Raw genomic sequence first — 123,149 nt, forward strand, 5'->3', positions numbered from 1 at the left:
AAGTCCACCTAAAGTTAGATACCAATATAGGTACTGATTCTGTAAAACATAGGCACCCATTATAGAATCACACTTAGTGTCGCCCAAGTGTGCTTAGGTAGTGCTCAACATCCTAAATTTTAGGCATCCCCCATTTATGTGGGGTTTTCTTTGCCTAAAGTTAGGCGCTGATATCAGAGCCTAATGGCACCCAATTCATAAAGGCACCTAACTTGAAAACATGCCCTTGATCCGCCACTAACCATGCCCTTTTTTTTGTATAGGTGCTTTGGGCTAGGCTTCTACTCATAAGGGTTTCAAGTTATTTATTTATTTATTTAAGTATTTATATACCACTTATAGTCTAAGTGCATAACTTTCAATTAAGTCCAATTAAAGACGATCGTGAGGTTCTGAGTGGCAATATTAGCACTGGTAAAGCCTATTGCTCAATTAAATTAAGCGCCTCTATTGGCACCTAGCCTTAGGCGGACTTGTCTCTGCGGGATCTATCTCTATTCGCATCCCTGTGAGTTCTGACCCTGTCCCACCTCTACAAGCTCTGTCTTCATCTGCACAAGCCTAAGTGTTTGAAGCTTGAGCAGATGAGGACAGAGCTTGCAGGGATGGGGCAGAGATGGAGATAGATCCCTTGGGGAAGGGGACAAATTTGCCCCCATGTCATTCTCTACTGCCTATAAAATAGGTATCATAAGTGCTAATGTAATTTTTTTTAATGGCTGCATGTTAATGATAGCAAAGCCATTATTTTTTTTTCTATTAAAAAAAATCAGCCTGTTACTTTACAAATGGCCTTAGTGCAAGGGAAAAACTCATATAAGGGTATGCTAAAGCCACTTTTTACTGCAATCTAAAAAAAGGGCCCATATGAGGGAGCCTATAGTTTGCTGCCACTTCCCCTTCAGGATACTCCACCACAGTATCAGAGTCATCTTAAGATCCATAGTCCCTACCAAGGAGGAAGTGACATATGAAGGGTGGAACCAGGAGGACAGGAACTAGGAAGTATAAAAGGTCAGGACAGAACTAAGCTGAGGAGGCCAGAGGGAAGAAGCGATGCCCTATTGCATATGCCTGCATCACTTACGTATGATATGAACAGCAACTGCAACTACCATTGACTTGAACATTGCAATCTTGTACTTTGATCCAGTTGGTTAGTGAGCTGCTAATCACTGTGCTGGTAACTCTGGGAAGCCAGATCACAGCCCAACATTGTAAGTTCCACGCTGTGGTCCTGTAAGAATAGGACACAGAATGGCACTCCTGTATAGAAGGAGTAGTTTGTATTTGGGTTTCTCCCCTATCTGTGATTAAACAGGACCCCTACCTGACATCTTCAATAAAATATTATTTTGTTCATCTTAAACCCACTGTGTGGTACCAGTTTATCCAGGCTCAAGGGCCTACTCTCGCTCACAGTAAATTGTGACAGTGATGAGTCCTGCTTACCTGCCAGAAAAGCTAGAATCCTTAGCCTTTGGGGCTCTGGGCCTTGTAGGACTACCAAGTGAGACCAACTGGTTAAAGAGAGGGAACCTTTAACAAGTTTCATAAGTACCAGACAGGCAGGTTTTAATTTTGTTTGATTCGCACGCACAGTGCACAATGAGGTTGTCTAGAAAACATGGAAAGAGTTGAATAAAAGTACAAAAAATTCAGGGAAGAGGTTTTTGGAGGTGGGAAACCCTACAGGAAGCCCCACTCTCAAAACTACCATTTTGGAATCAATCCAAATTCTCCCATAGACAGTAATAAGACTGTACTCAGAACTGCCTGGTGCCATGCCTGCATCAGTTCACACTGTAGCTGGACAAGAGAGAAGATTCCTGCCTCAGACAAGTATATATGATCCTCCAGAAGTTTGTCTCTTTGGGTTGCCTTTAGACAGGCTTTAAGAGCCTGAAACCCTTGACCCCACTAGCTCCTCACGCATCTTTGGGGATGTGGAACACAGCCAGCACCAACTACAGCCCCCTGGAACAACATGGGGCCATTTAGCCTGTGCTCAAGCACCTGATAAATCAGGGGTGAGATGTTATACCAGCAATCCTAAGTGTTAGTGCAGACCGGCTAGGTAGGTGTTCTGCGAAAGGGTTGGCTCTCCTCCCTCCAGCTACAGCCCTCTGCCCTAGAGGCTGTATCTTTTCCCAGGCAGAACTATCCCAGAAATCCTGACAACTTCTGGGACATTATGAAGCCTCATACTTCAGATTAAAACCCAAACATAATAAAGTACTCCCCCAAAATTCACAGGTGGTTCCGTTCCAGGAGCACCCGCAAATTTTAAAAAACCATGGATCGGAGGCAGGAGAGGGCTGCAGGGATGTCAGCAGGTGCTGAAAATCAGGTGCAGGATCGTTCTCAGTATTTTCTGACCGCCTCTTCTGGGAACTGAAGTTAGGCTACACCAATCAAGACTGAGTCTGCGATTCGCGAACTCACAGGGGCATACTGTAAATCGATTGCAGAGCAGAAGACAAGACACATTCTCATCTTGCTTGCAGAAGGAAATACTGAGAAGATGGCGACTACCCACTGATACGAAGAGGTAGAGCTGAAAAGCTGTAGGTGATTCTTTAGGAGTAGAAGTGAATAACCCACTTGTCAAGACTATATGTTCCTTTTGCACTGGAATGATTCTTATTTTTTCACTAGAATTGTTTCTGTACATTTTACTTTTCTAGCTCATTGTTTATGGTAGCTTCTTGAAGTGATATTTCAACATCTTGCAATACGCTTTTCTGAATTTTAGAAACATGTTTAAAATTGAACCTTTTCCAATCAGACAAGCAAACAATTCAATAATGCTCAACATTTTTTAATAAATTAATGTCATTCAAAATACAGTGCCAGAACATGATGCAGCTGAAACATGCTAGTAGCTTGTCATGAAGCACCTGTGCTCATGTTAGATTGGCGGTGGTGCCCCGCTACTGCTAGTGGTTCCTGGGATTAAAGCCAGAGTAGCACTAGGCATCTGCTCTCCTGCACAAGGAGTGCAGAGTATTCCTGAACTGTTCACTCCCTCTTAAATCCCATTAAAACAAACAAACAAAAAACCCTGATAGCTGAAGAATATTTATACACAAATCACACTACAGTAATGCTTGTTATTAAATTAACCAAAAATATAAAGACCTGGTTATTCCATACTAAATCTTTGTTTTACAATAAAAGAGACATCAGCAGCAGGAAGTAATATGCACAATGAGCCCAAGTTACTGTAATATATATTGTGGAGGCTTTTACTGATTAACACTCCACAATGACCCGCACTATGAGGAGCTGGCAATTCCTATTGCTAGCCCAGCGATGTAAGTCTACAACCGATAAGTTACCAGTTGCCTGGAAGACCTGTATATTAAATAGACAGGTTTATGTTAGTGACAACAGAATACATGCACCTAACACAGCTTGACTGAACCTGCAGCCATATTTTGCCCAGCATATCACATAGAAAAAGAAAAAAAAAAATAAAAGTTCCACCTTTCCTATAGAAGGTAGAGCCACTTGATTTGGTTTTCTAATCTTAATGGAATATAGCAGACATTTCTATTAAGTGTGGCTGAATACATTAACTAAGTCACAAACAATTATATAACCAGTCCAGCACTTAAGAACACTTAATATTTAGAAATAGTTAAAAAATAAATGGAAGATTTTCATACACAATTTGACAAACCACACTCAGAATAATTACTGCTCTTGAGAGAATTTTCCAGAGTAGAAAGACTCCACAGGGCTAGAGATCAATGTTTTCGGTAACAATCTGGATGCTTAAGCTAGCATACATATGGTTTTCAGTTATCCGGTAGAATATTTCAAATTATGGAAGCATTATCATCCTGTAAAATCTCACTGTGTCTGCACTGAAATTAATGGCTACACATATGTTGAGCAGGGCTAAAAACAGTTCTTAGCCCAGGCCCACATTTTAGTTCATTCAATAAGGAATAGTATAAGCCAAGTCATTAATCTCTAGGAATTATACAGGTGGAAGAGTAACCATCTCTCCATCTAGCTCAAACTCATCTCCCCCTTCTGGGGAAAATAGATATGTTGGAGGCTTCCAAGGAGATACTTCAAGGCAGGATGGATATAGCTTCCCTACACTGCATCGAAAGTCTTTTCCCAAGTCCCAAAGAACACGTTCTGATATCTGCTGCCGTAGAAACCACTGATCAAGTTCCATATCGTACTGGTAGATGGCATACTTGGCTCTTTCATTCATATGAGTTTCCCGGATAAAGACACAAAATGTATTCGAGATCACAACAGCCCTAACACAAGGGTCAGAGTAGCGCTTTGCAGGAATATTGGTTGCCATTCTCCATTCATTTTTATTTACATCGTATACTTCCACAGTTACAGAAGATCCATCCACAGTGCTGGTTGGGAGTCTTATGCCAAAGTTGTTGCCAATATGCAAACCTCCGATATAGAATATTTTATCACCAAAAGCTGCAGCTGAAGCAAAACATCTACTAGTTTGCCTTGTAGCCATTTCCACCCAGGTACCTGACTTTGGAAAGTAACAGTATGTTAGGTTGTGTGCCATTACATAAATGCAATCATGAACCACCACTGCGGCATTCCATTGCCAAGCACATGGCAATGGGCTCACCATTGTCCACTCATCTTTCTCTGCATCATACCGTTCCACAGTCCTTTTGTTGAGCTCTCCCCCTGCACTATCTCCACCAATTGCATAGATGTAGCCTTCACAGCAGACCAGAGAAGGCTTTAAACGGACAAACAACATCGGGGTCTTTGGAATCCAACTGTTTTGTTGTGCATCAAACCAGTAAAAGCAATTCACAGTTCTAAAGATAGCCTGAAGTTTGCTTGCTTTACTGTGATTGGATTTTGTGTTCTTAAGAGGAATCTGTCCACCTGCTATATACATATCATTATCTGGCGACACCAATGTTCCAACTTTATGCAACTCAGCAGGAGGGCTGCAAAGCTTGTAAACTTTTTCCGCCTGGGGGCTATAGCAGACGGAAGAGTAAAGACTACCAGGGCTTTCAGAAGTAGCTTCAATGAATATGATCATCTCCTCTTTAGTCATCCCCAGTCTCGGCTTGAAAAATTTGGGCATAGATTTATAAAGTCCTTGCACCACCACAGATTTATCATTAGGTGGCAGGCCTTGAAACCACTCACGCTGTATTACTTCTGAAAGCGCATCAATTCTGAGGTGGCTGAGAACACTGGACAAATACTGTGATCGTGATACTGTGTTGTAATCCAGCCAGGACATTGCTGCTTCACGAACTGTCTCTTCCTTTTCCACATTTAAATTGTCACTACTTACAAGATCTATCAGTAGCTCGCTGGACAGCTGCATAAAAGCATCCTGGTGGTACACAGTTGTGAATTTGTGCTCCACCATTCTTTTAGCACTTTGTTTTAACTCTTCACAACTAAAGAGGTCAGCAAAGCTCAATAAGCGCACACAGTTTTCAGCATTTATCTTCTTAATTAAATATTCTCTGCATCTGTGTAACACATCATCAACCTGCAATGCAAAAATAAAATTATATTTAAATTTGTCATTATAAAGTACAGAGTTCTTGTAGAAATCTATTTCTATGTCTGACAACATTCATGGGTTAAACTGTATCTATATATTGACAAAATTTAAAACTAAAAATGCTCAGAGGATTTACAGCCAGAATTACTAACGTGCTACCATGTCAGAATTTACTAACACCATTAATGTGGAGGGTTTGGGGATTTTTTAGTAACTAAGTCCCATTGTCAGTAAAATAGTACATGCTAAAGCTGTACTGCATGTTATCCTAGCTATTAATTTGCAAATAATACAAATGTTAAAAATAATGTGATTATATAAAATATCTAGTAATTGTAAGGTTTATGTGTATTGCACATCTGATATTTTCTTAATCTTACAAGTTCCTAAAACAATATTTTAAAACAGTAGTTCTCAACCCACATCCAATCAGCCAGGTTTTCAGGATACCCACAATTAATATGCATGAGATAGATCTGCATGCAAATTTTTCATGCACATGCGGATATGTTTGAGTTTATTAGATCGAAGCAGTTTATAATTAAATAATAATAAATTGAAAAGAACTTTTTTTCTGACAGGAAAGATCCACACATTAAACAAAAGCTAAAACCTCTCACATACAAAAAAAGATGTATGTATCAGTTGCCCTCATCCAATCCTTACAAAGCAATGAATGGAGACAGCCCAGCCTACTTGAACAACCGCCTTATCCAAACTGACACAACCAGGCAAAGGAGAACCCAAACACCATTAATGCACCCCCCAATCAGAGGCGTCAAATGCAAACAAAAAATGTCCGATGGCCTACTGGCCACACAGGAAGCAAAACTTGACCCCCAATTATCCAATCTACTAATGATGACATCAGATTACAAAACCTTCAGAAAAGAAATTAAAACCCTGCTATTCAAGAAATCCATCAAGACAAACTAACTCCACAGGAAGTATCTCAATCCCCCAAAGTAACCTGCTCAACTATGTAATCTCTTCTGTAATTGTCCAGATAACCTCTAATGTAATCCGCCTTGAACCGCAAGGTAACGGCAGAATAAAAGTCACTAATGTAATGCAATGTAAAATGAAAACTTGACTGGCTGGGTAAATCCCAAGGAATGTGTTCAAAAGCATTGCTTTAAACTTTAAAAGATGTCAACAAATTAAGCCAGCACTATTAACCCCCCCTCCAAAAAAAAAAAACAACAACCAACCCTTTCTGCTTAAAACTGCAAACACCTTTCAGTATATGCAAGCAATTCCTACTTACACAATTACTAGACATATGAACTGGCTGCATGCAACTTGCTGGCATAGAGACAAAGGAGAAGCTTTGATAAAATTGCTGGAAAAGCTACTACAGAGCAGCAAGTAAAATAAAAGTGTTTCCCAACTTCTTCAAGCCAAGTACCCCCTAAATCAAACAAAATTTCAACTGAGTACCTCCAAACTCTGAGCAGTAGAGACTTTGAAATAGTTAAATTGTTTATCAATTAAAAAAAAAGACTAACTAGGCAACATACATAACAAATAAAGGTCATTGCATCTAGCATACAGACCAAAACATTGACATGATCCGTTATATTTCAGGCTGATATAAACTGTGTGGCTCCTTGACAGGTGGTATGTTTATTTTTACAAATTGAGTAAATATTAACAATAAGACTTACACCAGTGTTTCTCAACACATGGTACGTGAGCCGCTTATTTGGGGGTATGCGGTAGCGCTTCCAGGTTCATAGAAACATAGAAAGATGACGGCAGATAAGGGCTACAGCCCATCAAGTCTGCCCATATCATTGACCCCCTTTTAAGTCTACTGGACCCTTAACTCTACTGACCTGCTCTATTAAGTCTATATCCTAGCGACCCTATTCATTAGTATGACCCTCGCAGTGATCCCACATAGGTATCCCATTTATTCTTGAAGTCTGGGATACTGCGGGCCTCGATCACCTGTACTGGAAGCTTGTTCCAATGCTCTATCACTCGTTCTGTGTAGAAGTACTTCCTGACGTCTCCACGAAACTTCCCTCCCCTGAGTTTGAGCGGATGTCCTCTTGTGTTCGAGGGTCCTTTGAGAAGAAAGATATCATCTTCCACCTCGACCCGTCCCGTGATGTACTTAAATGTCTCAATCATGTCTCCCCTCTCCCTACGCTCCTCGAGAGTACAGAGCTGCAATTTGTTCAGTCTTTCTTCGTATGAGAGACCCTTTAGCCCCGAGACCATCCTGGTGGTCATCCGCTGAACCGACTCAATTCTGAGCACATCTTTACGGTAATGTGGCCTCCAAAATTGCACACAGTATTCTAGATGAGGTCTCACCATGGCTCTGTATAATGGCACCATGACCTCAGGCTTCCTGTTGACGAAACTTCTCTTGATGCAACCCATCATCTGTCGTGCCTTAGATGAAGCCTTCTCCACTTGAGTAGCAGTCTTCATGTCTGCACTGATGATCACTCCCAAGTCTCGTTCTGCCGTAGTCTTGGTCAAAGTTTCTCCATTCAAGGTGTAAGTTCTGCATGGATTTCCATTTCCGAGATGCATGACCTTACATTTCTTGGCGTTGAAGCCCAGCTGCCAGACAGAGGACCAACTTTCTAAAGTACGGAGGTCCTGTTCCATAGTATCCTGCAGATTGTAGCCGTTTACGATATTGCATAGTTTGGCGTCATCAGCGAATAAGGTTACCTTACCTTGAAGCCCTTGAGTCAAATCCCTAATGAATATGTTAAAGAGGAGTAGACCCAGGACTGAGCCCTGCGGCACTCCGCTGGTCACTTCCGACGTTTTGGAGAGGGTACCGTTAATCATCACCCTCTGAAGTCTGCCACTTAGCCAATCTTTAACCCATGCAGTTAGTGTTAATAATAATAATAATAATAATAATAATAATAATAATTTTATTCTTGTATACCGCAATACCATGGAAGTTCTATGCGGTTAACAATAGAAGAGACTGTACATTTACAGCGAAGTTACATTTACAGCGTTGTTACATTTACAGCGATTCCATCTTGTTCAGCAGTCTGTGGTGTGGGACGCTGTCAAAAGCCTTGCTGAAGTCAAGGTATACGACGTCTAAGGACTCTCCCGAGTCCAGCCTTCTTGTTACCCAGTCAAAGAAGCTGATAAGATTGGACTGGCAGGACCTACCCTTGGTGAATCCATGTTGACTGGGGTCCCGGAGATTCCCCTCATTCAAGACCGTATCTAATTTATGCTTAATTAGTGTTTCCATGAGTTTACTCACTATTGAAGTGAGACTCACCGGTCTATAGTTCGCAGCCTCAGCCTTGCAACTCTTTTTATGCAGAGGAATGACGTTGGCTGTTTTCCAGTCCAACTGAACTTTCCCCATGCTTAGTGAGAGATTGAAGAGCACGGCCAACGATTCCGCCAGAACATCTCTCAATTCTCTAAGCACTCTTGGGTGTAAATTGTCCGGTCCCATGGCCTTGTTCTCCTTGAGCCTTGTCAGCTCGCTGTAGACATCTTCAGGTGTGAACTCAAAATTCTGAAACGGGAATTGAATGGATCCATTTACCCTCCCCCCACCCATTCGGCTCACCTCAAAACTCCAACCTAAAGCAGCAGTGGTAAATAGGCTGCTCCTGGCCTGCCCGCTGGGGCCTTCTCTCTGCTGCATCGCCAATGACATCACTGTTGATGCGGCAGAGGGACACCCTGCCACTGCTGTTTTAGGTCAAAGTCGGAGGCGGGGGAGGGGTAAATCAGCATTGAATTGAAGGCGGGGGGAGCAAATCAGCATCGAATCTTGTCGCGGTAATGGCAGAAATTCCCATACGCTGCCTGTAACTGACTTGGAAATCTCTCCGCAGCCTGCTGAACCCAGCTCAGGCACGCTCTTAGCTTCATAAAAGCTGCACACTGAAGCTCAAAAAGAGTGCTTAAGTGAGGACTCCACTTCCTATCCTTCATGTCCTTGAATGCAATGCCACCCCTCCACTAGCAGAGTGGTCTCTTTCACCTTGAAAAGCAATAGCTTCTCCAGTTCTTCTTGTCCCTGCACCATCTTCAGATCAGCATCTGGTCTGGACCACTGTGCAATAATGAGCTCCTGCAAGACCTCAAGGACCGAGCAAGACTTAGGTGGCCTCTTAGCAACTGGCCATCATAAAGTTCGCAACAGCTGAAGCCAAGTAGACTAGAGGAGAAATATGCAAGACTTCCAAAGCCTGTGTATGAAGGATAATTCCTCCTTGTGAAACATCTGCACCACGGTGTGGTCATGTCTCAACTGTAGATTAGTTCTCTCCTAAAACTCCTCTGGATTCAAAGAATGCACCAATACAACAGCAGGTTCCCCTAGGCATTGGTTTGATGGCACCACAATTGCCAATCAGCCCTATGGCCCAGAAAGTGGTAAACAAGCCCCTGAAGCTGACCAGTGCCCAAAAGCAGCACGAACACTGTTTCACTGCCTCAGCCATCATCAGTGAACCACTCAGAAAAGCCATGCACAGCAGAGGGACCCAACAAAATGTTTTAAAGCAGTGCTCATTGCAATGTCAACTTATCACCCTTGTTGTGGGATTCCTCCGGGCCAGTTCCCAGCAAGGGGCAGAGACATGAAGAATAAAGAGTCCCCCACCCTCCATGTCAAAACAGAGAGCCCTAAAGGCCCACTTAACAGTATGCCCTCTGCCTTTAAAAAGATCGTAAGGAAGAAGAAGGCTAGCCAGAAGGGAGAAGAAAGGAGGGACCTAGTACCACCAGCTGTACCCTTTAATTTAGCTCCCCAGACAACCCAACACTCCCAGGTTCAACCAGACTGGGAGACCCAGAAAGGAAAAAAGCAGTCAGCTGAGTCCAAAAGAACTGGAAAACTGTCCACCACCTGCTAGAGATAGAGGAATATTAAAGAGGAATATTGGCTGGCTGAGGGAGGAACTGTCCTACATGGAAGCAGAGTTTAGCTTTTACCCTCTATCTCCTACCTGCTGGTAGATGGACATAATCCACTCTTCAAGGACTCATCTGATTCTAGATGTAATGGATGTGGTTGATTCATTAAAAGGATTTTAAAAAATCTACAGTGGGAAAGCAGTGGGAACAGTAATACCCAAGTACTTAAAAGAAGAGACATTTTCAATTATCCAAAGAGCAGCGGGTAATGCTCTTTGTAATCTTAAGATATATATACTGTATATCTGATTTGGAATAATTCAGCCCACTGAGAGCAGCACCTGATTTATTAAACAGTGCCATATAGGGGGCGTGGCTTAACGCGAACACAGGATGGAGGTGTGATCGAGACGCTCCTCTATATCTGGGCAAAATTTTAAAATTATAATTCTCTTATTGTTGATTTTGAGGTGAAAAAACAAGTTTAAATTAAACTTAAAACTATTACAAACTAATATTGAGCTCCTCCGATAAAATCGAGATAAATACTGAGAGAGGAAAACTGAAAGAAAGATTGCCGGTTTTTCTCTCAGCGCTGGTTTGACGCGGCAGATAACTGACAGAAAAGAAATCTATTAACAGAAACAATCGGATAACAACGCTGTTATTAAAGAGTGAAAAAAGAGGTACTGCTGAGAGTTGGGTGAAGTCTGGGTGAGAAAATTAAGAGAAAAGGTCTGTTTCTCTTTTGCCGGTTTTTTAATGACAGATGACAGTTGCTGTAGCGACGAGGTATTTTAAAAAAAAAAAGCTCACAGCGTGAATTACACCAGCCTGCCTTGCCAGATCTAGGTAAGGCACTGGGAAAAGAAAAGTTAGAAATATCAAGAGCGTTGTTATTTCTATGTGCTGAATGTTTAAACTGACTAACATTGAAGGGAAAAAATTAGAGAGAGACTGATCTCGTTAGTAAGGCTGCTGACAGTTGATTTATGGAACTGAGACGGTTTGTTATAGCCTTCTCTAGCCGGAGCTGAGTCGGAGCCTGGAGTTAAGGAGATCGATTAATTACTGGCTTCTTTTTGTGATATAAAAAAAAAAAGAAGTAAAAGTCTGAAGGCAGAAAAGAAAATATAGAATTGAAAATTATCCTCCTTTGACATTGATGGAAGGGAGACTGAGTAACTGAGGAAGAAGAATATCGGCACTTTCTCTCAGTAAACAAATAAATAAATAAACAAATAAATATCAGCTTGCTATAATAAAGAAGTACTGAATTGAATGTTGCTTTCCTCTGATAAAGCTGCGATTGGGCTTATGAGAGAAGAGACAGAGGAAAGGATTAACGGAACTTTTTAAAACTGAAGCAACAAGACATCGAGGCAATTGAGAGACGCTGTGAATAAATAGATTACAGTTGCTTCAAAATTGCCAAAATAAGAAAATAATTGGAAAAGGTGTTGCTTTCCTCAGTCGGGGCTGCGATTGGGCTCGTGAGAGGAGAGCTAGAAGAAAGGACTACCAAAAATATTTTATTTGATCAGCGCTGAAGCGGAGTGTCATTAAGGGAGAGTGACTTCAGGATATAATGAATTAAATCTATGAAAGACCTAACTAGTCTGAGAGAGATCTAAGAGAAGGAAAAATTATCAGACTGAGTGTTTCCCTTCTCATTGAGATAGTGAAGGGGCTTAAGGGAGAAGAAATATAAAAAAAAAAAAAAAAAAAAAATCTACTTCAAAAGATAGAACCAAATCCTAGAAGAAAAGGAATTAAAAACTTAAGAACACCCAACCTAAACCTAAGAGATTAAATTTAAGAAAGAAGAATAACCAAGAAAAAGAAAACAACAACATGGCAAGTACCAGACAAAACAAAAATGAGGCTGGTACATCTGCAAAAAGACAGAAACAAGACCAAATAACACCAAGCAAAATACCACTTCCTATAGAAGAATCAGACATATTAAGCAAAACAGAAGTTATGGAAGAATTAAGACAAATCAAACAAATGCTTAAGGAAACTATAACTAATATGTCGGAAATGAAAGAAGAAATTTTAAATATTCATAGACAAATGGAAGTTAACAACAAAAGAACAACTGAACTAGAATCAAAAATGGAAACTATAGAATGTGAATCAAAAAGATGTAAAAACGACAGCCTGGAATTAAATAAATTAAAAGATCAACTGGAGGACTACGAGAATAGAGGAAGAAGGAAAAACATCAAACTTTTTGGAATACAAGAAAATTTAGAGGGAAAAAATACTATCCTTTTCCTTGAGAATTTAATTCCAAAAATACTACAGTTAGACTTGAAACAACCAATTGAAATTGAAAGGGCGCATAGAATCCCAATTAAAAATTTAGAAAACAAAAACAGACCAAGACCAATAATTTTCAAAATGCTGAGATACCAACAAGCTCTAGAGATACTAAATGCTGCAAAAAAAGATAAAAACCTAAATTATAAAGGATCAAGATTATGGTTTTTACCAGACTTTGCCAAAAACACTGCAAATAAAAGAAAGAGACTACTAGACATGAGACCTCTACTAAAAGAAAAAGGATTTAAATATGGTCTATACTACCCGGCGAAAATGAGAGTATCATCTGGAGACAAATCCTTATATTTTGAGGATCCCGAAAAACTAAAAGATTTTCTCTCTAAACCAGAACCTATGATATTTTAACATAGAACATTAAGATGGTTTTGAAGACTCTATGAAAAATTAGAAAATATGACATATCGAAATATCTGAAGAAAAGGAGGAAAACAATATAAAGAAAAGACAATAATAATTATAAGAAAGAAAGAACAAAATATAGGAAAATTATTAAATAATACACTACATATATGATAAAAATAATTATATGTTGAATTTATAATACTAAGGAAATACAAATTAACATATTGTTAAATGGATAATGATACATTAATGAAATGTTATGGAAAATGATTAAAGATATAAAAGATCAATATAGATAGATAGAAGGGAAATTTGTTTAAATATTGAATATTGATTGCCTGGAATGGGGAGAATGTTTGGATTACAGTTCCAATGTGTATCCTTAAGCAGCCAATGTACTGGGTGGGAAAGGGAGGGACAAGGAGAATATTTATTAGAATAATTAAGGGAGATACATTAGGGTTAAATATGTGTGTCATGAAGAAAATTTTTTGGATATTAAATATGAAAGAGGAGAGGAAGAATAAGATAATGAAAAGTATTAAAATGTATAATGTCTTTTAAAATATATTCTATTAATGTCAATGGCCTGAATAATGTAATTAAAAGGAAAAAAATATTAACATTTTTAAAAAAGCAAAATGCGGATATTTACTGTCTGCAAGAGACACATCTTAATATGAAGGAATCACAGAAATTAACAGGTGGATGGATAAAGGAATGTTTTTTTGCTCCAGCAGTGGGTAAAAAAGCAGGGGTTGCAATTCTTATAAATAAAAAATGTATGGCCAATATAAAGGTAAAAAGTTCAGATCCACATGGAAGATGGATACATATCGATATAGGTATGGGAAATGATACCCTGACGTTATTTAATATATATGCCCCTAATTCGAATCAATCAGAATTTTTCAAAAAGCTACAAAATATGTTATTACCACTGGCTGCCTCTAATTTAGTGGTAGCTGGAGATTTTAATGCTGTAATGGATCCATTATTGGATAAAAAACCAGGTAAAAATATTAAATCTTTAGGTCTAGATAATTTAGTTCGATCATGCGATTTGAAGGATATATGGCGTATTCTTCATTTTAATGATCAGGAATATTCATTTTGTTCACAGGTTCATAAATCATTTTCAAGAATAGATTATATTTTTGTTTCAACAAATAAAGTGCAACAGGTGATTAAAGCCTCCATTGATCCTATTATTATTTCGGATCATGCGGGAATATGGATAGAATTACAATTAGATCAATTAGAAAATAATAGACCTCTTTGGAGATTTGATAATGCATTACTTGTGGATGACAAATTTTTGGAAAATTTTAAAACACAAATTAATGAATTTTTTCAAACAAATTTAGTGGAAGATACATCTATAGAGAATGTATGGGATGCATTTAAAGCAACTATGAGGGGTAATATTATATCATATTCAGCTTTTATTAGGAAACAAATTAAAAAACAATATATAGAATTAGAAAAAGAAATAAAAATATTAGAAGCTAAATTGATAAGTAAATGGGAATATGAAGTTTTGCAAGCTCTTTTGAAAGCAAAAGGTAAATATAATGAATTAACTTCAAAAATGATAAGAAAAGATTTGTTTTCCAAGCAAACAGTGTATTATGGAAGTTCTAATAAGGCGGGAAAATTATTGGCAAATTATCTTAAGGCAAAAAAAAGGAGAACTAATATTAATGGAATAAGAGATGATAATGGTATAATAACAAATCAAACAAATATAATATTAAAACAATTTTTAAACTTTTATAAGGATCTATATTCTTCCGAACCTTATTTGGAGAAACAAAAAGATGGAAAAAAATTTTTAGATTTAATTAATGGACCTAAGATTCCTGATCATATAAAACGAAGTTTAGAAGAACCTATATCATTAAAAGAATTAGAAACAGCATTGAGATCTCTTAGAGTTGGATCCGCTCCAGGTGGTGATGGTTACACAGTAGAACTTTATAAAACATTTCAAAATATCCTCTCCCCACATTTATTAAAATTATATCAGACACAACTTATAAAAGGTAATATAAAAGGTACTATGGCTGAATCAATAATAATTGTTTTGCCTAAGCCAAATAAAGATCCTACTTTGGTTTCAAACTACAGGCCTATATCTTTGATAAATGTTGATAATAAACTTTTGGCGAAAATTTTGGCTTTGAGATTAGCCAAAGCTCTCCCACATATTATAGATATGCATCAAACGGGTTTCGTTGCTAAAAGACATTCCTCCAATAACTCTAGACTATTATTTCACATGCTAAACTTGTCAAAAAAAATGGATGAACCGGCTTTTACAGTTTCATTAGATGCTGAGAAAGCATTTGATAGGGTAGAATGGAATTTTATGTATCAGGCTTTAGAATGGTTTGGTATAGGTTCTGGATTTATACAAATGGTAAAAACATTGTATAGCTTCCCGATTGCAAGATTAAATATTAATAATATGATATCTGATGGTTTTCAATTGCAGAGGGGAGTTAGACAAGGTTGTCCTTTATCTCCTTTGTTATTTGATGTTGTATTAGAACCCTTATTGTTAGCAATACAACAAACGAGGGAGATACAAGGTATTCCATATTCAGATATGGAATATAAAATTTCGGCTTATGCTGATGATATTTTGCTTTATTTGAGAAATCCAGAGTCTACCTTATCTTCTTTATTGGAATTAATTGATAAGTTTGGCAAATTTTCAGGTTATAAAATTAATTGGAATAAATCTGAAATTATACCCTTGAATGTTCACTGTGTAAAAGGATTATTTGATACTTTTCCATTCATATGGAAAGAAGAAGGATTTAAATATCTAGGCATTCAAGTTAAAAAAACAATTGAAGATACTGTAAAAGAAAATGAAAAATATGTATTAAAAAAAGTTACGGAGTTATGTGAGCAATGGAACCCATTACATATTTCTTGGTGGGGAAGAGTTCAAACTATTAAAATGATGATGTTGCCTGTAGTTTGCTACCAAATGAGTATGATACCTATTTATTTTCAGGGGTCCTTTTATAAAAAGCTTAATAGAATTTTAACAAAATTTCTTTGGCTTGGTAAAACATCTAGAATAGCTTTAGTAACCTTACAAAAATCAATTAAGGAGGGAGGGGTAAATTTTCCAAATTTTTATAGGTACCATCAAGCCTATATTCTACGTCAGGGTATGTATTGGATCCTCCCAGAACTTATAGATAATGCACCAGATTGGTTATATTTGGAATGGCGCCTTATGTTTCCCCTAAATTTAGTTCATCTACCAAGTATTAATATACCTAAAAGATACAAAGAAAATAAAATAATAATGGATACTTGGAAAACATTGAGATTTACTGATAAATTAACACCCATCCCAATATACAAATCAACTAATCAATCCATATGGATAAACTCCAAGATCAAAATTGGCGGAGCTCAAATCCTTTGGAAGAACTGGATTAATGCAGGCATTAGATCTCTAGATGATATTATTTCAGAAGGTAAACTGCTGGATTTTCCACAATTGCAACATAGATTTGGTCTCAATAAAACACAAAGTTTTAAATGGTTGCAATTGAAGCAGGCCATTCAGGTTGGGTTCCCTGAATGGAAATCATTAAACAATCAATATAGTTTAAAGTTCTTATGCTTTAAAGCAGACTTCCTAGGACATCAAGCCGCATTGTGGTATAAATTAATATCTGGATATTTAAATAAAAAACCAAAAAATGGTCTAAGAGACATTTGGAGCATTGAGATTGGACATCAAATTGATGCATCTCAATGGCCACTAATTTGGTCTTGGAGAATGGGATGTACAGTGTCAGCATCTATGAGACAAACATGGTTCTTTTTATTACATAGAGCTTTTTGGACCCCTACTCGTTTACAAAAATTAGACAGTTCTAAGTCTAATAGATGCTGGCACTGTAATCTAGAACCAGGGACATTAGATCATTTATTATATCATTGTCCTTATATTAAAATTTTTTGGAATTCAATTTGGCCACAAATTAATAAATTAATGGAAAATCATATTGCAATATCATATGATACAATTTTATTTGGAACAATGATGAGAATAAAAAGTCAAATTTCACCAGAAAATAATAAGCTTTTATTAATTATGACAGGGGTTGCCATTCAACATATAACTAACAATTGGAAAAATTACAACAACCTAAATTACACATTTTGGTGGAATACAATATGTCATATTTTTAAAATGGAAAGAACAATAGCAATACAAAAAGGGACATATACTAAATTTATAAAAATATGGGGGCCATTGACAAAATACTGTAATGAATAAATAATATGATGTTTTCTTCTTCTTTTCTTCTTTTAAGGATCTTTTTATGACACACATAGAGGGGGGGTAAGAAAAATTAATTTATACATAGTATGTTATAATATATTATACAAAATGTAACGTATGAATAAAAGGTAATAAAAGGGTGGGGGGAGGGAAATGGGACAAAATTTGTTTAGATTATATTGTATTAGATATAAAAAAGTTATAGAATATTTATCAATTGTATTCTAATATGTTGTATACTGTTTATAAAAATTTGAAAATTAAAATATTATATTAAAGTAATGAAAGGGAGGGGGGAGGGGGAGGGGGAAAATCAAATTCAGATATATAATGTATTAGATATAAAAGTGATAATATGCATTTATCAATTGTATTTTATTATTATGTACACTTTATGAAAAATTAGAAAATAAAAAATAATGGAAAAAAAATAAATAAACAGTGCCATATAAACCAAGACATCAACTGCATATAGATATATTATGCTCAACACCCTCATACAAGAGTCTCTTAATTGATGTAGAATCTCAGGATCAGCTGGCCCAACAGTTCAAGAGCCAGACTGAGCATGGGCAAGAGGACAACTCTGCTGCATACCACAATGTATTAGAACTGAAGATGATGACACCCTATTAACAAGCAGGCAAGCCTTTACTAAGGGTTTCAGTTTAACAGAAGACACAATGATCTTGCGTCATAGCCTGCACCCACATAACAATCAAAATAAAAGCACTAAGGTCCTCATAGAATGAGAATGAAATGTGTTTATTAACTGACCCGACAGGGCTGTGTTTCGGCACAAATGCCTGTTTTAGGATTCAATGCAATTCTTTTTATAAAGATTTTTGGGTCCCATTTCCAGTGTTCTTCACTTTGTGGTTTTCCCATTTTGAAGAACACTGGAAATGGGACCCCAAAATCTTTACATAAAGAAATCAGGAAACAAACTCTCACCACCTGGTCATAGCTAGTAGACTTCAAGGGTACTGAACAATTGGTCAGTGCTGGAAAACTTCTTCACCTACACAATAAAAGCAAACTAGATGAAGGTCACCATTCTAGAATGTTCTGGCACACTGCAGACAAGTGCAAACTATACAACTGTATTTTTAAAATAAAATAAGGACACAAAATTAAAAACTAAGAACAATGTTAGAAGATGGTATCACTAAAATCCTGAGGAAAGCTTTTTGTTTCTCATCTATGCAACTAAACAGAAAAAAAAAAACTGAGGAAATGAGGAGACAGCTCATTGGTTATCCCCTCATCAATTAATATTATAAACCATAATAAAACTGTGGCCTGCTAGCTCACGGGACATCTCCCTTTTTCGACTGATCCTATTATGCTTTTAAGGACTACTATCACTCCTGTTACCCGGTTTCATTATTTATGAGTCTTACTTGACTCCAGATTGACATTTCTTCCTCACACCTTGGCTCTTTGTAAGACTGGATTTTTTATACTGAGAAAGTTCCGTACTCTTCATCCACTCTTTGATAAAAACTCTTTTTACTCACTACTCCTGGCTCTATTGAAAACAGGGATCAATCCAATTATTGAAATATCATACTACTTAGTGTGAGCAAATCCACCATCAACAGATTAGAAACATTAAAAACACAGTTGTTCATCTCCTGATATACTCAAATGCTTATGTTACACTCATGTTAAAACAGTACCAATGGCTTCCAGTAGCCTATTGAATCCATTATAAAGTGCTCTTACTTGCTTTTAAAGCCTTCAAGCAAGACTCCCCAGACGATTTATCATCTCTGACTATACCTAGTGTCCTTACCTCTGTTCTTAGAACAGGATAGTCCTGTCAAGTCCACAACTAGCCCAATTAGAATCCACACATGACTGTTTTCTTTTTTGCTGCTCCTCTGAAATAAACTACCATTAAACCCGTATGCTGAAGGATCAAACAGAAACTAAGATACTCCTGAAAACCTTTTTAAGCAAGCCTTTTCTCCTTCTTCATAATTCAGTTTTGGACTGGCATCTGGTGCTCATCAGCCTCCCTGTGGGCATGCTCCTCTGCTTTCCTGGTATGAGTGTAATTTGTTTTCTGTCTATTAATTGGAGTTCCTTTCCTTTTCCACATTTTTAGTTTGTAAATCATATAATTCTGCACATCAGTTTTTTAGTGGTATAGCAAATGAATGAATGAAATGAAGCAAAGATCTTGTATGCTCAGAACTTTACACTGATTTCTGAACTCAGAGAGCAGTTCTCTTTGGGTGCCATCACATGTCACAGATTTTTTATATCCAACGGTCATACTTGCCGATGGAAAACTAAATTTAAGGAAATTAATATCTTAAAATTGATCACTTAAATCTCTTATATATCATAATAAAACATGTATGACATCAACTGCACAAGCTTACCTGTAAGAAGCATGCTGTCTCATACAACTGTTCTACAGTACTCTCTTTTATTGCCAAATTACCCGTGTATGCATAAGTTATTATTATCTGTAAAGAAGCTGCATCCACGTTCCTCAGATGTACATGTGTTTGTTTACTTTCACTAAGACCGCTCATGAACATTGCTCTGGGAAAAAAAAGAGAACACAATGATAAGTACAAATCAAAGGAAATTTAAACAATGCAGAACCTCAATTCCTGTATGTTACTGTTTTTAACTGTTATACTGTGGACTTGATATATATTTTCCCATTTTGTGTCTATGTGAGATGTGTTTAGGTTTGACCCTTATGACAGAAGGAGAAATTAGGTCTTACCTGGTAATTTTCTTTCCATTAGTCCTTCACACTATTCCAGACCAAGCTCTAATTCAAGACCAGAACTCCTTGAAACGTTGGTGGTACTGCTGCTTCGTTGCCAGAGGATGTGGTAAAAGTGGATAGTGTAGCTGGTTTTAAAAAAGATTTGGGCAATTTCCTGGAGAAAAAGTCTATAGTCTGTTATTGAAAAAGACATGGGGGAAGCCACTGCTTGCCCTTGATCGGTAGCATGGAATATTGCTACTCCTTAGGTTTTGGCTAGGTACTAGTGAACTGGATTGGCCACTGTGAGAACGGGCAACTGGGCTTCATGGGCTATTCTTATGTTCCTCGGTACCATTCTTAGTTGATACCTAACGGTACTTCTTCTAGACGGTACCATGGGGATACTATCAATGACTCCTGTCTATCAGAATAATGTGTTGCAGACATTCGTCAACTGCTTTCATTGTCACTTATCTGTATCACTATCCTCAGTGAGAATTTCAGTGTCTTGGACTAGAGCAGGGGTAGGCAATTCTGGTCCTCGAGAGCCGGAGCCAGGTCAGGTTTTCAGGATATTCACAATAAATATGCATGAGATAGATTTGCATCTCAAGGAGGCAGTGCATGCAAATCCATCTCATACATATTCATTGTGGATATCCTGAAAACCTGACCTGGCTCTCAAGGAATGGAATTGCCTACCCCTGGACTAGAGCATCGGAACCAATTTGTCCTACCTCTGCAATCCACCCTACTCCACTGTACTTTCTATGGAATTTCTTCTCCGCTGCACACACTTGCCTTCAACTCCAGTTTTATCGAAGCTCTGCTTCGTCAATGGGAACACTTCAAGGGGGATATACTCTTTGCTTATATGGGTGTAGAGCCTTTTTTCAGTTGGATCTCCTCTTCCGCTGCGTAACTCTGCTACCAGATTCTTCAGACCTCCAATTGATCTCTCTCCTGGCTCCAGAGCTCTGATATCAATATCTACTATCGCCTACTGCCTCTTCCATCTCCAGGTGTAGTACATTTTGGAGACCACATAGAGGAGACTGCAAAAAGCTTCTTAGTCATCAGCAGAGCAGGCCTCCCATCAACTGCTCAGCAGGATTACTCAGGTTCTTGTCGACTTTAATCAGGTTCTTATTAGGATCAGCCAGGTTCTTCATGCACAATGCCATTCATGAGAGCATCCTTAGAACATGCCTCTACAATGCATTCCTTCTGCATACCTTTTGCTGTTTCCGTCTCCTTGTCAGACCTACAGAAGTCATTGTCCACTATAACCATGAATGCTGGCTCTCATGTCAACTATATCATAATCTCTTTCCACTTCCTTCAAGAACTCTGAATTTTGTCGTCCACCTGCTGTATAGTTGGTGCTGCAAAAAAAACAAAACAAAAACCGACCCCCCCAAAAAAAAAAAAAACCCCAAATGAAATATATCCCTAACCAGAACAAGAATCATTGCCTTGAAATCAGAAACCAAGAGTTCTACTCCAGCTGCTTCCTTGTTCTGAAGGAAACGGAGTGGGTATAGGGGAGGAGGCGGTCACTTATACATCCTAATCAGGATGACATACTACCTCTAGCCAAACAAATACTCATTTTCATCTCCACAAACATATCTTCATGGTGCATGCCAGGACCATTGAATCAAAATGTAGCAATTTTTCATGATTTAGTTTTGAAAGACTTGAAGAATTAGAGAAATCTGATAGAAGAATAGAGTATAACATCTCATATGTCCAGTGGAAACTGGAAAGCCCTTCAATCTTTACGTCAGAAATCAAGATATTATTTCTAGGGTGGTTAAGGGAGAAACAAATGTGGTGCAAACACGACAATTATATTTACAAGAAGACAACTAGACAATTGTGAACAATACCAGCGTCTATGTAATCATCATTTATTCTGGCATTGCAATGGGGGCTTTACTGGCACTATCTTTAGCCACAATCTATGTGGCTTATATGGAGGAACAATATATTTACACTGGTTGTCTATGGAAAAAGAACTTGAAGAATTTATAAAATGGTTGAATATTCTCAATCCATGTATTCAGTTTACTGCCACATATGCTCAAATGAAAATTGATTTTCTGGATATCCAGATATCAAAAACGGGGACTTCCATTCATACTTTACTGTTTTGGAAACCAACGGATAGATTGAGTTTTTTATGTTTTCACAGCTTCCATCCCTACTGCCTTAGAAAGAGTCTTCCAATTAGTCAATTCTTACGAATACATAGATTATGCTCATCTCTGGAGTAATATAAAAGTCAAGCAAAGCTGTTAAAGCTAAGATTTCGTCATAAGAGGTTACCAGGAAAAAGTAATTTAATCAGCATATCTGAAAGCAAAATATGCTCGTGACTTATTGCTTTTCTCTAGAGAGAAGTTGGATGATCAAGGTTCAATATATATATTCAAAAATTTTTACCCTTCTCTATGCGGATTAAACAAATTGTTCTTCACCATTGGCATGTTTTGCAATTATTAGATTGCGTACAGGAACATTCCAGAGGAATCGTAATATTGGAGAGATTCTGAAAACATCCTATCAGTAAACATCTAAGGGTTATCATGGAGTATGCGGTCAATGCCAATAGTGTCCTTTAATAATGACAGGTGAGGTTTGGCTCCACCCGAAAACAAAAGAGCCAATATATAACTGAGTCAACACATCAAGTACAACTAATGTAGTGTATATAATACAATGCCTAAGTGATAAGATATATGTTGGTCGCACATATAGATCTATTAAAATGTGCTTAAACTGAGCATAAATCGTGAGTGAATACAGAATCTGACACTGCCCCGATAGTGAATCACTGGAAAAGAATGGGTCATAATCTAAAGGTCATAAAATGGAGAATAATTGATACAGTTCAAGTAGGGAGGGAGGGAGGCAATTATTTTTTAAAACTCTGAACTTAAAAGAACAAAAGTGGATTTTTCGTTTGAACTCTCTTGTGCCGGAAGGCTTGAAGAATTGGACTGGATGTCCCTGATATGATTCTATTGTAGTGAATTTAATGAACTGACTTGATTGAAGTGCAATCCAATTGGATGTTGAGTTGTCTCAATACGTCATCTGTGGACCTTTAAAAAGCAGGAACTAACATCAGACGCCGACTGACTAGAGAAATAAAGGCAATAGCCGGTCCGTCGGATTCCACCATTGATAATGATATCTCACTCCGTGTGTTTAAGAAAGAAAAAAAAACCTTGCAAGGTAAGTTATCAATTGCTGTACTAGCTTGAAAAATATTGTTTTTATGAAGTATTGCACGCAGCTGGCATTTAATCACTTAGTTGTATGTGGTCGGACTACTGGGCTTGATGGACCATTGGTCTAACCCAGTAAGGCTATTCTTATGTTCTTATGAAGCCAGCTGAGGATCGATAAAAAAACATATAAAAATATTTGCATTTAGGTTTCTGGGGATGAAATTAAGTGTTAAGATACTACCTCTAGCGGCAGTATCCCGCTTCCCATCTGGTCTATTTCTGTACTCCTTAGATCTCTTGCAGGCATTCGCCTATGTCTTTATATGCAAATGAAGTTCATTTGCTTTCATAATGTTCTTTCGCCTACTTTTTTTCATTCAAAAACTACCAGTTCAGTTCTGACACCACCAACCACTTCCGGTTGTACGCTACAAAATTTTTTTCTTAAGATGCTTACCTGGTAGGAATACCATCTCCTCAACTACGATCGCTCCCTCAGCAATAATACTGTTAAAGGAGCTTCTAGGATTAGTACTGATCTCTTTCAGTCCCATATCCACAATTCTCTATACAATTCTGTTCCAAACTCAAGCTCATAAATAAAAAACAATCCTCTACTTGGCAATCTCTATTCTTCCGCAAGATTGCTCCCTGACAGCCGATTCCCTACTTCACCATCTGCTGTCTATTTGCCCCATTTGCATACTTTACTTCTGCAACAGATTCTGCAATTACAAAGGTCCTAGGTTATAAAGGAAAAATTATGTTCTTACCTGTTAATTTTCTTTCCCTTAAACGCAGCAGATGAATCCAGAAACCAATGGGATAGCCCACATCTACCAGCAGGCGGAGATAGAGAAACTGATTAACAGATGGTTCTATTGGCTGGCATTCCTCCTGTATCTCCAGTATAGCTCCTTGCCCAAGCATCCGTAACCATCAATAGGCATAGCATGGAAAAACTTATTTCCCATAACAAATCTCAAAAGGCAATAATACAGAATACAACCCACAACAATAACAAACTTCGAAAATTGTAAAAGAAAAAACCGACAGACAATATCCAGAAAGGGTGGGGCTCTGGATTCATCTGCTGCGTCTAAGGGAAAGAAAATTAACAGGTAAGAACATAATTTTTCCTTACCTAGCAACAGCAGCAGATGAATCCAGAGACCAATGGGATGTAGCAAAGCAATCCTCAATCTGGGTGGGAAGCAAACGCCGCCTCCGCAACAACCGAAGCACTAAACGCATCTACCGCATGCACCCACACAGCCAACTAGTAATGCTGAGAGAAAGCACTCTCGGAAGATCAAGTAGCCACGAGACAAAACTCCTCCAAGGAAAAAACCTCTGGACCGAGTCCAAGAAGTAGCCATCGCTCCGGTGGAATGGTCATGAAGTTCTTTTGCCAACCGCTTCCCTGCCAGCAAGCAAGCGTAAAGAATGTCCTCCTGGACCCATTGAGTGAAGGAGGCTTTGGACGCCGCCATATGTTTGAGGCGTCCCTTGAAGAATACAAAAAGATGATCTAAACAACTAAAAGTCATTAGAAACCTTGCTCGCGGAGAACGCCACACACTTTCAAAAAAATGCAGTGAATAAAAGCACGTCTCCCCATTTCTCCTCCCAGGAAGAAGGAATGAAAAATGAGCGTGTCATAAAAGAAAGGATGACACCTCCTTAGAAAGAATTGCGGTACCGCCCGAACTGACACCCCAGATTTTGGAAATCAGAAACAGGAATCCCCGCTGAATAAGGCCTGCAACTCGGAAAACTGCAGTCGAAGCCATGGCCACAAGAAACCCCTTGTTCAACGGTACAAGGAGGAAATGAAGCCTTCGGTAAACTGCGAAGAAGTACCTGAAGATTGTACTCTGGACAGGGTTTACTAAGAGGTGTACGAATATACCGTACTCTGTTTAGGAACTGAACTACATGAAGCTGAGAAGTAAGCGAAGAGCAATATACCTCGCCCTTGTAACAAGCTAAGAATGGTGCTTGAAGCTGAAGGGAATTGAACGCTAAGCCCTCGGCATTACCCTGTGCCAAAAAGGAACACCGGAAGGGTGCAAATGTTGAGAAGTATCCAAGAAAGGAAAAACCTCCAAAAGGAAGCAGCAGCCACAGGTGAAGACGTCTGTAGCGCCTGGATAAGAGAAGAAACAACCTGCTTCGCATAACCCCTATACGTCAGTCATGACTTCTCAAAAGCTAGGTCGTAATACCCAAGTAGTACGAATATCCATGTTGATCGGACTCTTGGGGAGCAAATCCGGAGATACCAGGACACGTAGTCCGGCTGTCAAAAGACTCATCAGATCCGCATAGCAAGGATGGCGCAACCAAGCCAGAGATTCTACAAAGACTGTACCCGGAAAGCAAGCTCAAGAAGGCAAATCCAAGCCATCATCAGCCAGGGGAAAACACTGAAAAAGAGAAACCACAGGCGAGAAAGAAGCCATGCTGCTACCCCCTCTAACTCCCACTCCCTGTGCCCGCCGAAAAAGCTAGGAATCATAGAATTGGGAGACGAGGCCATGAGGTCTAGTTCCAGGAGATCTCACATCCACAAAAAGAGCTGGAACGCCTGAGCCAAAATTCCCAATATCCAGGAGGTAGAAGATTTCAATATTACAAACGTGTACACTTTCTAGAGCGTACACAGTGCTGTACACCGGAACATGCAATAAATGGGCTATGCTCAGATTTCGCGGAAAGAAAGTCCATTCAACTCTTTTCCTGACCCTGAAAATGATCTGCCAACAGAAGAGGAAGATGAGGGTCCACCCATTGAAGTAGAACAACACTTTACCTGTCAACTGAGTACATCACCTACTGCCCAAGCTGTAGAGAAATACCCTCATCATAATACTGACTGAAAGGACCCTCAGCGGTATTCCGGAAGAATGGTCCGAAGCTCCAGAAAGGCAGACTGACCATGCTCAAGAGTAGAAGAATGAACAAGAACTGAGTCGCCGCCTAAGACCAGACTCCTAGAGCTGAGGATGGAAGGCACCGAGCCCCCCAAGCCGACAGCCCGGGATGTTTGGTGGCCACGAGCTAGTCCAGCAAGGACCGAGGCATGCTTTTGAAAAGAGAAATCTCGCTGAGTCACCAAATCATACAGAGCGATGCATGAGGAGCCCACCAAATAATTGGAGCCCTGAGGTACCGGGAACCACCGGAACAAAGTGACTGCTGTAGCGTTATAATGGGAAAGCAAGCCGAAGTTCCCAGTGGAGTCAGCAACAGGGATCCTGTAACCTTACAAGAATCCCATACTCTTGGTCATGGGGACTGAAGAAGAAAGCAAACTAGAGACTGTGACCCATCGCCCTAGTCTCTGGGAAGAAACACATTTCTCTCCTATATGAATAAAAACATCTCCCCGATATACCTAAACAGCACAGGAGAAAAGAGCGCTGTGCAAATTCGAAGAGTCACGTCCAAAGAACTGAGGAAAGGAAACCACTCTTTTCGTGTCAGTCAAATGGCCCAATTGGAAGACATCCGAATCAAGCAGTCAGTCAAAAAGAAATTAGGTGAATCACCTGGTAACGCCAAAACAATACCCCTGCCCACATTTTCCAAAATGTCCTTGAAGCCTTGGGTAGGAGAAATGGCATGTGCCAAAACTGAAAGCGCAGTTCAAAGAGGCAAGCAAACCTAGTGCCGATTCGGAGTCCATAGGGACAATGTAAATATTCTCCCAGTTTTTCTGCAGCAATGTGTAACCCAAATAAACTAATTCAGCAGAATGGGATCCAGCCTGCTCAAAGCCCCCGGCTTGGGCACCATGCAGTATGTGGAACCAAGTCCCTTAGTTCCCGAAGAACTACAAGAACTGCCCAGAGGACCATAACACTGAAAAGGGAAACACAAAACACAGAGACCCCAAGAACGAACTGGAAACCTGAGGAGGATGCAAAGTTGCAAGCATCCTGAAAAATCATCACAGCCCCCTGACCTGACATTATAGCGTCTTCTCCCTCATGAGAAAGCCTGAAGAGTCATTGGACGAAGTCAAGATCCCCTCAGAATGAAGTGCAGAAGGTCAGGAAACGGCAGTATGAGAACTGTAGGATCTGCAAGAAGATTCTCCTAGGAAAATCAAGTTTCACCATATAAAGAGGAATATACTGGAACCATGAAAACAGTACTAACTTCATGCAACATGAGCGACATACGTATTTCCTTTAAAGTGAATACGTTCTAGACGCAATCCAGACGCTGCATCTACCGCCCCGCAGAAAACAACAGCATCCTAACAGGTATCAGACAAAGCTCACATCGCGAATGATAGAATAATGATAGAATAGGTAACTGGCTCCTGTTTAAAAGGAGCTGTACAGCCCTTCCTGTCTGGTCGGGGGGCCCATCTAGCCTGTGCCATGAGAAAATGGCGACAGGAGAAACCAGTGTCATAAGCATGGAAATCTGAAGTCCAGGCTCCCTCAGAAAGGAGAAAGATGCGGTCTTCCAAGAAGTAGGCTCAGGGAAAAATCTCAGACTTCCCCCTCCCAGGTCCCCCAAAGGGTGCCCCGGGCCACAAGCAGCTGCACCGCACACGCTGCCAGCTCGTTGGGTCGTCTAATAAAAGGGATTAGAAGCATTCGGAAACCAAGAGAAACTGCCAATTCGCAAATAGAGGAAGCCAGTCCTGCCATACAAATAGGAGAAGATCCAACCAGCCACCTGGCGTCTCCCCTAGACCCATCTGCAACTCATCCAGAGAACCAGAGAAGAAAACACCCATGCACGCAAAGCCTCCTAGATAGACAGGCCTCAAAAGAGACAAAAAGAAACCTGCATAACGTACCTTCAAGCGCGTACTGCCCGCTGCTGCGATGCGCAGTGTGCCAACCCGGTGCAGAAGGACACCACACTGGCCTGGCAACCACCAAGGTCAATCAACTCTGCAACCCCCTGACATAGCTAACGAGCTGGGCGCATACCACCAGCACGCACCTGAAACAGCAGGCAAAGTGCAAAAAAATACTCCCCGAGCACACAAACCGCGCCATATGGAGTATTTTCACTTTACAGTTGCTCTTTTTGTTTTTTGTTGTTGTTTTTTAAAGCAGAAAAAGTGTACCGTATCCATGTCCAACAACCCAGATTCCTCGTCATGCCGAAAATTAGAGCCCTTGGAAATATTGCGGCTCTGCCGACAGTGAAGCAGAACTGCCCGCCAAAACAACTGCCTCGTGAAAAGCTGCGGCTCCGACAGCGAAGGAGGTCGGCCCACAGAAAAGCAGAGCCTCAGGAAACGCTGCGGCTTGCCGACAGCGAAGGGGCTCGGTCCGGCTGAAATGTACAGCTGCCAGAAACGCTGTGGCACTGCCGACAGCACAAGAGCACCGTTCCGCTGAAAAATACAGCCTTGGGAACTCAAATACTCTGCCATTCGCAGAAAAGATGAAGCGCATACCGTCTTCACGCGGGAAAAACGGTGGCCACCAAACAGTTTGCCAATGACCAAACCGGAGCCCTCCAAAGACAAACACACATGCACCCCCGAATGACTAAACTTCAGGTCTGCCCAACCGAAAACCCAGAGTCCAGAACACAAAATAACAGCAGCTGTACTCACGCGACGTCGAGCCCACATTGCATACAGCAACCGCCAAAAGATCCACAAGGTGAATGAAAGTGCCAGTGGATGCCAGTCGTTCATCACAAACAGGGCAGAAACCCACTGCACAGAGCCAGGAGATGCTGGGAAACGCCGGCTGCTCAGCACTAGCAGAGCAAAAATGTAGCAAATAGGTACCAAGGCAGACCCTCTATCATCGGAAGGAGGGTGAGGCAGGGACAAGGGAGGGCCCAAGTGTAACCTCTAAAGCCGGCACCGTTCAGCCGGACACCCCTGTCTCACTGAAGAGAAGATCTCAACAGGAGAAATAAATCAGCCAGCTCACTGAAGAGAAAGTCTCAACAGGAGAAAATAAAGGCCTAGTCACAGCCAGATTCCAGGAGCTAGGACTATCACCTACTGGGAGATGGAGAATACTGGAGATACAGGAGGAGTGCCAGCCAATAGGACCACCTGTTAATCAGTTTCTCTATCTCCGCCTGCTGGTAGATGTGTGCTATCCCATTGGTCTCTGGATTCATCTGCTGCTGTTGCTAGGGAATATGTGTTATGCTACGTATCTCTCACAGACTGCTAATGCAAAATTAATCAATGTGTGCAAACGAGCCTCCTCCATAATCTGGGACTGCCCATTCTTGTAATGAGTATGTCACACTCTTCCAGAGTGCCGCCTTATACTTTCATGGATTTTTCATTTGGACTTGTCTGTCAGTGTTCTCTTTTATAATCACCAAAAAACGATATCTGCAGTCTCTTCCATTATATCAAGAGACTACTCATGTCAGGTAATGCACGATCTTGCTCAGTCTCTTTCTCATAGCTGTATTTCCACAAGTTCGGTACTTTTTTCCCCATTGTGCTCGTGGACTTTCCATTCCACCACCTGGCACCAGATCCTCTTCCCTTGGGAAAATCCTCTAATGTACAACTTTCAGTCTCCTAACATTTCACATTCCTTTAATTCTCCTCATAGCTTGTGGAGACTGTTGTTCTTCTAGTTTTGTGAACACATTCTGGTATGAATTTCTATCATGGACAGAAAGTTGCTTCGGAGGTTACTTGAACCTATGTGCTTGTTACCAAGGATACAAAACCAAATTCTAGCTTCAACTACTACATTATCACCCTCTAGTCAAATGGTTGTTCCACACACTCAACTGACACTTGTCCACCATCATTCTTCCACCTTCAGATTATGGGGAACCACAAGTACAAGGGGGCACTCGGAGAAATTAAAAGGGGACAGGTTTAGAACAAATGCCAGAAAGTTCTTTTTCACCCAGAGGGTGGTGGATACATGGAACGCGCTTCCGGAGGCTGTGATAGGCCGGAGCACGTTACAAGGCTTCAAAGAAGGTTTGGATAGGTTCCTAGAGGATAAAGGAATTGAGGGGTACAGATAGGAGTAGAAGTAGGTCATAGGGATAGTCAGGGACCACTGCTCAGGCAATGGGCCTGATGGGCCGCCGCGGGAGTGGACCGCTGGGCGAGATGGACCTCTGGTCTGCCTCAGCGGAGGCAACTTCTTATGTTCTTATGTTTATTGTGAACCTAGTGGACTTGTTCCTTTATTCTATTTACCATGTTTGGTACAGGATTTTTGTGCATCTTCCATAAAACATCCAAACTCTGATTTGGACATCATATCGAAAATGCCCCTCCACATGTACACTACATCATAGATGAATTTATACCTCATTAACATTTAGAGAATACACCACCCATCTGAACTCAATTTCTCATTTTAATCTCCTCCACACAATACCCACTCATATATCGATTTTTTTCCTCACTTCTAATGCTTTTAACTCCCAATATATTAGATTCCAAAATGTATTCAATTACCATATCTAATCATGAAGCAATATAAATTATACTTGATCTTACCCTTTCCAAAAATTTTCAGAATTTCATTGGAGATTTAATCTCATCTTAATTAAATTACACATTTACCTGAAATAAGAGCTGCAAGTTGCAAGAACCATTTTATGACAGGGGAATTCAGTGCCCTCAACAATTAATACTATATCAGTTAGCAACTGTTGTTCATAGAACAATTTTAACTGTTCCAGCAAGGATACAGCATACTCAGTATTTATCTGCCTCTCGTCCTCATTGGACATGATTGTATTCCATGAATTTTTACAGGCCCAAACTAAAAATACCAGAAACTATCTTCAGAATACAGTATGTGTTGCCAGGGTTAAATAGGATAAAAATACTGCAAGATACTCAGATGGCAACTGTTCAGAGCTGGTAATGATGAAACTGTTCAGAGCTGGTAATGACGAATTCAACAATAGTGTCCAAAAGAGATGATTCAGCAGGGTGTTACAAGGTCATTCCTCATCAACGGGGCATCACAATCTTTTCTCCAGAGACTTTGCCAAAGAGCCCAAAAAGCCCTTGCCGAGTCTTGTTAGTAAAATGTTAACTATGAGGTAGATCACAACAAAATCTTCAGCTTGTAGTTGCCACTTCCAGCAGCTAAAAAAAAAAATATATATATAAATTAGGAAATGAATCTATTTTATTTACCCTCTGATTATCATTCCCCCCCCCCTTTTTTTTACACAACCACAATAGCGATTTTTAGCGCAGGTTGGTGCACTGAATGCTCTGTGCTGTTCCCAACACTCAAAAGAGTTCCTACGAGTCAGAAGCAGTGCAGAGCATTCAGTGCACCGGCCTGCAAGGCTCCTGAAATTCTTTCCAACCTTTATGTATATTTATAATAATAATAATAATTTTATTCTTATATACCGCCACAATCTTGCGACTTCTATCTTTGACTAGAAGGGAGAAAGGAGCGTATGATTTAAATGGATCACCATACAAAAGTTCTGTTTCAGAAAGAACAAGAAAAAAATGAAACCAAGTACAGTACAAGAGTATCATATCATTAAATGCCATTTTCAGAGTTCAAGGGATAGATTTACAGTTAACTACAAAAATGGGCAGAGAATTGGCAGATGAGTTTTAATGTAGAAAAATGCAGAGTGATGCACCTGGGCATGAAAAACAAGGAGCATGAGTATAAACTGTTAGGTATAACACTGGGGAAGAGCGAACAAGAAAAGGACCTGGGGGTGCTGATAGACAGGACTCTGAAGCCGTCGGCTCAATGCACAGCGGCGGCAAAGAAAGCGAACAGGATGTTAGGCATGATAAAGAAGGGAATCACGAGTAGATCGAAGGAGGTCATAATACCGCTTTACAGAGCAATGGTCAGACCACACTTGGAATACTGTGTCCAACACTGGTCTCCATACCTGAAGAAGGATATAACTGCTGGAGAGGGTGCAGAGGCGAGTGACAAAGCTAGTAAAAGGTATGGAGAACTTGAGCTACAATGATCGCCTCAGAAAACTAGGATTATTCACCCTCGAGAACAGAAGACTGAGAGGGGATCTGATAGAGACTTTTAAAATACTAAAAGGAATCAATAAAATGGAGCAAGCTCACTCACCAGCAGGGGGAAAGGTCAGTGAGCAACTAACAACGTTATTCACATTGTCAAATATGACTCGGACAAGAGGTCATGGACTGAAGCTGAGAGGGGACAAGGCCAGGACAAATGTCAGAAAGTTCTGCTTCGAACAGCGAGTGATGAACGCCTGGAACTCTCTCCCGGAAGAGGTGGTGGAGGATTTAAGGAAAAATTGGATGCACATCTTCTTGCAGGACACATTGAGGGATACGAGTGACTAAGGTATTCGCCGGGGTACGCCTGGCTGAGCCTCCCCGTGTGCGGATCACCAGACTTGATGGACCCCAGGTCTGATCCGGTGCAGGCATTTCTTATGTTCTGATTACAGAATATAAATTTCTAGGATATATGGAAAGAAATTATATATCAGAAAAGCTACTGGTTGGGGGGGAGGAGTCTGACGGGTGGGCGGATATGTATGTGGGGTTGGATGAATGGGGGAAGGAGTTGGGAGTGGGAGTTTTTGTGAGGGGGGAGGGTATGCTATGGGATTGTCTGCTTGGGAGTGTCTGCTTGGTTTATAGCTTTATGTCTAGACCTATGGGTGATTTGAAATTTTTGTCTCTTAATGGTAGAGGGCTTAAAGTCCCGATGAAGCGTCATCTCCTTCATAAAGAGATGGCACGTCAAAAGGCCCATATTGTGTTTTTGCAAGAAACTTACCTGCTGCCTAACACGAGCCGTGTTGCACCCCCCACCCCTGGATTTCCTGCCATTTATCTTGCTTCTAATCAACAGGCTAAGAAGACAAGGGGGGTTGCCTTTCTCTTTCATAATAGCTTGCGGGTCCAGGTAAATAAAGAATTATGAGACATGGAGGGTGGTTATCTCTTGCTTTGTGTCTCCATTGCAGGTCAGATGTAAACCCTTTGTAATGTGTATGCTCCCAATTCAGGGCAAGGGAACTTTTTTTAAACAGCTTGATGAAACCTTGTGGCCTTGCATAGAGGGCTTGCTCTTGCTGGGGGGTGACTAATTTAGTGTTGGATCCCTACTTTGATAGTTCCTCTCGTAGGTCTTCCGTTGTGCCAGCTGAGCATAGGGGGATTGCAGACGTTGTTGCTGCACTGGGGGTTATATGATCTTTGGAGGGTTCAGCATCCTGGAGAGTAGGAATATACATATCATTCAGATGTGCATAATACTGACTCTTGTATTGATCATTGGCTGGGGATGGTGCTTTATGTCGGTCCGTGCAACAGTGTGAGATCCATGCTACTATTCTCGTGGATCATGCAGCTTTGAATTTGATTCTGCTGGGAGGTTGGGGGCCTTGTCGAGCTGTTCAATGGAGATTCAATGATAGCCTGTTGGAGGAACCCTCTTCTGTAGAGCAATTAATAAAAGATATTATAGACTACCTTGAATTAAATGATATTAATGAGATACATCCTATATTACTGTGGGAGGCACTGAAGGCAGTTATTAGGAGAAAGGTGATTGCATTACAAGCCTTTGTTAAGAAGGAGAAATCAAAACTGAGCAGTAAAAAGAGGCAGGAACTTCAAGATTTGGAGAGGCAGGTGCATGGGCGACGTAGATCAGCACACAAAAATAGTCAATTAGTTAAATTGCATTTAGAATTGAAAAATTTGGAATTGGCCAGTATTGAGGTGGCCTTGAATCAAACCCGCCAAGAATATTTTGAATTTAATGATAGAGGAAGTAAGCTCTTAGCCCATAAATTAAAAATTCAGGCCACCAGAAATGATATCTTGGGCATTCTGGATTTCACGGGTACCTATTGTACCTCTTTGAAAGGCATGGGAGATGCTTTTTTGCAGTTTTATAGTGATCTTTACCGAGCGGATTCGGCGTCTTTGGAACAGGAGATAGAGGCTTATTTAAATCAGATTCCGCTGGAGGCTCTTACTGAGGGAAAGGCAGCCCGACTATCTAGGCCGATCACTATTGATGAGGTGGAAGAGGTTATCCATTCTTTGTCCTTGAACATGGCGCCCAGTTTAGATGGGGTCACTAATAAATTTTATAAGGTTTTTCAACAGTTGTTGGTGCCTTTAGTCCGAGTGTTTAATAGTTTTGATGATACTCATCCCCTACCTCAGACTTGGTGTACGGCGGTGGTAACACTCATTTATAAAAAGGGAAAAGATCTAACTTCTTGTGCGGCATATAGGCCTATCTCATTGCAAAATGTTTATTATAAAATCTTTACAAAAATTTTGGCTTTGCAATTACAGGCCTATATGCCTCAACTGGTTTATACTAACCATGCAGGTTTCATAGCACGGAGACAGACATTTGATAATATTAAAACGGCCTTACATCTCATGGGCATGTGTGTCGTGAGGTATCCCCAGCACTCATACTCTCTCTTGACGCTGAAAAGGCGTTTGATTGGGCGAGTTGGGTGTACTTATTTAAAGTATTACATAAAATGGGTATTGGACAACGCTTTTATGATTGGCTGACATTATTATATGATGCCCCCCCCCCCTCGCTTCAAGCTTAATGGTACATTATTGCTTGCTATTACTTTGGCGCGAAGGACGCACCAGGGCTGTGCCCTCTCTCCTTTGCTTTTTACCATTGGCCAGCCAGATCCATCAAGACAATATTCAGGGGTTTCAATCGGGTACCCAGCAACACAAAATCCTCTTAAATGCTGATGATATTCTACTTTTGTTGCGTAACCCGGAGGTATCTTTGCCTAATGTGATAATTGGAGCAGTTTGGTCCGCTCTCTGGATTTAAAATCAATATGGCTAAATCTGAGATTTTAAATGTAACTCTGAAGGCTGGAGATATTAACAGGTTGCAGAAGGTGTTCCCCTTTACTTGGGCTACTAGCTTTATTACATATTTGGGGGTAAACTTGACTGCAAACTATACGCAATTGAATCAATTCAACTTTCCGCAATATCTCCATGCTTTGTTTGCTGATCTTGAGCATTGGGAGGGGTTGAATCTCAGCTGGATAGGCTGAATTTCAGCCGTTAAAATGATGTTCTTACCTCAATTGTTGTATGTATTTTTGGCCCTCCCCATAGTGCTACCGGCTATTTTTTCCATTTATTGTCACGTAAGGTCTTTGCGTATATTTGGAGGAAGAAGCCACCACGGGTTCGTCAGAATATTCTTTATAGATCTAAGTTGGATGGGGGGATGGGTATTCTCAACTTTTGGTTGTATCGTCAGGCTGCCCTTTTGCAGAAGTGTTCATGTGGGTAACTTATGAAGATCGTCCATGGATTCACACTGAACAGCGCTTTCTTCCTAAGATTTCTTTGGCTGTTGCCTTCGGTCTCAAAAGATCGTTTGAAGTTGGTGTTGCAAACACATAATCCTTTTTTGCAAACTGTTCTTCAGAGTTGGTATAACTATATTGATACAGAGATAAAATGTACTATAGATGGTACTATACCTCTGAGCAACTTTTCTCCATTTTTCATGAGGGAACAGATATGTATTGGCGAAATTGTGGTGCAAGGGGGGACTTTCTCCATATTTGGTGGACCTGTCCTGGAGTGCGCTTGTTTTGGCAGCAGGTGGCAAACAAGTTATCAGAAGACAACCAGAGCCCAACAAGATTTGAATAATGGCCAAACAACAAAAGGTAGAAAAAATAATTTTATTTTCTGTTTTGTGATTACAATGTCAGATTTGAAATGTGTATCCTGCCAGAGCTGGTGTTAGACCACAAACGTGAGCTAGGATTTAACAAAGAGAGGAAAAGTCTTTTTTGTTTATACCACAGCGCCAGTGTGGTTAGAAGGCAAAGGGGGTGAAGAGGCTATAAAATAAACCCGCCAGGATGTTTAAAAACAAAACAAAACACCCAATTGGGCAGGAAAATCGAATCGAAAAATCGATTCAACAGGCTGAATCGAACAAAATTTTTTTTCCTGAATCGGGCAGCACTACTGGGGAGAAGTAAATTTATGGTCCGAGATCAAACACCATTGAAAGATTCAAGGAAAATGCAAGCTATTAAAATACTGGCCTAGCACAGATCCTTAAAGAACATCACTGTTTACGACCAAAATGTTTGCCAACAATAGTGCATGCATGGGTGCACATACATGATGGTTGCTTTTGCATGCTCTATCAGAAAAGGAGTGCACCCTCTCTGCAAAATTTAATCAGGAAAAAAGTTACATGAAAACCTTTTAGCTGCCCATTCCTTTTGTCTGCCCTTTCCACTGAGGAAATTGAGCATACAGTGTTACTCTTTGCTTCCTATCTTTTAAACAACTGGCAAGCTACAGTTAAAAACATCACATATTAAAATAATGTTTTGAATTAGCAAGGCATAATCAACCTTTTCTAAATCTGTGCTGGCTCTTCCTCATTAAGTCATAATTACCTATACAATCAGTAAATTTATTCTTAGGGATTACCAGGATGTTATGGAAATCCAGTGAGACCTAATCTTAACAGCTTCTGGAGTAGTCTACCTTATGGCACTAGATTCAGTTATAATGTGGAAAAGCATTAGCCTCACAAAGACATTTGTCGTACAAATACCGCTTTTTTTCTAAATACGAAGCAGGATATCATTTCTGATGGTCTTCCAACAAGAATGGAAGATTAGGTTCTTACCTTTGCTAATCTTCTATCTTGTAAACAGGAATATCAGTCTTGACCAACATTTACCCTCCTATACTGCAAAGTCTGTAGAGAGTCTAATTTACATTTCCTTCAGCTCCTCAACCTCTCGCTCTGGACTGTGCTAGATTTCCTCTGTATCAAAGCAGTGAACCAGCCCTAGAGTGAGTACAACACGAGAGAGAGGGGATGTGGGGATTCTCCCCGAGATTACACAAGTCTGTTCTGTTCAACAAAAACAGAATTAAAATATTTTGCAATGCATAACGAGGTGAAATGAAACTTGTGTGCAGCCTGCATCAGCAATTTGAAAGTTACTCAATATGTAAATCTTACACTACTATAATAAATTCTTCTCCTCCCTGACCATAAGGGACAGTGAAAGAAAACAAGACGCCTGACCCTCTAGACATGTCTGACACAGAAAGCAGGCTAACAAACTGACAGGGCGCGCATCAAGACTGATATTCCTGTTCACAAGAAAGAAGATTAGCAAAGGTAAGAACCTTATCTTCCATTCTAGCCTAACAGGAACATCAGTCTTGACCAACGGGACATAACAAAGCAGTGCCTAGGGAGGGACAAATAAACCTGCTGCCAGTACCACAGAACCGAACTCTACATCCCTTCTGGCTGCTACATTCACCCTATAAAACTTGGTAAAAGTGTGGAGGCGAGACCACATGGCTGTCCTACAAATTTCTTCAGGTGAGACAGCTCTAGCCTCCACCAAGGATGATGCCAGTTGCCACCCCTCTGAAGTGTGCCTTTACTTCCATGGGAGACTGCTTTCTGCTCCATTATAGGCCAAAGAAATGGCTAGTTGAATCCATCTCGAAATAGTCACCTTCATTCCCAACTGTCAGTGTTGTGCTGCATCCAGAAGTATGAAGAGAGGGTACGACAGGCGAAACTCATTTGTCATCTCTAAATAACAAAGAACCACGGTACTCTTCAGACATCTAGGACAAAAAAAGGCCAGAAGACACACTTCCTGGTTTACTTGAAAACTGGAAACTACTTTTGGTAAGAAGGAAGGTACTATTTAAAGCGAGACACCAGTCTCCAAAATCTTGAGGTAGGGTTCCCTGCAGGACAGAGCCTGCAATTCTAATACCCTTCTGGCTTAAGTTACAACCTCTAAAAACAGAGTCTCGACTGTTAAGTCCATGAGCGAGGCCTCCTCCAAGGGCTCAAATGGAGCCTGAGCTAGTGCCCGCAGAACAAGATTAAGATTCCAGGACGGTAAGGGCTGGCACACAGGGGGGGCGAAGATGCAATGCTCCCTTTAAAAGTCTGGATGAGAAGTCAAGGTTCGCTGTTTTGACTGCCCTCTGAAGCAGGAAAGACCTGTTATTTGTACCTTGAGTGAACCTACTGCAAAGCCTTTATCAAGCCCTTCCTGAAGAAAGGCTAAGACCATAGCAATAGGAGCCTTAGTTGGAACTGTGTGTCTTTGATTCACCCGTTGTGGAAATACTTCCAAGCCTTCGTATAGACTACCTAAGTGGACTGCTTCTTAGATCTTAGCAGGGAGGTTATTACCAAGTCCAATAGCCTTTGTGCACTAAGGCTTCGTGCTCAAGAACCAAGACCAAAGCAGTCTGGATCCTCCAGGGCAACTGGACCTTGCGAAAGGAGTTCCAGATGACAGGGAAGCCTGAACCTCTTGCCCCTCTGTAGATGCACTAGGTCTGCATACTATGGCCACTTCAGCCACTCCAGGTCAACCAGAATTACTTGCCCCTTACGGGTCCTTATCCTTTGGAGTTCACTTTCTTTCATCTGACATGAGAGAAACGCATAGAAAAGCTCTGCTGGAGGCCAGGGCTGGACCACAATGTCCAGTTCTTCACTTCCTGGCTCATATCTTCGACTGAAGAACTGAGTAGCATTCTTGTTGCTAGCTGATGTCACGAGATCAAACGTTGGTCACCCCAGCACTGTACAATGTTGTTGAAGGCCTCCTGAAACAGCCCACTCCTGGATCCAGTGTCTGGCAACTCAGGAAATCTGTTTGCACACTGTCCACTCCTGCTACATGTGCTGCCAAGACAGCCAATAGATGGGCCTTGGCCCATTGGAACAGCATCTGAGCCTCCAATCTCAGCGGTGCACTCCTGGTGCCTCCCTGCCAGTTGACACAGGCTACTATTGTGGCACTGTTCAAGAAGATAAGGACCACCTTGCCTGCCAAGATGCTCTCTAGTGCCTGAAGGGCTAGCCTGATCGCTCTCAGCTCCAAGCGGTTGATTGACCAACTGCACTGCGAGAATGACAACCGACATTGCAACAGGCACCCTTGGTAATGGGCTCCCCAGCCGGAGAGGCTGGCATCTACCGTAAAGATCTCCCATGAGGATATGCGCAGAGGCATTCCATGTGATGGGTCAAGCACATCTGACTGCAAGGGCCACTGGGAAAGCTGCATCTCCTGTAGAGGGTGTAAATGCACTCTCACCCAGGGCATTACATCTATTGCTGCCATCATGAACCCCAGCAACTGAAGATAATGCCATGCTGAAGGAACTGGCCTGTCATTTATTATCAGAATCTGATGCCTGTGCTTCCAGAAGACTGACCCAATCTGTATCAAACAGAATTCCCAGGCATTCCAAGGACTGTGTCAGAGCCAAATGACTCTTTCTGAAGTTTATCACCCAGCCTAGGTTCTGCAGAATCTGGTCCACTGCTGTCTTTCCCTCTGACTTGGACAGTGCCCTTATTAGCCAATCATCCAGTTAAGGGTGCACCTGTATCCCTGCCTCACAAAGGTGAGCCACTACTACAACCATTATCTTGATGAAGGTGCATGATGCTGTAGTTAGTCCAAATGGAAGAGCAGAGAACTGGAGATGACGTTCTAGTACATAGATCTTCAAGAACTTTCCAAGAGCTAGGAATATGGGAATATGCAGATAAGCCTCCATCAGAACTAGGGAGGCAAGGAATTCCCCCGGCACCACCAATGCAATGACTGACCGGACCATTTTCATGTGGAAGCAAGGGATCTTGAGGGCTGCATTGACTGACTTCAGATCCAGGATCGGTATCCAGTCATCTGAATCTTTTTTAGGCATGATAAAGTATACACTTCCCTATCCATATACGAGCGAAAAAGATGGTAAAGGGGATGGAACTCCTTTCGTATGAAGAAAGACTAAAACGGTTAGGGCTCTTCAGCTTGGAAAAGTCTACAAAATCCTGAGTGGAGTAGAACCGGTATAAGTGGATCGATTTTTCACTCCATCAAAAATTACAAAGACTAGGGGACACTCAAAGTTACAGGGAAATACTTTTAAAACCAATTGGAGGAAATTTTTTGTCACTCAGAGAATAGTTAGGTTCTGGAACGTGTTGCCAGAGGATGTGGTAAGAGCGGATAGCGTAGCTGGTTTGAAGAAAGGTTTGGACAAGTTCCTGGAGGAAAAGTCCATACTCTGCTATTGAGAAAGACACAGGGAAGCAACTGCTTGCCCTGTATCGGTAGCATGGAATATTGCTACACCTTGGGTTTTGGCCAGGTACTAGTAACCTGGATTGGCCACCCTGAGAACTGGCTAATGAGCTTGATGGACCATTGGTCTGACCCAGTAAGGCTATTCTTATGTTCTTATTTGCGAATTCTGTTATTCACAAGTCTCTAAACCACCACGGCTCCCAGACTTCCCACACCTTACTATTAAAGTCAGGTGGTCTAGCGGTGAAACAGGGCAAGAGCAATCTTCCTAAGCTCTTACCCCGTGCAGAGCCGCAATCAAAATTGGTTGCTGTGAGTTCCCGCAGTCGGAAAAATTTCTCCTGTTCCACTTCACCACTAGACCACCAGGCTTTAAAAGTAAGATATAGAAAGGTCCAGGAGGTGGGGATAGTTCAGAGTCTGCCCTAAAGTTATTCGCAACGGGGCTATACTCCTAACTCCCATGAACATGGAAGGGAGAGTATATTGAGTATCTGCCCAAGCCCCATTCGCCTTCTGGTACAGCCTCTATGGCTCCTAGATCTCTGAGCCTATGTACTGTTCTCAGAACTCTGGCTGCTTTGTCTGGCTTTCCCGCAGAAGAATTTATGAAGAAATCCAGAAGGGATGAAAAGAATTTTAGCTCGTACCCTTAATGACATCCAACACCCAGCAAAGAGAAGAGATCTGCATCCACACACGCAAAAACTCTGCCTTTCTACCCCCCCATGCCAGGAGGGGGGCTACAGGCCTGGCATCATTGCTGCTTTTGGGAGCTGCAGTTGAGCAGGATCTGGATGCCTGGGGGTTGCCTGGCGCTCCCAAACCTCTGTCTCAGAATGGTCACTGGGAAGCAGATGCTCCAGAGTATGTCAAAAATGCATTGAGCCACAAAAAGTTCCCCGAATGGACCCGTGTGGGGCCTGTGATCTACTATCCTGTAAGGACTTTGGCTTACGATCTGCCACAATGGACATCAAATCGTTGAGACCCTTGCCAAAGGGGAGTTTGCTCAACATCGCCTAAGAGGTTGAATCTCCTGTCCACTGCCTGATCTAGAGCATCCTGCGGGCAGAGATGGCATATGCCGAGACCTTACTCAACACCCTAAAAAGGTCATACAGCGCATCCGCTACGTAATCAACCCCCACCAGAAGGAACTGGGGGTCACTGCTATCATCCAGTTCTCCTGTCCGGTTGAGCTTTGAATGGCATGCTCGGAAGACAAATGATGTCATTGCTGCTTTTAGGCCTAGCTCTGCGGCCTCAAATTGTCTCAATGACAAAGTCTAGTTTGTGGTCTTGGGAAGTCCTTCAGAACCACTCCATGTTCACTGGAAGGGAGGTACATTTAGTAACTTGCGCTACTAGGGAATCAACGTTTGGCATATTAAACAGCTGCTGGAATTCAGCATCCACCTGGCAGAGCTTCATCATAGACTTGGCTACCCTCAGGACTTCCCAGTGATCAATTAGCTTCCTGGTAAGGTATGGATGCAAGAGAAAGCATGTAGTCTGTGCCTTTGTGCTGCTCATGAGCGAGCACTGCAAGGCAAGAGGTCTGGGGTGGCTCCAGCTTTAATTCATGGAGGAATCCTTTAATGATTCCCTGCAGAGAAGATTGCTTGAATAGCCTGTGCACTATCCAGGGCTGTCATCTGATCGTGGTCTAGCCCAAGCTGAAGATGCTGAATCTCCAAACACGGAAGACCCTGACTGTAAAAGCAGAAGCATGGACTCTGAATCATCTTCATCTGAATCCTGCACTGCCTGGGTCCCCAACACTTGAACATGACAAACTAGGAGGACCCTGTGCCCTTTGAGGGAAGATGCTTAGGTGCCACTCTCGCTCTCGGGGTTAGGCAGGCTTCTGTATACGGCAGTGAAGCACTGCCCAGGTTGCTCAGAGGAACCTAGCAGGACCTCCCGAACTGCCTACTGCAGCTGTGCGACACAAACTATCCATTTTCTGGCTCCATCTAAAAATTCTGGCCCAGGAAACTTTCCATATGGGCTTCATCCCCCCAGAAGAATGAGAAAGGGTGACGTCTGAAGTTCCCGCTGCATGTGGAACAACGACCTCCCCTCAGACAGGCATCCACCACAAATTTGGTATGAATCCAAAGGATCACCACCTGAAGAGTCTATCTATGCCCTTTTTAATTAAACTAGAGAGGTTGAGGCAAATAGAGGCTTTTAAAATTAAGCTGGGAAATCCAAGATGGCCACCGTGATAGCGATTTTAGCACCTAAAACGCCCTGTGGAGGCAAAAATAAAACAACAAATTCAGGGAAGGGTGGAGGACCCTGTAGAAACAGCTTTTGAAGACACCCCTCCCCCTTCCTCCCCCAACAGGCTGTCACAGCTTTACTCACAGACCATATGAATAGTCGCACCATAGAGCAATACAAAAGTATAATAATATTCTTAATCTTATTTGTAATCCCTTGCCTAATAATTCTTAACATTCTGCTTGCTTTTTTTGCAGCAGCCACATACTAGGCCGAAGATTTTAGTGTAGTGTCTACAAAAAAAGACACCCGCATCTTTTTCTTCGGTGCTGACATTTGTCCACATAAATTTCATCTGCCATTTGGATATTCAGTCTTCCAATTTAACACAGTTACTTACCGTTAACAGGTGTTATCCAGGGACAGCAGGCAGCTATGTGGGTGATGTCATCCACGGAGCTCAGATGCGGACAACCTTGCAAGCAGACTTGCTTGAAGAAACTCAGAAGTTTCGAGTCTACCGCACTGCAACATGCGCGAATGCCTTCCCACCCAGCACAGGGCTCGTCTCCTCAGTTCAGATAGCTAGCAGAGAAGCCAACCAGGGAAGGTGGGTGTGTTGTGAGAATAGCTGCCTGCTGTCCCTGGATAACACCTGTTACGGTAAGTAACTGTGCTTTATCCCAGGACAAGTAGGCAGCCTATTCTCACATGTGGGTGACCTCTAAGCTAACCAGAATGGGATGGTGGGAGTGTTGGCAATTCAGGAAAATAAATTTTGTAATACTGCCTGGCCAAAATGGCCATCCCGTCTGGAGAAAACATCCAGACAATAATGAGAGGTGAAAGTATGAACCGAGGACCAGATGACAGCTTTGCAAATTTCCTCAATAGGAGTGGATCTGAGGAAAGCCACTGAAGCTGCCATGGCTCTGACTTTGTGGGCTGTGACTCAACTCTGTAGATGCAGTCCAGCCTGAGCATAGCAGAAGGAGATACAAGTAACCATCCAGTTGGAGATGGTTCGCTTAGAAATTTGGTGTCCCAACTTGTTTGGATCGAAGGAGACAAAAAGTTGAGGAGCAAATCTGTGTGATTTGGTGCGTTCTAAGTAGAAGGCCAAAGCACGCTTACAGTCCAGGGTATGAAGAGCTGATTCTCCAGGATGAGAATGAGGCCTTGGAAAAAATACTGGAAGTAAAATGGATTGGTTGAGATGAAATTCTGAAACCATTTTAGGTAAGAATTTAGGATGAGTACGGAGGACCACCTTGTCATGATGGAAAACTGTGAACGGTGGATCAGCAACTAAAGCTTGCAGCTCACTGACTCTTCGAGCGGATGTGAGGGCAATGAGAAACACCACTTTCCAAGTGAGATATTTCAGATGAGCCGTATCCATTGGTTGAAAAGGAGGCTTCATCAATTGAGCAAGAACAATACTGAGATCCCAAACCACTAGAGGCAGTTTGAGAGGAGGTTTGACATTGAAAAAAGTCTTTTCATAAATCTGGAAACCACAGGATGCGCAGAAAGGGGTTTCCCTTCGATAGGCTGATGGAAAGCAGCAATTGCACTAAGAAGGACTTGAATGGATGTAGACTTGAGGCCAGAGGTAGATAAGTGCAGAAGATAGTCCAAGACGGAAGGCAAAGAGATATCTTGAGGCTCCTTGTTATGAGACACACACAACGTAGAAAATCTAGTCCATATTTGGTGGTAGCATTGTCTAGTGGCAGGCTTTCTGGAAGCCTCTAAAATGTCCCGAACTGGTTGAGAAAACTGAAGAGGAGTTAGGTTGAGAGGTACCAAGCTGTCAAGTGTAGAGACTGCAAGTTGGGATGAAGAGATCCTTGACTCTGCGTAAAGAGAGATGGAAAAACTGGAAGAAGGTATGGCTCCCTGCTACTGAGAAGGGAGAACCAGAGTTGCCTGGGCCACCGAGTAGCTATTAGTCATGGTGGCATGATTGTGCTTGACAAGAGTCTTGAGAATGAGAGGGAATGGAGGGAATGCATACAGGAACAGATTCGTCTATTCCAGAAGGAAAGCATCTGCCTCGAGGCGATGAGCAGAATATATCCTGGAGCAGAACTGAGACAGTTTGTGGTTGTGGGGAGACGCAAAGAGATCTATCTGAGGAGTTCCCCACTGAGAAAAAAATGTGATGAAGAGGCGAGGAATTGAGTTTCCATTCGTGAGGTTGCAGAAGACGACTCAATTTGTCCACCAGACAGTTTTCTCTTCTTGAATGTAGACTGCTTTCAGGAAGGTGTAGTGATGGATCGCCCAGTCCCACACCCTTTGAGCATCCTGACAAAGAGGGAGAGATCCTGTTCCTCCCTGCTTGTTGATGTACTACATGGCAACTTGATTGTCTGTCCTAATAAGGACTACCTGGTCGTGAAGAAGATGCTGAAAAGCTGTGAGAGCATTGAAGATCGCTCTGAGTTCCAACAGATTGATGTGACACTGACAATATGTGCTGGACCAGTGTCCTGGAGTACAGAGACTATTGAGATGAGCCCCCCCCCCCAAGCGTAGGTCAAGGACTCTGTCGTGAGGACCTTCTGATGAGGGGGTGTCTGAAACAGTAAACCTCTGGAGAGATTGGAAGAGAGCATCCACCAATGTAGAGACTGTCTCAACGAAGGAGTGACTATAATGTGTTGAGAGAGTGGGTCGCAAGCCTGTGCCCACTGAGATGGCAGGGTCCACTGAGGAATTCTGAGGTGAAGTCTGGCAAAAGGAGTCACGTGAACGGTTGAGGCCATGTGACCGAGTAGTACCATCAAGTGTCTCAATGAGAGTGAAGAAAGGAAGACACTTTGTTGAAGGAGAGCATCCAGACACTGCTGAGGAAGAAATGCTCTGAGTTGGACAGTGTCCAGAACAGCTTCGATGAACTGTAGGTTCTGAGAGGGCTGAAGGTGGGATTTGGGAAAGTTGATTTCGAATCCCAAGCTTTGTAGGAACCACGTAGTCTGTTGGGTTGCTACAATAATCCCCTGAGATGTTGAATCTTTGATGAGCCAATCGTCCAGGTAGGGGAAAATCTGAAGACCATGGTTCTGCAGAGCTGCTGCAACCACCACTAGGCACTTGAACACTCTTGGAGATGATGCCAGGCCGAAGGGTCTCTGTACTGAAAATGCAGATTCCCCAACCGAAATCTGAGGTACTGACGGGAGGGAGGCCGGATAAATGGGAATGTGAGTCTAAGCCTCCTTGAGATCGAGACAACACAACCAATCGTTCTGATCTAGAAGGGGGTAAAGGGATGCCAGAGACAACATGCAAAATTTTTATTTGATCAAAATTTTTTTGAGAGCCCTGAGATCCAGTATGGGCTGCAGATCAGCCATCTTCTTTGGAACTAGGAAGTAATGGGAATAAAACCCCCTGCTCTGCTGTTCCAAGGGAACTTCCTTGATGGCACGGAGACTAAGCAGAGTTTGAGCTTCCTGAAGAAGAAGGGCGATCTGGGATGGATTGGAAGGATACTCTCTTGGAGGAAGCTCTGGTGAAATCTGAGTGAAATGAAGAGAGTATCCTTCCCCGATTATTGACAGCACCCAGAGGTCAGATCTAATGTTCTCTCATCGATGGTAAAAATGATGGAGACGACCTCCTATGGGAAAAGGAGAGGACAGAGGCAGTCAGAGGCTCTGTTTGAGACAGTCAAAAAGGTTGAGAAGCCTTTGGTGCAGCAGAAGGCTGAGGTTTCTGTTGCTTCTGCTGTTGCGGTTTCTTAGGAGGTGCTCGAGTGTAAGGAGCTGCCCTCTGAGGATAACGCCTCTGATAGATTTGAAGAGGTCGAGAAGGCTTGGAAGGAGCTGGCTTAGGCTTTGGTCTGACTATGGAAGCAAAAGATTTCCCATGCTTAGACAACTTCTTGGTGGCGGCCTTTATATTCATCAAAGCCTTCACAAGTAATATTGGATTCACTAGGGACTTTTCATATAATCACTTAACAAGGTTTAAAACTCTAGTTGTAGTATAAACTCTACACTTTGTCCCAATATTTTTGATGAATGAGTTGCATCTCATTATCCTTCCCATTTACAATGATGAGCCATCTAAGTGCAGGCTGCTACTGAATTGATACAAAGCTTTTGTAATAAAATAATCTTCCAATATCCCACAAAAAAGCCTGTTTCCTTAATATTAAATCTTTGACCACCTGTTACTTAAAAAAAAAAAAAAATCCAACAGCCACAAAAAGGTATGATAGCGTTATCAAAGCAAAGAAAATATTGAGCAGCATATTAAAATCAAATCAGTCTGTCATCATCAAAGAGTTGCCCAAAACATTCCAAACCCTATATATCCTCCAGGTCCTAAAGGGCACCAGTACCAACCCAAGAGAGAGAAAAAGAGGGTTAAAATTAATTGAAGATGTACAATCCCATGCAAATAATGGGACTACACATACAGGTGAACAGTGGTCCAGAAGCTTTCCATGACAAAAAAGGAGCTACATCAGCTAATAAGTAGCAACAGACCCAATTGTCAGTGTTATAATGAACCCACAGCTTGGAGTTGGAGTCTGTTTGAAGAGGAAGGAGTGATGTCATAGGAGCCAATATAAAAAAGGGGTGGTCAAAAGCATTAAGTGTTCATTTAAGGGGGGCAGCTTTTCTGTCCCAATACAGAGAGTAAGCCAACTTTCAGAACTGGCAATAATTTTCTCATATTATACTTGCTTAAAAATTTTTCTCCAGCAAGAAAGAATAGCTAATTTCTCGATCAGTGCCCATTAGTGCATACTACATTAAAATAAAAGTTAAGTAAGCTAACTCCCATGATGGGCCCATTTCTCTGCACTGTTTGTAGGCTAATGTGTAGCTTTCTCCAAGGACCAGAGGGGGAAGAGTGTGGTGCAGTGCTTAAAAGCTACACCCTCAGCACCCTGAGGTGTGGGTTGAACCCACCCTGCTCCTTGTGACCCTGGCAAGTCACTTAATCCCACCATTGCCTCAGGTACATTAGATAGATTGTGAGCCCACAGGGACAGACAGGGAAAAATGCTCGAGTTCCTGAATAGACTCATGTAAACTGTTCTGAGCTCTCCTGGGAGAACGGTATAGAAAATTGAATGAATAAATAAATAATTAATTTTTTAAAAAGGAGGCATTACTGTATATAAATATGGAAGTGAAAATAAACATTAAGACATGAGAATATGAAGACCAAAATGCTATGAACTAAAAAGAAATCAATATGGAAAATAACAGTTACAAGAAAAGAGATAGAACATGGAAGAAACAATAAGAGTCTGAACGGTTCAAAGAGTGAGAGAGGGGGAATCTCTGCATGCACTTGGAAAAATTAGAGGCAGATCACCGCATACCCACATGTGCTGTAGAAAAAAAAATATTAGCCCATTGCCAGGGATAGAGAGGGGGGGGAAAATACTATTTACACAAATACCACTTTGTGAGAACGAAAACATACCCTTTTACCAGATGAAGGTATCAAAATGAATACCAAATTTTACAAACATACCAAGTCGCACGCATTCGGCTGCCCTCACGGCTCGCACACACCAAGCATCCCTCCTCACACGCATTTGGGTACCGGTCTCCCTTCCCCGTAGTCCACCATCTCTCCCTCTGTCTTCCGCTCTCCTCGGTTTAGCATGTCTCCACCCCCCTCCCTGTCCGCGATCATGCACCCCTCCCGGAAACAGCCCCCCCCCCACCCATCCGACCGTCAAACGCACACCAGAAGTTGCCTACCAACAATCCCCCACAAGGTTTTCCTCTCCGGTGCCCCGTCTCCTATGACACAACTTCTCTCCCAGAGAGCCGTCCCGCCTCGCCGGAAACAGGAAGTTGCCTCAGAGGAGGGCGAGACTCCGGAGAAGGGAAGCCGTGGGGCCCGTTGCGGGTGATCTTAAAAAGACACGTTGAAACCGTACAGAACTGCGGGGAAACGGGGGTTACAAGGATGCAAGCAACTCCCGCGGGGGAGGGGGGGTGTAATCAAGCGTTTCGACGACCTACCAAAGGTTTTTCGAGCTGTTCGGTTGCCGCTTCCTCCTCCCTTTCAAAAAAAAAATTTAGCGCAGCCGCACTTCCCCCCTGCCCGGGTTGATGCAGCGAGGCTCGCAGTGACACATGCACGGACCAGCAGTGTCAGAGATCACCTGATCTGCTGGCGCATGCGTGTGGCCGCACGTGGAGTGGTCCGCGGCAGTGCGCGCCGCTATATGAGCTGATGACTTCTGATGTCGCTGGTCTGGGCTAGAGAGTTGCGCGGGGACAGAAATCTCACCCGTCCCCGCAAGGAATTACCTCCATCCCCACCCGTCCCCATAAAAAGCAGCAATTTCTTCTGACAGGATCATCAATTCCACAGTTTCTTTTGTGTTTGCGCTGCTGTTTTCCTTGTGGAATCTCATTGGTGGAACCCTTTTTTTGTTTTCTGTTCAGGTAATTAACTTATAAACCCCCTCTTTTACTAAGGCTGAAGTGTCCATTATATTATATGGACGAACCCTGCTTCCAAAGCCTTCCATCCCCGTGGGAGTCCCGTGGGCTAGGGGGGGATTCCTGCGATCCCCGTTCAGACCTCTAGTCTGGGCATGGTTAGCGTGAAGCTGCTGCAGCAGCCCGGGCAGAAAAGAAGTGCGGCTGCGCTAAATTATTAAAAGGCGGATTTGTTACACAATGTACGTTTGTCACCAAAGCGATAAGTGTTAAATTGAGTTATTTTCTTTTTTTATATATTTTCTAATTCGATCAGGTTCTACCTATAGTTGTGTGCATAGAAGACTTGGAGGCGTAGTTAAGGGAAGACTGAGGGCCAGCATAGGTTACAAATAGAATAGAGTCTGAAATTAAACTACTCTGAATATAATTTATGCCAACCAAATAAAAGGTCTACCTTATATGGATTAAGTTAGTTAAATTTAAAATAGTATCACTTTATTCTTTTAATTATTGTCTGCTTCCATGTTTTAAAATAGCGGACAATCATTCCATTTTATCCATGTATGAGTTTAGCTATTTAAATTAATGGAACTACTGAATATGAGCACAAATATAAGAGCTAGTGGTACTATTATTATTTTATTTCTTTCTGTTAACAGTAAAATGAACGCATAAAGGCAAACAAATGTGTCAGGTTTTGTTGCAGAGATGCCAAGCCTCACCCTTAGGGGTGTGTCGGCTTCAGTACCACTGTATTGATCTTGATCACTGCTTTCATGAGACAAGCCTTAAAGAAGTAAAACAAGTAGTCCAGCCAGTAAGAAGTCTAAGCGTGCACACCTTACTGCCTATGTTTCCTCTTTGCCATGTCCCTTCTCCCTTTTTCAAGTACATGTGCTTTGAAACTAATGTACATACTTTTAAGTGTTAGGCAGAAAACAATTTTCAACCAAAAAATTACGCAAATTGCAAGCTCCAAAGAACAGCCAGTATTATTTAATGCTGCCTTGATTTGTTTGATGCAAGTACATCATAATATTGTTTTTTTTAAATTCTAGATTTATATCCTGGTTCTATCATATGAAAAAATCTCACTCTTTGGCATTCAGTCGCTCCTTGGCATGGTAAATATCACTCTTTGGGATGGTTCTCCCTTAGCATCTGTGCTGTTGGTGGCAGTTGTTCCTGCTCAGATTGAAAAAATACGACCACATCACAGAAGCATACCACGACTCAACAATGGCTCCCAATACAAGCAAGAGTACAATTCAAATTCCTTTGCCTATTATTTAAAGCTATAAACGGAGACAGCCCAACCTACTGGAACAACCGACTAAATCAATCTACCTAAACCAGACACGGGAGTACACACACACACTATTCACACACCCACCAACCAAAAATGTTAAACAGAAAACTATATGACAACCTAATGGGCACCAGAGCAGCAAAACTGGACAGACGACTCGCCAATCTGCTGTCCTCGACCACAGACTACAAAACCTTCAAAAGAGAAACAAAAATCCTACTCTTCAAAAGATACATAAAACCTATATAAAACAACCAGATTCAATTAGCAAAATCAAAAATTATTCACTTATCCCTTACATACTTCCAAACATCATGACAATTCTTATATAATTGTACTTTAGCAAATGTTCTTTAGCAAAATCATGACAATTCTAATATAATCCACCTTGAACCACCTTGGTAATTCTCATGTAATCCACCTTATGTATTCAGCAATTTCGTGAAGTTCTTATGTAATCCGCCTTGAACCGTAAGGTAATGGTGGAATAGAAATCACTAATGTAATGTAATGTAATTATCATTCTGGCCTGGTGGCAGGATCTGGCATTTTTTTTTTTTTTTTTTGCTATAGCTGCTGCTGTTCTCTTTTCCAGCAGAGGATGGTTCCTGGGGATAGTTTGTGGGCCTTTTGCTCCTGGGAGTTCAGATCGAGGACCTTATCACAGCAGAGCCAGGAATATTGTTTAGTCTCAGCTCACAGACTCCAGTTTGCTGGGCTAGTTGTGAGGGTCCCTGCAGGGCCTTGGCCAGTGTGAAATAGGGGTTCTTCGGATCAGTCACATTGGTGATAGTAATTCAGATGTGGCTGTGCCTCCATAACTTGGCAGGGGTTACAGCCTCTGAGATGCAGCTCAGTAAATTTCCCTTTTGGGGATGCTTTTTTTGAGGTAAATTTGGATATTCTGGAGGAGGGTCTAAGCAAGGTGAAGCCTCAGAAACTGCTAGGACCAGCTGAAGGCGTTGGGTATTCTTGGACTTGGGAAGTCATGACCATGCAAATGGAAAAGATTTTGTCTGGGGAGAAAGCTGTGCTGTGCTCCATTGCTCCAAGGGCATTAAAGGAGCTTTCCTCAAGTGCTATCTGTGCTCTAAACTGCAACCTAAAATTCTAAACTAGACTCAAACACTTTTTATGTAAAACATAGGGAAGGGAATAGGGACTTGTATACTGCCTTTTTGTGGCTTTGGCATTCAAAGTTGACATTCAAAGTGGTGGGTAGTAGAAGATTGAGCAGCACTAGGATTTTGATCTCACAACCTCTGGGTGCAGAGGCAGCAGCGCTACCAGTGAGCAGTGTTCCCGCTAAGCAGCGCTGGCCTGCGCTCGCGCACAAAATATTACATCGCAGCGCAAAGTTTCTCTTCACAGCGCACACACGCGTCGGTAAGGTAAGGGGACGCATTGGGGGGATTGCACTTCCCCACAATTGCCATGCTTCGGTTCCTCTTCTTCCTTCCTTCCTCCCCCCCCCCCCCCGCGGGACCCTGCGGCACCATCAACTCTTACTCCCTCTAATGTCGGCCCTGCAGCTCCAGACTTCCTCGCACCTTCTCCCCTCCCCCTTTGGATCGCTATTATTTTAAATGTTATAGCCGCGGAGCTGTATCCATCAGTGGAGATGTCTAACCTCGGCCTGCCCCGGAACTCTTACTGCAACAGTGACTTCCTGTTCCTGCCTAGACGGGCGTCTGCTGCAGTAAGAGTTCCGGGGCAGGCCGAGGTTAGACATCTCCACTGATGGATACAGCTCCGCGGCTATAACATTTAAAATAATAGCGATCCAAAGGGGGAGGGGAGAAGGTGCGAGGAAGTCTGGAGCTGCAGGGCCGACATTAGAGGGAGTAAGAGTTGATGGTGCCGCAGGGTCCCGCGGGGGGGGGGGAGGAAGGAAGGAAGAAGAGGAACCGAAGCATGGCAATTGTGGGGAAGTGCAGAGCTGCAGGGAAGAGTGTTGCGGTACCCAGCTGGAGGGAGAAGGAAGATGAGGGAGGGAATTAAAGGAGATGCCAGGGCTTGGAGCGTAGGAGGAAAGTATGCCAGTCTAAGGGAAAAGGAAGGGGGAGATGTGAGAGCATGGAGGGGGAGCGAAAGATGGAAGAAAAGGAAAGGAGAGAGATGCCAGAGAATCAGGGAAGGGGAGATACCAGACTATGAGGAGAGGTGTGGGAGAGGGAAGGCGAGGAGAGAGATGCCAGACCAATGGGGTGAAAGGAGAGATGGAAGGGGGAGGCATACAGTTTCTGGAAGGGGCATAGAAGGAGAGAAGATGCCATATAGGGGAAGAGAGACGGCAGACAGTGGATGGAAGGAAGAGAGTTACAAGAAGATGAGGAAAGGAGAAACCACAGAAGACAAAGGTAGAAAAAAATTTCTATTTATTTATTGCTTTAGGAGACATGTGTCACTGTTTCTGTGAAGCATTGTATGCAGAGTCCAGCTTCTTGCTGGTTCAATTTAACCTTTGTCTATGTATTTTTATTTTATCCCCCCTTTTACAAAACTGTGAAGCGTTTTTAGCACCAGCCTTGGTGGTAGCAGCTCTGATGCTCAGAATTTTATGAGCATCAGAGCTGTTACCTCCGTAGCTAAAATCCACACTACAGTTTTGTAAAAGAGGGAGGGGTTAGTTTGTGATTACATATTCCTTACTAGGCGAAGGTGTTTTCTGTGTTTTGTGTGTTCGAAAGACATGGTTTTCTGTTAGGATTGACGGTGTAGGATTGATCTGTGCTGGTCTGGCTTGTTTAGTTTTACAATGGGTGTATTGATGTACTGCTCACTGCAATATGTAAGATGCTGCCTTTTCCTAGGTACTCATGTGTGACGTGTGGTTTGTTACTAAAAATCATGTTTTTCTTACAGATGGGGGGGGGTGCCAAAAAATGATGGGCCCCGGATGTTACATATGCTAGGTACGCCACTGTATGTAAAGATACCAGAAAGCTGGCGTAGCAAAAACTTCTAAGTTTTGAGTATTTAACCCTCCCACAATCTCACGGGCACTCGTTTCAAGTTTATTGAGATTTTGATTTAAACGCAATATCAAATATTTTCAATGCGTATAACAAAAATAAATTTGGGGAAATAAATAAAACCATTTGAACCAGTGTTCCCGCTAAGCTGCGCTGGCGTGCGCTGGCGCACAAAATATTACATCGCAGCGCACACGTTTCTCGTCACAGCGCACGATCGGAAGAGGCGTACGGCAGATGGCAGGGCGGCGAGAGGAGAATCGGGCGAGTTGGCTCATAACTTGCTGGCGCCCGATATTTTTGGCTCACGGTGAAAAAAGTTTGCTCACAACACCCGCCCGCTTAGAGGGAACACTGCCAGTGAGCCACATCTTCCCCATAATAAAGACTTTGTTAAATAAGCAGAGCAATAAAAAAAGAAGACAGTGAAATAACCCATTTAACCCCAAGTTTACCTTTGTCTGAATGCAATTTCAGTCAGGTAAGATACTCCAATAAAGTTTTCCTCTCAGCAGGTCCTCACAGCACCTAGTCAGGATCAGGACTATTGTTATTAAATATAATAGTCTGCAGGGAGTTTTCCTATAGGGAAAGGTTTTGGGGTTTTTTTGATCTACATACTTTACTGCTTGACCAAAGCAAATACTGAAGGATTCCAGCAGACACCAGCTCTTATACTAGTGAAGTTATTGGGAAAAGTTCAGATTTCTCTTCTTCCAAATGCATATGGACTGGTTTAGTATGACTCAAGGATAGGAAATTAATTTTTTTCTTTTTTTGTTGGGCGGAGGGGAGGGGGATGATGATGATCAGGTCTTAAATATCTTTTGGCTGGTTTGCCTTGTTGTATTCCCTACATTTGTTTGTTTATTTCTCACCCGCCCTTATCCAGGGCGAGTTACATATTAACATACAAAATAAAAGATTTACATTTATTGTACAAAACACTTCAGAGACACACTATAACAAATTACATACTTACATATCAAATCAAATTGCATATAACATACTAGTCGCATCAATGACGAATTTCATTTAAGGCCAAAGCTGGCTAAACCCACACATACATAAAAATATAAAATTCCATAAGTCATACAAGATGCCTCAATAACAGACATCAATAAACCAAATAAAACAAACCAGACCATGGAAGACCTCTGTGACCATCACTCAGCAGTCAACAGTCATCATTCCTCCCTCAGCCAAACTCAGACCCTAAATTCCATTTTACAGAACAGATGTCTTTTCAGCAGTTTCCTAAAGTTCTGAACATTTTACTCCTGGCAAATGTATCCTGGAAGATGCTGCGGAGAAATCCAGAAATACCAACAAAGTTGCCGTACTATGTTTTTTTCTGAATGCATTTTGATGATCATCCAATGATTCTGCAGAAACTGGGAATAAACTAGAGAATGGCATGGGGACCATTTACCGCAGTAAACCGTGGTCACCGCAGTAAATCCACAGGAATGGAGACATTTGCAACTGGTTTACCACAGGAACGGGGACAAGACATTTTACTGCCCTGTGAGAGCGGTGAAAAGTCTTGCTCCTGTGGTAAAAAAATTGTGCCCGTGTCAGACACGGCATCTCCTCCACAGCAACTCTTGTGCCTATTTTACCTTCAGGAGCCAGCCATACCATGATGAAGACAGAAGGAACCCAAAGCCTGAGCCCAATGTGATTTGAAGAATAAAATTACCAGACAACAAAAGGTGGAAAAAAATTAATTTATTTTATATTTTGTGATTAGAATATTTCAGATTTGAAATATGTATCCTGCTAGAGCTAGTATTAGACATAACTGGGGACCATAAAGCTCAGGCTGTGCTTCTTTAGGTTCCAGCTGGCTTAGGGCTCTCTCTCTGACCAGGGGGCAGTTGCCCTATTGCACTCCCCTAACACTATTTCTGCCATGTGTGACTAAAGTATTCTGTTAGCTTGATTTTTCTGTGTAGCATTCTGTAGTCATTTGGTTTGTTTAGTTTTCACAACAGTGGAGGGGATATTTGTGAAAGGGAGGGGAGACAGGGGTTTTGTTGATCCTTGCTCTGTATTATTTGTGTTTATAAAATGACAATTATACAGAATATTGTCTATTTTTATACTTTAATAAAATAAGTTCAGTATAAAATCATAACTATTTGAGGCTTATGTGAATGGGATCTGACAGTTTGCAGGATGGAACTGAGCTCGCGGAGACGGGGCAGGGATGGGGACCGAGCTCGCAGAGACGGGGCAGGGACGGGGACAAGCTCACGGGGACGGGGCGGGAATGGTGATAAATTTTTTTCCTCGTGTCATTCTCTAGAATAAACCACATTTTACATTATTTTTGCTGCTGTTCAGAACAGGTGTGTCCAAATGGAAGGTTTCCTGCAGTTAATATCAAGACAAACTGTTGCTCAGAAGTGTGGTAGTAACGGAAGGTTACCAGATTGAGGAAACAGTGCTGACTTTGCTTTACCCCGCCCCCCAATCCTCCTTCTCCAGAGCACTGGGAAATTATATTACAAGAAGGAAAAGAGACATTGCAGCAAGTAGGAACATAAGACATGCATTTTGACTTTGTTTAGTTATATGAGAGTATCATGAAACCCTTTCTAAAACTTCATCTGCAAACATGCTCATTAAGACCCACTTTTTTAAGCAGTGGTTTCTACCAAGGTCCAGAATGCTAAATGCTCCAACGCTCATAGGAATTCTATGAGTGTTGGAGCAATGTTGGAACATTTAGTGCTCTGGGCTGAGGTAGAAGCCTCTACCGCAGCTTAGTAAAAAGGGCGTGGGGGGGGGTAAGTAAACTAATAGAATCTGGAAAGGGCTATGGAAGCACTTCACTTAGATGAGGAGTCTTTTTTCATGCAACATGTCTTCCAACATTTGTCAAACTATTTAAAGAAATGTACCAGAATTACTTTTCAGTCTTTATATAGACAAACTATAATGGGTGGCTTAATTTCATAAACCAAACTTTTTTTTTTTTTTTAAATATCATGTTTATTGAGGTCAACCAGAGTAACACAGGACATACAAAAAGTACATACCAGAAAAGCAGAATCAAGCCAAAAACCCCGGCGAGGAACAATGCAATGTAATACAAACAACCGCACCATTATAAGGAAACTGAATTGTGTATTAACTATGCCAATGACTATTAAACTAGAAATCCAACAATGTTTATATTAGAATACAGTAAAACCTTGTTTTGCGAGCATAATTCGTTCCAAAAGCATGCTTGTAATCCAAAACACTCTAATATCAAAGCGAATTTCCCCATAAGAAATCATGGAAACTCAGATGATTTATTCCATAACCCAAAAACTTGAATACAAAATACTATATGTACACGTATTGCAAGACATTGCTTGCATATCAAGTTAAAATGTAATCAAATGTTTTGCTTGTCTTGCAAAACACTTGCAATCCAAGGTTTTACTGTATATTTATATTATATTTTTGTGGTCTGAATTTAATATTCATTTTCTTTTCTTTTTAGAATGCACTGTGGAAGATGGAAATGATGTGCTAGGACAGATATCCTTGGAGTTTGTTTGTTTTGGGGGTTTTTTCTCTTTATTTTTATTATACTTTTCAAATAATCTCAAGTATACTCTTGTTCAAGCAATGCAAAACTAAATACACAATCCATTCTAACAGAAACAATTTAAAGTTCTTCCTTAGACCCCAAAATGGAAAGGGGGGCGTTCTAAATAATGAGAAAAAAAGGAAGTAACAAATATATAAGAAAAGGCTTTAATGTGATTTAAGCTCTGATACAGTTCTTAAATTTGCAATCTAAATAACTTGGAACTTCAGGCGGACAACTTCTTTAAATTAATAAATACTCTCGGATGCTCCGGCTGCTAATAAGTTATACTCAAATATTTTATGCAATATTTACAGGGATAAGCCAGCAAAAATTTTGCTCCCAATGACAGAACTTCCTGTCTCATTTCCAAAAAAGCTCTTTTAGGGCTCCTTTTACTAAGGTGCGCTAGCATTTTTAGTGCGCGCAAACCACGTGCTAAATGAAAAATACTAACGCAAGCTCTATGGAGGCGTTAGCATTTAGTGCGTGTGGCATTGTAGTGCGTGCTAAAACCGCTAGCCCACCTTAGTAAAAGGAGCCCTTAGCATTTTGTGCCTGTTGTGTCACATCTGGGTAAATCCATATGTTTTTCCCACAACAGAGAACTTCGGCGTTTCTCTAAAATAGAACTTCATAATTAAATTCACATCTTGTTCAAATACAAATGGGACCAATAGTGTTGGCCTTTCAGAACTTTCTGTTAAAGAAGATGCTAGGGTTACTGAGATATTGAGATCTTCATTCCTCATTGCTTGCACCTCAGTCTCCTATCTTCTTTGAGGAAATATAATATATTGTATTCACCGGAGGTATGTTGTGAAAGGATTTTAGAACTTCTATCAAATATTTCTTAAAAGCATCAAGAGGAGAAATCCCAGGAGATTTTGAAAAATTCAAGAAACGAAGCTTCAGTCTTCTATTATAATTCTCTAACATTTCAATCTTCTTATTAATTACTTGGTTATATTTAATTGTAGAAGAGGAAACATCTGCAGATAGTCTACTTTAATTTTAAGTTCTTAATGTGGTGAGAATTTTGTGACTGCCATGGCTGCAAAGCTAAGAGGGTTGGCATGCTGTCTGTTTTTTTATCTTACTGCTGAGGAAACAGCAGAAATATCTGCTATGATCTTAGTTGTCAGATACTGACCATTGTACTCCCCTTGCACCATCCAAAAATACATTATGGGGATCATAATAAAAAGTCTAAAAAGTGTCCTAAATGGCTACTTGGACAATCAAAAAGCCTGATCATCCAAGTACCCATAATCAAAGCTGGTTTTAGACGTATCTAAAACCAGCTTAGACCTTTCCCTGCCACTAAATGCACAGAGAGAAAAGAGGCATGTTTAGAGGAGGGGAAAGGGCGGGAGGTGGGCCGACCTACACCTAGGCGTGCAGCAGGTATAACCAAAACCTTAAGCAGGTTGCCTAGTTGGCACTTATACGTTTTTGACTTAGATGAAGTCAAAACAGGTCTAAGTGTCGAAAAAGGGGCCGCTGAGCTGATCGTGGCTGCTGCGATCAGCTCAGCGGCCCCAGCAACCTGCCTACCCCCTACAGCAATGATTGCGGCAGGAGAGATGCCTCATCTCCCCTACCGCGATGCCATCACTCCTCTACCTGAACTGCCGCGACCTGGGCAGGAGAGATGGAATCGCGGTAGGGGAGATGAGGCATCTCTCTTGTCGCGATACATCACCTCCCCCCCCCCCCCCCGACAACATCGGGGCAAGAGGGAGCTCAAGCCCTCTTGCCCCGCGGTACTGATGACCCCCTCCCCGACAATATCGGGGCAAGAGGGAGCCCAAGCCCTCTTGCTCCATGGCACCGACTACCCCTCCCCCCCGACAATATCGGGGCAAGAGGGAGCCGAAGCCCTCTTGCCCCGCGGCACCAATGACCTCCCCGATGATATCGGGGCAGGAGGGAGCCCAACCCCTCCTGCCCAGGCGGATCCCCCACTACAATACGGGCAGGAGGGATCCCAGGCCCTCCTGCCCTCGACACAAAACCCCCCCAACGACTGAACCCCCCCGATCGGCCCTGACCCACGACCCCCCGCCGATACCACGACCCCCCCCCACCCCCAATCCCACCCCCCCCCATACCTTTGAAATGTTGGCCGGACGGACGGGTGCCAAGCCCGCCTGTCCGGCAGGCCAGCCGGTTCCACAATGGGGCCGGGTTGGCCCAGGCAGCTGAAACCCCGCCCACAGGTGGGGCCTAAGGCACCTGGGCCAATCAAAATAGACCCGGGAGTCTTAGGCCCCTCCTGTGGGCGGGGCCTTAGGCACATGGGCCGGGGCAGGAGGACTTGGGTTCCCTGTTGCCCCGATGTTGGGGAGGGGAGGGTTGGTGTGGATTCTGTAACTGGTGTTTTTGACAGACTGGCTCCTCCTTCGCCTAAAAGCCCTTGTGTTGGACGTTTGGGGCTTAGGCGGTTTTTTGGTTCATTATGGGGTATAAGTATAGACGTCGTGGGGGAATAAATGTAGACGTAGTGGTGGTCTGGGCGTTTAAACAGCTGAATGTAGAGGAAGACCATTATCAAAACAAACCTCCATTTGGACGGGTTTTTTTTTTGATTATGGATATTTTCCCTGCTTCTACTTTCAACGTTTAAGGCCTTAGGCCAAAAGGGGACTTAGACGTTTTTTTTTATTATGCCCCTCCAAGTATCTCACAGTCATAATACTTTACTTGAGCTTGAGTTTATTTTATATTTATTTTCCTACCTACCACCTAGGTGATTTACAATAAAACATCCACGTTCACTTAAATAATACTTATACAATCTTCAATATACTACACAACTAGTCTATTGGTTATACCAAATTAAATTGCAGTAATATTATCACAATTGACATGGAAGAATCGACACAACAGATTTACAAACTTAAAACATCTTTCGCACTACAGTTGACCATAATAGAGCATATACAAGAGGTTTGTTCAACTTATGAGCCTATACCGCTTTATTATATTAATGCCAGATCTATTGTAAAAAGAGCAAGTAAGTATTTGTGATACTTTTAAAAACTCATGAAGATTTAGTTATGACAATGCATTTATGTGAACGAAATGCACATGTTCGTAGTGGAGGATGAAGGAGAGTCTATTAGTATATGTTGTATTGTTATGATTTATTTTGTATGTTTTGTAAACTGCCTTGCCTTTAGGCAGGGTATAAATTTTTTTTTAAATAAGTGAATAATAGCTGAAGAACAATCAGGCCTTGTGGTCATTACAGAAACCTGGCTCCAACTTTAAGAATCCTGTAATCAGTAATCTGTGTCCAAGTGGATATAAGATGTTTTCACCAATACAGGGAAATAAGGAAGGGAGGGGGAATAGCATTAATCTATAACAATGCTTCTCAACCTTTCTTCTGTTGTAACACACCTGACAGACATTGCTCGTGTATGTGATACTAAAATTCACAGCTGAACAAGCATGCCTACATTTTTTATTGTTTAGTTATAAGTTTAGTATGAATTTGATCATCTTATATCAAAAAGCTGTATGCAACCTATCAGTCCCAGATTTCTTACTTATCATGCAACAAAACAAATATAGATGCTTTAAAGCATTACACGGACTTGCCCCCAAATACATTACTGACCTTTTCTCCTCAACCAACAGACACAAGAGAAGTTCACATTCCAACTTCGTTTCCCCCCCAGTGAGAGGTTGCAAACTGAAAAAACACCATGAATTCCTTCTCTCATACCAAGCAGCATCATGGGGTAAAGACCTAGAACAATTACTTTCACCCTCTACTTATGAGGAATTTAGGAAACGTCTAAAAACACACCTGTTCCTAAAACATCTTGACAACTGATCCACTTATCTCTTTCCTCTCAATAGCGACCTACTGTCCTTTTGATCACTTTTCTCCTCAACAATGAATTTCCTGTCTAATTACTTCTCTTTCTTCTTCCCCTCTTGAAGTCAGTCAATTTGTACCTTTGCTTAATCTTTTGTAAACCGCATAGAACTTCACGCTATTGCGGTATATAAGCTGTTATTATTATTATTATTCTGGTATCACCTCAGTAATGGCAGCACAAAATCCCTGCACTGCCAGATACTGTGAAGCAACTCAAAAACCTGCAAATATGCTACTCAGAAACTATATAGGAAATGGGACAGCAAGCCAGCAACGTATTCAGTTGGGGCTCGAGATACCAGTTATTAGTGGGGGTAGTAGGGAAGGAGAAGTAAGGACCAGTTATGAGGATTTCAAGAAACTGACTCTCAAGATTGCTGGTCTTCCCAACTTGCAGGTAGTGATGATTGTAAAGGAAACACAGGCTTGCTATGTACACCAAATTTTGTGTGACATCTCCCATCTCTTGGGGACAACTAGTATTTCCTGACACACTGGTTTGGAACTACAGATTTATTTATTTAAAACATTTTTAATCCGCCTTTCTCCAAGGCGGCTCACAAATTTTCATACATAATAAAATACACATAAAAGAGACATACATCGGGTAGAGGAAAGTACAGAGTCACAATATTATATCATCACATCTTCAACAGGACTATTGCCTCCTTTTATGAAACTGCGATAGCAGTTTCTAGTGTGGGGAGTCGCGCTGAATGGCCCGCGCTGCTCCCGACGCTCACTGAGTTCCTATGAGCGTCGGGAGCAGCGTGGGTCATTCAGCGCGGCTACCCGCACTAGAAACTGCTATCGCAGTTTCATAAAAGAGGGAGTATGTCTAAGCAATTGTCAAGTAACATCATTCTTCAATACAATACGTAGCTTTCTGGTAATAATTCAAAAGAGTTATATATTCAATCAAAGAAAGCTTGAACAAACATGGATTTTAAGCAACTTCTAAAGTGCAGAAGATGTCCTCAAAAATGTAATGTTCCAGACAAAGCATTCCACATTGATGGTCCCGCTATAGAGAAACAGGAACTCCTTGTTCGTACATAATGAGTATTATAATCATTCCTCAATATTCAGATGAAGTTTGCTTATGTCATCTTCATTAGAGTTGTTATATTATTCAGGATGACTCTTAGATTCACTGTGCTGTAAACTATTTTATCCAGAAAAGTGGAAAATTGTTCATGAGAACTTTATGATTTTATATTAGCATTTAATATGGAGTATCTTACTAGGCAACTTGAATTTACAAATGGAACAAAATGTTGATCCTAAGGTCAAGGCAGTAAATTCCTTTTGGCATAACTTTTAGAGGGGTAACAGAAAAAGGTCAGGAAGGGGATAAAACTAGAAGTTGGTATTTAGAAAGAAAATAGACTGATATAGTTTTATTTGAAAACTTATTGAATTTTCAATAAGGTTTTAAAATAAAAACAAGACTAAGGGCTCCTTATATCAAGCTGCACTAGTGGTTTAACGCGCGTAATACCGCGCACTAAACCGCTGGCCGCGCTAGCCGCTAACGCCTCACTTGAGCAGGCAGCTTTTAGACCGTCGCGGGGGTTAACGCGTGATGAAAAGTCGCGTGCGTTAACCCCGCTAGCGCGGCTTGATAAAAGGACCCCTAAATTTATGGTTTTTAATAGCATGTTTAACCTTATTCCAGAAAAAAATTTCACAGTTAACAGTATCAACTATACTCTGGATCCCCAATTCAAGATAATGGGGGTAATTTTTGACAACATTATTTAGATCACCAGATTCAGGCACATGCCATAGCTATTTGTACAATTTTGATCTAGAATCTTTTCAGATAAGCATCTAATCGGTGATTTTAGCTTATATTGGTTATTGCAATATCAATTATGTAGGTTGTAAACAAGCTACTTTAAAGAGGCTACAGATACTGCAGAATTCAGCAGCCTGCCTTAATGGCGGAATAGAAATCTCTAATGTAATGTAATATGTAGGGTATCAAAATTAGACACGGTAACCCCCCATATTTTTAAAACACCATTGGTTACCGGTAGAAGCTCACTTGATTTTTGAACTGTGTTCTTTAGTATTTCTAATCTTACATGGTATGGTCATAAGAATAGCCTTACTGGATCAGACCAAAGGTCACTCAAGCCCAGTAGCCCATTCTCACGGTGGTCAATCCAGGTCCACTAGTATCTGGCCAAAACCCAAAGAATAGCAACATTCCATGCTACCGCTGCAGGGCAAGCAGAGGCTTCCGCCATGTCTTAATAACAAACTATGGACTTTTCCTCCAGGAATTTGTCCAAACCTTGTTCTTTTCAGTCAAAAATTTTGAAGCTTCACTAAGATACTCTAACCATTAATTTTCATAATATGAATAAAATAAGATATAAAACTCTATCTTTACAGTTTTCAAAAATAACACAATGATTGTATTTAAAGTTCAATAGCTAAAATATTAATATTTGCTTCTTTAACACCCCCCCCCCCCCCGCCCTCCCTTTTACAAAACAGTAGCTCGGTTTTTAGCGCCGGCCACAGCAGTAACAGCTCTGATGCTCACAGAATTCCATTAAAAACTCCCTGGATCCGCAGACCAGATTTCATCAAGTGCGGAGTGCTGCTCTTTCGCCCTCAAAGAATGCTTGATAGTGGCTATTGGATGACGTTTAGAGCAGGGCTCCACCATATGGCATGTGGCTCCTTATTCCTTTCCCCACCCCAGGACTCTGCTGCTGCTCCAGTCAAAAACATTGGACTGAATTTACATGGTTCAGCTTTCCCTTATATAGGAAGTTAAGCTGCTTTAAAAGAGAGAAGAAAGTCAAACAGAAACTGCTTTTGCTGTCTTTATTTGCACATCATACCCAGAGAAGCAAGCAGGGAGTCGGTGAGAACACTAGAGTCCAGGGCCTGAATTTGAGCCATGTGGCCAAGCATGTTAGCTAGTCAGTGCTGTGTGAGCAGAGAGAGTTGGTAGCTCAGTACAGCTGTCAGTTCCCTGTACCCCTCTTCTGACACCATTTCTGGCATTGGTAATGTTCTTGAGGGGGAGGAGGTCTGAGGGAGCACTCTCATGTCTCTGGAGACTCCTTCAGAGACAGTGGGGCCATGGGCCTGTTTGGCTTTTGGCAGGAACAACAGTCATTTTTTTAGTGCAAGCAGTGTTTTTCATATTGCAGCTTCTCTGCAGCAGGAGTCTGCACAACCTCAGCAGGGCTGCGGGTCAGGACTGGTTTCTGCTGCCTCACTCTTGGGTCCATCCTTAGAGGGATCCCAATGGTGTACCCTAGGGCCACTGAAGCTTGGGTAATTCCATCTTTTTTTTTTTTTTTTAGCTATTTACTTGCTTTAGTTGCTGAGGCTGATTTGCTTCCACTTCCAGGGACTTCCTGGACCTAAGAGGGGCCTATTGGGGGTTCCTCTCATGGGGTGGACTCAACTATCGGAGATTCAGGAGGCCTTAAGGTTCTGGTTCTGTTCTCCTCTGTCAAGAGGAGGAGGAGTGCTCTATCATTTGTTTTTTCAGCAGGAAGAGTTTCCTGCCTGATTGATTGGCTCTCAGTTGATCCAGTACTCTGGGGTCTGACCCATCTGAGGGTGACCTCATTATGGAGGTTCTGGTGAAGCCCCCACATAATCATATGCTTCACATAGCTCTTCCCAAAGAATGCTAGTGGAGTTGGAGGTCCCAGAGGATCCAGGCTTTTGAACTGGTTGTATACGTTTGCCCCCAACGTGGATGTCCTGGTCACGACTGTGACCAAAAAAAAAAAAGAAGCTGTTCAGCTCTCAAGAAGCTTCAGAAAAGCTAATGGGGCAATAGTTTAAATTCTTCTGTAGCTTCTCACCTGGGGTGGTAAACCTATCCAATGTCCTGTTTGACTTGTGCATCTTCCTCCTGTTCCATGAGTGGTGTGCTGGAGGTGACTGGCTTGGCCACTGGGCAGTAGATATGGCCTCTTAAGAACCTCTTCAACCATTTGTTCTTAAAGAGTTGTTCTTTTTGATAGGATTTGTAGAAGTTGGTTAAATGGAGTAGCCTAGTGGTTAGTCCTGAGAACCTGGGGAATTGGGTTCAATTTCCTCTAAAGCTCCTTATGACTCTTGGCAGGTCACTTGAAAGTACCTACTTATAATAAAAACTGCTTTGATTGTACCAAAGAAAAGGCAGTATATCAAGTCCCATCCCCTTTTTCACCTTTTTCTCATGATAACCCTCATGAATATGCATGAGAGAAATCTTCATATACTGTACTCCTAGTGTGAATGATAATGCATATTCATGGAGGATATCCTGAAAACCTGACTGGCTGGTGGTCCTCTAGGATAGGTTTGAGAGCTGGCCTAGCACATAGCTTACAATACCAGTCTTGAGGAGTCACAAGGCTAGTCAGCTTTTCAGAATAGTCACAATAAAGATGTATGGTAGTGGTAGTAGTATAAAAGTTGCATATAAAAGTTCTCAGCCCAACCAAGAAGAGAATGAAGTGGATATGGTTCAATCAATGATCTGAAACAATGTCAAAACATAGAATTTTGTTTCTGAAAATTGGCACTTAATGAAATAAAATAACTTTCAACTACAGTAGCAAAATAACACTCAGAATTTAGGAATTTGGTTGGTTGGCTGAGAGCCTTTCAACACCCCCCTGTACTGGGCTGCTTAATAAATTTAACTCATACATATTCATTTTGGATATCCTGAAAACTTGATTGACTAAGAGGGCCCATTACATAACCATTTGTACTTAATATAGGGCAGGGATCTCAAAATCCAGTCCTTGAGTTGGGTTTTAGGGATAGGGGCAGGGACTTGTATACTGCCTTTTTGTAGTTATACAACCACACTCAAAACAGTTCACATGCATGAAATAGGTGTGCATGCCTACGGATATCCCCAAAACCGAATTGGTTTGCAGCCTTAAGGAAAATAGTTTGAGACCTCCAAAGTAGGAACTAGGAATGAGTTTTGGATATAAAAGGTTCACAGATGGTGGGATAAGACAGAAAAGCTAAAAACAAATGGTATTTTTCAGTTGGATACTATTACTTTATTTTGAACCTCTATCATTGCTAGCAGGCAGTATGTGATTATTTGATATGGGTTCCCTATGAAAAGAAATAACTGCTGAAAGGTATCTGCCCTTGTTTCTTTTTACCATTCTTCCTTCTAGATTGGGTCTTCTCAGACATCTCCTTTGGACCCCACAACTGGTTCATGTTTCAGGATATCTATAATGAATATGAATGAAACCCAACATGCATACCTTGGAAACAATATATGTAAATTTAACTCATGCATTTTCATTGTAGATATCCTAAAAACTTGACTAGCAGAGTAGGGACCCCAGAGCAGATTTGGACAGGCCTGTTCTGGATCTTCTATCCAGGGGTGAGAAATGGCTGCAATCCAGTTGGATTTCAGGATTTCCCCAATGAATATGCATGAGATCTATTTGCATGCACTGTCTCTATTGTATGCAAATAGATCTCATGCATATTCATTGGGGAAATCCTGAAAATCAATAATTTTTAATTTCTTAAAATGCAAAATGTAGGAATCCACTGCCTAACACCCTAAACTGCTAAATGGTCATCAACAATCTAAAAGTTGGGAGAAAAAAAGGCCTCAGATGGGCTTCATAAGCCAAAAAAAACCCTCCCAAACTTCTGATAGTATTAATCATGCAGTCTTATATTTCTAATATATTCTTCACTTCATACTACACAGTTTTCAAACCTCGATGACCATAGTAAAATGCAGCAACCACTGGGGAGATATACAATGTTATTCTGTGATGATTATTAAATCACTTTTTACTTTTATCACAGCTCTATAAATAGATTTAATAAAATTTAAATATAATTATAATTATTGTGAAGTGTTCAGACCAATACCCATAAATTCAGTGATCTCACCGAACTGGGGTATACTTGGGACCATCATATCACTTCTCTTGTCCCTTTGCCAGCCTCCTTCGTTTATACAATACAATGAATCTTATTATGTATGCTTATGAGAAGATAGATTTCACTTATCTTGAAGATAACTTCAATGGGCTTGGCATCAATCTCCTTAACTTCCAACTGCGGTGAGATTAAAGTGCATAAACCTTAAAGTGCTTTGTGCTACTTGTGCTTGCCAATACATCCGTGCTTGCTAAAATTAATTTAAATTAAGCCCAGCCCCCCGACTCGAGTTTCGGGTCCTTTGTCAGGAGGGGTCCTTGTTAAAAACACAATTTTAATTAAAACCTAATTAAAACTTAAATTTTAAAGCGGTACTAAATCTCTATACATTTATATGAATCCCATACTACTTGTCACATGGACCTAACTTTATAAATCACTCTTACCATTAATGGTAGCCCAGTAGTAGTAAGCCTCACAGGTATGTAAAAAAGAGTGATTTATAAAGTTAGGTCTATCTTCTCATAAGCATACATAATAAGATTCATTGTATTGTATAAACGAAGGAGGCTGGCAAAGGGACAAGAGAAGTGATATGATGGTCCCAAGTATACCCCAGTTCGGTGAGATCACTGAATTTATGGGTATTGGTCTGAACACTTCACAATAATTATAATTATATTTAAATGTTATTAAATCTATTTATAGAGCTGTGATAAAAGTAAAAAGTGACATAGTAAAATGCAGGCAATGTATTAAAAAAAAAAAAAAATCAGCATAGCAGTGGAAAGTATCAAAAATAACAGCTTGTTCCAATACTCTATCAGACACTCATCAGTGGCATTCTATTCCCCAACTTGGAATCAAATGCAGAGATCCTACAGTGTCATCCCTGTTTTGCCAATCCAGCTTCCTCAGGAATCTTCTGCTGTGGAGTCCATGAATCAGCCTAAGCAGCTCGGCAAAAGTTTGACCTGCCAAGTGACGCCCCACCACCAGCATCCTAGAGAAAATCCTTCCTGCACATTCATGCTCCTCCTCTTCAGTGACACAGCCAATCAAATCACTCTCTTATGCTGACCTTTTCAAACACCCCCACGAGATCTAAAAGAAAATTCTGTCTATTCAATATGGGCAATTAAACCCGGCGGGCTTACTGTTTGTAGCTCAAATATCCAGCGTTGCTCATGTTGTAGGAGTTTACATAGAAACACAGAAGATGACAGCAGAAAAGGGCCATAGCCCAACGAGTCTGCCCACTCTATTGACCCACCCCCCTTGATTTTACCTCTTTAGAGAACCCATGTGTGTATCCCATTTCTTTTTAAAATCCGGTACACTGCTGGCCTCAATCACTTGAAGTGGAAGTTCATTCCAATGATCAGCCACCCTTTCGGTGAAGAAATACTTCCTGGTGTCACCATAAAATTTCCCACCCTTGATTTTCAGCGGATGCCCTCTTGTGGCTGAGGGCCCTTTAAGAAAGAAGATATCTTCCACCTCGATATGGCCCGTGATATATTTAAACGTCTCTATCATGTCTCCTCTCTCTCTACGTTCCTTGAGCGAGTATAGCTGCAATTTATTCAGCCTTTCCTCATATGGGAGATCTTTGAGTCCCGAGACCATCCTGGTGGCCATTCGTTGTACCGACTCAATTATCAGCACATCTTTTTGGTAATGTGGTCTCCAGAATTGAACACAATATTCCAGATGAGGTCTCACCAAGGATCTGTACAACGGCGTTATGACTTCGGGCTTTTGGCTGACAAAACTTCTATGGATACAACCCATCATTTGTCTTGCCTTCGATGAAGCCTTCTCTACTTGATTGGCAGTTTTCATGTCTTCGCTAATGATCACCCCCAAATCACGTTCTGTCTTAGTCTTGGCTAAGGTTTCACCATTTAGTGTGTAAGTTTTGCACGGATTTCTGCTGCCAAGGTGCATGACTTTACATTTTTTAGCATTGAAGCTTAGCTGCCAAGTCGAGGACCACTGTTCCAATAGAAGTAGGTCCTGCGTCATACTGTCGGGCAAAGTGCTCTTACTTACTATGTTGCATAGTTTGGCGTCATCGGCGAATAATGTGATTTTACCTTGAAGCCCCTGAGTCAGATCTCCTATGAATATGTTGAAAAGGATCGGGCCCAAGACCGAACCCTGCGGCACTCCACTGGTCACCTCTGACGTTTTGGAAGGGGTACCGTTTACCACCACTCTCTGAAGTCTACCGCTTAGCCAATCATTGACCCATGCAGTCAATGTTTCTCCCAGACCCATAGATTTCATCTTGCTCAATAACCATGCCATGGAGATTCCTGCACCCACTACAATACCTCACATTTCAGTGCACTGAAATCATGATGAAATTGACAATAGTGTGTGACAAGTGGTTCTTCCATTCTTTTCATGTTCATACATGAACAATGCTCCAAAATCTGCTTTCTCAGCATGCGTATGTAGGGAGGACACGTTCATAATGATCATATATTGAACTGCAGATTATCCTTCCACAATAACTGCAAAAATGGAATTGAATCCTTCAGGAGGGCATGTATTTGCTGGATAGAAGGTCTCAAATGCCTGACCCCATATTTGTATTTGCATGCATATTTGTATTTTGAGGAAGAAATTAAGAATTATTGATATTGAGAACTTGCTCATTCTCTTATAAACATTGGGGAAATCCTGAAAACCCAACTGGATTGCAGCCCTCACTCCCCACCCCTTATTTCTATTCTTTTTTCACAGTCCCCTATTCATCACTCTTTTTTCATCATTTACCTTGTTCTGTGTTCCAGGGACTTTACATAAGAACATGAGCATTGACACACTGGGACAAATCAAAGGTCCATCAAACCCAGTATCTTGTTTCCAACAGTGGCAATCCAGATCACAAGTACCTGGCAATATCCAATCTCCAACTTACTCCTATGAGTCAGAGTTATTAAGGTGCTACCACATTAGCATAAGTTTACACCATTAATATGCAGTATTAGTAACTAAGTCCCATTGCATAAAATGGAAACTGCTAACATTAATTTGGATTTCGCTTACACTTTTTTCAGTAGTAGCTCAAGGTGACTTCCAGGCTGGAGATTTTTGGGACAATCCTGAATTTCTGTCAACTATATCCTGATGCTTTAGGGGGTCTGCATACAAGTACCACATTACTTTGGGATGTAAGTTGGAATCCAGGACAGCTCCCCCGTCCCTAGAAAACTCACAATCTGATTTTGTACCTGAGGCATTAGAGGGTTAAGTGATTTGTCCAAGATCACAAGGAGCAGCAGTGGGAGTTGATCAGGAACCCCCTAGAGGTCAAGCTTGGTGTTCTAACCATTAAGCTACTCTATAGTAATGCATGTTATCAATTCTGGTGCTATATCTGCTGATTTTCTTGGAGACACAAGAGACCACTAAGCCGAAGGGTCTTGGAGCTGTGGTTCTCAAGATTCATAAGAAGTCTGTCAAGCTGCTGTTGTCTCACCAGAGAATGCACAAGGTGGCTTACAGTATATAAACTTAAAAATTAATCATAGCCATGACAACTAATGGAAACAATACATAAACATAAAAAAGGCAGATGACCGAAAAACATGTTGGAAAAACTCTAAACTAGTTAAAATGCCAACAAATAGCAGAAAAACAAACATATCCTTAACAATCAATTGTATCATAGGGGAATAAAGGGCCATCCTTGTTTCACTAAAAATACATTTCAATCAGGCTGAACCATTGTGTAAAATCCAACAGTAAATGCCAGATTGATTTCTGTATAAACTTGAACTTGGTAGAGCACTTTACAGAAAAAGGCCTTCCTGGCCTGCTTAACCTCAGCCAGCAAAGGAACCTGAAATGAAATCTCATCTACAGAGCATATTTGTCTCTTCAGACTTCCCGTACAGGTCATCTAAAGTTGGGCGCTAGGATGCTGCATGCTTACATGCAAATTCTATATTGGCAACCGCGCATGTAATTGCCATTATAGAATGCCAGCACAAGTCAGCATTTTGGAATCAGCATTTAGGCATGGCTGCTACTGGTCTGGTGCAAATGCTTGCAACTCAGAGCTCCTTTTATCAAGCCGCGCTAGCGGTTTAACACACATAATAGCACGAGCTAAACCGCCAGCCGCGCTAGTCGCTACCACCTCCTCTTGAGCAGGCTGTAGTTTTTGGCCAGCGCAGGGGTTAACGCATGATGAAAAGTCACGCGCGTTAACCCCGCTAGCGTGGCTTGATAAAAGGAGCCCTCAGTGTTGCAGTTGTGCGCGTAACTGACATGATTTCTAGAACCAGGATTCTCAATCCAGTCCTCAGGACATACCCAGCTAGCCTGTTTTCAAGTTTCCAAGTTTATTAATATCTTGATATACCGTCTATCACAAAATAATATCTAAGCGATTTATAATTAATAAAATTTATTTAAAAGCAAATGTTTTTGTTTTTTTTAAAAAAATATCTTTATTCATTTTAAAGCTAAAAATAAGTGCAACATATTATACAGACATTTTACACTTTAACAGCACTTAAATTCAATCAAATTATATTTCATAAGAAATACATGTGTCCTCCCCCCCCTTCTATATACCCAACAATTGCACTCAACCATAATTAAATTAAAAGTATTTCCCCCACCCTGGACGTGTATGTTCAAAGGGCAAAATCCATAATCACTTCTTACAGAATTTTGTCAATGGCTCCCAAACATCCTTAAATTTCCTATAATGTCCCTGCTGTATAGCAATCATACGTTCCATTTTAAAAATGTGGCATAAAGATTCCCACCAGAAATTTAAAAGCAAATGTTAAAAAAAGGGTGGAGAAAGAAAAACCCATCACCAAATTTAGTGAAGGGGGTATGACATAACTTAAGACTAACATCACGGGGAAGGTAAGTACATGAGGCTGCAAAAAAATACATCGAGATAAAAAAAATATATAAAAGGAAGGAAGGGGTGATATCCACAATGAATATGCATGAGATACAATTGCATGCATTACCTTCATTGTATGCAAATCTCTCCCATGCATGTTTATCATAGGTATCCTGAAAACCTGATTGCTTAGGTGTGTGACAAGGACTGGGTTGAAAACTCCTTTTCTAGAAGCTTAACTCATATATGTTTAGCATGTCCCTAACCTGCCTGTGACCCTTCCACATTCACCCCTCCCCCCCTTGTAGCTTCATACTATAGGTTCTGAGTGTTAAGTACTAAGTGTAATTATGAGCATGACACAAATTAGTGCCAATTAACTCCAATTGCTGATTATTTGGTTTAGACTCAATTGGTACCTAATTTACCAATTAAGTAACAAGCATAACAGTATTCTATAAACTACTTGTGCACTTTTGTGTACTAGGAGGAAAAGTGAGTGCAATATTACAGAATTAGGGGTTAGTTTTGTATGTGCTTGCTTAGATAGAATGGCACTTTTCCACGCAACAGTTTATTTGCGATTCACACTAGTACCGGGTTAGTTACCTGGCTAAAGTTAGGGCGGTCTTTTTGCAGTCCTAACTTTATCTGGAGAGTTACTCAATGAGCAGGTTGAATATTGCTGCTCACAAGGTAACTCCCAGCGTCATCAAGACTCAGCTAAAACAAGAACTGTTTGGACCTAGAGGGCTGGAGTTAAGAATGCCTATCTTCACTAGTGTTTCCTAAAACTGGTCCTACTTGCGAGCATCTTGAACCAGGTCTAGCTTACAGGAGACCCACAATAAATAATGCATAAAGATATGTTAGCACACGGGTACTCGGGGAACATAATTTATTTGGGCTTAGTGGCTATCCTAAAAACCAGGTTTGGATGGTTGAGCGCTGGAACCACTGCCTTGAGTGGAGAGTGGGAAAAAGTTCCTAAACCTCTCCTATTGATTCCATAGCCAGCTGGCCTTTCAGGATTTCCATGATAAACAGGCATGAAATTGAGACAGCGAGAGCCAACATGGAACACTTAATTGTGAGCACAATATGTTAAAGAGCACAGTGAGATTGATTCACAACAAATTATAGCAATATACATCTAAATAGGTGTAGCATCAAAGCGTAAATAAGAAAAAAACATGTTGTAAAGGTTATTTTATTTTTTGAGACCTATGAATGAAAAAGGGTACTGTAATTTGAACACAGCTGATAAAGGTCACAATAAATTTTAAGTGTCCATATATACAGCTGGCCACTGACTGCTGAGGTCTTTTTCCTCCTGTTCTAAATTGTTCAAAAGTTTAAATGTAATTACAACAGGTCATCTTTTTACAATTTTGCCAGTGCAATTGGATGTTTGCCCTGTAGTCCATTCTTTTTGGTAGATTGAAAAACCTATTCTTTTGATTCTATAGCCAGCAAGACTTTCAGGATTTCCATAATTAAACATGCATGAAATATTTCTGTTCTGCCCTTTCATTCTACAAATTATACAAAGCAAATTATAGATTACATGCACATCTATTTATAAAATATTATTGGGTCAATATTCAGCCCATGGAGATAAGTGTATTTTATACATCAGCTACCAGAGGCTCTTTATACCCAGATATTCAGCACCAGGTCATATACTGTAAATGCTGAATGGATGCAGCGACCATCTGGGTCCCGGTGCTATTCAGACTAACACCTAATTAGTTACCTGGATAAAATTACAGCAGCCTTTTTGCAGTCCTAACTTTATCTGGAGAGCTACCCAATGAACAGGCTGCATATTGCTGCTCACACGGTAACTCCCAGCTCCATCAAGGCTCAACTCCTGGACCACCCCAGCAATGTCAAGATAATGCCAAGGTGGTCTGATCAGATTTTTGTCAGCAATAGTCACTGAAAGTCCCAAGTATGACCTAGAGCTGCCAAGTTACCCAGTTCCAGGAGGGAAATGTTTGGCTTGTCTTGGTTTCCAACTTACATCCCAAAGTAGTATGGTGCTTGTAGTCCTTGTTTCTACCCACTGAAATCAGTGGAGCAGACCACATAAAGCAGGGGTGTCAAAGTCCCTACTTGAGGGCCGCAATCCAGTTGGGTTTTCAGGATTTCCCCAATGAATATGCAAGAGATCTATTTGCATGCACTGCTTTCAATGCATATTCATTGGGGAAATCCTGAAAACCCGACTGGATTGTGGCCCTCGAGGAGGGAGTTTAACACATGTGACATAAAGCATCAGGATCTAGTTGACAGAAATCCAGGACTGGCCCCGAATCTCCTTCTTGAAACTTTAATTTGGCAGCTTTGTGAGCAGGACTTGCAAAGATGCCCAGTTACCCGGTTCCAGGCTGCAGATTTTTAGGACAAGCCTGGATTTCTATTCACCCCATCCTGGTGTGTTATGGTGCTTGCAGCACTGATTTCAGTGGACAGGATCCCACAATGCTTTGGGATGCAAGTTTAAAACTAGGACTGGCCACAAAGCTCCAGCCTAGAACTGGGTAATTTGGCAGCTCTGTGACTTATCTGGATAAAAACCACTCATACAAGGATAAGCCCCACAGAATGCAAAGATGCCAAGTTACCCAATTCCAGGCTGGAGGTTTTATAGGCAGTCCTGGTTTTGAACTTGTGCCAACGCAGTGTGGCATTTGTACTGCCTGATCCTGCCCATTGAAATTAGTGCTGCAAGTCCCATAGTGCAGTTTCCCAAGTTGGTCCTGGAGTACCCCATTGCCAGTAAGATTTTCAGGATATCCATAATGAATATGCATGAGATTTATTTGCATACACTGCCTCCATTGTATGCAAATCTCTTCATGCATATTCATTGTGGATATCCTGAAAAGATGTTTGGCAAAGGGTACTCCAGGACCGACATAGTGCACGAGAATGGGGTGGTCAGAAATCCAGGACTCCCAAAATTTCCAGCCTGGATCTGGGTAACTTAGTATAGCTGTAAACATTAACCTCCTATAAAAACATAAAACAAAATCTCCTGGAATTGGAGTTTACTGGAGTTCTAGGGCACACTAATATATTCCATGTATATTCATTACCTATATCTTGAAAACCCAACTGGCAAAGGCAGTGTTTCTCAACCCAGTCCTCAGGGCACTCCAAGCAGTCAGATTTTCAGGATACCCTATGCTTGCATGCAAATTTATCTCATGCACTGGCTCAGTGTGTCCAGAGGACTGGGTTGAGAAAATATAAATCTAACTTTAGGATTACCATATAGTTCCAGAAAAAGGAGAACAGATTGAGACATCTGGGTTTTACTTCCATTGCTTTCAATAGAAGTAAAACCCGGATGTCTCAATCTGTTCTCCATTTTCTGGAGCCATATGGTAATCCTAAATAAACCTAACCAACCAACACATGTATGAATCCGTATGAGAGAGATTTCCATATAATGCAGTATATGCAAAATGACCTGACCCATTGTGGTATTCCTGAAAACTTGTGCCTTCAAGAGACAGCTCAGTAACCCTGTAATTGGAGAAATTTGGAAACCGCTCCCTTAATGGTTCTCAAGCCAGCCCTAGAGTATGTTCTATCCGATCTGGTTTTCAGGATCACCTTAACGATGATACACATGACAAAGATTTGCATTCCAGAGGAGATACTCCATGATGTGCTTGAGAAACAGTTTTGAAAACACATGGACAGGAGAATGCCTTTCCCCTTCCGCCTCCTCCGATTGGTCTGCTGCAGTGATTGACAAAGCTGCAGCAGTTTATAAGTAAACTGCAGGAGAGACGTCTTTGGAGGTCTATAGTTGTGTTTCAGAAATAAGGTGAGAAAGTAGTAATAAAGTTGGGCGGGTGTTGGACTGGGAAGTTAACATTGAATAGTGGATAAAAGATGTGATTTGGTGTTTTGGGATACATAACTTGCTTTAAGCCTATAGATAAAATATCTTGATATTTCTCTGGTTCTTCAAGGCTTTGGGTGTGGCTATGAACTGGAAGACTTAGTCCCTCAAGTGCCTTCTGTGACTCTTTATGGAGGGAAAAATGCTGATCTTTTCAGTTTTAGTCTGATTTCTATTGAAATCTTTTTTTTTTCCTGTGTAAATCAGCAGTATTGGGGATATTTTATACTCGCACAGCATTCATATTGAAAATAATCAGTCTATTTATCTTTGAATTTCTGTAACAATATTGGTATGTTAACAACTCAAGAGGAACCTTCAAAATATTAACGTTTAAATGCACAGAGCTGCAAATTACTCTGTTCAGGAGGGAGACTTAAGGCCATTCCTAGTTTTAAACCTACATACCAAAGTAGTGTGGGATTAATAGTACCTGATTTTACCTATTTGGGACAAAAGACTTTGCAAAGGATGTGGGTTACTGCCTTACACTAGTGTTTCTCAAACCTCTACTTAAGCAGCCAGATTTTGAAGATTGCTGTAATGAATGTGAGACATTTAATTAAAACAGATCTCCTCCAGTATATGTAAATTTCTCTTTGAATATTTTATTGTGGTAACCCTGAGAACCCCACTGGCTAGGTGCTTCCAGACAAGGGTTGAGAAGCACTCCATACACAAAAGACTTAAGTTCTTAAAGTTACAAAACCCTAAAGAATGAGGGAGGTGAATTGAAGCTTGTGAATCGGTTGGTATGGAGTTCTATTGTGGCATGTGGGTCTCCTTGTTTCTATTTTAAAACTTAACTACAAGTCATTAGGGAAATCTTGCCCATTAAAATGAAGTTTTCTGCTTTGATCAGATTCTGGGCTAGCAAATGTTCTATTGCCCTGTTTGGCATTGTTATATACACTAGCAAATACGTTTGACCACTTCACTCCAGATTCTAAGACAGTTGAGTACACATGTTATGAATTTCCTTTTTTTTTTTTAATTTTCTCATTGAAAATCTTGATGCTTCAAAATGAGTAGGAAAAACATGGCCTAACCTTCACATGGTGATTACTTGATTGGTTTGATTCACATTGAGATTCATTTTCAAAGCATGTAGACCAGTGATTTCCAACCCTATCCTGGGGGACCACCAGCCAGTCAGGTTTTCAGGATAGCCCTAATGAATATGCATGAGAGAGATTTGCATATAATGGAGGTGACAGGCAGGTAAATCTGCCCCATGCATATTCATTAGGGCTATCCTGAAAACCTGGTTGGTGGATCCCCAAGATAGGGTTGGAAACCACTGACAGGCACACAAAGTGCCATAATAACCTGTGGTATTTTGTGTGTCTAAGGGTTTTGAAAATGAGCCACATTGTGTCCCTTCCTTGTGCTGGCACTCTCTTCCCCTTTAAAATATCTCAAGATTTTCAGTAGTAAGGCCACAACTTGTACAGCAGGTGTATTGGAATAATAACTTCACCAGTACCTGAATGGCTTTTTTGTTCCCCAAATGCCTGTCTTATTGCAAGGGATTTCTATGGGTCAGACCAGGGAGGCATCTTTTGCAGAGAAGAAAAGGTGTGTACTGCATTTGTTTGGGTAGAATTTTATTGGGGGGGGGGGGGAGGGGGAAGCTCCTCTACAATGTCCCTCGGTGCCCATAAGAGTCCAGGGCCCTGATATCATCATTTCTGATCTGGTCTTGTTGGGGCTTCTCTGGCTGGCTAGGATTTGGGATGTCTGACATTTTCACTGTACTGAATGACGATTAATTTTTTTTTTTAATAACCGTATTTTTGTTCTGTCAGCATTTTTTTGCTGTTTGGTTCTTTTTATCTTGGTTGATTCTTATTATCCATACCATTGTTTTATATTACTATAGGGAGGAGGGAGGGAAGGGGAAATGTTCCGTTGAGTTTTAGAAGTTATTGAGATAATTATCAAAAATGCGAGCTATTGAGTTTCTTTGTACAACTTTAATTGTTCTTGCAATTTATTTTCAATAAAAAAAATTTTTTACATAAAAAGAGGTTGGGAAACGAAGACATGAGCCCAAGGTCTTCTACAGCAATGAGAATAGGCTTTGTGGCAGCACCTCAGTATTACCAGATCTTTATCGTGGTTTTTCAAAAGCCTGGTGCTAGCAGCCATTGACTACCAGCAGGGGGGGTCTCAAAGCCCCTCCTTGAGGGCTGCAATCCAGTCGGGTTTTCAGGATTTCCACAATGAATATGCATGAGATCTGTGTGCATGCACTGCTTTCAATGCATATTCATTGGGGAAATCCTGAAAACCCGACTGGATTGCGGCTCTCAAGGAGGGACTTTGAGATCCCTCACTAGAGTATTTTGAGACAATTGCGCATGGAAGTTCCCTCTGCTTACTGTTAAGCTTGAACATGTCAAACCATGCTGTCTGTGCAAAGTAGCTTTACTGAAGACAGAGGAGCTTTCACCAGATATCCTTATAAGAGAATGACACAGGGACAAATTTGTCCCCATCCCAGCAGGAACTCAATTTACCCATCTCCTGCCCCAAGCTCTGTCTTAACCGTACGAGCCTCAAGACATTTATGATTTTAAAGTGTTGGAGGCTTGTGCAGGTGAGGGCAGGGGCAGGAAAAGGAGTCGACGGGATGGGAAAATGGGAGTTCTGCGGGGATGGGGGAAAAATTTGTCCCCGTGTCATTCTCTAATCCTTATTTCTGTTTTAGAAACAGAGAAGATGACGGCAGATAAGGGCCATAGCCCATCAGGTCTGCCCACTCTACTGACCCACCTCCAAGTCTACTATCCTAGGGATCCCACTCCTGATGAAAGGTTCCCTTGGCTTAACCCTCTAAGGCAGTGATTCCCAACCCTGTCCTGGAGGAACACCAGGCCAATCGGGTTTTCAGGCTAGCCCTAATGAATATGCATGAGAGAGATTTGCATATGATGGAAGTGATAGGCATGCAAATTTGCTTCATGCATATTCATTAGGGCTAGCCTGAAAACCCAATTGGCCTGGTGTTCCTCCAGGACAGGGTTGGGAACCACTGCTCTAAGGGATCCCACATCGGCATCCCATTTGCTCTTAAATTCTTGCACGCTGTTTGCCTCGATCACCTGCACCGGGAGCTCGTTCCAAGGATCAACCACTCTCTCGGTGAAGAAATATTTCCTGGTGTCGCCCCTGAGTTTGAGCGGATGCCCTCTTGTGGCTGAGGGTCCTTTGAGAAAGAGAATCTCTTCTTCCATCTCGATACGGCTGGTAATATACTTAAACTTACCGCACCAGTTCTTGCTATACAACAAAATGCCTAGTTTTATTAAGCCATGCAGAAATCTGTCAGGATGGAATGAAACCTAGATTACCTGGGGCTTTTTGGCACCACTAGGTCCCAATGCATGTGATAGGACGCACCCATACGGAGGTGCTGGGGAGGCTTTGACACTTATTTGTATAGTCTTTCCAGGTTCTCCCTGAACCATTTGGACCTTGGCTCCTGCTACTATATGCACGTAATGGTGCACATTATATCCTATCTCCATATGTTTGTATTTTCCCTTCTATATTCTACAACAAGTTCTAAAACCCAACAATTTTCCAGATTTGCAGGTATTTTTGTGAGCAACACTCCTAAAACATATGAGCAATTGCTGAGCTCAGAGGGAGCATAGGTTACAACCTGTCTTTTTTCTTTTTTTTTCATTTCAAGTGCAAGTACAAACTCTCTGTCACCAGGCTGACATAGAGATGTTTTGGTATTGAGCAGATGCCCTATATAATATAGGCTTACACAATATTCTTTCCTTTCTGAACACACTACCAAAACCTTTATCCACATTTCATCGCCTCCTGCTTAGACTACGCCCAACTTGCTCTTTGCAGGTGTCCCACTAAACACTCTCTCTCCCCTTGAATTTGTTCAAAATTCTATGGCACAACTTAAATCTTCCACATGTAACTTCTGCTACTTCATAAGCGATAATTACAGCAGTAAAAATATTCAAACAATATAAAGTATGGTATAGTATGCTATATTATGTCAATTACAATATACAATAAAACATGTTAATAGAAAGCATGATGCAACATAAAGAACAGGAGTAAGAAAAAAGGTATCAGAAAGGAGCTTGAATATTAAGGTAGGAATGGATAAACATGTCATAACATAAAAATAGCTTTATTGGGTCAGACTGATGGTCCATCAAGCCCAGTAGCCCGTTCTCACAGTGGCCAATTCAGGTCACTAGTTCCTGGCCAAAACCCCCAAGGAGTCGCAGTGGCTTCCCTATGGACTTTCCTCCAGGAACTTGTCCAAACCTTTCTTAAAACCAGCTATGCTATCCGCTCTTACCACAACCTCTTGCAATGTGTTCCAGAGCTTAACTATTGAGTGAAAAAAAATTTCCTCCTATTGGTTTTAAAAGTATTTCCCTGTAACTTTGTCATTTCCTCTAGTCTTTGTAATTTTTGATGGAGTGAAAAATCGATCCACTTGTACCCGTTCTACTCCACTCAGGATTTTGTAGACTTCAATTATGTCCCCCCTCAGCCATCTCTTTTCCAAGCTGAAGAGCCCTAACTATTTTAGCCTTTCCTCATACGAGAGGCATTTCATCCCCTTTTACCATCTTGGTCGTTCTTCTTTGAACCTTTTCTGGATCCACTATATCTTTCTTTGAGAAATATTAGAGAATGACACGGTGGCTTCTTACCTGCGGCTAGCCATGAGTAACCTGCCGAAACAGTGGCCAAAAAAAAAGTCTCCACAGATGGACAAGGCCATTTACTGCTCCGTAGAGTAGTGAATGGCCTTGTCTTTGCAGTTAAGGGAGGGAATGTGTGCAGTCATCGATTATGTGGTTCAGCAGCCCCCTCCCTCCCTCCTTACTAACGATCGCCGCCATCCGTCCAGGCATCTCCCTCCAGGCATCTCCCTCCCTCTCTCCCACTTCATGGCAATTTCTAATTTTCTTTCTACAAGCAGCCGGAGCTGTTTTAGAAAGTTCTCTTCTGATGCAACAGACAATAGGATTTTGCGTCAGTTTCTGGTAGACGCAAGCAACTTCGAGGCTCTGGCTGTTTGTAGAAAAAAAATAAAAAATTGCCACGAAGATAAGGGGAAAGAAGGGAGGGAGGTGGTTGTTGGACCGCACAAAGGGTGCTGAAGGGGGGTGGAGAGGAATAGACAACTGAAGGGGATTGGAGGGAAGAGAAAGTGGGGAGAAAGCAGACAAAGGTAGAAAAATTTATATATACTTTTTTTTTTTTTTTTTTTGCTTTAGAATAAAGTAGTATATTGTGTTGATAAACATTTATAAACAGCTGAACATCTTTCTCTAGTTCAGCAGTCAGAATTTTGATTTATAAAATGACACGTGTACAGAATATTGCTTCATTTTATACTTTAATAAAATAAGTTCAGTATAAAACTATTTGAAACTTGTGTGGATGGGATCAGATGGTTTTGCGGGGACGGGGACTGAGCTGACAGGGACAAATTTTCTCCCCGTGTCATTCTCTACGCAATACTCCAGATGAGGTCGCACCATGGCGCGATACAGGAGCATTATAAAATTCTTAGTCTTGTTAACCATCTCTTTTTTAATAATTCCTAGCCTCCGGTAACTGTGATCCAGGTTATTCTTTGCAATGTGCATCGCTTTGCATTTGTCCACATTAAATTTCATCTTCAAATTTCCTAAGGCCCGCCTGCAATTTTTAACAATCTGCTCCTTGTGTGTGTGACATAAGAACATAAGAAATGCCTCTGCTGGGTCAGATCCGAGGTCCATCGTGCCCAGCAGTCCGCTCACGCGGTGGCCCAGCAGGTCCAGGACCTGTGCAGTAATCTTCTATCTATACCCCTCTATCCTCTTTTCCAGTAGGAATTTGTCTAATCCTTTCTTGAACCCCAGTACCGTACTCTGCCCAATCACGTCCTCTGGAAGCGCATTCTAGGTGTCCACCACACGTTGGGTAAAGAAGAACTTCCTAGCATTTGTTTTGAATCTGTCCCCTTTCAACTTTTCCGAGTGCCCTCTTGTTCTTTTATTTTTTGAAAGTTTGAAGAATCTGTCCCTCTCTTCTCTCTCTATGCCCTTCATGATCTTGTAAGTCTCTATCATATCCCCTCTAAGTCTCCTCTTCTCCAGGGAAAAGAGACCCAGCTTCTCCAATCTCTCAGTATATGACAGGTTTTCCATACCTTTTATCAGACGTGTCGCTCTCCTCTGAACCCTCTCGACTAACGCCATATCCTTCTTAAGGTACGGCGACCAATATTGGATGCAGTACTCCAAATGCGGGCGCACCATTGCCCGATACAACGGCAGGATAACCTCTTTCGTTCTGGCTGTAATACCCTTTTTGATTATACCAAGCATTCTATTCGCTCTCTTAGCGGCCGCTGCACACTGTGCCGTCGGCTTCATTGTCATGTCCACCAATACCCCCAAGTCCCTTTCCTGGGTACTCTTATTCAATAATATCCCTCCCATTGTATAGTTGTACCTCGAGTTTCTGCTCCCCACATGTAATACCTTACATTTCTCAACGTTGAACTTCATCTGCCATCTCGTCACCCAATCTTCTAGTTTGTTCAAGTCCCTTTGCAATTCTTCACATTCCTCTGTAGTCCGAGCTCCATTAAATAGTTTGGTGTCGTCCGCAAATTTTATTATCTCACACTTCGTCCCTGTTTCTAGATCATTTATGAAGATATTAAATAGTAGCGGCCCAAGCACCGAGCCCTGCGGGACACCATTCGTGACCCTCCTCCAGTCAGAGTAGTGGCCCTTCACTCCTACCCTTTGTTTTCTACCCTCCAACCAGTTTCTGATCCATCTATGTACGTCTCCTTTCACCCCATGGTTCTTTAGTTTCCGGAGTAGACGTTCATGGGGCACCTTGTCAAAGGCTTTTTGGAAATCTAGATATATGATGTCAATGGGTTCTCCTTTGTCCATCTGTTTGTTAATCCCTTCAAAGAAGTGCAATAAGTTTGTTTGGCACGATCGTCCCTTCAGAAACCATGCTGGCTGGCTATCAGAAGTTTGTGCTTTTCAAAATGTTGATCAATGTTTTCTTTTCAGTGCTTCTGCCATTTTCCCAGGAACTGAAGTCAGGCTCACTGGCCTGTAGTTTCCCGGATCTCCTCTTGATCCCTTTTTAAAGATGGGCGTAACGTTGGCTATCTTCCAATCCTCCGGGATCTCACCTGTTTTCAGGGATAAGTTGCAAATTTGCTGCAGTAGTTCCGCTATTTCCTCCTTTAATTCCTTCAGAACCCTTGGATGTATGCCATCCGGACCCGGGGATTTGTCAGTTTTTAGTTTTTCTATCTGCCTGCGAACGTCCTCAATGCTCACTTCTATGAATGTTAATTTTTCTGCTTGACTTCCGTTGAAGAATTGCTCAGGTTCCGGCATGTTGGACGTGTTTCGTTAGTAAATACAGACGAGAAGAACATGTTAAGCCTTTCTGCCACTACCTTCTCCTCCTTCACCACTCCCTTCCTGTCTCCGTCGTCTAGCGGTCCCACTTCCTCTCTAGCTGGCTGCTTCCCTTTAACATATCTGAAGAACGGTTTGAAATTTCTTGCTTCCCTGGCTAGCCTTTCTTCATACTCTCTTTTAGCTTTCCGAACCTCACGGTGACATTCTTTTTGATACTTCTTGTGCTCTTTCCAGTTCCCCTCAGATTTGTCCTTTTTCTATTTCTTGAATGAATTTTTCTTATTGCCTATCGCTTCCTTCACTGTTTTGGTTATCCACGCTATTTACTATTTCCATTAAAGGCCAGCTTGAAGAGCCAAGCTTTCACCTGCTTCCTGAAGTAGAGATTAGAGAATGACATAGGGACAAATTTGTCCCCATCCCCGCAGGAACTCTATTGTCCCGTCCCCATGAGTTTTCTCTGTCGCTGTCCCTGCCCCATTCCTATAAGCTCTGCCTTAACTGCACAAGCCTCAAACACTTGTGAATTTAAAGTGTTTGAGGCTTCTGCAAATAAGGATAGAGCTTGCAGGAACAGGAAAAGAACTCGCTGGGATGTGAAATTGAGTTCCTGCAGGAAAAATTCATCCCCGTGTCATTCTCTAGTAGAGATAAGCAAAGCCTTTCAGGGAGTACAATCCAGAGAGGGGGGCTACTCCAGAGAAGGCTAACCCACCCATATTGTGACAAGCTTGATTCCCGCTGTTTACACCAAAAGAGAATAGTTATGGGGCAGTAGCACCAGAAAGCAACGTTTTTGTTTCTATAAACATTCAGTAAATGTTCTTTGGGAAGAAGTGAGTTACATGGTAGCTCCTTGACCATAACATGAAACCATTTCTCTTTCAGCTAAGAAAAATGAACACCGCACCTGCTTCTGAAAGTGGATCCTATCCCACAAACCACTCGAGACCCTTTTTTTATGCACAGCCAACAGCACAGCAACCATTTCCAAACCCATGGTACCTCAGTCAGGTCTACAACCCATACTGCCTGCCACCTGCACCAGGTAAAGCAATATCGTGTTCTTAGAAAAATACTCATGGCCATCGTGTGAAGAATTGTGTGACGGTTTGAGACTTTGGTTGCTTGTGCAGCTGGTATGCTGTTATGTTTCTTGACTTCATTTAAATAACGCCAATCCCTAAATTCTTTGGCAAGTAGTCAGGATATGTGGCCTTCAGTGGTTTTATCTGAAGAGTGGAGGAGGCTTCTTTTGAATGGGTAGAAGATGAGTGAATTCACATACAAAACACAGTATTTTGACTGACTTGACTGCCTTTGTCAAGAACAGAGTCCAGGGCATAGTTTATCCACCTTGGTTATCCCACAGTCTTGAGTATCTCCATGGATAAATGGTGCCCTGGACTCTAATTTTGCCACAAGTAGTTTGCTAAAATGTGATATTTGCTTTGAATGGACCATTTATTTTCTTCAACCGAACAGAACATTTGTGTTGGCATTTTTGTGCAGTAAAACATTCTTTTGTAGAAATCCCATGTTTTGCCTTTGTCTGTGACTTGATATTAGGTCACTGGCAGTTTGGGTTATGACATTTCAGAGCTAACAAGAATGCGAATCCCACAAGTCATCTTAGTGGGTGTGCTCCTTGGTGTTGATGTCATTGGAAGATCGGAGACATATGCCAGTAGCTTCCACAGCTTTATGTTGACTTTTTTTTTTTTTAAGGAGCTCACTCAAGGTTAAGGTGCTGGACTCCAGGAAGGTCTCCAAGCTCTTTCCTACCCTGTTCTTTTACTTACATTAGGTGGCTTCAGAGTTTATAGAAGCCTTTTGTATTTGTGGGTTCCAAGGTCCTGGGGTGGGGGGGAGGCAATAGACGCCACTATGACCCTGTACAACTACCAGCAAATGTACATTCAAAGGTCCTGTACTGCTACATACTCAACTCCTCAACTCTTCTGAGTTTGGGAGTGAAAACACTCTGGTGATAACTCCACAGCATTTAATGTGTTTTGATACCTAGCCAGAAAAATTCTTAGTGCTGATCCTTTCACACTATTTTCAGGACAGATAAACTGATCCACTATCCTCAGGGCTGTAAGTTACACCTGAGCTGTTCTGCATAAATAAGCAGACACCTGTAAGATCTAGAAATGATACTTTGTGGATTGATATGGCTGAAGCATGATCAGTTATTAAATAAGAATAAACATTAATCACCAAGGAAACAAACTCTTAATTTCAACCATTCTTACTTTATTTGGGTGATAGGCTCACAGTTCCTGTGGCAAGTCTTTTCTTCTACAGTATAAATCGCGTTATAAAGGACTCGCTTATAACGGAACCTCGCCTATAGCGGACGAGGTCTGCTGGTCCTGGCCGTGCGCCATTATAAACATACAGAAAATCGTCACATATAACCAATTTGGTCCCCAGAGCCACTTTTAGCTGTAGTTTTCTTCGGCTATAACGGACATACAGGCTCTGCCTACAAGGCATGTGGCATGCCGGTGATATAGTATCAAAATGCAGCAGCCCAAAAGAAAGTGACAGTATTTATTTTTCTTTCTAGTAAAGTGCAACTTAATCTTTTAGCATTCTGGTTTTGCAATCATTTCGTGCTCTACCAATGTTTTGCTGAGTTTTGTTATTGATGTTGATGATATGCTTGTGCAGTGACTGTTCATTGATTGAACGTTGTTTCAAGTTGACTTATTTTTTTTAAAATGCAACTCTGGATATAACGGACCGTTTTTCCAGGTCCCTTGAAGTCCGTTATGAGATTATACTGTAATATCAAATACAAAAAACTTACTCTGAAGAGGAAGCTGCACAAGTCGCCTCCTCTTCATGCAGTACAGGCACCAGTGCAAAATTTGCTAAAAACCTCCTTAAGAGTAGGAAGGTCCTACTACCTATCATTTCTATCGCGCCACTAGATGTACAGAGCACTGCACACACATGCAGATACTCTGTTCCTAGTGCTTTTTGAACCTGGGGCAATGGAGGGTTAAGTGACTTCTTCAGGGTCATAAGGATCTGCAGTAGGAATTGAATCCCTTTTCCCAGGATTTCAGCTCACTGCACTAAGCATTATGCTGCTCCTCTGCTCAGATGTGAAATAAAACCTGTGGCATAAGGTAAATAACCACCCCAATGCCCTCAAATATTATCATAATAGAACAGGGGTGTCGGTCCCTCCTCGAGGGCCATAATCCAGTCAGGTTTTCAAGATTTCCCCAATGAATATACATGAGATCTATTTGCATGCACTGCTTTCATTGTATGCTAATAAATCTCATGCATATTCATTGGGGAAATCCTGAAAACGCAACTGGATTGCGGTCCTCGAAGAGGAACTTTGACACCCCTGCAATACAGCCCTGAGGTTTCCCCACCAGGGCTATGGAGAAACTTCATGTCTCTGCTGGAGGTGCTAGTTTGGAACATATCACAAGTCCAAGACAGTTTTGGATCTCTAACAGCTGGACTGGACTCTCTGGCGCTAGCTTTGGTACCGTAGTCCCAATGAAAACAGCAGGTACTGTGGCATCCCTGACAGTCAAACAAGTCTTTCAAATGCATTTTATTTCATGTATTGAGGAGAAGTCTTGGTACAAACATCCTTCCAGCCAATTCCTAGTGTTGCCCAGGCATGCTGTTTAGTCAGGTGGTTTTACAAATGAGAAGAAACTTTGCCATTTACATTTTTTTTCTCAGTCAATGATTTGAGTTTAGCATTAGCATACTTTTTACTGCTGTAATTGTCTGTCTGAGTTATTCTTGCTGTACACCGCCTTGAGTAAATTCCTTCAAAATGCCAGCAAATAAATCCTAAGGTCCATATTTTTTTCTTGTGGATTTCATGAATTCTAGGTACTTCATTTCTGATTTGTTTTAATTTTTGTTTCAAGTTTAATTAAAAGTTTGATTAAAATCGCACAAACAAATTTGGAAAAACAGTGCAACCTTGGCAAATCACACATTTTAGTGCCCGATATGAGTCCCTTGTATGCAAAAGATTTACATTTGAGATATGAGGTTGGGGCAAAGAGGAAGATGTGTTTTCCCCAATTGCTTAACTGCTTTTATTCTTATTTTAGATTAGCAACTCTGTCAGTATTCCAATAAACACTTGCTAATATTGGTAGATGTCTGCGTTTTGGTTTGCAGGTACCCAGAAGCTCTGATCAAAACTTCGGAAGTAATTGTGATGTGATGATATCTAATCTCATAGTTGCTAATATAATGGGCCTGTTGAGTGATGGGGAACACAAACGCATTTAGCCCTCATTTTTCCCTGCAGCTATGAAAGCCATATCTAGTGGAGCATAGACAGAATAGATGTCAGCTAGTAGAGAAGGAACAAGTTCTGCACCATTTTAGTAGTTGAGTCTTACGAGATTTGAAGGGGGGTATTAATGTGTCTACTGTTAAATAGCACAACTTGTGGTAAAATAACCTGTCTTAACAATGGCACACGTTGATGATCTCCCCTTCTCCTCCCCCCCCCTCCTTTAAGGATCTAAATATCTGACCTGGAGTCCAGCACAAAAATGGAGTTAGAATAGAAGTGGATATTGACAAGTCATCATATGATACTTCAATTTCATAGGTTCAAGTTCACAAAGGGTGAAGGATAGCTTGGCTACCTCCATTGGGAAGCTATTTCAGGCAAAGTTAATATTGAAATATAAAGAGCATGGAATAAACAAGATTCTTTTGCTGAAATGTTATGCATGTTTTTGTAGCAACAGTAAGTTGGATTGGTTTTCCTAAATCACTGAGTTGTGTAGTTGAGAACCTTTATTTAGAAATGGATTTGATTAAAGGATTTATTTGCCTTTTTCATTCTTTGGAATGTATAATGTAAATTATTTATAAAACAATGACCACAAATATACCTTTTTTTTTTATTTTTATCCTTTCTAGGCTTCAGAAGTGGAAATTCATATTTTCCATATTATTCTGTGGCATTGCCTGAGTATCCTGGGTTCTTTGTTCCACATCCTCAATTGCACGCTAGAATGAGTAGAAGACCTTATTTTGTTCCACACCCTTCCTCCCCCATGTTTTACAATACCACACGATTCAGACACTATGGTAGTCCTGGTAGAAGAACAGAAACCAAAGAAACACAGACCGACCCCAGGCAACCAGAAAGCAAGTCAAAAAAGCAGAGCATGAGCACAGACATGAAGGGATGCAACACTGGCAGCAGCATCACCTGTTCTAGTATGTGTACAGAAAGTGAAAGTAATTTGGAAAACTTGGAGATATCTTTATCCCCTGTGAATGCTGGACAAGAGAGAGATGTCCAGAATAAGAATGGTTGTAGTTCTTCCACATATAGAAACATACCTCCAAGAAGCTATTCCTTTGAGAAGGAAGAGGTAAGAATAGAGTATGGGAGTGGGCCACCTGCAGCAATACAGCTCTGGAAATCCTACAAGGAGACTATTCCCATCTATGATGTGGCAAATGGCAAAGAAATGCCAGAAAATGTGATACATGTTCATTCTTATGAGGGTGGAATGTATGACTCCCGTGCTGAAGGGGAGGAGTTGGCACCCAGTGTTGGGCATTCAGGTGATGATTGTCATAGAGCTCCACTCCCTCTGAAATTATCTCTTGATGAAGTGCAAGAAAAGGAGATTAAAGCCTCAGCAAGTCCAAATGGTGAAACTAGGTCTGAAGCAGATAAGCAGAGAAATGCAATACAGAAAAAGGCAATGCCAGCAAAAGACCAGGAGTCCAGCATCTTCAAACCTGCTGAGGTGCCCTTTTCTGTTTATGATGCATCTTCAGCTGAAAGGCAAGATATAGACCAAATTCAAAATCCAAGTAGGTCCAAGAACTCTCAAACAGCATCTAGCCCTTCAGAAATGGTTACTTCAACTAAATCCAACCAAGAATTTCTGAATACCTTTGATCAACAAAACTTGCCAAATCTATGTCCAACAGAAGTTTGCAGTGATGAGCTGCAGTTGGACAGCAAAGCTAACTTATGGATTGAGGAATCACTAGAAAAATATGTTCCATCTCCTGGTTGGCTGGCTTGCTTTGACAATATGGATACAAATTACACTTATGATGCATATTTGATGCAGAGGAAACAGAAACGCCATATTGTACTTAGCAGCTCTTCAGATGAGGTTTCTTCTGGTGATGAAGAATCTTCATTAGAAAATACACCAGTGCCTTATTTTGTGCCAGACTACAGGTATAAAAAAAAATATATACTCTCTTCAAAAGAACTTGGGAAAAGAAAATAAGGGCAGTGGTTCATTACATGAAGACCTGGTCCTGAGGGAGCAGGCTAGCAAAGGCCCAACTGGTCAGAGTTCCTCAGGACTAACAATTAAGAGCAGAAAATTAGGACTTCCCTTACAAGGCACTAGTCAAAAGTTTTACTCTGTGAAAAAGAAACCCAGGAAAACCTCACCTTTGTCACAAGCTAAAGGTCCTAATAAATTCTGGGTCCTGGGAGAAGAAAATATATATGACTATGAGGAAGAAAGTGAGGATGAGGAAACAGATGCAGAGTGTGTCTTTCAAGACATAGTTCCAATAGAGCAACTGGGTATTGGAACGAGTGGATTCTTCAAGCAGGTCCCTCAAAAGAAGATGCTTGGAAGACCCCTCAAAATTATGTCCCCAGCTCAGCTTCTCAATTGGCCATCTCATGAGAAAAAATCTAAAAAAAAGGGACATGGAAACCCTGGTTCAGTCTACAAGCCAAAAGAGAAAGAACAACTTGTCATATTCTCTGATTATAGGAGTCGTGGAAAGAGGCCTACCACAAAACTAGAGAGAGCTTTCAAAGAGATGCCTGAACTGAAGAAGACATTGCAGAAGACATTAGGGGGTAAGTTGACCTTACACAGGTAATGATTCCATTAAATATGTAAGGCTTAAATTCTTTAGTACTGCTATTAAAGGGACCAGTTTTAGGTATATAATAGAAATAGTGATTATCTTTCTGGCTGGACATTAAGCTGAATGCAAAATTATAAAAGGCTTGTTGCATTTATTTTATACTAAGTAACGTAAGCCAAGATTCTAACTTGCTTTGCTGCTGTTTACACAATAAGTCATATGCCTCATTACTAGATACATCAAGTGTTTTCTTTTTGGGAGATGGGTAAGAATGCAATAGTGGGGTAACTCTTTTCCTGTCTGGATGTCTTGACACCTGAATGGATGATTAAACTCCTTAAACAGTTCATCTTAAAAACTTTAGTGTTGTCTGCTTGCTAAGATAAGTAATTTGAGTAAGTTATGGTGGCCTTCCATGACTTATGTTCTTATAGCCATTATTAAGATGACCTGTTCCTGGCCAAATCCAATGGACTCTACTCTATCCTCATTCTTCTTGATCTGTCTACTGCCTTCGACACTGTTGATCACCACCTCCTTCTCTACACGTTGTCCTCGCTGGGATTTAAGGGTTAAGCTCTCTCCTGGTTCTCTTCCTATCTCTCTCGTCATACCTTCAGCGTATGTTACAATGGATCCTCCTCCGCTGTCAGCCCGCTGTCTATTGACATTCTCCAAGGCTCTGTCCTGGGCCCTCTCCTCTTTTCCATATATACCTGCTCTTTTGGTACACTGATCTCCTCTCAAGGTTTTCAATATCACCTCTGTGCTGATAACTCCCAGATCTACCTCCACGCCAGATATCTCTACAGGAGTTCAGGCCCGAATTTCAGCCTGCCCGTCTGACATTGCCACTTGGATGTCTCGCCACCATCTCAAACTGAACTCCTTATCTTTCTGCCTAAACCCACCTCCCCCCTCTCGCCATTCTCTCTGTGAATAACACTATCCTCCTCCCTGTCTCGTTGGTTCACAACCTTGGGGTGATCTTTGACTCCACTCTCGGATCCAACAAACCGCCAAATCCTGTCGCTTCCTACTCTCCCTTTACCTTCCGGTCTTATCGCGCATGTGACAACGAAGCGCATGAGCCAAGAGGTGGCGTCTTGGCGAGCAGTACCGGATTGGATATTTCAGCTGTAGAGTGCTGTGCAGAGTAAGAAATGTGATAACTATCTGTTTGCTCGTGGACTTTAAAAAGGGATCTGTACCTTTAGTTCATGTTGCACTATTACAGTTCAGATATGCATATGGAATCACATTCAGCTGAATGTATGTGGAATGTGAATATGTATTTTATCTGATTAAACAACAAGAGAAAGACTCCTGAAGCAGGCCGTTCTGGCCGAAACATGTACATGTCGAGCTGTTGAAATGTTTTATTGAAGAAATAAAGGATGTTTGTGAAATACACTTGAGTTCACTAGTCTCCTTTGGACCATTCCACTCCTTTGCGGTTTGCATTCTCTAACCAAAAGCATAGCCATGTGCATTTTAAAAGTTCTGAAAAGTTTTTGTGCTTTTTGATTAGGAAAACAACAAAAGGGAAGCACTGAAAAGATAACTGAAGAATCCTGGGTTGGAAAAGGTGCTAAACCAAAGGTTTCTGAACAGCTGTATGGTCTGCAACCTCCAACAAAATCAAAGGAATTGGGTATGTTTTTCAGTGGCTACTATGAATCTTTTCTTCACCCTTTCATCTTCTAGCTCTTTATTTTGAATTTCTTATGCTTTTTTGAGTGTGAAGCTCGGGGCACATTACATTCGGATGCAGTAGATATTTTTAAGCCCTCTTGGAGACGGTAAAAGCTTAAAGGACTACATTTTACTGAGGGAGGGGAGAGGAGAAATTTTGGATTTAGCCCATATATATGTAGTTGTAGTTGTAGCAGCAGGCAAATTGCATTCAGATACAGCAAGCATTTTCCTGTTGTACCTAAGGCAATGGCAGCTTATGTGACTTGCCCAAGATCCCACAGAGCTGCAGTGGCTTTTGAATCAAGGCTTTTCTGGTTCTTGGCCTGCTGCTCCAACCACAAGGATGCTACTCCTCTTTTTTACTGCATGGCCCCCTTTTTGCTATCATCTATCATCTGTATCTGTTTTAGGGTTTTAAAATATTCTACATAGCTTTGTTAAAAACATTCTATATGGCTTTGCTAATATGTTTAATCTTAAACTTGGCAGTAGTATAGAGTTTTACATATGGTTTTAACTTCTGAAATTTTAAATTCAATATTATTTTAGTTTCCCACGTACACACCTTTATAGGACCCCCAGGGTATGTATTCCTCTTCCTTTTTTGTCCTATACAGTTCCCTTTGTGTCTTTCTAGTTTAAACATAAGTATTCGCTGATCATTTGTTGAGCATGGTCTTCGCACGTTCACCATTTTTATAATGCAATTAAGTTTTTCACTCCACTCTGCATTTTGCATAGATCCAAATATTTTGTTTTCACATTTTTATGACATTTATCACCTTTTTCACCAACTCATTTTTATTAGTGCCATTTACATCATTGTGTCCTTTTATCACATATCTTTTATACTTTTTGCATGCCAGATATCATTCACAGTTTCACATTTTATCACCACTACTATTCATAACTTACATGCATTCTTAATGTACCCCTCATTATTTATAGGACCCCTGAAGAAGACTTTGTCGAAATGCGGACCGTGTTGGGTCCTGTATCCCTAGCGGACTAGGTCCTTTAAGGCTCTTATGTGGATGATTTACTTTAGTGTACCTTTGGAACTTTGATACTTTCAAATAAAGTCCATTTAGGAACATCATCACTCCACAGAGTTTTTTTGGTTTTCACTCCTTTATGTAGCCCTTTTGATCCTCATTATGCTCATATTTAACAAATATATGCCCCCCCCCAAAAAAAAAAAAGACATACTTAAGACCTCAGTTTGACAAGAATGTGGCTGTTTTCAGTCTTCCAATCCCAGGAACCAATTCTTTTCTTCCAATCCCAGGAACCAATTCTTTTAGAAAGGCTTCAAGCTCTGAAATGAAAACTGCTCCCAGCACAAGAAGCCTCCACACCTGCTCAGAGTGCTTTTTGCTGTACCAGCTCTTCTGCCACACAATCCTACTGCATTGGAGAGGCTGCCTCTCTGCCTGTCCTTGGCTGAATATAAGAAATCCCCCTCCCCCACTCTAGGGACACTTAAATTCATAATATACAGCATTTAAAGGATAAAAACAGGGCACACCCAACCTTAGCCCTTGGCTACTGCATTATTTGGTGTTGCAGATGCAGTTCCCTTTTCGGTTCCCCACTATGTGGCGAATTTAACCCACTTTACTACTTGCAAGAACTGATCCAGCTCCTGATGCTCAAAATTTACAAGAAAAATCTGACATGCTGAACTTACAAAGAGTGGAATCAAATGAAGTAGGAAGCTATTTTTATCTCGGTGCAAAGGGGGAGGGGGGGTGCACACTGGCAGATCACTCCTCGTGGTCTCACTGAAGGTTTTAGTATAATTTGCTATTGAGAAGCCAGTCAGAAAAACAGTGTGTCCTTGAAGATAAATTAGCTGCTTCCATGCAATAAAATGTACAAGTTAAACATGGGCTCCTTGGTTCTCTGATATAGGATCTTCTAATGCAGGGGTGTCAAATTTCGAGAGCCACAATCCAGTCGGATTTTCAGCTTTTCCCCAATGAATATGCATGAGATTTATTTGCATGCACTGCTTTCATTGTATGCTAATAGATCTCATGCATATTCATTGAGGAAGTCCTGAAAACACGACTGGATTGTGGCCCTCAAAGACTGACATTTGACACTCCTGCCCTAATGTTACAGGATCTCTCACCACTTGACGTGTTTGGATTTCCAGTACACCAGGTCTATGGCTTTGCTTCACTGCAAGATAGTATCTATTCTCCCTTTTTCCTCTTAAGCTTGCAAACCAGATGGTTATAGATACCTCTTCCAATATCATATACACTTTTTAGTGTTGGGTCACACTGACAAAGAGTTGGAATGAAAATTTTTCTCGCTTGAATATTGAAGCTGACTGTGCTCTAGATTCCTTAGTGGCACCTGAAAAAATTCACTTGAGCCCAGATTTTTTTTGGGGGGGGGGAGTAGTTTCCAGGGAAGAAACTCTTCTAGTGAGTGTCATCCATGCATGCAAAATTGTCCCTTTTATGTCAACAGACAAAACTGAGTTAGGTTCACAAGTGGGTGATCTCATCCAATGAAGCCAGAATGGAACTGCTCTCCCAGAGTTCAGAACTATAGTGCACAGTTCTGAGTATGTGCAGTTCTAACTGTACAGCAGCTGTTTTTCTACTCAGCTGAATGGACATGAAATAAAGCTCTTGGTTTTCTTTTCAGTGATTTTCTTTTTTCATCATGGGGACAGACTTGAAGATCTCAATCTGTATACTTTGGAGGCAAGGCGGGAGAGGGGAGATATGATAGACATTTAAATACCTACGTGATGTAAATGCACATCTTTCATTTGAAAGGAAGCTCTAGCATGAGAGAGCATACGATGAAGTTAAAAATGTGATAGAGAAAGAGATAATGGTTACTGCAGATGGGCAGGCTAGATGGACCATTTGGCTTTTATCTGCCATCATGTTTCTTTCTATGTTTGCCTTACATGATTTTTTTGAAGAATAAAACTGTCACCAAAATCAGAATTTAGTCCCTGCGCAAAATGTAGCAGAAGAATCCAGAACTTAGAAACATGCACTAAATATATCTTGTGCCTCCATCCTGACCATGGTCAAGAGTATAAACCATTGTGCCTAAGACCCTTTAACTCCCAAAGAACATTTAGATGCTGAGAAGAAACTGCTCCTAGAAATATCACACAGAAAGACATCACCTGCATAGAAATTTCCTACTCCTGTACAGACCAGTTAATTCATCCATGGACCAGCCATCAACCTCAGGTCAGGGATCTTGTTTCTAGTTACCCTAGCAGATGCCATTGAGAAATCCCAGGTAGAGAATGACATGGGGACAAATTTTTCCCTGTCCCTGCAGTGAACTCATTTTCCTGTCGCATTCCTGCGAGCTCTTTTCCTGTCCCTGCCCCGTTCCTGATAGCTCCATCCTCATCTGTACAAGCCTCAAACACTTTTAAAATTATAAGTGTTCAAGGCTTGTGCAGTTAAGGCAGAGCTTACAGGGATGGGGCAGGGACAGTGACAAAACTTGCGGGTATGGGGACATGGGACAAATTTGTCCCTGTCACTCTAATCCCAGGTTCATTGCATAGCCTCTTTAGAGCACCTACAAATGCCTGAGGTCGCTTGCCTCATGTCCAGCTAAAGTGTTGATGGAAGCACAAGCAGACCAGCGCAGATTCTCCTACCAATAAGAGGAGCTGCTTGGACTCATTCCCTGCTCAGAAACTTCAGTGCAATGCCAGTATCTCTTCCTGAATTGCTCTGCATGGAACAGGTATTTCAGAGTGTTAAACCTTTGCTACTAGGCAATAGACCATACTTAGTACACTGGTGCAGTTTACAGTAGTGAATGGCTCTTAAAATCTTTCCAGCTTCCTGAACATTGACCTTTTTTTTCAAAATATGTAAATATATGTGTACACTTCAAAAATACAACTGTTCTTTCCCACCGTGAGCCAAAGAGCCATCCCATACCTCTGGTCCTACTACTGAGGAGAGAAGAACCTGTCCAGATCCTATTAGTGTATATCCTTATTAGTGTTTCAGACATGGAACATGAGCCTGATCATTTCATGTTTCATTCTCTCCAGATTTATTTCCATCTAGTGTGGAAGTTCTTTTAGATCCCTTTTGATTTATAGTTATTCTCTACAGAATGTTAGGAAGGAGGATATATGGGAATGCCATCTGACCCTTCTCCACTACTGAGGCATGAGCTTCCATAGAAGGATAGTTCCATGTCCAAAGTTTTAAGCTGATGCAGAAAGCTACCACAGGCAGAAGGTATACAATTAACGAGATGTTAAAGTGCATGTTACTGGCTGCACAAGGCAAACATGGCTTCAGTGCAGAAGAACTTGTGCAGGAGACAATGGTGCACGGCATCATAAAATGAATGGTAATGAAGTTATTAGCTATTATCCCAGGACAAGCAGGCATGATATTTTCACATGTGGGTGACGTCATCTACGGAGCCCCGCGCGGACAGCTTTTCAAGCAAACTTGATTGAAGTTTCAAGTTTGCACACTGCACCACGCATGTGCTAGCCTTCCTGCCCACTAGAGGGCGCATCCCCACCTCGTGGTCCTCAGTTCAATTTCATCCGCGGAGCCAGAAGCCCTGTGGATAATTGTGCTCTGTAAAAAGAACTGCTAGTTGAGCACACACAGGAACCTGAACACAAGGCCCGAGGATGTGTAGAAGGGATTAGCATGCCCCTCTGTAGCAATTGCATCAGATCAGAAAAGCTAACATGCAATACAGGGACCCCTGACTTTCCCCTTCCCCAAAACAAAAAATTAGCTTTACTGTCTAGTGACACCCCTTCCTCATGTACCTCTGCCTCTACCATCATAAGAACATAAGAATTGCTGCTGCTGGTTTAGACCAATGGTCCATTGTGCCCAGCAGTCCGCTCACGTAGTGGCCCTTAAATCAAAGACCAGTGCCCTAATTGAGTCTAGTCTTACCTGCGTACGTTCTGGTTCAGCAGGAACTTGTCTAACCTTGTCTTGAATCCCTGGAGGGTACTTTCCCCTATAACAGCCTCTGGAAGAGCATTCCAGATTTCTACCACTCTCCGGGTGAAAAACTTCCTTACGTTTGTACAGAATCTATCCCCTTTTAACTTTAGAGAGTGCCCTCTCGTTCTCTCCACCTTGGGAGAGGGTGAACAATCTTTCTCTACTAAGTCTATTCCCTTCATTATCTTGAATGTTTCGATCATGTCCTGTCTCCTCTTTTCAAGGCAGAAGAGACCCAGTTTCTCTCTAGCATCTCACTATACGGCAACTCCTCCAGTCCCTTAACCATTTTAGTCGCTCTTCTCTGGACCCTTTCAAGTATTACTATGTCCTTTTTCGTGTACGGCAACCAGTGTTGGACGCAGTATTCCAGGTGGGGGTGCACCATAGCCCAGTACAGCGGCATGATAACCTTCTCCGATATGTTTGTGATCCCCTTCTTAATTATTCCTAGCATTCTGTTTGCCTTGTTCACCACCGCTGCAATTGCATGGACGGCTTTATTGACTTGTCTACAAATTCTCCCAAGTCTCTTTCCTGGGGGGGGGGGGTGTCTCTCTGAGAATTGTACCGGACATCCTGTATTCGTGCATAAGATTTTTACTAATATGCATCACCTTGCACTTATCCACGTTGAACTTCATTTGCCATTTTGCGGCCCATTCCTCGAGCGCGTTTTTGTCTCGTAGGTCTTTGCAATCCTTCTGTGTCCTCACTATTCTGAATAACTTTGTATCGTCCACAAATTTAATCACCTTGCTCATCGTACCAATTTCCAGGTTGTTTATAAATATGTTGAGTACCGAACCCTGCGGCATAGCCTGACATCTCACATGGTTTTGAGCTTCTGGCTTGCTGGAAGATGCCAACTCCAAGTTAGCTAGTTCCCTTAGTATTAGAGACTCCCTCTTTGGAGAGAGTAAAAGAAATGGTGGACATGACTCTTCAGCATGTCTCAGAAGTTCAACGTTCTTCATACTCTAGATTGTAAATGGCCTCTTGCCTGCTACTTACACTGTATCAGAGAAAGCTAACTCAGGTGTTCTTTCATTTGATCCAAATAGGACTGGTATGCCAATTGATAAAAGACCAGCAAACATGTTTCTTTCATATACAATTCTAGTATGGACAAACAGGTATACTTCTAGGCTCAAAGGTCAAGTCTAATTGGAACTACTGAAGCCACAGTGATCTTCCTTAGTCTGCCTCACCTGAATACCATCTGCAAATTGGCTATATGGTCCTCTCCATTCTTTCAGTGTGCATTGTTTAGAAAAGCTTCAACAAAAAATGCCTTCAGTCAAACAGTACTAGCCAATCTGTCTTGGTTAAGTACAGGAGTTGTTAATTGATAATGTGGTCTACTTCAAGGACCATAACAATTCAACATAGAACACTCCTAAACTTGGGAGTCGCACTAAGTTACTCAATCCTTCCTACCTTTGAGAGCTGGTCTTGTTAAGCTTGGAACTAGCTGAAGAAATCTTGTGTGTGTAGGAAGGGCCATGATGCTCAGATTTTTAGTGTAAAGTTCTAAACCAAAGGAGAGTAGCTGTCCTGGTGCCATCAGATAATGTCTCCCACTGGTGTGATTTGTTAATCTACAGTACTATCTAAGGAAAACATTTCTTAAAAATGACGAACATTGCTTTCTTATCTTGATGGCCTTAAAGTTTGAGAAAAGAAACTATAGGGATGAAAAACTAAATTTACATTTTCCTTTGGCTTCTCCCTCCCCCCATACCAAAAGGAATTTCAGAAGTGGTGCTAGTTTTAACAAACATCGTATGACACTTTCAAGTTTGTTCCAGTGATGGACATTGGCTGTGGCAAACACTAATAGAGGACAGAATAAATGGTTGATGTGATAGGAAGTATTATAATACAATACAGTACAGCCTATCAAGCTCTCCCAGTTACTAAGCTCTACGTTCTCTCTGAGATCCTTGCTTGTCCTATGCTTCCTTGAATTCAAATAGTTAATCTCTACTGCATTCACTGGGAAGCTACTCCTTGCATCTACTGCTATGACACAAAAATTATCTTAAATTTCAACCTGACTCTAGCTCACTTTATCTTCATCCTATAACCTCTCATGCCAGAGCTTGCTTTCAATTGAAAGAGACTTGCTTTAGATGCATTTTATAGAGGCTAGGTTGAATTGGAAAATTCAAATTAAGTCTAGAAGAAAAGATCATCCTTCCCATCACACTTCTACTGGACAGTTGCATAGTGTCTATTTCCATGAGATGTTACCTCCTTTTCAAAAATGAGTTTCAAAATTTGAAATTTTTGAGGGGCTGATATGATAGCGAGGGTATAGTGAGGTAGAGAAACAGGGAATATACAAATGAAGAACTCTAGTTGTAATTTATTTTTCTAGTTTAATTGTGAAACTCCTAGTCAATTTAGAGCTTTAAATAGAACAAGTCTATGATCACTTGGTGAAACTATACAAAAATTAAAACAAAAGATTTACCATACTGGGTCAGTCCAATATTCTGTTAAGCTCAATATTCTAATAGTAACCAATCCAGATCACCAGGAACCTGGTAGGGTCTTGTGCATATTCCAGAGAGAATGGTGGATTTCTATTATTATTCTATAAGGGTTTTCCCCCAAACTTTAATTCCAGCTACACTTGTATATCTTGCAACAAATTCCACTTATTGTCATGGTTCATTAAAGAGTAGAACCCAAATCTAGTCCTTGCATACCATCAACAGATCTGGAGAGGAGGTTTCAATGTAACTAAGATATGCAAATTAACCAGGTTCTTTGGCTAGATTCATATGAATTTCATGTACTTTCATTTTTGATATCCTATAAATCTGAACTATTTGGAAATGAGAGAGGACAGGGCTTGAGGACCATTGTTCTATGGTCTTGAATCAAAAACACTTCTGAGTGTAAAAGCCTTAGATGGCAACAATGATCACCACCGTCCCAATATTGCCCAGGGTTTAAACTGTTTCTATTTTAGACCATTAAGCAAATGTTACTAGCTTAATGTCATGGAAAGGAAAGTTGTTGGAGTTATGGGGTTTTTGTAATAGAAATTTCCATTTTATATATGCTTCTGAATTTCTTCAAAAGTTCAGCTAGTCACCTGAGATGCAAGCATGCCTAAATCTCAATAAAGAAAAAAGTATTGAGGTAATAATATGTAAAAGGATCATACATCATTCATATTGCTGTAACTAAACAGGAAAGTATATTTCAAGGAAGAAAAGGGCAGAATAGGGAACTTAAAATGGCCATATATGATAATGGAGAATGATTGAATTTGAGTATGCTATTACTTTGCCATCGAGTTGCTTTATGGATGTTAATCTTCATAGCTTCATTTGTATTGTCTGTATCCAGATAAACCACCAAAGAAAGGGCTGTTAAAGTCTTGCCTCAAAAATAAAATGACAAGAAATGATCTTGAAGATGTAGAATTTGGGGAAGTCCCTAAATCATCTGGATATAGAGGTTAGTATGACCACCTTTTTAAACAGATTTACATAGCAGTAATATGATGGAAATTGTTTACTCTAATAGTGCTGTCTTACAATAAATATTGGCTCTCCCTTCCATTTCATGACTAGCTATGATTGCCTTTTTTAACTATATGTAATCACATTCCATACATTTTTCTTTCCTGCCTATTTTATCACTATCTAGGCAGATTACAGTAAAATTATATATTTTTATATTAAAGCAGAAACCATCCCCCATGGATAACCATGTTAAAACCATCCCCCATGTCCATCCTTTAAGGAGAGAGGGAAGAATCATAGCCTTGACTGAAGAAATGCTGGTGTAGAAGGACTGAGGTTGAGATACACTAAAGAATGACATGGGATGGTTTCCACTGGTTATCCACGGAGATGGAGATGGTGACAAATTTATTTAAGTATTTATAGACCACTTATAGCCTAAGTAGTTTATATTCAGGTACTCAAGCATTTTTTCCCCTATCTGTCCCGGTGGGCTCACACACTATCTAATGTGCCCGGGCAATGGGGGATTAAGTGACTTGCCCAGAGTCACAAGTAGTAGCATGGGATTTGAACCCACAACCTCAGGGTGCTGAGGCTGTAGTCCTAACCACTGTGCCACTCTGTCACTGTCTATGTGAGGGGACTGGACAGGGCTGCCACTCACTCATGCAACTTACAGAATACTATGAAGTGACATGTGTCCTTGCCATGTATAGGCACCCACAGTTGTGCCAGGGCTATAAGTGGTATAATTGCAGCCCATAAATGTAAGATGCATCCAGGTGTCCAGATGCTGTGGTGGTCTTTCACTGCATGGCAGCAGGGGGTCTAAAAGGAGGCACCCACTTAGACATCTCCCTCATAATGCAGTTTGGTCATTGGGCAAGCAGGTTGTTCTGAGTGCAGTTATAGTTTTGTGAATGACAAGCACATCCTTAGAACAAAATGCTGCAGAATACAATGGTAAAATCAATTTAAGAACAAGCAGATTCTGTAACTTAAACTAAATTTTAGCTCTTGCAGCATCATAGCCTGAACTGATCTTTAACAAAAATGAAATAAAGCTCACTTGGGTGGCATGTTATGCTTAAGAGATACTTGAGAGAAGAGGCGTCCCCCCCTCCCCTTATGCCTTAACAGTGTAATATGATTTTTAAATGCACTGCCAAGTGTGACCTAAGCGATTCCCACACTGACCCCAGGGAGTATGTGCAAATGTTTTATTTTGCTGCTGTGTAATGCACTGACTGCAAGACAACTGCCACTGAGACAAAGATGCAAGTTGGAGAAATGGATTTAAATTTTAAATATGACTTTACTTTATTTCCTTCTAGGGCGTGGAATGAAAAGAGGTGCCTACAGAAAGCAATAAGAGGGATCTGCATTGTATATATTAAGAGGGGGTGGGGCAAGGGCAGTGAACGTTTGCACGCACTGAATTCATATGCTTGAAGAGAAATCTATTCATTTTTTTGGCAATTCTGTGATTTGCTTGGCACAGCCGAGGGGGAAGAAAGACATTGCATAGTTTGGCAAGCACACTAAGGAAAGCTGAACCAAATGTGAAAGTATATTAGCACTGTAGAGCAAAGCACCTTAATTTAGAAATGTAATCACATTTGTCACATGCAATAAGAATATGACTTAAAGTAATGTATCTTAGCATGGCAGTGGTTGCCATGCAAGCTTAGTGATTATTAAAGCTTGTTCTGTCTAGAATAAAAGTGTGTTGCTAAAAAAAAAAATCTGGGTTTTTCAATAAGGTAATTAATTCTGTTTTGGATTTGGAAAGTTATAATTAGTTGGGGTGATAGGTAACATTACTAGTTAGTCTGATTAGTAGATGAAATTGCCTGTTCATAACATAAGATGGGGGAACATGTCTGATTTTTCAGAGGCACTGCAGAAATTGGGTGGAGGCAACCATGGAAATGCTGGTTCTCAAGTCTGCTTGTTCTCTGTATGTAAAATTCAAATCAGTGGGTCTTAGAGCAAATGTAAGGTAACCATAAGCAGTCCTGGTGTAGATACGTATCCCCAAAATCTACTTATTTGGGAGCATACTCAAACTCTGCATTTGAGAACAAGTGCTGTAGTCCCATACTTATGGCCCAAGTTGAACTTGTCTGTCTGCTTTTGATTATGGTTTTGGAATGTTTCCTGCCACACCCTTCATCTGCAGAATGGTGACTCGGCAGCAGAATAGAAAGAATGCAAAGCTGAAATAGACAGCAGCAGGACTACTGTAGGTAATGGGACTTTGTGGTTTGGATAGTAGTTTTTTCATATCCTATAGTTGAGGATGATCAGATTATAACCTCCCCCTCCAAAAAAATAAAAAAAATGGTATTACTAAATCAGAGTTCTTAAAGAATCCCAAAATTTTTTTAGACATAGCAGTGGTCTCTAGACAAATATCTGTAATAAAAAGGGGTTCAACAGTGCAAGCCTGGTATGGAGGTGGGTAATCCCCAGTGACATCCCATCCTTACACCAAGGCCCCTCAAAACAAATCCTAAGGCAGGGGTGCCCAACACGTTGATCGTGATCTACCAGTTGATCGCAAAGGCAATGCGAGGCAATCGCAGAGCCCTGCACCACAGAATACGGTATATACTCAAATATAAACTGGGATTTTGGGGCCAAAAAATTGGCCCAAAAATGGGGTCCCTGTTTATATTCAGGCCAACACCCCTTCCCAGAATTATTGCAGGCCGCCACAAGGCTCTACACCCTGATTGGCTTCTTGAATGGCTTCCGCAAATTCTCATGTGCTCTTGCTCGGCGCTGAGCAGCTTCTTGACTGGCTCCTTCGAATTTGTAACTTGCTGGGCCGATTTTAAAGGAGGCATTGAAAGAGTGGGAAGCTAGCTGTGGAAAGAGTTCTTTTTGCAATTATGGGCTACTAGGCTAGATGGACCACTGGTCTGACCCAATAAGGCTATTCTTATGTTAAGACTAGTGCATCTGCTTACAAGGCTGGCAAAATGATGGGTGTTTTGATGCAGTTGGGGGTTTAAGTGCATAGACCATGCCCCCTTCTCACCAGATCTTTCTCCATCTGACTCTTTTCTGTTTCTAAACCTTAAAAAGAGATTGAAAGGGTGACAATTTTCAAGTGATTCAGAGGTAAATCAGCAGCGGAGCAGTATTTCATGGTCCAGACATCAGTGATTTTTTGGAAGGGTTACAGAAACTTCAGACACAATGGCCTGGATTCTCTAAATGAAGGTTTTTTGTTTTTTTTAAGGTACCAGTAAGAACCCAACTCAGTGAAAAATAACCATTTAAACAATATTTTTCACTGACTTTCAAGGTGCCTACTAATGCTGGAATTACACCTCCATAGGTGCTTTCCAGTGCCTAATACCACTGTAGGTATGGCTAACAGCAGAAGTGGCATTAGGCATCAGAAAGCACTCACAAAGATGTGATTATCAAATGTAGGCATGGAAGAAACCCCTGGTCTACATTTCCAGCACTTAACTTGCTGGAAGTGTATTTCTGTAACTGGCACCGTCGCATGAGATCAATCAATTTTAAGGTAGCTGCCAACAGTGCTGCATACAGAATCTGGGTCAATGTGGCAAGTGTTGAACTTAGGGGGTGAATATGTGGAATAACTTGCAAGTTTCATGGCTCCATGTCATTCCCTTCTTGGTTGGGCCCAGAATTTTTCAGCACCCCTCGTATGCAAGCTCAGACAGGTACAGAGTTGTTTTTAACTTGCTCCAAACATTGTTTCATGCATTCATAGTCCTTGTATAGACTACTCTGTTTACTCTGGTATTAATAAAGCTGAATTAAAAAGACTTCAAACAGTTCAAAATATTGAGCTAGGATTCTTTGTTGGAGGCACAGATATGACCAAATTTCACTATTGCTGATTAAATTGCATTGGCTTTATTTAAAACATTTACAGCATATCCCACATATCCAAAGAATGATGCAGGTTACATAAAATATTAATATTAAGTTACATAAACGGGACAAAACACATTCTGGATAAAATTGTTAAAATACTGATGCCTGCCTTCAAAGCCCTTCTTACAGGTATTCTGGGTTACTTAGCTTCACTTACCATCCCTTACACTCTCTGCAGTGGCATACCTAGCATATGTGACACCCGGGGCCCATCATTTTTTTGGCACCCCCCATCTGTACGAAAAACATGATTTTTAGTAACAAGCCACATGTCACACATGAGTACCTAGGAAAAGGCAGCATCTTACATACTGCAGTGAGCAGTACAACATCAATACACCCATTGTAAAACTAAACAAGCCAGACTAGTACAGATCAATCCTAACAGAAAACCAGTCTTTTGAACACACAGAACACACCTTTGCCTAGAATGGAATATGTCCCTCCCCCTTTTACAAAACTGTAGTGTGGATTTTAGCCATGGTGGTAACAGCTCTGATGCTCATAGAATTCTGAGCATCAGAGATGCTACCACCACAGCTGGCGCTAAAAAATGCTCCACAATTTTGTAAAAGGGGGGATAAAATAGAAATACATAGACAAAGGTTAAATTGAACCAGCAAGAAGCTGCATACAATGCAACACCACAGAAACAGTGACATATGTCTCCTAAAGCAATAAATAGAAAATTTTTGTTCTACCTTTATCTTCTCTGGTTTCTGCTTTCCTCATCTTCCTGTTACTCTCTTCCTTCCATCCACTGTCTCTCTTCATCTTCTATTTGCTCTGTTACTGTGCCTCTCCCTCCTTCCAAATTGGTCTGGCACCCATCTTCTTCCCTCCGCTCCTCACATAGTCTGGCATCTCTGTCTTCTTCCCTGCCAGCGTCTACTCCCAACTCCCCATTTCCATTCAGTATCTTCTTCCCACTCTGTCTTCCCCATGTGCTTTCAGCGTCCTTCTCCCCCCCCTCTGTTTTACCCTGTTTTCCTCTCCATCCCACATTTTCTTCCTTCCTCCCTGTCCCTTACCTTCGTGGCGCTTTCTTCCCCCCCCGGCCTGGACAATAGGCCCGGTCCAACAAATCTCCCTGCCCTGTGGCCAGCGATGTCTAAACTGCCTTCTTACAGCAGCCAGAGCGTTGCAGTTGCATATGGCTGTTGTAAGGGTCATCTCTGATGCAACTTCTGGTTGCGTCAGAGATGACCTTTACGGCAGAAACACACAGCTTCAACGCTCTAGCTCAGGGGTGCTTCACATTTTTTGGGCTTGTGAGCTACTTTTAAAATGGCCAAGTCAAAATGATTTATCAACAATAAAATTTTAAAAAAACACAAAGCACACTGTATGCTGAGAAAATGTTAATTATCATTCCTATTCTGGGATTTTTTTCAAAGAGGTCAAGGCAGATGACTCTATGCACTGTCACCTCAGTAACAACCATACAAAAATAGACAAATACTCCCCCTCCCTTTCTACTAAAGCACAATAGCAGTTTTTAGCGCAGGGAGTTGCGCTGAATGCCCAAGGCTTCTCTTGATACTCATAAGCTCCCTGTGCTAAAAACTGCTATTGTGGTTTAGTAAAATGGGGGCCATAGTGTAAAATATAGACAGCAGATATAAATTCAGACACATTTTGATCACTAAATTTAAAATAAAATCATTTTTCCTACCTTGTCTGGTGATTTCATAAGTCTCGGGTTGCACTTTCTTCTTCTGACTGTGCATCCAATCTTTCTTCCCTTCTTTCAGCCTGTATGCTTCCTCTCCTCCAGACCTCATTTCCTCCCCCAACTTTTTATTCCTCTCTCCCTGCCCTTTCTTTCTCCCTGCCTCCCTTTCTTTTTTTCTCTCTTCATGCCCCCTTTCTTTTCCTGTTTCCCTTCTTTCCTTCTGTCTCCCTGCTCTCTTTCTTTCTTTCTCCCTGCCCTCCCCTAAGCCATTGCCGCCGCCATCGGGGAACAGCCTCCCAAGTCACCACGTTGGAGGCTACTCCGTTCTCTAAAGCGTCGGAGAGAGACACTGAGGAGACCGGCTCTGAGGAGGGTGCAGCAGCCTGTGCGGCGCATGAGCCACAGGGGAAGAGGGTGGAGACAGCAGGTGCCGCACGGCTAATCAACAGACAGAACCGCCCCCAAACTACATAATGAAACCGAAGCCTTGAATGAGCAACTATGCGGGTAGGGGCGGTACCAGAGGATTGGAAGCAGGGCAGTGCTGCAAAAGTGCGGCTCATGACAGTGCGTGCGGATGTTGGCGGAGAGGGAACGAGATGACAGGGTGATGCAGAATTGAAAGGAAGAAGGGGAAAGGAAGGTAGATCGGCCTGGTAGAATTTTCCTAATCTGGCTGGCTGTGCACCCCCCTAAGACTGCACCTGGGGTGGACTGCCCCCCCCCCCACTTGCTACACTACTGACTCTCTGTGTAATCTCTGATCCTTTAATGACCACACACTAGTCTTGCCTAATTTAAAAAATAAAAAAAAGCCTATTGGGAGTCAATGCACGAAGTGCTTTTTATTTTACTGTTCCTTTCCTCTGTAATTCCCTACTAACCTAGCTTAGAGCAGAGATTTCCCTCCCTCTAACAATTCAGATCTGGACCCAAATTCTATTAAGTTGGTCAAGCATTTAGGCCCAGATTCTATAAATAGCATCCAGATTGTAGGCAGCAGTAGGTGTCCTACTGCTGTCTAATCATCCAATTGGGATGCACTTTTTTTTTTTTAAGCTCCAGACACAGGCTGCCTATATTGGACGTGCCTCCAGAAGCCTAGGGAGGCCCACGTCCTTACCTGCATTGTAAGTAGACACAGCCACTAAGCTTATTGCAGCAAGGGATCTCCCTGCCATGATAAGTTTAATGGCTATGGCTGCCAGTCTCCCCCCCCTACCCCAGACAAATATGACAGGAGGTATGCCCAATCCGTTCTACCAGAACACCTGCCATCCCTGAAGATTGCCAGCAGGAGGGTGCTTAATCCCTCCTGCTGGAACACCCCTACCCCCCCCAACCTTAAATGGCCGGCCAGCTGGGTCTTTCTACTATCTGGCCGGCAGGCCTGCCTCTGTCAAAATGAGGCAGGTCTGCCCCTTTCTGGTGGATTGTGGGATGCACTGGAGAGAGGCCACATTAGGCACATGTGCGTTGGGAAGGGGCAGGCCTACCTAATTTTAATGGAGGGGGGCCTGCTGGCTTGAAGACCCATCCAGCTGGCCAACATTTAATGTTAGTGGGGGGGGGGGTGTCCGGCAGGATGGATTAAGCACTCTCTTGCACACGATCGGGGGGGGGGGGACTGGGTCACAGCTGCTAAACTTATGGCTGCAGGGAGATCCCTTGCCATGATAAACTTAGTGGCCGCATCTACAATAACCCAGTTCTCTAACCGGTATCTGTAACATGGACGTCAGTTACAGAATCAGGTTTATTTTAGGTGGTCTTAAGCCCGAGTCTATATAGGATGCCCATTGGCTTCTGAGACTGGCTGTACTACACAGAATCTGGGCCTTAGAGTAAACATCTAGTTTTCCCTGACCCTCTTCCAGACTTGTTCAGTGCCCCTTGCTTGTGAACAGTCTAGCCTAGGGGTGGCCAACTCTGGTCCTCAAGGGCCGGAATCCAGTCAGGTTTTCAGGATTTCCCCAATGAATATAAATTGAAAGCAGTGCATGCAAATAGATCTCTTGCATCTTCATTGAGGAAATCCTGAAAACCCAACTGGATTCTGGCCCTCGAGGACCAGAGTTGTCTAGCCCATCTTTGTTTGAATGTGTGCTCTTGATGGTGGACTGGTTCTTTCCTGTCCTGATTATGGTGTTCTTTTCCTAATGCTTTGTTTTATTGTAATCTGCTTTGGCTCACTTTTTTGATAAGGGCAGATCTAGGCAAGTAAACAATGGTAGAATCAATGTGGTGAGTAGAGAGTTGAGTGGGTATAGAAATTTCATCCATTCACAAAGGAATATATACTCCATATCCATCCATCCCCACTTCTGGGCTAATGCTTCTTTGGAAATATGATCCTTAGCAGTAGCCAATGTCCAGAATTGAAGCTTGGCTTAAGACTTAAAGCCAAGTCTATATGGTGGGAGCACAATATTGCTCTTGAGCTTCTGATTCAATATAAACCATAATTTATTTCAAATCAGTTTAAGTTTACTGGCAATTTTATTAAATTATTAAAGGCAGACACAAAACAGTGAGTGTTAAATAACTTTAATTTACAATGTGTGACAAAGCACATTAGGAAGGATAGAACGCAGTGGCGTACCTAGGGGGGGGTGGGCCGCCCCGGGTACCAGCCCTAAGGGGGTGTTCCCGGCCTTACCGTTCAGTCCCCCGCCACCCCCGAAGGACCGCTAGCCCCACTGACCTTCCTGCACCACCTGTGAAGCAGCCCGCAGCAGGATCGCGAAGTCAGCGTCAGCATCCCTGCGCTGCTTCCTGCGCCGCGATCCCGCCCCTCCTCTGACGTCAGAGGAGGGGCGGGACCGTGGCGCAGGAAGCAGCGCAGAGATCGCTGACGCTGACTTCGCGATCCTGCTGCGGCTGTTCATAGGTGGTGCGGGGAGGCCAGGGGGGCGAGCGGTCCTTCGGGGTGGGTCGGGGCATCAGGCCTTCAGGGTGGGGCGGGCGGGCAGGCAAGCAGGCTTTCAAGGGGGAGGGGGGTGACAGGCAGGCAGGCAGGCCTTCAAGGGGGGACAGGCCTTCGGGGGGGGTGCAGACCTTCAAGGGGTGCAGGCCTTCAAGGGGGGCAGGCAGGCCTTCAGGGGGGTGCAGGCCTTTGGGGGGGTGTAGGCCTTTGGGGGGGTGCAGACCTTCAAGGGGGTGCAGGCCTTCAAGGGGGGGAACAGGCCTTCAAGGCGGGAAAGGCAGGCAGGCCTTCATGGGGGGGACAGGCCTACAAGGGGGGGGACAGGCCTACAAGGGGGGGACAGGCCTACAAGGGGGGGGGGACAGGCCTTCAAGGGGGGGTGCAGGCCTTCAAGGGGGGGGTGCAGGCCTTCAAGGGGGAGACAGGCCTTCAAGGGGGGGAAAGGCAGGCAGGCCTTAAAGGGGGGGACAGGCATACAAGGGGGGGACAGGCCTACAAGGGGGTGGGACAGGCCTTCAAGGGGGGGACAGGCCTTCGGGGGGGTGCAGACCTTCAAGGGAGTGCAGGCCTTCGGGGGGGGGGTGCAGTCCTTCAAGGGGGTGCAGGCCTTCAAGGGGGGGAAAGGCAGGCAGGCAGGCCTTCAAGGGGGGACAGGCCTACAAGGGGGGGGACAGGCCTTCAAGTGGGGGACAGGCCTTCGGGGGGGGTGCAGGCCTTCAGGGGGTGCAGACCTTCAAGGGGGGGACAGGCAGGCAGGCCTTCAAGGGGGGACAGGCCTTCAAGGGGGGAAAGGCAGGCAGGCAGGCCTTCAAGGGGGGACAGGCCTACAAGGGGGGGGAGAAGCTACAAGGGGGGGGGACAGGCCTTCAAGTGGGGGACAGGCCTTCGGGGGGGTGCAGGCCTTCGGGGGGTGCAGACCTTCAAGGGGGGGACAGGCAGGCAGGCCTTCAAGGGGGGGACAGGCCTACAAGTGGAAGGGACAGGCCTTCAAGGGGGGTGCAGGCCTTCAAGGTGGGACAGGCAGACCTTTAAGGGGGGACAGGCCTTTGGGGGGGACCATGATTTAGAAGTACACGGAGGGAAGGGGGTGTTCAAAGAGACATGCATATGCCAACTTTGGGGGGGGGAAGAAATAATGGGTCTGAAAATAGAGGAGAGGGAGAGAGATGATGGACCATGGGATTTAGGGAGGGAAGGAACAGAAAGGGAGAGAAATTGGACACAAGGGATGGTGTGGAGGAGGGATAGAGATACTGGATAGGAGGGTAATTAGGAAAAGAAACGGAGAGATGGTGGACTCTGGGATGGTGGGGAAGGAGGGAGAGATGCCGGATGAAAGGGTATTTAAGAAAAGGTGGATCTGTGGAGGGAGATGAAAAAAAGGAAAGATACCAGACTTCCTGGGAAGGGAAGGGAAATGGAAAGGAAGGACAGAGTTGGCAGATGGATGGATAGCATGCAGAAAGAAGGAGACCCTGGCAAGCAAGTTATCAGAAGAAAACCAGAGCCTTGGACCAACAAGATTTGAAATATAACCAGACAACAAAAGGTAGAAAAATTAATTTTATTTTCTGTTTTGTGGTTATAACATGTCAGATTTGAAATGTGTATCCTGCCAGAGCTGGTGTTGGACTGCAAACGTGAGCTAGGATTTAACAGAAAGAGGAAAAGTCCTTTTTGTTTCTTTATTTTATTTACACCACAGCGCCAGTGTGGTTAGGAGAAGCCAAAGGGGGTGAAAAAGCTATAAAACCCACCAGGAGTTTTGAAAAAAATCACCCAACTGGGCAGGAAAATCGAATTGAAAAACCAATTCAATAGGGCTGAATCGAATCAAAATTTTTTTTTTCCTGTATCTGGCAGCATTAGTTTGCGCTACTGTCTTAGACTTTAGGACCTGGGATTGGGGAGAGATGGCATCCTCAGTACTTTATAATGCAAGTGAAACGAGGATTTGGTCAGACTTTTGAAGGGTCTGCAGAAAAAAAATATTGTATAGGCCGGGGACATGAGACAGCAGGAAATGGGAACTTTTCTTCCTTCTATTTTTGTGAATGGAAAGGCTGAGGATGTCAGAGAGGTCAGTTAAAATATGTGCTTTATAAGAAAATATAATAATGTGTTTTATAAAGTTTATAGCATAGCTGGCCTACCCAGTGAGGTGTTCCTAGTGGTGATGGTGGCAGCGTGTCAATGTGTTGAGAGGAAGAGGTGGTCTGGGAAATTCTGCTGAGCAAACTCCGGGCCCATTTCCACCCCCCAGTTAGTCCACTCCACTCAACTGATTCACACACTGAGTGGGTCTTTGGGTGTTGTTTTGGGATCTCTTCCAGTGGTTTATATCCTTCTGGTCCAAGGAAGGAAACTTTGTTATCCTTAGCATTGACCTACAGAATATGTTTGTAACAGCGCTGCTTGTGTGGCATTAGGCTATGTAGTGATCGAAAGAAAAAAACAGACCTTTGCACATTTTTGCACTATATGGTGGGTGTATGAGGAGATTCACATTTCCTGCACAGCTAAGTCCATGTGAAGTTACCTTGTGCTGTATTTGACATCTAGCAAGGTCTCTGTTTGAAAGGAAAGATCTAAACTTAAAAATGAAGTGGCCAGAAGTTATGGTAAAAGCAGATAGTGTAGCTGGTTTTAAGAAAGATTTGGACAAATTCCTGGAGGAAAAGTTAATCTGTTATTAAGACATGGGGGAAGTGTTTGCTTGCCCTGGATCGGTAGCATGGAATGTTGCTACTCTTTGGGTTTTGACCAGGTATTAGTGTCCTGGATTGGCTACCATGAGAATGGTCTACTGGGCATGATGGACCATTGGTCTGACCCAGTTAGGCTATTCTTATGTTATGTTCTCATCTGTAGGGGCCTTTGTTTTCACTTCTTATTTTAATGTATTTTTTTTTCTGGGAACTTATCAGTGTTTTTTATAATGGGAACAAAAATGGAAGAGAATTAATGTGTGTGGAATGGGGGGTAACTAATTTCTTCAGCTAAATAATTCAATCCACTTCAAACAGACATAGGAGAACTTGTGCACCATTCACACACCCTCCAACCAAAAACGTCAAAAGAAAAAAACTGTTCGACAACCTCCTAGCCATTCGAGCTGCAACACTCGACCCCCAACTCTACAACCAATTGATATCAACCACAGACTGCAAAACCTTCAAAAAGAAATAAAAACCCTTCTATTCAAAAAACACATAAAACCGAACTAACACAATCAGAACTGTCCCAAGCATCACCTGCAACTACTCCATATGTACTTCTAATGTCATGACAATTTAGACATAATTTATGTTATGTTATGTTTGGAATAATGGTTACATATATGAGGTTCAATAAAAGAAAATTTTCACTGCCTGTTTCTATTCTGACCATTTATTCCATTTCATGGTTATTGCAAAAAAAAAAAAATTTTTACATGGGGGGGGGGGGGGTGTCAAAAAATGATGGGCCCCGGGTGCCACATACCCTAGGTACGCCACTGATAGAACGTACAGTATTGTGGTTAAAAAAAACACCAAACAACTCTCATTCCCTGAATCCCTTTCTTTCATGTTTACCATCACATGGCTTCCTCTGGACTTCTCTTGGTTCAGTCTACCTAATCTTTTATTTAGTGTACTCGCCTCACCAGTGGTCTGAGGTTTATGTGGCCAGGCTTTTGGGGAGTGATTTAAAGACAGGGGCTTCAGTTATTTGTGCAGAGTGAACAAATGCTGGTTTTTGAATAAGTTAATGTAGGAGGGATATAGTATCGGCTTTGTCTTCTGGCAGGAAAGATTTCTCTTGGGCAATGTCTCAAACAGCACCTACACTGAATAGAAGGCCTCAAGTTTGATAATGAATAGATGACATACCATGGCTTTATGGACCCGATTGCTGAGCTGGGAGACCATTTGTACCTCTAAAGGAATGGTCTCAAACTCCCGCCAGGAACTATTCTGAGGCCCTCGTTATGTTTATCATAATCACAAAAGTAAAATAAGAGTTTCTTGATCATATGTCTCTTTAGATATAAATTACAATATTATTATTAAAACTTAGCCAAAAGGGAAGATTTATAAACTATAAAGTTTTACCTCATGCAAAATTGTCATTTCTTTAATAAGACATTAACTATTTTTTCTAAGGCCCGCCAAGTACCTACAAATCGAAAACGTGGCCTCGCAAAGGGTTTAAGTTTGAGACCACTGCTCTAGAGTAAGGCTTTCCAAAGGGTAGGTCATGATCTGGCCTGAACTATATATGGGAGTTATTAGGCTGATGACTGTATGAGGCTCCATTTCAAAAGAGAAAAATGTCCAAAAAGTGTCAAAGGGGCAGATAGATATTTTTCTCCTCAAACACTTCTAGTTCAGTATTTTTGAAAACTATTTTCTAGACAAAATTCTTTTTAGTTTGCCTAAATTTCAAGGGGACATGTTAGAGGTATAGGACTAGGGCAGGATTATGATTTTGGACATTTTTTCTGCCATAATCAAATATTTAAGAATATGTCTAGGGCACAATTGGGGCATTTGGGGCTAGGCCTGTTGTGATAAAAGTGCCTAAAATGACCAGATGACCCCCATCAAAGATATGAATGAAACAGTACATACTTGTTTGTATGACAGCTTCAGATGGTATGACCAGTCCTAATAGAGCAGCAAGTAGATATCTGCAGTAGAATGGTGGTTGGTACACTGGCCTGCAGCGAAGGGTACCCAGGCTAATATCCCACTCTAACTACTAGTGCTGCCCGATTCAGGAAAAAATATTTTGATTCTATTCAGCCTATTGAATCGATTTTTCAATATGATTCAATTTTCCTGCCCAATTGGGTATTTTTTATTTTTTTTTCTGACATCTTGGTGGGTTTATTTTATAACCTCTTCACCCCTTTTGTCCTCTCCAATCCACACTGGTACTGTGGTGTAAACAAAATAAACAAACAAAAGACCTTTCCTCTCTCAGTTAAATCCTAGCTCACATTCACTGTTCAAATCTGACATATTGTAATCACAAAACAGAAAATAAAATTATTTTTGTGATTACAATATGTCATTATTGAAATCATGTTGGTCCCAGGCTCTGGTTGTCTTCTGATAACTCGCTTGTGAGGGTCTCCTGCCCTTTTGTTGTTTCTTTCTTTCTCCATGATAACCATCCATCTTCCATCTGTCCTCCCCTTCCCTCTCCTGGAGGTCTGGCATATTTCCTTTTTTCATCTCCATCCCTGCAGCTGCAGCGATGGACCCCCCCCCCATCCCCATATCCACTTTCTCTCCTTTTCTCAACTATCCTTTCATCCAGCATCTCTCCCTCCTTCCCCACCACCCCAAGGTCCACCAGCTCTTCCTTTCTCTTCCCAACTACACTCCTATCCAGTATCTCTATCCCCTACCCCCTCTCCACACCATCCTTTGTGTCCCTCCCTTTCTGTTCCTTCCCTCTGTAAATCCCATTCTCCACCATCTCTCTCCCAGTCAGATCCTTCATCATTTTCAAGGAAGCACGAGATCCAGATTTTTACCCTGTACTCTGTTCTTTGTTCCCATCCTGTTCTCACTAGTTTCTCTTGCTGTCTCTTTTTAACATTTCCTCTTCCCCCAACCAAACTCCAGCAGTTTCTCTGACTAGCTCCCACAGGTCAATCTCTCTCCCTCCAGCTTGTCCTACTCATCTGGGCCCACTCCCACGTCCAGAACTCTATTCTCCCATCCGCCGCAAGATCCTTTACTTGCTCGCTGCACTTTCACTCTTGGTGTTGCGCGGGTAACGTGAGTGAAGCAAACACAAAGCCTTCGCTGGCCCTGGAAGCCTATCACTCAGCTACAGTTTCCTGTCCCTGCATAGGTGAGCATTCTCCCAAAGATGCACAACATGGGAAGTCTTTCATCCATTCCGACCCCATGACAGTTGTCAGTGGAACACTGATCTCTCCATTAGCTGCTGTTCCGCCCTACTCGAACCTGTTCCTCGCTCTGCATAGCAGAGCGTAAACTGAGCCAGGAAACCAAACCCCGCCCTAACACTCGAAAGGCAGCCTTTTCTATGATCAGACAATGTAACAGAGGAAAAACTTCCAGGACTCACGAAGGCAATGTGTTTGTAACGCTGCCCGCGGCCCCAATGGTGAACGCGTGCAGTGCTATTGGGGAGCTAGCAGGGTAAATAAGTACCTGATCACGCAAGGGGGGGTGATGGTGGTGGTGGAAAAGAGCTCCGTACAGGTGTGCAGGTCTTGCATTGAAGATGACTGGCATAGCCTCATGCACTTCCTCATTGACCCCACTGAATCGTCAAGGCTGAGGTGAATAGATTCGAATCTGGAAGCACTACTAACTACTATACTTTTGGTGGAAGGTATAAGCCCACCAAACCCTATCTTAATCCCACTGTACTCACATATAGATGTCATGCCACTAATTTGAATTTTTGTAGGAAAAGTCTGTTGGTCTCTTTCCTCTAGAATGGAAAATTTGGTGACGAATGGACATTTATGCCTTATTCACCTCCAGCCCCAGCCAATCAGGTTTGAGAACCCACTACTCGTATGTAAAGACAAACTGCAGACCTCATAGCATACCCTGAAGAAAGCCACAGTATGATGGCTAAAATGTCAGTTCTACCTACCCTGTTGTGTCAAGACCTAGAAAACTTCACCATACATGACACCACCTGCAGAAGCCTAAGAACAATCACAATTCCCTTTCTGCTGATTTAAAAGTTTGCCTGGCAACTTTTCATTTTCAATCTTAAACTCTATGCTGAAAGAAAACCCAAAGAATGACAGATTCCACTACAACAAGAACCAAAACGTAAATACAGAGATAAGATAAGAATAAATTTTCAGAGGAATAACTTTTTTTAAAAAATTTTAATAATCAATTATACTTACATGTTGAGGGGAATTTTCAATAGGGTGTCTTAAGTCTGACTTTGGACATTGTCTGCAAAACATCCAAAATCAGACTTTCAGAAGGGTCTATTTTTAAAAATGCTGGACATCCAAATTTTCTTTTGAAAATTGTCTAGTTGGACTCCTTGGTCACCAGGACATCCAACTAGATGTCCAACCTCAGGACATTTAACATTATTCCCCACTTCTGGCGGAAGCATGGGGCAGTAGATCGCAAGGAATTGCTGCTCTGATTGCACCAGTCACGATTCAGCAATTTACATGCTTTTTCGCTCGGTCAATCTTCAGCCTAGCAGTGCCCTCCCTGCTGAGTCGAGTGCTGTGTTTGGTGAACCGGTTCGGCAGTATATGGTAGTGAGATGCTCCGACCTGTGGAACAAAAAAAGATGATGGACCATGTGGCGCCAGCTTCACCTGGATCGCCTAGCCCCACGTAGGTAGCTGAGGTGACCACGGAGGTCCAGGCGGCTGTGAAAGGTGCCTTGGGAGGCAAGTTGCAGCGCATTCTGGACAAATTGGATTCCCTGGACCAGTGATTTGCCAATTTATCGGCAGAGCTAAAAGACACACAGCAGCACATTAGTACTATGGAGGACTCTGTGCAGCATCTTCCCAGGTACAATCTACTCATACCACAGCCCTGGCAGAACTTTGGGCGAAGATCAATGACCTCGAAAACAGGTCGTGGAGAAATAATCTGTTTTGTTGGCCTGCCCGAGTCTGTTGCAGAGCGCAATTTGGGCAAGTTCTTGGAGCGCTGGACTCTCTTAATCTGCCGGCACCACCACCATCGAGAGAGCGCATCGGCTGGGACAATGACGGGAGGACGAGGGAAGACCTCAAATGGTTATTTGTTGGCTGTTGAACTGCAAACATAAAGCAGCGATCCTGCATGCCCTGCGCCAGGGGAAGACATTGCACCATGAAAATCTCCCCATTCTTTGTTTCCAGGACTACTCCGCTGAGATTTCCCAGGCTCGACAGTGATTCTTTCCCCTGTGCATCTCTCTTATCCAGTGCCACATCCCCTTTTCGCTGCAGTATGGTTAACGCACCAGGGCCAGGCCCATAATTTTACCTCCTTAGAGACTGCCCAGCGTTTTGAGGCGGACAATATGCCTGAGGGAACAGTCTGAGGGTGCCTTGGGGGGACTTTGACTCCTGCTGTTTTGTTGTTCTCTCATGGTCCCGAGAGCTCTTTGTTGCTTGGCTCTGACTGTGTGTTTTACATATTGAGGCCACTGGGATTTGCCTGGGAATGTCATGTTGGGTGATGGGCCATTTGTGGGTTATGGCTGCATTGTGACTGCTTGTGGGAGGCATTGGAGTGTGAATGGGAAGTGTTTGTTTGGCATGTTTGGGGCTCTTGCCTTGGGGGTGTTCTCGGACCTGGGGGCTTGTCTGTGGGCTGTTTCTTTGGCTCAAATGTGACTGCCTTCCGGTCCATAGGATGTTTTTGCTTTCCCCAGCCTATTATGACTCCACCAAGGCGGGGATTTCTACCCCTTGGATCTCCTTTTGAAGCCTCCTTTTGGGCAGCTTAGGTCCTGGTTCCTAGGTGGGAGGTGCTAGGCTTTATTGGGGTTTGTCCTTTGAAGGCTTGGAGGTTGTTAGCTGCAGGGATATGGGTGGGGAGGTCTGAGTGTTGTTGGCTGGGATGGGGTTTTCTGGAATTCTGCCCGGGGATCTGGGTATGTAGTGGTGCTTGGGTACACTAGATCTTCTGCCCATGTCTCTGTTACTTTTTGGTTCTCTGTTCTTCATTGATGTTTTCGGGCTTTAGAGGTACCTGGGGGGCTCTGGCAGGGATGTCCTTTGGGAGTTTTCTTGTAGGTTTTTTGTGTTCCACATCCTCATTTAAGATCTATGACCCAGGAATGTAAGTTAGTTTCACTCCCACATTAAATAATCCAAGCTCCTTCGCCAGTTGAATCGATTGCATACGTCAATAGCTTTTTTAGATTTGACCTCAGAGGAGCATGCTAAGTTATGTACTTGGTGGATAGGGAACTATTTGGAGGTGCTGGCTCTCAACAAATAAAGGGGGGGGGCCCTCATTTTGATATGGAAGAAGGTTTGGCTAGAAACACATAAGTTTATTCAGGATCCTGACAGACGTTTTCTTATAGCCTCAGTCTCCCTCAATAATAAACCTCTGCTCTTATGCAGTGTTTATGCACCCAATAATCCCTCTTTTCAATTTTTTCAGTCCCTTCGTAATCAGTTATTACAATTTGGGGATTTGCCTCTTATTCTGGGAGGCAACATTAATGAGGTTCCAGACCCTTTATTGGACCTTTTTGCGTTGCATGGGAGGGAGTCCTCCTGCACTTGTACTGAAGCACAGTTGCTCTCTTCTTCTTTGGAGCTCCTTGAGAGTTGGTGTGTTTTACATCCAGTAGAGCGCAACTATTCTCATTTGTCTCGGGCTCATGGGACCCTCTCTCATATTGACTTGGTGCTGACTTCTCATTCTTTACTCCCTCTGGTGACGAGGGTGCAGATGGGTCTCATAAAGATTGCTGATCATGCTTGGGTAGAGTTGTGTTGGGATTGGGGGCCTGTGGGCGCTAACAGTAGTTCTTGGCAGTTTCCTTGTTATCTCTATAAGGATCGACAGTTTCATGATTTTTTGTATCAAAAATGGAGCGATTTTCAAACTACTAATCGGGGGCATCTCATTTTGTTTTGGGAGACTACTAAGGTGGTTCCCCGGGGGGAAGTGTTGGTTTATATGGCCCATCAGAAAAAGGTGCGAACTCGGGTGATCATTCTTTTGGAATGCAAGGTGTCTTCTCTGTGTGTCCATTATAGCCACAGAGCATCCCTTCAACTTCGGGCTCAATTGTTGACCGCTCAACCTGAGTTGAATGCATTGCTTCATTTGGGAGAACAAAATTCAAGGGCTTATTTTAAATTCCAGCTTTATCGCTTTGCAAACAAGAGTAGTCGACTTTTGGCACGCTTGGCCTGACTGCATTTGGGGTGTCAGCCGGTTGCTACACTGTGGGACCGGGGGGGAGGGCATACTCTTCCTCATATGAATGACTCTATCCTGCGGGTGCTACAGGGCTTTTTTGAGGCTTTGTATGCCTCTCCGGGAGCCAATGATTTTGTCGGAGATGTGTATTTGGACGTTTAGACCTTCCTCGGCTCTCTGAGGATTCGGCTGCATTGGAGCACCAGATTACAGTTGAAGAGGTTGAATGGGCTATCCGCAGTAACTCCCTGGGCAGGGCACAGGGCCCTGACGGGTATCATGGGGAATTTTACAAATTGTTAGTGGATGAGATCTCCCCCTTGTTGGTGGAAGTCTTTTCCTTGGGGGTGATTAAGGGGTTTCTCCCTTGACATTTGAATATGGCTACTGTTGTTCTGCTTCTGAAGCCAGGGAGGGATTCAACATGCTGAAATCATACCGACCCATTTCTCTTTTAAATTAAGAGACTAAGCTTTTTGCAAAAATTCTGGCAAATCGTTTGGCTCGCGTGTTGCCCTCCCTGATGTCGGAGCAGCAAGTGGGCTTTGTTCGGGCATGTCCGGTTTCCAAGAATATCTGTCATATTTTGTTGGCCTTGGAAAAGGGCCAGGCGGACGGTACCCCTTCCATGCTCATCAGCTTTGATGCCGAAAAGGCCTTTGATCGGTGTATGGGTTGTGGCCCTTCTTTTTGAATGCTATTCACACTTTATATTGGGACCCAGGGGCACGGCTTTTGGTGAATGGGGATCTTTCGGAGTCCTTTCAGATTTGTAGGGGTACCAGATAGGGCTGCCCCCTTTTGTCACTCTTATTTGTGCTCTCTCTGGACCCCTTGATTCAGGAGATACAAGCTAATGTAGATATAAGCGGGATGGTTCTGGGAGTGACCCACTTTAAGATTGCCGCGTTTGCTGATGCCCTTTTGGTCTATCTTACTAATCCCCTACGTCCTTTGCCGTTTTTGTTGGAAAGTATTAGAGAATAAGGGGATTTCTCAGGGATCCAGTTGAATTTAGGTAAATCTGAGGATTTGGCCTCTTTGGCTACCCTGAGGACTGCTTGGAGGGGGGGGGTGGCATTCCCTCTCAAGTGGGCAGGCACTTCTTTTTGGTATCTGGGTTTCCACCTGTCTATGGATGTTAGACAGCTTTATCGCTTGAATGTGGATGGTCTGCTCTTGGATACCCGCTCTCTCTTGGCCCGTTGGCAGGGTCTGCCGTTGTCTTTGATGGGGAGAATCTTTCTCTTTCGTATGGTACTGTTCCAATGGCTGTATGACCTTCAAACACTTCCGCTCTGTTTACTTAAAAAGGATGTTCAGCTCCTCTAATCTCTGTTGTCGCGTTTTTGTTGGAATGGGCGCAGACTGAAATTGCACTGGGGATATCTTTTAGGACCTTGGAGAACGGGGGGGTGCCTAATGTCCTTTTGTACAATTAGGCTTGTTTCCTGCGCCACTTGAGAGATTGGGTGCTGGATTCTGCTTATTTTACCGATGTTGCTTTGGAACGGGACTATTTTTTTCCTGCTAGTCTGATTTCCCTCTTGCATGCTCGGGTAGTGAACCTGCCTCAACCCTTTTGACAAAGTGTCTTACTTCAAACCCTGTGGAAGGTGTGGCGTGCAGTCCTGCCGCTGTGGCATCAGGATCCCACAGTCAATGTATTATTGCCTCTGGTGGGGAATAGGTCCTTTTTGCCGAGGATGATACCTTCTATTTTTCATCGGTGGCGCCAGTTGCAGCATGTTTTGAGTGAAGGGGGCATGCTTCTTTCGGTGGCTGAGTTTTGTGACAGATTTGGGACTTTTTTTTTGCACGCTGTCAGCTGAGTCATTACGTAGGGTCTCTCCCTTAGGGCTCTCTGTTGCTGACTTTTGGGGACCGGTTCCTTTCTTTTTTGGAGGCAGAGTCGGAAGGGGAGCCCTTGGTGTCCTATTTTTACAAATAGTCAACCGCCTTGCAGGCTCCTCATACTTTTACTTCTATTTTGCTGTTGTGGCAGCGGGATCTAGAACGGACAGTGTCAGCTGACTTGTTTTTTCATGCACTCAAGGGGGCGCCTGGTTTGGTGTACAACGCAGAGCTTCGGGAATGTCACTATCACACCATGTTGAGAACCTACGCCTCCGAAAGTCAAGCTTATTATATGGGCTGTGTGGATAACCAGTTATGTACCAAATGCTCCGCGATTGGAAATTCCTATTTTCATGGGCTCTGGTCCTGTACTTTTATTCAAACTTTTTGGAGAGCTTTGACTACCTTTTTGAGACGTATTTTGCGGTTGCTGCTTTTGGTGGCCGCCATTCCTATGTTATTTTCTCATTTCTCTGCGTGGTCTGTTTGGTTCTTCTGAGTGGAAGTTCCTGGATAAATATTTTATATTGGGGAAGAAGTGTATCTTATCCCACTGGACCTCGGGGAAGGCAATTTGGTATTAGCAGAACAAATTACATGAGTTGATGGGCTGGGAGGCTCGTATGGCATCCTATTCCCGTCAGAAGAGCCATAGTTTTGTGCAGATTTTGCCTCCAAGAGCCTGGAGCCGTATTCCTTATCACCAGTTTTATTTAATATTTTCCTGAGCCCTTTGGCAAGACGAATCTAGGAATTAGTACATATATTTATGTAGATGACATCTTACTAGTCTATAGACTATCACCTGCTACGTTAGATTTAACTCCTGGCTGAGTGATCATAAATTGGTTCTAAATATGTCTACAACCACAGTATGTTGTATCTCTGGAGATAAAGCAACACCTCAACTAGATTTTTCATTAAATAATTGTAGTATAAAATTAGTAAATAGTTTCAGATATTTGGGGGTTATAATCGAATATCATTTACATTTTCAGGAACAGGTTTCAAGTCTTTAATTTCTAAAATGTTTACTAAACATTTTGGAAACTAATCTTTCCAATAACTTACCAGCCTAACTTAATTCGTTGTAAACCGAGTCGAGCTTTCCTGGATTGAAGTCTCGGTATACAAAACTAAGCATTAGATTAATTAGGTTTTGGGGCACTAAGACAGCTTAGAGTCATTCGAGATTTTTTGGAGAAATCATTGCATACATTAATTCATGCCTTTGTATTGTCAAAGTTAGATTATGGTAATTTAGTATATGCAGGCATTGGGTTAGGACAGTTGAAGCGTTTACAAACAGTGCAGAATACTGCAATTAGATTATTAGGCTGGGCATTTATTTGTGATCATGTAACACCTCTGTATTTAAAATTCCATTGGTTACCAATGGAATTTAGGATCAAATTTAAGATCCTAATGTTAGCACAAAGAGCATTATTTCAGCTACAGCCTTCATTATCTTTCTAATTTGGTGCTTTTACGCCCCAAGGTGTTTATTATGATCTTTGAATGACAATAGGGTAGTTGTCCTTCACATTTCAAAGGCACATCTTGTGTCAACTAGAGATTGTGCATTCTTTTATTTAGTTCCGCGGTTATGGAATAATCTGCCCATAGACTTGAGAAAAGAAGAATCATATATAAACTTTAAAAGATATTTCAAAGCACATATTTTCCAATTGGCTTTCTCAATTTACAACAGAGTTTGGGACTGTGATCTGTGTTTATGTAATGATTAATTCTGTATTTAAATAATAATTTTGTAATGAATAATTTTTAGCTGTAGGTATTAATTATGACTCATTGAGATTTGATTGTTTTATTATTAGAATTGTTATTGTTGAGATGTTTACTATGATATTTTATGAAAAAAATATATATTTATATTTAACTTTTGCTCTTAATCTTTCCTTTTCTATTTTTAATGGAGTTCTTTTCTTGATGAATATGAACTATGTATTGTAAACCGCTTGCATCCTGTTGGGCTGTTATGCGGTATATAAAGTTCTTAATAAACATCTTTTATTCTTCTTTGTTTTATGCTTTGTATTGCGGTGTTCCTTTGTTCTGGTTGTTTCCTATGTTTTGTCATCAATAAAAATTGATTCAACCTAACATTATTCCCCATTTTCGACCACACTACCATCAAAGTTGAAAACATCCAAATGAAGTCCAGTTGGCCATGAGAAGGGCCAGCTTTCTAATGGTCTGGCCACACAGACATGCCAACAGAACATTGGAGCACATTAGAAGGCACTGCTGTGAACTTTACATAAATAATGGCAGAAGTGCATCTCACCATAACCTCCTTATAATGTATAACGAGCCCTCCAAAACTCCAACACCTACTATACCTACTTGTTTACCACCCCAATAGCCCTTATCATTGAGGTGGCACCTATACAGCAGTATAGTAGGGTTTTGGTAAGCTTGCACTTTCCACCATAAATGCAGTGGTTAGAGTGGATTATGGGCCTGGTTCCTCCTCTCTATGGTTCACTAGCCTACCTGACTACTTAAGTGATGATTTATTAGGCTTTCCCATACCAAATGCTGATGTTGTAGAGCCAGGTATGTACTGTTTCATTCAAATTTTTTTTTGGGGGTGGGAGGGGGGACAGTGACCATTGGGGGAGTGTGTGGGGCTCATTATTTAATCTAGCTAGTAGTCATCTAGTCAGTTTGGGTAC

The 123,149-nt window shown here is 42.0% G+C and overlaps 2 protein-coding genes and 1 long non-coding RNA gene across 6 annotated transcripts; 2 read left to right on the forward strand and 1 right to left on the reverse strand.

Annotated features, from left to right (window-relative positions):
- Window positions 1–2,805: 2,805 nt before the first annotated feature.
- Window positions 2,806–48,938, reverse strand: KBTBD2 (kelch repeat and BTB domain containing 2). Of its 4 annotated transcripts, none has more exons than XM_033930583.1 (4): window positions 48,758–48,933; window positions 30,952–31,485; window positions 19,817–19,982; window positions 2,806–5,524 (listed from the first exon to the last, which is right to left on the reverse strand). In XM_033930583.1, the coding sequence occupies exons 2-4, from the start codon at window positions 31,119–31,121 to the stop codon at window positions 3,989–3,991; spliced, it is 1,872 nt and encodes a 623-aa protein (XP_033786474.1). In that variant the 5' UTR covers window positions 31,122–31,485; window positions 48,758–48,933; the 3' UTR covers window positions 2,806–3,988. The 4 variants fall into 4 exon arrangements, with proteins under 4 accessions (XP_033786474.1, XP_033786475.1, XP_033786476.1 ...); XM_033930584.1 differs by lacking the exon at window positions 48,758–48,933 and adding an exon at window positions 48,491–48,625; XM_033930585.1 differs by lacking the exon at window positions 48,758–48,933 and adding an exon at window positions 48,258–48,392.
- Window positions 48,939–49,130: 192 nt separating this feature from the next.
- On the forward strand, window positions 49,131–57,133 carry LOC117353950. Its single transcript, XR_004538073.1, has 3 exons — window positions 49,131–49,186; window positions 50,245–50,310; window positions 56,970–57,133. It is a non-coding gene; the product is annotated as an uncharacterized LOC117353950 (long non-coding RNA).
- An 18,303-nt stretch (window positions 57,134–75,436) lies between these two features.
- On the forward strand, window positions 75,437–102,109 carry LOC117353951. The gene is given in 7 exon segments (XM_033930587.1): window positions 75,437–75,587; window positions 83,999–84,158; window positions 88,046–89,337; window positions 89,339–89,981; window positions 91,524–91,646; window positions 100,051–100,161; window positions 101,507–102,109. Coding segments are annotated over 6 exon segments (2,358 nt in total). The 5' UTR covers window positions 75,437–75,587; window positions 83,999–84,007; the 3' UTR covers window positions 101,545–102,109.
- The last annotated feature ends 21,040 nt before the right edge of the window (window positions 102,110–123,149 follow it).

The sequence above is a fragment of the Geotrypetes seraphini genome, chromosome 2, assembly GCF_902459505.1.
Source record: "Geotrypetes seraphini chromosome 2, aGeoSer1.1, whole genome shotgun sequence".
NCBI lineage: Eukaryota > Metazoa > Chordata > Amphibia > Gymnophiona > Dermophiidae > Geotrypetes > Geotrypetes seraphini.

Coding starts and splice junctions, on each gene's coding strand:
- KBTBD2 (XM_033930583.1), bottom strand. CDS start 31,121: ATGTCCAATGAGGACGAGAGGCAGATAAATACTGAGTATGCTGTATCC. Junction 19,983..30,951: donor ACTTGCAGCTCTTATTTCAG/GTAAATGTGTAA, acceptor TTTTTTTCCCAG/AGCAATGTTCATGAGCGGTC. Junction 5,525..19,816: donor AGACAGCATGCTTCTTACAG/GTAAGCTTGTGC, acceptor TTTGCATTGCAG/GTTGATGATGTGTTACACAG.